Source organism: Primulina eburnea, chromosome 1, assembly GCF_022965805.1.
Source record: "Primulina eburnea isolate SZY01 chromosome 1, ASM2296580v1, whole genome shotgun sequence".
Taxonomy (NCBI): domain Eukaryota; kingdom Viridiplantae; phylum Streptophyta; class Magnoliopsida; order Lamiales; family Gesneriaceae; genus Primulina; species Primulina eburnea.
The window spans coordinates 20,467,727-20,600,364 of record NC_133101.1 but is presented as its reverse complement, the minus strand read 5'-3'; the positions used below and the strand labels follow the sequence as shown (position 1 = coordinate 20,600,364).

Here is a 132,638-nt window from a genome sequence, read left to right as displayed (position 1 = left end):
GTTGATTTTGCTGGACTGTCGGTGCACACAACCCGAGAACCGACGCTTCTACTTTTCTGCATTTACGATTTATGATTCATGATTTACGTTAAAGATTTTAAGACTATTTATTTATGCTTTTGAGAGATTTTTAGAGGTTTAGTATGGGATATACTTTTCAAATTTATTGCTTGTTAGGTTTTCGAATAGAAGCTTATTTCCAGGGATGCCGAAGAGAAGCTTAGACACTTTATGGATGGGCTACGACCTAACATCCAGAATAAGGTTATGATGATGCATCCTTTGGATTATCCTACTGCCGTCAATTATGCTTTCTAGTCTGACCAGTCTTTGAAGGACATCGATTTTGAGATTCAGCGCAAGAGGCAGCACTTTCAGAATAATAATCAGCCGATTAAAAAGCCTAATACGGGTCCTCCTCGACCTCAAGGGCCTCAAAAGCCCCAAGGTCCAGTCAAGAAGCCAGCACCACCAAAGTCACAAAATCCTGGAGCACCAAAGCCTGCTGAGAGGCAACCATGCAAGGAGTGCAATCGCCTACATCTTGGCAAATGTGAATGGGGATCATTTAAATGTTTCTACTGCAAGGAGGCTGGACACAAAGCTATCGAGTGCCCAAAGAGGAAAGCAGCTGCTACGACACGAGCTTATGTTATGAATGCTGAGGAAGCTGAAGAAAAGGCAGACATTACACTCATTACGGGTAACCTAGTCATTTAACATTTTTATATTGCCATTTATTACATGAAATGTTAAATTGGTTATTTAAATTGATTTGGGAACAAGATTTGAAACTAGTGGAAATTAGGTTGCATGTTCTACCTTAGTTGGATTTAAGTGATGATCTTAGAAACCATAGAAAATGTTATTAATTTTGTGCCATATTTTATTTTGATTTCAAACAAAAGTTGAGGGCCAAAATTTAAAGAAAATCATAACCATGGCTGGATTGGGGTTTCAAAATTTATAGGAGGGGCCACCATGAAATTTTCGAAAATTTGAGGTCTAAATTGTAATGTTCGATAAGTAAGGGGCCAAAGCGCAATTAACCAAAAGATAAAGAGCTTTAATGCAATTACCGAATTCTTAAGGACCATATTGTAATTTTTGAAATTCTAAGGGACTAAATGAAAATTTTAGAAAATATAAGGGCCAAATTGCCAATATCAAAATTTTGGGGACTAAAGTGCAAATTTCGGAAAAAATTGAATGGCTAAAATGAAATTTTTCAAGAAATGCTTAAGTTCAATACGCAATCTTCATATAACTTTGGGAATTAATGATAGTAAATCCTTAAGTTTCATCACGAAAAGATTTAAAAGACATTTTTGCCGCATGGAGGATCATCATTCTAGGTGTGGCTACCTATGCACTGCTAGATTCGGGAGCTACACATTCTTTTATATCTGAAACCTTCATCAAAAGACTGAATATTACTCCTCAAGATATGGGTTTGGGTTTCAAAGTTTCTATTCCATCCGGTGATCAAATGCTCACGTCTAAGATTGTCAAGAACCTGGAGATCCGTTTATTCAAGGATGTTGTGTGGACAGATCTTATTGTGCTTCTTATGCCCGAATTTGATATTATACTTAGCATGAGTGGGTTATCAGCAAATGGAGCTTCGATTGATTTTCGTCAGCGAACAGTGTCTATTCGACCGCCTAGTGGTAAACCTTTTGTCTTTGAGGCGGCGAGAAACAAGCAAATGCCACACATTATCTTTTTTCTATGTGCGAGGAAGCTTATTAAGCGGGGATGCCAAGCTTTTCTAGCATGTGTCACCACCACACATACATCTATCAGCCAGAAGTTAGAAGATGTTGATATTGTTAGAGATTTTCCTAGCATTTTTCTCGAGGACGTTTCTGGCATTCCACCCGATCGTGAAGTGGAATTCTCTATTGATCTAATGCCGGGCACAGTTCCTATATCAAAAGAACCTTATCGTTTAGCACCTGCTGAAATGAAAAAATTGAAAGATCAAATCCAAGAATTGCTTTCATTCGCCCTAGTTATTCTCCATGGGGCGCACCGGTGTTATTTTTGAAGAAGAAAGATGGTAGTATGTGTCTTTGCATCGATTATCGAGAGCCTAATAGGGTCACTATCAAAAAAAGTATCCACTGCCAAGAATTGAAGATTTATTAGATCAGTTGCAAGCAGCATCAATATTTTCTAAGATTGATCTGCGATCTGGATACCATCAATTGAAAGTAAAAGATTCAGATGTACACAAGACGACATTTCGCATGAGATATGGGCACTATGAGTTTATGTTCATGCCATTTGGGTTGACCAATGCGCCAGCGATCTTCATAGATCTCATAAATCGTGTATTTCAGTCGTATCTGGATCAATTTATTATAGTCTTCATTGATGACATATTGATCTATTCCAAGAGCAGAAAGGAGCATAGTCGCCATTTGAGGACAGCGCTGCAAGTTCTACAAGACAGGAAGCTATATGAAAAATTCAAGAAGTGCGAGTTTTGGCTTGATAGAGTGGCATTCTTAGGCCACATCATTTCTAGTAGTGGAGTGGAGGTCGATCCAAGTAAAGTTGAGGCAGTGAAAGAGTGGCCAGTACCAAAGAGTGTTACCGAGATTCGTAGTTTCTTGGGACTAGCAGGCTATTATCACCAGTTTATTCAGGGGTTCTCATCTATAGCAGTACCTATGACTGCCTTGACAAAGAAAAATGCAAAGTTTGTTTGAGGACCCGAGTGTCAAGACAGTTTTGACAAGTTGATGCAAGCCTTGATATCAGCGCCAGTGTTATCTATGCCATTAGGGCAAGGGGAGTATGTTCTTTATACCAACGCTTGAAAACTTGGTTTGGGCGCAGTTATGATGCAAAATGACCGAGTTATCACCTATGCGTCGAGACAGCTGAAAATTCACGAGAAGAACTACCATACTCATGATCTTGAGCTTGCAGCAGTAGTCTTTGCACTAAAGATTTGGAGACACTACCTTTATGAGGAGAAGCGCAAGATATTCACCGACCATAAAAGTTTGAAATACTTCTTCACCCAAAAGGAGTTGAATATGAGGCAGAGCAGATGGCTTGAGTTAGTAAAGGACTATGATTGTGACATTAACTACCATCCGGGAAAAGCTAATGTAGTGGCTTACACATTGAGTAGAAAAACAGCAGTTATCACTCAATTATCACTCCAAAGACCGTTGCAGTCCGAGATACAGTGGTTTGAGCTTGCAGTGTACGCTAGGGGCGAGGCACCTAATCTTGCCACATTATCAGTACAGTCGACTTTGAGAGATAGAATTTGGGATGGACAGTCCACTGATGAGCAGTTGCAAAAGTGGAGAGCTAGAGATGAAGCCAAGGGCCAGAATTTATATGTAGTGGTGGATGGTTTAGTTATCGAGATCGACTATGGGTTCCTAGTGATGATTTTTTGAGAGATCTTATTATGAAAGAAGCCCATGACACACCTTACTCCATCCATCTGGGAAGTACGAAGATGTACAAAGATTTGCAGTTGTTATATTGGTGGCCAGGCATGAAGAGGGACATTCTGAGATTTGTATCCGAGTGTTTGACTTGTCAACAAGTTAAAGCAGAGCATCAAAAGACCAGCGGGAAAATTGAAGCCACTCCCTATTCCCGAGTGAAAATGGGAAAATATCACCATGAACTTTGTTGTGGGATTGCCAAAGACTGTTAAGGGATTGAATGCCATTTGGGTGATAGTAGATCATCTTACGAAATCAGCGCATTTTCTACCTATTAAGACGAAATTCACCATGATTCAGTATGTAGAGTTATATATTCGAGAGATAGTTAGTCTGCATGGGATTCCAGTGTCTATTGTTTCTGACAGAGATCCGAGATTCACGTCATCTTTTTGGAAAAGTCTGCATGCAGCGATGGGGACCAAGTTATTGTTCAGTACAACGTTCCATCCTCAAAATGATGGTCAGTCAGAAAGAGTTACACAGATTTTGGAAGATCTAATGCAAGCATGTGTAATTGATTTCCAAGGCAGTTGGGAACCAAAGTTACCTCTAGTGGATTTCACCTACAATAATAGTTTCTAATCATCAATCGGGATGGCTCCTTTTGAGGCATTTTATGTAAGGAAACGTAGATCTTCTATTCATTGGGACGAGGTTGGGGAAAGAAAGGATATTGGTCCGGACGTCATTGAAGAGACTGCCGAGCTTGTAGTCAAAATTCGTGAGAGAATGAAGACTGCACAAAGCCGACAAAATAGTTATGCGGACAAAAGACGAAGGGACTTAGAGTTTGCAGTGGGCGACCATGTATTTGTGAAAATAGCACCTATGAAGGGTGTTATGTGCTTTGGCAAGAAAGGCAAGCTTAGTCCAAGATTTATAGGTCCGTTTGAGATTTTGGAGAGGATTGAGACACTAGCTTATAGAGTGGCATTGCCACCAACACATTCTGGAGTTCATAATGTGTTCCATATTTCGATGCTGTGGAAGTACATGTCGAATCTGTCACATGTACTAAATTATGAACCTCTTCAACTAACTCCAAATATGACATATGAAGAAATACATGTCTAGATCTTAGCAAAGCAAAAAAGAAGATTGCGAAACAAAGTCATTCCAATGGTCAAGATCAAGTGGCTGAATCACTCGGAAGAGGAAGCTACTTGGGAAACCGAGAGGGACTTGAAGGGTCGCTATCCAGAATTATTTGGTAAGTCTAATTTCGAGGACGAAATTTTATTTAACGGGGGTAGGAATTGTAATGTCCAAAATTAAGAAGACGTAATCCAACTGAATACAAATCTAAGAAATATGGAAAATGACTAAATAGTTTCTTTTAATTGCTAATTGATTATGTGACATACATTCTTATATGTTAAATAAGATTTTATTGTCATCATGCAAAAAATTGTATTTTTAAAGAATATTCAAGTTGCGATCGAGGAACAGAGACCGAGGAGTGAAAAACTAAAATTGTTTTTATTAAATAATTTTTTTTAATTATTTAAAATCGAGTTGATGGTTTTCATATTTCTGAAAATATGGGGTTTTGAGGTGATTTTATACGCCGGGACGTAAATTTTATCGGTGTGGATTTTTCATTAATAATGCGATATTTTTGGCAACCCGGCTAATAAATTCACAAATTTATTTAAATAAAAACTTTGAAAATATTGTATTAATTCTAATTAAGACTAATGGGCTTAATTTAGAGGCTTAATAGGCCTAAAAGCCGTATTAGTATCTAATTAGCTATTAAATATACTAATCACCTAAAACCATACCCTCTTTTACACACCTCCCACCTTTTAAAATTAAGAAAACTCTCCCCAAAACTCACAGCACACACGACACACTCTCACCTCATAGTTGAATGGATTTTCGAAGGATTCAAGGAGAAACAAGCCAAGGTTTCGCTCCGTTCTTCGTCGTCGACGGTTTTTCGTGCATTTAAAACGCAAAGGCACACCATATATCTTCTTTTCTCATCTATCACAACGTATTATCGTTTTAAATATCGTATGTATGAAAAGAATAATGTTTCTATGATTATTTTCGGAATATAGCATACACACATGGGGAAACTTGAGTTTTTTTATGCAAATTCATGATTTTATGATGTAAAGGGGCTGCCATGATCATAGATCTTGCACAGGTGATTTTTATACCTGAGTTTGTGTCTAAAACACACACTCTAATCACCAAAGTCAAAGGAAAACAAGCAAAGAAAGCTGGAAGCAATTTCGGCTGTCCTAGGGTCATAGGGATCGGTTTCCTTGTAGTGAGGGTTTTGGGCTGGGTTCGGTTGGACCAAGGACTAGCTAGGGACTTGGTTGAGTCAAGGGAAGAGTCCTATCCATGCTAGGACTCAAGCTAGAGGGATGGGAGGAGTCCTTGACAGCAAGGACTCCTACCGCGTGTGAATTCAATCCTGCGCAGATGTGTGCAGGCTTGCAGGAGTAGAAGGACTCGGCCAAGGGGGCTTAGGCTGGCATAGGTTGCGTCCTTAGGTTCCTAGGTGAATGCACAATATGTTGGTTCAGGGGCTAGGTCGAAAGTCCTAGAGAAGCAAGGAGAGTCCTACACCAAGGTGGAGTTCTCGGCCATGCAGAGGGTTAGGTCTAGGGCTTCAGTTTTTGAATTGGTGACGTTTCTAAGTGATCTAAGGGTTCAGTATGGTACTATAGGATGTTGGTCAGGTTTTGGATCAACTTGGTTTGGGGGTGACTCGAGAAAATCGAAAGATGGCTCGGGGTCAAAGTTTATGTGTCATAATAAGGTTCCTAAAATAAAATTAATTGAAAAACGGCTCACGGGGGTTGAGTCGTGGTTCATAAGGGCTAAAATATTATAAAAAGACTAAATTTTGAATTTGAGAATTTTATATTAAAGTTTGGGATTTTTCGGGATTAAAACACTGTCAAAACAATTAATTAAAGATACATGAAAAAGTCTAATCTTTAAGCTAAATAAAATTATGAGAAAATTAATTTAGGCTTAAATAATTATTTGGGACATGTAAGAGTCAAGGAATTCAAGAAAAAGTCAAAATCCAGGAATTTTACGTCTAGGGGTAAAACGGTCTTTTTACACCTAAAATTAGTAAACGTCATAATAGTGCTCTAAATGCTGTTTTTATGATGTTATGATTATTTTTAAAGTTTTATGGAATTTATCATGTTGAATTATGAGTTTTAAATGTCTATTTGATTTTTATGATTTAAGAAAGACATTTAAAAGACATGTATGTTGCATGTTTGGTTTCCAAACAAAAATGTTATGTTATGCATGATTTTTTTAAAGTGATGCGAATGTAAACCGTTGAAGGAAGTGAAGTAATTGCGACTAATTCGATAATGTTGGAGATATCGTAAAGGCGACGATCCCAGTGGGAGCCCGACGATCGTATTTCCATTATTACGAATATGAGGATATGGGGTTATAAGATAAATGTAAGAATGGTAATATTGTGATGGGAAAAGGTCCCAGAGGAACCAATTTATGGGAAAATGCCCAGAGAGTACCTCCGACGATCGTATTTCTATTCGAAAGAGAATAGGCCAAGTCTCAGTTGACCGGTGAGAGTGTCGCTAATGTCCCCGCCGCCCAGTACTGTGGTTACATGTAGATGGATCCATCGACTTTTGAGGTTTAAGGAAAGTCACAATTAACGATCTGAATTCAACAAAGAAAAAGGAAAAGGAAAAGGAAAAGGAAAATGTTTATAGTTTTTATGTCATGTTGAGGAAAAAAGAAATGTTAAAGTTTATGTTTGCATGTCATGAAAATGTTATTTTTAAGTAAAAGTATTTTAACTGTTGCATGTGATTTTATACGTATTATTTGTTATAAAGATTATGGTGTGTTGAGTCTTTAGACTCACTAGGTGTGATGGATGAATGTGAGTTTGAGGGAGGACTTGATGGGTGATTTTGCTGGACTTTCGGTGCACACAACCTGAGAACCGGCGCTTCTACTTTTCTGCATTTACGATTTATTATTCATGATTTACGTTAAAGATTTTAAGACTATTTATTTATGCTTTTGAGAGATTTTGAGAATTTTAGTATGAGCTATACTTTTCAAATTTATTACTTTTTAGGTTTGGTAAAACATGCAACGATTTCTTTTTTATGACTATTTCACTTGATTTTTAAAAATGCTAGTTGGTTGATATTTTATTTTAAAAGGTAAAATATTTTTTAAAATTATTTTCATGAGGTATTTATAGGGCCGAAAATTGAGTGTTTTTTAAAAAAATTCTAATACTTTTAAAGCAATAAAAAGGGCAGAAGTTTCCGTAGTTCTTCCTCCAGATGCTTAGAATTGTTGGATATGGATCTTTTTGGTCCTATACCAAATCATGATTTTAGGGAATGAAATACACCCTAGTGATTGTCGATGATTTTTCAAGAATTACTTAGGTTAATTTTCTAAAATCAAAAGACCAAAATTTTTCACAACTGATTGAACTTTTCAAAAGATTTTTAAATGAAAAATCAGTTGAGATTGACATAATAAGGTCTGATCGAGGGACTGAATTTGTTGATCAAACCTTTCTCTATTTTTAGAAAATTTTGGAATCAAGCATGAGTTCTCAGCTGCAAGAACACCTTAAAAAAATGGTGTAGCTAAACGAATAAATCGAACTCTTAAAGAGCAGCTAGAACAATGCTTGCTGATTCCGGTATTTCTCAAAGAATTTGGGTAGAAGTATTAAACACTGCATGTTATACTCATAACAGATCAATGAATAATAAAAATCATTTGAAAACGACATATGAGATCTGAATGGAAAGAAAAGCGTGGTATCTTACTTCAAAATATTTGGTTGCAGATGCTTTATTCATAACAATGGCAAAAGTCATTTAACAGCATTTGACGCTAAATCAAATGAAAGAATTTTCCTTGGATATTCATCAGTTATCAAAGCTAACAGATTTTTCAATAAGTGTACTTTAAACATAGAATAATCAATTCATGTTGTAGTTGATGAATCTGCTCTAACTGCTAAGCCAACTGATCTAGTTGAGCTGACTGATCGCTTAACAGAAATTACTTGGAGGATGATAATGAGGAAGAAGTTCATATCAATCGAAATATCCTTCAAACACCTGAACCTAAAGTGGTGGATCAAACATTTGAACAGGAAGCGGTTCCGAACAATCAGCTTGTGGAACAACACGATGATACTCAAATATGAACGGAAACTCTTGCAACTGAAAATGAAGGAAATGTTCAATTACAAACTGAGACAGTTACGAAAAATGATCCAACCAGTTCCAACTACAGATGGAGTAAATCACATCCACAAGACTTGGTGATAGGTAATTCATCTGATCCGGTAAGGACTAGAAATCAAAACTTGTATATTTTGCATTTGTTTCTCAATTTGAACCTAAGAAAACTGATGAAGCTCTAGCTGATCCAAATGGGATAATTGTTATGCAAGAAAAGTGGATCAGTTTACCCATAACAATGTCTGGACTTTAGTTCCAAGACCAGTTTCAACATCAATTATAGGTACAAAGTGGGTATACGTAAACAAACTGAACAAAGATGGTTCAGTTGTGCGCAACAAAGCAAGGTTGGTTGCACAAGGGTACAGACAAGAGGAAGGAATATTATGACAAAACTTATGCACCAGTTGCTCGACTAGAAGCAATAAGAATATTCCTAGCTTACGCATCTTTCAAGAACTTCAAAGTATGCCAGATGGATGTCAAAAGCACATTTCCCAATGGTCAGTTACATGAAGAAGTTTATGTTGAATAACTACCATGTTTTATAAATCATTCATTTCCATATCATGTTTATCATCTCAACAAAGCATTATATGGTATCAAACAAGCTTCCCGAGTTTGGTATGAGACATTATCAAAATTCTTAACTGATCATGACTTTATTGTTAGAACAGTTGATAAAACACTGTTCAAATTTACAAAGAAAGATCATACTTTACTTGTACAAATTTATGTTGAAGATATTATTTTGGGCCAACTAACCCCAAATAATGCGAGAAATTTTCTAAGTTGATGTCGGATAAATTCGAGATGAGCGTGATATGTGAACTAACATTCTTTCTTGGTCTGCAAGTGAAGTCAAACTAAATATACAAAGGAATTGCTTAAGAAGTTTGGCATAGAAACATGTTCAGCTGTAAATACTCACATGTGATCATCAATTAAATTAGATAAAGATGAAGGGGGGGATATCAATTGAGATGAGACTCTACAGAGGTTTAATAGGTTCCTTACTTTACCTAACTGCTAGTCGTCCTGATATTGTATTTGTTATCTGCATGTGTTCTAGATTTCAAACAAATCCTAAACAATCGCATTTTTCATCTATCAAACGAATATTGAAATATTTTAATGACACACAAAATGTGAGCTTATGATATGCTAAAGACTCATCTTTCAATTTAGTTAGCTATTCAGATGCAGATTATGCATGATGTAAACTTGATCGAAAAAGTACTAGTGGATCATGTTAGTTTTTGGGAGACATACTGATTTTCTGGTTCAGCAAGAAGCAAGCATCCATCGCAACTTTCACAACTGAAGCATAATATCTAGCTGCTAGAAGTTGTTGCACTCAACTGCTCTGGATTCAATAACAGCTAAGAGAATATGGTGTCGTCGCAGAGGATTCACCAATCTTTTGTGACAACACTAGCACAATTGCGATTAAATATAATCCAGTTCTTCACTCCACGAAAAAGCATATAGATGTTAAACATCACTTCATCAGATATCATGCTCTCAAGAAGGACATCAGACTGGAATACATTTCAACATTCTGAAGAATATGGTTCAATAGTCAAAGCAGTCGAATGATTTCGCACTGCACCTCAGCTATTGTTGGAAAGCTCTGGTATTATCAGTAACTCCGCAGAAAGGATGTCCAAATTCAAGGTGTTTAATGCCAAGAATGTTCAGCAAACCAGAATGAATCTGGAAATCTCCCCATCCAAATTTCTGAAAATCAAGACAAAAATCGAAATGATAGCATCTCCGAAGTCTGTGAAGATTGCAAAGCCAAGGATGTGCCTCGCCAGCTGAAAACCAAAAGGAGACTGGGTGTCATTGACAGTGATTCGTAGAAAACACCCTCTCCGAAAATTTTGAAGAAACAAAGGTCTCAGAAGACCAAACCAGCTGCTTCCAGAGCCTTTCCAGGTATCAGACTGATGTCTACTGGAGTTGAGGCACCCTTTGCTGCTGAACCAATCCAGTCAGTTCCAATTGCACAATCGACTGAAGAACCTCGACTGAAGAAGCCAGCTGATCATCCTTCAAAGCTCATCACTGAATCTGGTGAAACCTTGAAGCTTGTACGTCTTCATGCACCTCTTACCATAGTAATCTGACCTACTATTCTTTCAATCGCACGACCCAAGGGTGTGGTGATTTGCGAGAAAGTAGGCGAAGTCTAATCCAAAAGACAATGACAAATTAATTGAAGAACCTAGGCCAACCAACTCTGTTCAAACTCACATCGATCTCATCTAGAGTTACATTCATGAGTTTGCTGAATCAGAGTTGGATGATTTTGATGAATGGGTTCAATTCAGAACAGTAGTCTTTGCGAAATGCCTGAAGAAGAAGTCGGTTATGAAGAAATATATTGCTTTGGAGACTATGGTTCTATAAACTGTTAAAGCAATAACAATCGCAAAAGCCTTGGAAAGGAAAGTTTATTTCTTTGATCTAATGAGGATGAAGAGGCTAGCTGAAGTGACTGTCGAACTGAAGCTGAACTATAACCCAATTGGTCCAACTGACTACGCCGACAGAGCAGTATTTCAACAACTGGAAACCGATCTTATCTCTCTTCAAATGAAGATAAAACTCTGGGAGAAGGATCAGCAATTGTATATACCAGTTGTGACCAGCAGTCCTCAGTCAGCTGAGCAGGTTCTGCCAACAGAAGCTCAGTCTGAAGGAATCAAGGAGAAAGTTGTTGAACAAGGTTCTGAGCAAATAACTGAATATGATATTCAACCATCCACTTCTTCTGCACCTTCTAAATCTTCACCAGCTGGACAAACTCTTTACACAGATGCTGAGTTATCACTGACCAACGTTGACGAAGTGGTCAAATCAGTTGCCACTGATATTCAGCTAGCAAGATGCAGAACCAAGATTATCAGAACAAATAACCTTGAAGGCTATGTATAAATGCATTGAAGAATAAGTTCAGTCGGTTGTTGTGACTGAACAACGATCTAAAGCGGCTCAGTTGCAAAAATAAGCAGCAACCAATGAAGAAACTGCAACTGAAGCACCATCTACTTCAACTGCTCCTCTAAATCATCCTTCAGTTTTTGATAAACAACAGGATGCAATTGAAGAAGTCATTGTTGAATGGGAAAATCAAACTGAGACTAGATCCCAAGCCTTAGCAATGGTAACTTTCAGTGGGAAGAGCAAAGGAAAATCACCAACTATAACTGAAACAAGCTCCCCTAACATGCAAATTCCAGCTGATATTATGATTGAAGGAATTTAGTCCAATTTGCACGATTTGATGTCTACAATCTCGGAAATCAAATCAACGCAATTGATGCATACTCTAAGATTTGATTCCATCAAAGAACATACCATGAAGAACCTCAAGTAGATCACAAAAGACATTAATGCCTTGTTCCTTTCCGTTGACCAACTAAAGAAGGATAAAGTCATGGTTCCAGCTTTGATCCAAACCAAGGATATGCTCATCAACAGAAATTGACTTCGTGCATACAAGTTTATCCAAGAGAATGGACAAATGCTTCATGCAGTATCTCAAGTCAGTTCTGAACTCCGCCTTCTCTCTCACATGGCAGGTGTTGACAGAAAAGGGGAAGAGGGACAACGACTTAGTCAAGGTCGAGGTGATACTTCAAAGAAAAGAACTGGACATCCAACTAATCAAGGACCAGCTGAGAAAAAAGCTAAGAAATGATGTATAGTCCAATCAGTTCGATAGTTCAGCAGTTCATTCAATATTTATTCTTATTTTGTATGAATCTATACATTTCTATTGATTATTTTATCTATTATCAGTTTTATCAGTTCTCGAAATCTAAGTTTTGTCAAACACCTAAAAGGGAAAATTGTTAATATTAAAGGTTTCGGAGTTTGACAAATCAAGTATCCAAGTTTGCAGAACTGATCAGCATAACTGAAACCATGCCACTAATTCGAACTAAGGTTATCTAAAATGAAGTCATCCAAACTGAATACTAATGAGTTAAATGATCGGCAATCGAATTGAACAATTTTAACTGAATCAGTAAAGTCAACTGAAATATAAGTTAGAATTGAACAGGAATTTAACTACAGTTAGAACTGAACAAGACGCCTTAAGTCAGTTCAACCGATCGGTCAAATAGTCAGTTTGACACGTCATCAGTTAAACCAGCTTTAAACTGACAAATCATACTAAGCAGACTGCAACTACAGAAAGAGCACCACATAGCAGACTGCAACATCGTACTATTGTCAGAAAAATGTTGAAACACTCAGTCTTCAACGAATCAAGGGATGTTTTAATTAATGCATTCAATGTTATCGTTGGAAGCAAAACCTATAAATAGCTGAGGAGTTCAATGAGAAGCTGATTGATTTTTGAATTGAGAATTCTTGTAAAAAAGACAAGTAAAAGATCAGTTGTACAAAATTAATTACGATATTTACAAAATGCTCACACTTCACAGATATATTCATAGAATTCAGGCTATCATTTGAGCAAAATCACTAGCACTTTACATTAAAATATTTGATCATTTGAGATCAGTTGTGCTACGAAAGATAACCATTTTGTGCACTGATAAGTTGTAAGAAAATAAAAGTTTCAGTTTAGCAGTGTTTAAGTCAAAACTAAAGTTGATGATTACAGTTTCTGTATTCAATCAAAGACTTTTAGTGAAAATATATCCTTGTGATAGAAGGGGTGACGTATGAGCGTTTGCAGTCTCCAAACATCCAGCAGTTCATTTATTCTTTGAGTATTCAGTCTATCAGTTAGTTTATTTTCGTACTTCAAACTAGTTAACTGACTGATATCGACAACAAGATTATTGAATGTAATTTATTACTAAACTGATTTATATTTTGAAAATAGCCAAAAATCTTTAAGTTTTTATTCAACCTCCATTTCTAAACACTTTTAACCCATCAAACCGATCCTAACACGCCTCCTTCCCTGTTTCCATTGTCATCGCTTCTTACCTTATTTTTCTCCACTCTAACAGTTTCAACATAACATTTTCTTGAAGAGGGCTGATCTCCCCGGACTTCCCCTACCTTTCTTTTAACAGGAAACTTGATGTTTTGATGGTAAGTGGAGGCGACAACCTTAAAAGCATTCATGGCTGGCATCCCCAGTATGACACTGTATGAGGAGGGTGCACTGACCACTATGAATGTGGCCATTACCGATTTCCTCAAATCTCCGGATCCAATGGTCATGGGGAGAGAAATCTCCCCTTGAGGGCGCATTGTATGGCCTGCAAATCCGAATGGAGCCGTCTCCACAGGCTCGAGTTGATAATCTTTCAGAGTTATTTGTCCAACGCTTCTTGGAATATGCCCGAGTCCACGAATACCCACAATATATCATAATTTGCAATTTTAGCTCGGATGACCAAGGCGTCGTTGTGAGGTAGGATGACTCCTTTTAAATCCTGGGGCCCAAAACTGGTGGTTATTCTTCCTCTCCAATCAGGGTATTCATACTTAAGACTTCTTGCCGGCTCCAAGCTTTCTCGGCCCGATTAGAATCTTCATCGGTTGATCCTCCGGAGATCATTTTAATTACCCCCAGTGTTGGGGATCTTTCTCTAGCCTTCCCTTCCCGGGCCCTTTCTAACGTGGTCGATTTAGAGTGATTCCCTTGCAAAAATTCAGAATTCGAGGCTTTGTTGGTTGGTAATGGTCCCAGATTCTTGGGGATCAATGGGAGTCTTTTTGCTCTATTCTTCGCCGGGCTTGCTTCAACAAAATCTATCCTGAGACGATTTCTCATTAATTTCTTTCATTCAGTGGTATCATGGTAGCATTCATAATGGAACGCGCGAAACTTCAAGGCTAGTTTCGCGCCCTGGGGAGGGCGGTGGGAGCTGGTTTCTTATCTTTGTAAAGATTTATAACTTGGTCTTTTGATCCTTTTAATGGAGCGTAACTAGAGAAATTCCCCAGAGGGTTGTCCCTCCGGACTCGTTCCTCTACTCTCTCGGGTTGGCTGCTTTTCTCTTTCCTCGTAGCCTCTCTTTTTTACCTCTAGGCTTCCTCCATGTTGATGTATTTCTCTGTCCGAGACAATAAATCTTCAAAATACCTCAGTAGCTTTTTCACCAAGGATCGGAAGAAGCCTCTCTCCTGAAGCCCCTGGGTTAACGCCGTGGTCTTAGTTTACGGGGCACAAGAAAGTACTTCCAATGCTTCTTTATTGAACTTACGTATGTAAGCTCTTGATGAATCATCTCTGCCCTGCTAGATCTCAAACATGATAAAGGCCGTCTTTTTGTGCAGTTTGCTGCTACTGAAGTGATGTAAAAATATGTTTTTGAAGTCATTGAAAGTTTGTATACTCCGAGGATCCAACTTCTCGAATCACTGCTGGGCTGGATCTACATACGTAGTTAAGAAGGTTTTATACTTGATCTCATCGCCATAACAATGCAACATGGCCATGTTTTCAAAATGAGTCAGGTGCTCTTCCGGGTCCGAGTTCCCATCATACTCTCTGATGTTTGATGATTTATAATGATTTATAAAAGAAAACAAAAAGCAAAAAAGGAGACGGGATGCAGTTCAAGAGTTGGTTTAAAACAAAAAATATTTTGATGTAAGATTTTTCTCAAGGTGATTATGCGTTGATAATTAACAGTCAATATACGATGTGGATGAATGAAAAAATTTAAAGATTTTTGAATGCCTTGTCGTGAAGTTATGAGTTATATTACGGATTTTGACATTGGCAGGGGCGGATGTAGTGTAGGACCCGGGGGGGCCGTGGCCCCCACGAACTTTTTTTAAAAAATTATTACTATATAATATATATTTTATTATTTAGTATATATATTATTTGATCATAAAAAAAATAAAATTTCTATAAACGGCCCCCTCGAATTTTTTTTAAAAAATAATTACTGTATAAGATATATTTTATTATTTAGTATATATATTATTTGTCTATAAAAAAGTATCTATAATTAGTTTAATGGTTATAAATTTTCAGATTTACACATATTGTCCGCGTTCCATTTTCTGCAAGTTTTTTTTTGAAAACTAAATAACATGCCTTTACAAAGGGTCAAATTCCTAACTTAAAACTTTCATAGTTGGTGGTGAGCCGGTCCCCCCAAACATAAAATCCTGGATCCGCCCCTGGACATTGGCATAATGGCATTCAAGTAAGTGTTGCTCTGCCACCATTATTGGCTTTGGGCGTTCGCTTTCGAGTTGGTGTTGCTATGTCAAATTTGGATCCTTGTATGTTTGATCAAACGACCATAAATTATGACTGATAAGAATTTCCGAGCCATATTTTATAAATAAGGTTTTGAGGATTTTAGTTGAGGAAAAGTGTATTGTTTATTAGGTGTATTTTTACAAATTTTAATGTGTTATTTTCATAAATATGGGGTGAGAAAAATTGTATTTTTATATGATAAAGTTTTAAGGAAAGATAGTATTTTTATATGTTCAAGTTCAAAATGTGATATTTTGATATGTTTAAGTTTTGTAGAAAGTGAGTCAGCATATGATTTTTACCTATATATGTATAGAGGCTTGTTACCCTGCACCTCTTGGGTGCAGGGTAACGTGGGCGCTTTTTTTTTTTATTTTTTTTATTATTTTTTTTTATTTTTTTTAAAAAAAATATTATATTTTAAAATAATATAATAACTGTCTCGTAATTTCAAACAAGTTTTTGCCAAACTTTATTATATTTTCTCCATTTGAGGCACAGTTTTTGTGTCATGTTATCAACTTTGATAATATATTTTTATTAAACACACTCTCTTAATCTAATTAGGATTTTTCTTGAACCAGAATTCTATAATTATGAATAAAGTAAATAAATAATTAGGAGTAAAATAAAAGGTTAGAGTAATATGTAATGCACTGATTCCGAGAGAATTTATTTAAAGGCAGTTGAATTCTGTGCACGAGTTATTTAATTAATGATAATCCAACTTAGTCTCCGACGTAATTTTCGTACCTTCTATATTTGTCAATGTCAAATATATTCTGAGCATAATATAATAAGAATAATGATATAAATTTTATGAACATATCTCTTGTGAAACGATCTCACAAATTTTTATCTGTGAGACAGGTCAATTTTACCGATATTCACAATAAAAAGTAATGTTTTTCATTAATAACCCAAATAAAATATCTGTCTCGTAATGACAAAAAATTCGATTTCGGATTTTTTGTGCGTGAATGAAAAAAAATAAAAAGAATTTTTTTATGTGGATTCTGTGATTTTGAGCGTTTGCCGTGATTCTGTTAAATAAATAAATAAAAAGATTTTTTTAAAAAAAAACAGCTGGACGCCAGCACAACGCCAGCTATGCAGGCGCCCATGTTACCCTGCACCCAAGGGGTGCAGGGTAACAAGACTTATATATATATATATATATATATATATATATATATATATATATATATATATATATATATATATATACTTTATACAACAATGCTTGTTGGACCTCTATGCTTATTAGAATTTTTTGACATAGATGATGAAGACTAGGTGTTGTTGGCTGACGAATAGCGAGGTCTAGAGTTGAGGGCACTTATCCGCGCCATTTTGTGTTCCCGCGAAGTTGTTTCACATTATGAATTTTACTTGTTAAATTTAAGAATTTTGTGGTGGAGAATATGTTATATTTAAATTTGTTAAATTGTGATTTTCTTTAGGATTTTAATTTGTTTGGAATGATTTCAATTCTTGGAATAAATATTTTAATGCTTTAGATATTTAATATTTTAAAGGCTTTTTTGGTTAAATTTTATGTTCAAGTTTGATGCATGCTTCGAAAATATGATGTACACATTTTAGTGAATTTTATTTTTGTGTTCGGCATGTTAAAAAAATTATTTAAAATAAAATTACGGACGTTTAAGAAACATAAAATTATACAAATTTTTATTTACAAAAAATATACATATTGTAATGTTGTTAAATATTTTAGGTATAAAACAATTTCAATCATCAACAACAACGAGAATGTTACTCAATCTTTTATTGTAATGAAATAACAGAGATGAAAGCATAATGAACCATTTTGTTTTTTTAAAAAAAAGATGATACACACTTTGATATGTGTCGTTTTTACGTGTTTTATTGCATTGATTTATTTGTGTTTGCATTGTGCATGCATGAATTTCATTCACATTATGTTCATTTTAGAGTAATCATTTGCATTTTATCATGTCTCACTTGTATATGATGAATTTGCAGGAAAAATGGTCGGAGAACGAAAATCAGAGCGAAAGGTGGAAGGCTCAAGAATTTGGACAGAACAAGCGGCGCTCGAGCGGTACATTTCTACCGCCCGGGCGCGAGAAGTGAATAAATTAAGGGCCAAGACAGAAAGTTGGCGCTCGGGCGGTGCTTTTCTACCGCTCGAGCGCGAGAAAATGCCTCCGAAGTCAGCCTTACAGAATCTTGGCGCTCGAGCGGTGCTTTTCTACCGACCGAGCGCGAATGCCGCATCAGCCGAGGGAACTTACAGAAAGTTGGCGCTCGAGCGGTACTTTTCTACCGCCCGAGCGCCACTTATTTTTGGCAAGATTTTTTTTCAGCCGATTCTTTCCTTAATTTCTGAACAAGACTGATATGGTATGCGACGGGGACGAATTGGAGACCTATTCCGACATAATTCGACAGCCGTCAAGGAGCTTTGGAGAGAACTTTGCGCTTGGAGTGAAGATTTGAAGTTTTCCGGGCACCGTTCTTCGCAGATTTCGTCTCGTCTAGTATTTCTAATCTAGTTTCTTTCATTTTTAAACATTGTTGCATTTATTTTTACAATGAATTTTAGTAGCTAACTTTAATATTTGTTGGGATTAAAGGGGATCCTACACCAAACTTTCAGTTGGTTAATTTATATTTCGGTTTGTGATTTATTCTTGATTATTCTACGATTTTCATTGTGTCGTTGAGCGTAGCTAACTTTTACGACAATTTTATATCACGAGTGAGTTCGAGAGAATAACTAGTGATAGGATCGAGTAGTATAATCTGCGGATCTACAATTTGCATCGACATATGAAATTGGGTACGTGCCGATAGTCATAGTCCTTAGGGTCGAAAACTAGGGGATTTCATCAATCGAAATGCGGTTCATTCTTGATAAATAATTAAAGACATTTAATTACTTCATTGAGTGAATTAGTTTGGCATAGCTCGAGAGAGTGTGTTCAATTGAATAGGAAATCCTGTCGGAAGCGTAGAACACAATCGAACGAATTAATTAATTAATAAGGGGTAGGTGAACCAGAATTCCCAACAAATTCTTTTATCATTTGAAATTTAATCCATTGATTTAGCATTCATATTTCATCATTTAATCTTTGAGCTTGTTTATTGAAATTTTCTTGAATTTTATTAGTCATAAAACAAACAATCAAATTTCGTCGCTAAAGTTTTAATAAACAAAATAATAATTGTTAAAGACAGTCTCCAGTGGAACGATACTCGTATTCATATACACTATACTATTACTTGACATCGTGCACTTGCGATTACATTTTGAGCATACAAAATCATATTTTCTTGGGGAATTCATAGTGCAAGTTTTGCTCGATCAAGTTTTTGGCGCCGTTGCCGGGGACTGTTAATCTACATTTTTATTTTTAGTTATTTCCTTTAGCATTGGTTCATTTCTCTTGAGATAACACCTCACATTTTCTTACAGATACCCCTTCCAGTGCATGCCAAAATCACTTGACGTGGAGCTTGAGTTTGATCATGAAATTGAAAGAACCTTCCGCAGGAGAAGACAACAACAGAGGCTTAAAGAACTTATGGAGAGACACGAGCCAGAACGCGAGGAGGAACAGCGTGAGGAGAGACATATCGAGATGCCACGCCGCATACCAATGCTGGAGTATGCCCAACCTTCTTTGGAGGGTGCACGCCCTAGCATTGTGAGACCTATCGTGCGGGCAAATCACTTCGAAATCAAACCAGCCATTATCCAGATGATTCAGAACACCGTCCAATTTGGAGGAACTGCTGTGGACGATCCAAACACACACATCGCGGATTTTCTTGAGATTTGCGATACTTTTAAATTTAATGGAGTTTCTGATGATGCTGTTAGACTGCGTTTATTTCCTTTCTCTTTGCGTGATAAAGCTAAAGCTTGGTTGAATTGTTTACCTGTAGGTTCGATAGCTACATGGGAGGACATGGCGAAGGCGTTTCTCATCAAATACTTTCCTCCATCGAAGACCATGAAGCTGCGGGCAGACATCACAACATTTGCTCAGTTCGATCAAGAGTCACTATATGAGGCATGGGAGCGTTTCAAAGATCTATTACGAAGATGCCCACATCACGAGTTGCCACTTGGGTTAGTCGTTCAAACCTTCTATTATGGCTTGCTTACTCCTAATCGTACTATGATAGATGCTGCTGCTTGTGGAAATCTATTGAGAAAAACTGCTGAGGAATGGTATGAGCTACTGGAGGAGATGGCTGCTAGCAGTTATCACCCTCAATCTGACAGGAACAATCAGCGGAAAAGTGCAGGGATTCACCAGGTAACTGATTTATCTGCTATTACTGCACAACTTGATGTTTTAAACAGGAAACTGGATGGCTTGAACATGGGTGGCACGGCTATGCGTTTGCAAGAGGTATTCTGTGAGAAATGTGGGGGTGAGCACTATGTGAAAGACTGTCAAGATGACAATCCATTCTATGTGCCCGAAGGAGCACCTGTGCATCAAGTAGGAGTCCAAAACCGCCCAAGGCATGACCCTTATTCGAACACATACAATCCTAAGTGGAGGCAACATCCTAACTTCTCATGGGGCGGTCAAAACAGTCAAACTAGACCGCAAGGAGGACAACAATATGGCAAACAACCAATGTACAGATCCGATCCTCCTAGAGAAGAAAAGTCCAACTTGGAGCAAATGATGTCTAAGTTTATTTCATCCACTGAAACTAGACTTCAAAATCAAGATACGTCGATTAAGGGGCTCGAAACTCAGATTGGGCAATTGGCCAAGATGATAGAAAATCGAGAGCCGGGCACCTTGCCAAGCAACACCGAAACTAATCCAAAAGAGCAAGTGAAGGCCATTGAGTTGAAGATTGGAAAGATTTTGGAGCCTAGAGAGAAAGAGAAAAGCCAAGTATCGGATGAGCATGCTGAGGCGTCAAAAGGTAAGTCATCTAACTCTACACCAGCACCCACGGCACATCCTAAGATTGTTATCCCCCCGCCTTTCCCTGCAGCATTGAAAAAGGCAAAACTAGATGCACAATTCGGTAAATTTCTTGAGGTGTTAAAAAATTTGCATATCAATATTCCCTTTGCCGATGCTTTAATGCAAATGCCTAGTTATGCCAAATTCTTGAAGGACATCTTAGCTAACAAGCGAAAATTGGAGGATCACATGACAGTGAACTTGACTGAGAGTTGCTCTGCTTTGGTGCAAAACAAAATCCCACCGAAACTAAAAGACCCAGGGAGTTTTTCTATCCTTTGCATGATTGGTGATATTGTTTTTCGTAAAGCGTTGTGTGATCTTGGTGCACGTATTAATCTGATGCCCTTATCTGTTTTCAGGAAACTCGGATTAGGAGAGCCTAAGCCGACGAGGATGTCTTTACAACTGGCTGACAGGTCTGTCAAGTACCCCCGCGGAGTGATTGAGGATGTGCTAGTGAAAGTGGACAAATTCATTTTCCCTGCGGACTTCGTGGTGCTTGATATGGAGGAGGATGCGGAGATGCCTCTGATTTTGGGTAGACCGTTCCTTGCAACTGGCAAGGCACTGATTGATGTGCAAGATGGGAAGTTGAAACTGAGAGTGGGCGAGGATGAGATTACTTTCGATGTTTTTCATGCACTTAGGCACACACTGCATTCTGATAGTTGTTTTAGAATTGATGCTTTGGACTATCTTGTGTCTCATTATGTGCAGGATACTTTTAGGGACCCGGTGGAGGCCACTATCACCACTGAATTGGGAGAAGAGGAATTGGATGAAGAGAAAGCTGAAATCTTGGCACACTTGAATGCCAACCTTCCATGGAGAAAGCCGATGAGGATGCGACTGGAGGATCTAGGAGAACGAAGAGATTTGACCCCTCAAAGGTCAAGCATCGAGGAGCCACCCACACTTGAGCTAAAGCCGTTGCCTCCACACCTCAAGTACGTTTACTTAGGTGAGAATACCACATTACCTGTCATTATTTCTGCCGCTTTGACAGATGTGATGGAAGCCAAACTAGTGGAGGTTCTAAAAGCGCACAAGGGCGCATTTGCATGGAAGGTGGCGGATATCAAAGGGATCAATCCTTCAGTCTGCATGCACAAGATATTGATGGAAGACAAGTACTCACCTCTTGTGCAACCTCAGCGAAGATTGAATCCTAAGATGCAAGAGGTAGTGAAAACTGAGACGATTAAGCTTCTCGATGTAGGTATTATCTATCCTATCTCTGATAGTGCATGGATAAGTCCTGTTCAATGTGTGCCAAAGAAGGGTGGTATTACTGTGATTACAAATGATAAGAATGAACTAATACCCACCAGGACTGTACGGGATGGCGTGTATGCATTGACTATAGGAAATTGAATGATGCCACCCGAAAAGACCACTTTCCCCTCCCTTTTATTGATCAAATGCTTGAGAGGTTAGCGGGTCATGAGTTTTATTGTTTTCTAGATGGGTATTCTGGGTATAACCAAATCATGATTGCGCCCGAGGACCAAGAGAAAACCACTTTCACTTGTCCTTATGGCACTTTTGCTTTTAGAAGAATGCCCTTTGGTTTGTGTAATGCACCCGCCACCTTTCAACGTTGCATGACCGCTATATTCCATGATATGATAGAAACTTTTCTTGAAATATTTATGGATGACTTCTCTATTTTCGGACCGTCTTTTGATGACTGTTTGCAAAACTTGCAAGTGGTGTTGATGAGATGCGAGGAAACCAACTTGGTGCTCAATTGGGAAAAGTGCCATTTCATGGTACAAGAGGGCATTGTCCTAGGGCACAAGATTTCGGAGCACGGGATAGAGGTGGACAAGGCGAAAGTGGAAGTCATCAAGAAGTTACCACCTCCGGCGTCCATAAAGGGAGTTAGAAGTTTTCTAGGCCACGCCGGTTTTTATCGGCGTTTCATAAAAGATTTTTCAAAAATTGCAAAACCTCTCTCTTCTTTACTTATGAAAGATGTGCCATTTGATTTCACTTCTGACTGTTTACAGGCATATGAGAATCTGAAGGAGCGCTTGGTGACGGCTCCTGTCTTGGTGGCACCGGATTGGGATCTACCTTTCGAGATAATGTGCGACGCCAGCGACACTGCAGTGGGGGCCGTGCTTGGCCAGCGACAAAACAAGGTATTTCATACAATCTACTATGCAAGTAAGACCTTAGATGAGGCTCAATTAAATTATGCAACAACTGAGAAGGAATTACTAGCCGTAGTGTTTGCACTTGACAAATTTCATTCATACCTTGTTTTGTCCAAAATAATTGTTTTCACTGATCATTCGGCCCTCAAATATTTACTTGCTAAAAAAGATGCAAAGCCACGCTTACTTCGGTGGATATTATTGTTGCAAGAGTTTGATTTAGAGATCAAGGACAAGAAGGGTGTTGAGAATGTGGTAGCAGATCATTTGTCTAGATTAGAATGTATTTGTAATGATTCTGTTGAACATGATATCAATGATTGGTTCCCAGATGAGCAACTATTTGAGGTGAGAAATTGTCCATGGTATGCAAATTTCGCTAACTTTCGCTAACTATCTTGTCACAGGCACACCTCCACCAAACCTATCTTTTCACCAACGAAAGAAATTCTTTTCTGACGTGAAATACTATTTTTGGGAGGAACCGTTCTTGTTTAAGATTTGTGCAGATTCCATGATAAGACGGTGTGTTGCGGAGGAAGAGTTTTATAAGATTCTCAACCATTGCCATGATCGTGAGGTAGGTGGTCACTTTGGACCAACGAGGACGGCATCTAAGGTACTCGAATGTGGCTTTTATTGGCCAACCCTCTTTAAAGATGCTCGTTCTTATGTGCTACATTGTGATAAATGCCAACGGTCAGGTAACATCTCTAACCGTCACGAAATGCCTTTAAATAATATCATTGAGTGTGAGGTTTTTGATGTATGGGGGATAGATTTCATGGGACCGTTTCCCAGTTCTTTCACGAAAAAATACATTTTGGTGGCGGTGGATTATGTGTCTAAGTGGGTAGAGGCGGAAGCATACGCCACTAATGATGCTCAAGTGGTTCTAAAATTTTTGAAGAAAAACATTTTTAACCGCTTTGGAACACCACGAGCAATCATTACTGATGGTGGCATTCATTTTTGCAACAAACTCTTTGAAAAACTTTTGAGCAAATATGGTGTCACACATAAAATCTCTACCCCTTATCACCCCCAGACGAGCGGTCAAGTGGAAGTGTCGAACCGAGAGATAAAGAGAATTCTGGAGAAAGTGGTAGGTGTCAGTAGGAAAGATTGGTCGATAAGATTAGATGATGCTCTTTGGGCGTATAGGACTGCTTTTAAAACACCTATAGGCACTACACCATATAGGCTTTTGTTTGGTAAAGCATGTCATTTGCCTGTCGAGTTAGAGCATCGTGCATACTGGGCCACAAAAGCGCTGAACTTTAATTTTACTGATGCAGGTGAACAGCGTTTGCTTCAGTTGGACCAATTGGAGGAGTTCCGGAATTTGGCTTACGATCTTGCACTGTCTTACAAAGAAAAAACCAAAAAGGCGCATGACAAGAGAATCATCGAGAGAGAGTTTAAGGAGGGTGAAGGTGTTCTGCTCTACAACTCCCGGTTGCGCTTGTTTCCCGGAAAATTGAGGTCGCGATGGTCAGGTCCATTCGTGATCTCGAAAGTCTATCCATCGGGAGCTGTAGAATTGCAAGATGGGAAGGATGGGACGTTTACGGTCAACGCCCAGCGTCTAAAGCACTACATGGGTGGCACAGTTGAGCCACAACTTGGAATCCCCCGGTTCCAAGACTTGCCGAACTGAGACAGACCGACAGTCAAGCTCTCGACTATAAATTGAGAACTACATCTCTTCCCTTCATCTTGCATTTAATTTGATTTTAGTGTTAGTTTAAGTTTATGTTTTCATATTAAAAAAAAAAAAAAATTAAGCGTTTTAGGCAGCGAGGTTGGCGCTCGGGCGGTATTTTTGTACCGCTCGAGCGCGAAATTTACCTTGGCGTACAGAAACTTGGCGCTCGGGCGGTGATTTCTTACCGCTCGAGCGCCCGCGCTTACCTCTGACTTTTCAGCCCAGAGAGGTTCGCGCTCGAGCGGTAACTTTTTACCGCTCGAGCGCGAGTACTTTATATGCGCGAATTCCCCCTTTCCTCTTTCATTCTGCACGAAATTTTCTAATTCCCTCTTCCCAAATCCCTAACTCTTTCCTCTTCTTCTCTCATCTTCTTGCAGGGAATCACTCCAACCATCAAGATTCAAGCATCGTGGGCAAGCGCCTCCTGCGGAATTCAAGCGTCATCTTCTCCGATTCCCCCAAAATCTCTCTCATCCACTAATATGGCTCCAAAGAAGAAACAAAGAGGTACCTCCGCTTCTTCCTCGTCTTCGACTTTTGATAGGCATCGCTTTGTTAGTGAAGAAGCTCGGGCTAGGTATGAGCATGCCAAGATGAATAGAAATCCGATAGTAGAGAGGGGATTCCGAAAAGAATCTGCCGATAGGCACCTAGGAACTCGGATAAAATTGGAACGGCGCGGATGGGAAACTTTTTCCAATCATCCTAAGGCGGCGGTAGTTTCGGTGGTGCGTGAATTTTACGCGAATGCTATGGAGGGGAGAAATGGGACGGTGTTTGTTCGGGGTGTACATGTCCCGTGTGACTCGGCAACTATCAATGCACTGTTGGAAACGGCGGAGGTCGACAACTCTCGTTTTGAGGCTTTAGCTACTGACCCGAACTATGACTTGATTATCACCGCGCTATGCCATCCGGGTGCGGGTGCGATGTGGAAACCAGTGGGCGGACCGCCGAGCTGTTTCGACGAGAAATTCTTGACCGTTGACGCTGCCATGTGGTACTTATTTGTGGCCCGACGGATGATGCCGGTCTCGCATAAGAGCGAGGTCCAAAAGGAACGAGCGGTTCTCCTTTTTGCGTTAACTCACGGCTACGACGTGAATGTGGGCACACTTATCCACTCTCAAATCATGTTGTGTGCTCGCAACAGTCACGTCGGTTTGTTCTTCCCGACAATTATCTCCGAGTTGTGTGCCTGGGCAGGAGTTCTATTCCGGGACGACGAGGAGTGGATTCAACCCATGAAGCCGATTTGCATCGAAGACGATAAGCGAAAGTATGCCAAGCGACAGATTGACTTCCCCACTGACGAGGAAAATGTAGGTGGCTCTAGCACCGCCGCTCCACGCCACCGCCCACCACAACCCCGCAGGCGGACGACGAATGATAAAATGGATGAAAATCTAGCCTTCCAAACGCATCAGGGTCAATTCAACTCGTATGTCACCGACCATCTGTCTCACATTGACTCCATGATGCGCTCGCTGCTTGTGCAAGAGGGCGTTGACCCATCGACCATCCCACCGTCTCCGCTACCCCCTCCCCCGTTTTGGTTCCAGTACGATTACTCTCAGCATGGGGAGGCCGCAGGAGTGCCACCGCCGGAGCAGGATGAGGATGACACTTGATCAGGGGAGTTTACTGTTTCCCCTCCTTCGCACTTTATTTTCCTTTACCGCTTTTCTGTTTTTCTTTCTTTTCATTGTTTCCGTCTAGCATGTTTATTAGCTTTCATGTTTTCAGTCTGCATTTGTGTTTGAATTTTTAGTGTCTGTTTCGTTTTGTGCAATGCCCCGTTTTGTGCAATGAGGGCATTGCACAACTCTAGTATGAGGGGGGGTAGATTGTTATGTTTGTTTAGTTATTCGTTGCATTTATTTTGTCTAGTGTCGTTTATGGTGAGAAGACATAATTTATGTGCCAATGATGCGGTTGGATTGATAGTATACAAAAGTATTGATTGGGTCATTTCATGAACGGTACTCTTGATTGTTAAAACATGAATTTTGGGCACAAAGTTTGAACTTTTTGAGCACACATGTGTGGGGACTAGAATTTTGTATGAATAATGGCGAAATTTGAAAGTTTTGTGTGGTTAACTTGAAAGGCACCATTTATGAGTTGATTTAGCATGTAAACCCGTGAAAATAAGTCACTAATTGGGACCTTGAAAGAGAAAATTTGATTTGCCTTGAACTTTACATTTACCTCCTTTCCAATGCACTGAATCAAAATGTCATACTCCTAACCAACTGTAATCCAAAGTATTATATTCTTAGCCTAGGGAGTACATGTATGAAAATTGTGCATTTAAAAAAAAAAAAAAAGAAGAAACGAAAAAGAAAAAGAAAAAAGGAGATGTAAGGTGAGGGGGAGCCGAAATAAAAGGAATGAAATTCTATTCCTAGGCTAAAAGTTGGAGATGTAAGGAGACGAGGAAAGTCAGACGAAAAGTCTTGACGATTGCACAATGAAAATGATCGGTGTACTCCCGACTTTTAGCCACTTGAGCTTATTTTCCTTCTTTTCGTCACCCTTATCTGCACTTAAAAGTTGAATAAAGTTCAATTTATGGCTAGTGATAAATGGACACGGGGGTGCATGCTAGTGAGACTTGTATTGAAAGTGTTAATTGAGTGACTCGCATGATTTGATAATTGATCTATTTGAAATACGAATGACTAGACCCATCATGACACACACACACGTTCAAATGAGTGTCAAGATTTATGTGTAGATGAGAATGAGTATTCGTTTTCGATTTGACTTGATTATGATCTGTATGTGAGAAAGTTCACTGAGGCATGACATAAAAGTTGTTAACTCACCATTGCCATTTACTTGTGTTAGTTATTTCTTGTTTGAGTGTTTTGTGTTCGTTGTGTCTGTTAAAAATCTCGTGCTTTAACCTATTTTGCTCGAGGGCGAGCAAAAGGTTAGTATGAGGGGGTTGATATGTGTCATTTTTACGTGTTTTATTGCATTGATTTATTTGTGTTTGCATTGTGCACGCATGAATTTCATTCACATTATGTTCATTTTAGAGTAATCATTTGCATTTTATCATGTCTCACTTGTATATGATGAATTTGCAGGAAAAATGGTCGGAGAACGAAAATCAGAGCGAAAGGTGGAAGGCTCAAGAATTTGGACAGAACAAGCGGCGCCCGAGCGGTACATTTCTACCGCCCGGGCGCGAGAAGTGAATAAATTAAGGGCCAAGACAGAAAGTTAGCGCTCGGGCGGTGCTTTTCTACCGCCCGAGCGCGAGAAAATGCCTCCGAAGTCAGCCTTACAGAATCTTGGCGCTCGGGCGGTGCTTTTCTACCGCCCGAGCGCGAATGCCGCATCAGCCGAGGGAACTTACAGAAAGTTGGCGCTCGAGCGGTACTTTTCTACCGCCCGAGCGCCACTTATTTTTGGCAAGATTTTTTTTCAGCCGATTCTTTCCTTAATTTCTGAACAAGACTGATATGGTATGCGAGGGGGACGAATTGGAGACCTATTCAGACATAATTCGACAGCCGTCAAGGAGCTTTGGAGAGAACTTTGCGCTTGGAGTGAAGATTTGAAGTTTTCCGGGCACCGTTCTTCGCAGATTTCGTCTCGTCTAGTATTTCTAATCTATTTTCTTTCATTTTTAAACATTGTTGCATTTATTTTTACAATGAATTTTAGTAGCTAACTTTAATATTTGTTGGGATTAAAAGGGATCCTACCCCAAACTTTCAGTTGGTTAATTTATATTTCGGTTTGTGATTTATTCTTGATTATTCTACGATTTTCATTGTGTCGTTGAGAGTAGCTAACTTTTACGACAATTTTATATCACGAGTGAGTTCGAGAGAATAACTAGTGATAGGATTGAGTAGTATAATCTGCGGATCTACAATTTGCATAGACATATGAAATTGGGTACGTGCCGATAGTCATAGTCCTTAGGGTCGAAAACTATGGGATTTCATCAATCGAAATGCGGTTCATTCTTGATAAATAATTAAAGACATTTAATTACTTCATTGAGTGAATTAGTTTGGCATAACTCGAGAGAGTGTGTTCAATTGAATAGGAAATCCTGTCGGAAGCGTAGAACACAATCGAACGAATTAATTAATTAATAAGGGGTAGGTGAACCAGAATTCTCAACAAATTCTTTTATCATTTGAATTTTAATCCATTGATTTAACATTCATATTTCATCATTTAATCTTTGAGCTTGTTTATTTAAATTTTCTTGAATTTTATTAGTCATAAAACAAACAATCAAATTTCGTCGCTAAAGTTTTAATAACCAAAATAATAATTGTTAAAGACAGTCTCCAGTGGAACGATACTCGTACTCACGTACACTATACTATTACTTGACATCGTGCACTTGCGATTACATTTTGAGCATACAAAATCATATTTTCTTGGGGAATTCATAGTGCAAGTTTTGCTCGATCACACTTTAATTGAAGTTATTATTATATACAAATTCTCAAATAAATGTATATGCTACAAATGTAAGAAAAAGTATTTTAGGATTACACTTGTCTTCAAAAAAATTGTACATGAGTTACATAACTAAAAGACAATGAGAACTAATAAGTTAAATTGAATTCTCAATTTGACATAAACGCTAGCTGAAAATCAAACTGAACCGACATATAGATAACTATGTAAATCAAATATCTAAATCAAATCATTGAACAATTGGTAAAACACATTTAAACATTTCAAAAGAAAAATTTCAATTATTCCATTATAATTTAAGATAAATATCACATATGTTAGATAACTAAGAATCAATATAAAACTAAAATAATAAAAATAATATCAATGTAAGAATAGTATTGTGTACATATCCTTATTAATTCAAATTTATAATATATATAAAAAAAACTACTAAAATTTCAAATTTCAAATGAAGTAAATATTTGAATTTCTTATCTTAAATAAATACAATCGCAATATATTTTATATTATTTTAAAGAAAAAATATCAAAGATGGAAAAAAACAAAATCGTGGTACGAGACATGCAACAATCAATATAATTCCAAAGTTAGTCTAACAAATAATTTAACATAGAGTTCAACTGAAAATCCACAAAATAATAATATCAGCAGACAACTAACGTGTGTATTGCATTTAACGTACCGTAACTTTTACTAAAAAATTGCGGAAGAATAAAAAAATTTCGTAAATAAACGTGAACATTCAAAATTCGACTAAAAAGAAGTAAACTGTACGTATCACTAGTTGTTGCAACAAAAGTTTTAAAGTTTAAAGTTTGAAAAAAGTATAAAATGTTCTCATAAAGCTTAAAACATGGCGGTCCTCGGGTTTAGCCTTCCGCTCAGTCCAAGCCTGCTCCTCGGTCCCCACCTTCATTCTCCTCATAAACATCCTCACCTGCATCGATCAACTCTAGTGAGTCTAAAGACTCAACACGTATAAACTGGAGATAACGAATACTACATAATAAAACTCACATACAACTTTAAAATAGAACGTACATACTTAAAACTTGAACTCGAATGTAACTTGAACATTCATACATATCATAGACGTGCCATAACGTAAAAACTTTCATAAAAATGCTTGCATACTTGTACATACATAAACTTCATTATTTTACGTAGAGGATGTTTCAAAGTAAGTGACTCATAACATAATTCGCCTGATCAGACTAAACCACAGTACTGCGATGACAGGGACGTATCCACTGCCACATACATGAGATCCCCGTTCATAATTTAATGGGATGTTTGGTCCACGTTCATAATTTAACGCTTTTCAATCACGATCTAAACCCGTTCATGATTTAACGGGCGGATTGGTCCCCGTTCATAATTTAACGCTTTCCAATCCTAAACGTAATTTGGTCACAAGACATTTAGCATACCTCAAAACTTAAAATACTTTCTTTCCACGTCAACATACTTACTTGGCGTTGAGGGATTCGTTTGACTTCGATCGGGGCCGTCGCTACAAATACTAATCCAGATTTTACATACTTAACTTGCATACTTAGACGTAGGTAATCATTACGAGTTCATTCCCTTCCTTAGGACGTTCTTAAATTCCCATGACTCGACCTTGTAAATCATCGCACTAGTCCATGACATCAAACTCCAAACATGCTATAAAATTTTTCCCAAAATATGAAGGACACGGACCCCGTGCTTAGGTCCGGGTAGGGGTCCGTGTCCGTGCGCTAAAATGTGTCGTGCAGAAAAAGGAATGCACGGACCCCGTGTCTAGGTCCGTGTGGGGATCCGTGTGTGTGCGCAAAAGAAGAACTCGGGAAGAAGAAGGGACATGGACCCCGTACTAGGGTCCGTCTAAGGGTCCGTGTAGGCTCGGGAATTTGACACTTCGAAGAGAGCACAGGCACGGACCCCGTGTAAGGGTCCGTGTACTTGCGGTAATTGGAGACTCTCGAAAATTCTGAACACGCAATGTTTGTCATTCTAGACTCGATTGTACAGACCATGAACCGACACCCCAAGACCCATCCTGGCATGCCTTAACACCAAACCAAATTCGTACAAACTCCCAAAACAACGATGTTCACCCTACGACGCATATCATTCAAAAACGTGGCAGTTGACATCGAAACGTTTCCTACGACTTTTAAGGTAATCGAGTGCCTATTGACACTAAACGACATAACAAATAAAAACCCAGCATCATATTAAGCATACCTAGACGCAGCAACGATCACCCATCGGTCCCAACGAAGCCTGCAACAATAAAATCTCAAGAACACATCAATACCTATTTTCTGAAAAACGCAGTTTGAGCAGTCCCACGAAAAACGTCATAACTCACTCAATTGTTATCCAAATATTTCGAATTTACTGTCAAATCGAAGGTATTGAAAAGTTCTACAATTTTCACAAAGAAAGTTTTCTCAGAATCACGACCAAAAAGTTGCAGTATTTAAAAGACACTAAAAACGTGATTTTATATCTAAAAATCATTTCAAAATTTATCCAACGTCATTGCTCAAACTTCTACACATCACATGTATTATTACGCATAAAAACAATGTAACACATAATATGACATGATTGATGCAGCAAAAGAAAGATTATACGTGCCTTGGATAATTTGAAATACCGTAACGGCGATACCGAAACAGAGACGGAGTGAGGGTCGATCCGAGACGAGCGTGGCACGATTTTCTTTGAAGAAAATCCAACAAAATCTTGCTAGAACCGAAAGGGAGGGGCGGCTGCACACTTGGGAAGGAGACCCTAGGTTTTGCTCTTTTTAAAAAAAAAAAGAGAAGTGGAAATCTGAATGTGTGTGTGTGTGTTTAGGCGTTTATTAGTGTGTGTAAAAGTGTGTGTGTATGATTAGTAAATTAGGAAAAATTGCTTAATTAAATAATAAATAAAACTATTTAAAATACTAACAATCTTTAAACTTTAATAAAATCCCTCAATTAAAATAATGCACACAAAAATACTAATTTTAAAAGTTTTAAACTCTTAAATAACTAAACACCTAAATAAGGCTTTAAAATGCTAAACTAAATAAATTATTTAAATGCCCCTTCCTAACTTTTAAAATAAAATACCACATTTTAAATTGCCAAGAATCATCCCCGGTCATTTCCTCGATCCCGCCTCGAATAATCGCCTGAAACATGAAACTCGAAAAAAAATTTAACGTGCATCGTATAAACATAATTAATTTAAAATAATGAATTTAAATAAATCATGCACTACTAAGACTCGTTTTAAAATTAAATAAATGCTTTAATAATTAAATAAATGCATGGGTTATACGTGTACTGAATTTGGGCACTACAGTTCCTCCCCACTTATAAAAATTTCGTCCTCGAAATTAATTCTTACCGAACAACTCTGGGTAGCGGTTCCTCATGTCCGCTTCTTCCTCCCAAGTGGCTTCCTCCACTGATTGATTCAGCCACTTGACTTTGACCAGCTTGGTCACCTTGCTCCGAAGCCTCCGCTCCTGTCTGTCTAGGATTTGGACAGGCCTCTCCTCATAAAACAGTTCTGGAGCCAACTGTAATGGTTCATAGCTCAATACATGCGAAGGATTTGCTAGGTACTTCCTCAGCATCGAGACATGGAACACATTGTGTACCCCGGCCAGATTCGGCGGGAGGGCAACACGATAAGCTAGTGTCCCAACTCTGTCCAAAATTTCGAACGGTCCAATAAACCTCGGACTCAGTTTGCCTCTTTTCCCGAATCTCATAACACCCTTCATGGGTGCTATCTTTATCAAAACGTGATCACCTACGGCAAACTCGAGATCTCTTCTCCTCTTATCGGCATAGCTCTTTTGGCGACTCTGGGCGGTCTTCATTCTGTCTCGGATCTTGACCACCACATCTGCAGTCTGCTAAACTATCTCGGGGCCAAGTTCTGCTCTTTCACCAACTTCATCCCAATGAACTAGTGATCTGCAGTTCCTTCCATACAACGCCACGTAGGGAGCCATAGCTATCGATGATTGGAAGCTGTTGTTGTAGGTAGAGGTAGTTTAGATTCCCAAGTCCCCTGGAAATCGATCATACACGCTCCCAATATATCCTCCAAAATTTGAATCACTCGCTCAGACTGTCCATCTGTCTGCGGGTGAAAAGCGGTGCTGAAAAGCAACTTCGTCCCCATGGCTGCATGTAGGATCTTCCAAAAGGATGATGTAAATCACGGGTCCATGTTGGACCCGATAGAAACTGGGATTCCATGCAATCGAACAATCTACCGGATATAAAGCTCAGCGTACTGCGTCATGGAGAAAGTCGTCTTCACTGGCAAAAAGTGCGCTGACTTAGTGAGTCGGTCCACTATAACCCAAATAGAATTCGATCTTCTGACTGACCTCGGCAAACCAACCACAAAGTCCATTGTAATATTCTCACATTTCCACTCTAGGATGGGGAGTGGCTTAATCAATCCTGCTGGCCTCTGATGCTCTGCCTTCACCTGCTGACAAGTGAGGCATTCAGACACAAACATGCGGATGTCTCTCTTCATCCCTGGCCACCAATACAAAATCTGTAGGTCCTTGTACATCTTGGTACCTCTTGGATGAACGGAATACAAAGATGCGTGTGTCTCTGTCAGAATATCCTCTCTGATTGAATCAACACTAGGCACCCACATTCTACCTCTGTATCTCACAATACCATCTGACACTATGTAAAGCAACCTACCCTTGGCTTCATCCTTCAGCCTACCCTTCTGCAACTGCTCGTCTGAAGGCTGGCCCGCACGAATACGGTCTTGCAAGGAAGATTGGACTGTCAGATTAGACAGCCTTGGAGCTCTTCCCTTGCAAAAAACTTCTAAATCAAACATCTGAATCTCAGACTGAAGAGGTCTATGTGCTGATAACTGTACTACAACTGCCACTTTCCTGCTCAACGTGTCTGCGACAACAATAGCCTTTCCCGGATGGTAGCTAATCTCGCAGTCGTAGTCTTTCACCAATTCTAACCACCGTCTCTGTCTCATGTTCAGTTCCTTCTGCGTGAAGAAATACTTGAGACTCTTGTGATCGGTAAATATCTGACATTTCTCGCCGTACAAGTAATGTCTCCAAATCTTCAACGCAAAGACAACGGCAGCTAATTCCAGGTCGTGGGTCGAGTTGTTCTTCTCATGCACCTTCAACTGCCTGGAAGCATAAGCTATAACTCGACCCTGCTGCATCAGTACTGCGCCTCACCCAAGCTTAGATTCATCGGTGTATAGCACAAAATCACCTTGCTCGGTTGGCATGGCTAACACTGGCGCTGAAATAAGAGCTTTTTTCAAAGTATCAAAGCTCTTCTGACATTCTTCACTCCACACAAACTTAGTATTCTTCTTGGTCAGTGAAGTGAGTGGCATTGTTATGGACGAAAGCCCCTTAATGAACTTATGGTTGTAACCGACTAAACCCAGAAAACTGCGGATTTCTAATGCATTCTTCGGCTTAACCCATTCTCTAACTGCCGCTACTTTGGCTGGATCCACCTCAATCCCACTGATAGATATTATGTGGCCCAAAAACGCCACTTTCTCCAACCAAAACTCACACTTACTGAACTTCGCAAATAACTTGCGACTCTGCAAGGTCTGCAAAACTGTCTTCTAGTGCTGACTGTGCTCCTCATGACCCTTCGAGTAAATAAGAATGTCGTCAATAAACACAATGACGAACTGATCTAAGTACGGCTGGAATACTCGGTTCATCAAGTCCATGAAAATTGCTGGAGCGTTTGTCAGTCCAAATGGCAACACCAAGAACTCGTAATGCCCATATCTGGTCCTGAAGGCTGTCTTGTGCACACCTGCCTCTTTCACCTTCAGCTGGTGATACCCTGATCGAAGATCTACATTAGATAACACCATGGCTCCCTGCAACTGATCAAACAAGTCTTCGATCCTAGGAAGTGGGTACTTATTCTTTATCATTACCTTGTTCAACTCCCGGTAATCGATACACACTCTCATGCTCCCATCTTTTTTTTCACTAAAAGCACTGGTGCGCACCACGGTGAGAAACTAGGGCGAATGAATCCCTTGTCTAGAAGTTCCTGAATCTGTTGTTTGAGCTCTAACATCTCAGCTGGAGCTAATCGGTACGGTGCCTTAGAGATCGGCACAGTGCCTGGCATAAGATCGATTGCAAACTCCACCTCTCTCTCGGTGGAAGACCCGTGACGTCGTCAGGAAAGACGTCTGGAAAGTATTTGACTACTGGCACCTCTGATAGTGATGGACTGGGTACGTCAGGTGTTGAAATGATGCTGGCCAAGAAAGCCTGACACCCCTTGGAAATGAGTCTCCGCGCCTGCATGCAAGAAATCATGCGAGGAAAACTCCTCCATCTAGTTGGCTCGAAGAGAAACTGTTCCATACCAAAGGTCTTACTAGCATTGATCTCTTCTGAAATTCAATAAGGACTTTGTTCATTGTTAGCCAGTCCATTCCCAAAATAATGTCTAATTCTGGCATCGGCAATACAATCAAGTCGGCATACACTAGGTGACCGTACAATTCCAGATCAATGTCTCTGACCACGCTAGTAGCTGACAATTCTTCCCCTGATGGGATTGTTACTGAATAATTCACATCGAGCCCTATGGTTTTTATATCCAAGTGACTAGAAAATGTTTCCGAAATAAAAGGATGGGTGGCTCCTGAATCTATCAAGGCTTGAGTATCTATTCTTTTAATGAAAATATTTCCTGAGAGACGATAGCACAACACAACTTATACCCCAAATTTACTAACATTTAATCCCAAGCACAGAAGAAATTAATATCCCAAGTCACTCAAAAATATTACTAGCACACTAATAATTCCAACTAAAAATTACACATGCAAGGTAAAATTATACTGAGTTTAAGTAGAAAAGTTTACCGGTCAGTAGTGTAGTGTCTGGATTCTTCTCCTGAGCATGCATGACGAATACTCTGTCCTGAGTTGGCTGCTTCCACTGTGGGCACTCTTTCAGCATGTGGTCAGTTGCTCCACATTTAAAACCCTTGCCCGACCCATACAAACACTGTCCCGGATGCTGGTGGTTGCATTTAGGGCACACTGGAAAAACGACTGGCCTCTGTGGCGCCACTTGCTGCTGAATTGGACCCTTGCCCTTTGGCGGTCCTTGATATGGCTTCTTCCATGGCGGCCCCTGAAACGGCCTCTTAAACTGAGGTTGTTGATGCTGCTGCTGCGCTGGAGCCTGATAGGGCCTCTTGCCCTGCCTGTCTGCCTCGATATCTCTCTAATCCTGTTCTGCCGCCAATGCTCTCGACACGGCAACCGTGTAGGTAGTAGGACCAGCAACTCGGACGTCACGATGCAAGACCGGCCGTAACCCATCCATAAAATGCATCAACTTGCTATGGGCATCGTTAGCTATCAGGGGTACGAAATGACACCCCCTCTCAAACTTCCTGACAAAATCCGCCACGCTACTGTCTCCCTGTCGCAGCGTCATAAACTCCCTCGTCAATCTGGACCGTACTTCCTCAGTAAAGTACTTTGAGTAGAAGACCTCCTTGAACTAATTCCAAGGCATCACTTGTAAGTTGACTGCCACTGACGCACTCTCCCACCACAGCCTAGCGTCCCCTGTCAGAAAGAACGTGGCACACCTGAACCTATCTGCATCGGTCAGTTCCATAAAGTCAAAAATTACCTCGATGGATTTGATCCATCCCTCAGCTACCATCGGGTCGGTGGTACCCGAAAACTCCTTAGGATTCATCCTCCTAAATCTCACCTACACAGCCTCCGGTCGAGGCCTCGCCCCTGCATCTACTGCAGCTTGGTTCCCCGCAAACTGTGCGAAGAACTGAGTCATACCTGCAAGCATCTGTGCCTGCATGTCTGGAGGTGGAGGTGGAGGAGAGTCTCTCCTCTCCTCACGAGATTCTCTATCCTCGTCCCTTGATTCACGATCAATCACACGTCTAGGAGGCATATTGTTCCAATAATTTACCCAACACGTAAACCCACATGCATAAACATACTACTAATATCACAAGATGCACGTAACTCGAACTTAAAACATAGACATGCTGAAATCAAACGTAATGCTTACTACATAACATGAATTTAAAACTTTAAACTTATAGACTTGAAATGTGACTTCGTGAGCTTCTTGCGACTGGCAGTAGGCGTAACCCTTTACAAGAACACCGCTCTGATACTAACTGTAACGTACCGTAACTTTTACTACTTAAAATTTGCGGAAAAATTAAAAATTTTCTTAAATAAACGTGAACATTCAAAATTCGACTAAAAAGAAGTAAACTGTACGTATTACTAGTTGTTGCAACAAAAATTTTAAAGTTTAAAGTTTGACAAAAGTATAAAATGTTTTCATAAAGCTTAAAACATGGCGGTCCTCGGGTTTAGCCTCCCGCTCAGTCCAAGCCTGCTCCTCGGCCCCCATATTCAGTCTCCTCATAAACATCCTCACCTGCATCGATCAACTCTAGTGAGTCTAAAGACTCAACACGTATAAACTGGAGATAACGAATACTACATAATAAAACTCACATACAACTTTAAAATAGAACGTACATACTTAAAACTTGAACTCGAAGTAACTTGAACATTCATACATATCATAGACGTGCCATAACGTAAAAACTTTCATAAACATGCTTGCATACTTGTACATACATAAACATACATGAACTTCATTATTTTGCGTAGAGGGTGTTTCAAAGAAAGTGACCCATAACATAATTCGCCTGATCAGACTAAACCACAGTACTGGGATGATAAGGACGTATACACTGCCACATACATGAGATCCCGTTCATAATTTAACGGGTTGATTGGTCCACGTTCATAATTTAACGCTTTCGAATCACGATCTAAACCCGTTAATAATTTAACGGGCGGATTGGTCCTCGTTCATAATTGTTGTGTGTTTTCTTGATTGCTCGCAAGTGCACGACGTCAAGTTATAGTAAAATGTAATTTTGAGTACAAGTGTCGATCCCACGAGGAATGTATTTTTAAATTTATATTAATGCTTGTAATTAAAATAGTCTCGACTTTATTTAGAATAATCAACTGACAGATTTGTTCGTATCAATAACTTAATTGAAAATAAATTTAGTTGTAGTGCCAAACAGAGTTGAACAATGGAATAAAAGATCTAGAGGTCCGATTTCACGCAACTATCCACCATGTGCTATTTTGTGTAGCTATATTATAAATGTCCTTCTTATTCATTAACCAAGAATTCTATAATTATCTACTCCCTCTCCCGAGTGCTAAGTAGATACTAATTATCTAACAAAAGATTAACATCCCTGTCAACAATCTAAAATTAAATAACACAATAAGCACTAACTTCTTTTAATGGCTTTAATAGCAATAGATGTCCTCCCGAACTATATAAATACTATCAATGTATTTTTCCCTTTCTTGTTTATAAATTTCCTTTTCCAAGTGATAATTTATAAACATACAAATCATTCAAGATATGGCCAGTAAAATGAAAGCATTAAGATTGGAAAAATACAAATGAACGAGAAAGGAAACTTATATAGCATAAATCATAAATCTCAACACATGGTTTTTAGTTTTGTTCCATCATTCCTCTAGAATTAAGATTTAGTTCATAATAATACAAATAACACAACAACACATAAATCTTAAACAAGACATATCAAATAAAAGAAAAAATAAAGAAAGAAGAACTTAGAACAAGAGTTTTGGAGTGTATGAATTTTTTGTCCAAAAGTGAGCAAGAACTTGTTGAAGAAGATGATCTTGATCTTCAATCCTTTCCTTGTAGCCTCCACTCTTTTCCTTGCTCCTCAATATGACCTAGATGATGAAAAAGAGATCCTTTTATAGTCTAGACAAGATTCCCCCCGTAGCACACCATTTTCCTCTACTTTTATTCAAAGTCCACAAAGTTTCACAATTTCCGGAATGATGTTGGTGCATGACCGCGGGTGTGGCAATGGAAGGACCGCGGGTGCGCGTATCTGTTCGGCAGAATTCCTCCTGTTCAGCGTGTGAGACCGCGGGTGCGGTCCTAGCATGACCTCGGGTGCGGTCATGCTTCGACTTTGCATCACAGGTGCGGTGTGCTAGGGACTGCGGGTGCGGTCCTGCTTCGTCAAATTTTTTCCTTTTCACCTTCTAATTCATCACTATACTACTCCAAACTCTCATGTCTAAGCTTCCAAACTACAATAACAAAAACAACAACAATTCAAATAAAACCTGCTCAAGAATCACAAAATTCCAAGTTAAAAACAAGTAATAAAAGTACAATAAATTGCACTTATCAATAATTTAACGTTTTCCAATCCTAAATATAATTTGGTCACAAGATATTTAGCATACCTCAAAACTTAAAATATTTTCTTTGCACGTCAACATACTTACTTGGCGTTGAGGGATTCGTTGGACTTCGATCGGGGCCGTCGCTGCAAATACTAATCCGGAATTTACATACTTAACTTGCATACTTAGACATAGGTAATCATGCTTACTTACGAGTTCATTCCCTTCCTTAGGACGTTCTTAAATTTCCATGACTCGACCTTGTAAATCATTGCACTAGACCATGACATCAAACTCCAAACATGCTATAAAATTTTCCCCAAAATATTAAGGACACGGAACTCGTGCTTAGGTCCGGGTAGGGGTCCGGGTCCGTGCGTTAAAATGTGTCGTGCAGAAAAAGGAAGGCACGGACCCCGTGTCTAGGTCCGTGTGGGGGTCCGTGTGTGTGCGCAAAAGAAGAACTCGGGAAGAAGAAGGGACACGAACCTTGAACTAGGCTCCGTCTAAGGGTCCGTGTAGGCTCGGGAATTTGACACTTCGAAGAGAGCACAGGCACGACCCCGTGTAAGGGTCCGTGTACCTGCGGTAATTGGAGACTCTCGAAAATTCTGAACACGCAATGTTTGTCATTCTAGACTCGATTGTACGGACCATGAACCGACACCCCGAGACCCATCCTAGCATGCCTTAACACCAAACCAAATTCGTACAAACTCCCAAAGCACCGATGTTCACCCTACGATGCATATCATTCAAAAACGTGGCAGTTGACATCAAAACGTTTCCTACGACTTTTAAGGTAATCGAGTGCCTATCGACACTAAACGACATAACAAATAACAACCCAACATCATACTAAGCATACCTAGACGCAGCAACGATCACCCGTCGATCCCCAACGAAGCCTGCAACAATAAAATTCAAGAACACATCAATACCTATTTTCTGAAAATTTCAGTTTGAGCAGTCCCACGAAAAACATCATAACTCACTCAATGTTTATCCAAATATTTCGAATTTACTGTCAAATCGAAGGTATTGAAAATTTCTACAATTTTCACGTTGAACATTTTCTCAGAATCATGACCTAAAAGTTGCAGTATTTAAAAGACAGTAAAAACGTGATTTAGATCTAAAAATCGTTTCAAAATTTATCCAACGTCATTGCTCAAACTTCTACACATCACATGTATTATTACGCATAAAAACAATGCAACACATAATATGACATGATCGATGCAGCAAAAGAAAGATTATACGTCCCTTGGATAATTTGAAATACCGTAACGGCGATACCGAAGCGGAGACGGAGTGAGGGTCGATCCGGGACGAGCGTGTCACGATTTTCTTTGAAGAAAATCCAACAAAATCTTGTTGGAACCGAAAGGGAGGGGCGGCTGCACACTTGGGAAGGAGACCCTAGGTTTTGCTCTTTTTTAAAAAAAATAAGAGAAGTGGAAATGTGAATGTGTGTGTGTGTGTTTAGGCGTTTATTAATGTGTGTAAAAGTGTGTGTGTGATTAGTAAATTAGGAAAAATTGCTTAATTAAATAATAAATAAAAATATTTAAAATACTAACACTCTTTAAACTTTAATAAAATCCTAATTTTAAAAGTTTTAAACTCTTAAATAACTAAACACCTAAATAAGGCTTTAAAATGCTAAACTAAATAAATTATTTAAAATGCCCTTTCCTAAATTTTAAAATAAAATACCGCATTTGAATCGTCCCCGGTCCTCCCTCGATCCCGCCTCGAATAATTGCCTGAAACATGAAACTCGAAAAACATTTTAACGTGCATCGTATAAACATAATTAATTTAAAATAATGAATTTAAATAAATCATGTACTACTAAGACTCGTTTTAAAATAAAATAAATGCTTTAATAATTAAATAAATACATGGGTTATACGTGTACTGAATTTGGGCACTACATTGCACGTGTAAATCCAAACTACAAAAAGAATTAAAAAAATTGAAGAATGATTTCTGACTGTAAGCAGAGTGTATTCAATCCAGAGTTTTGATGATTTTTAATGACTTTTTCAAATGATAGACTTATGGATTTGATAGATTTTTATTGACTTTTACAGAATCTCACATATTTATGAACAGATCTATGTGGATTCATGTAGAATTATTTACAAGATTTAATTTTTATTGACTTTTACATAATCTCACAGATTTATAAACAGATTTATTTGGATTCACGTAGGATTTTTTGCAACATTTTTATAAATTTTTGTGAATTTTTTTATAGGATTTTATAAATTTTGTACTTAATTATAACATATTATTTTTTTATTAATTTCTTTGAACCAATAATTAATTGACATATATAACATATTCATTTTGAAATAATTTTTCAATATTTATATTAATAAATAAATTTACTTATTTAAAAGTAAAATCGTTTAATATTTACATGTTTATATATGTGGGTTTGTATGCATGTTTGTAAAATTTAAAAAATACATCAATTGATTAATCTTTAACCTTGTTTTTGAATTGATAATCTACATATGAAAAGAATATTATTTATCATTGTGTGAATACAATTTTGTATAAAAATATCATAGCTTAGATATTAATTGAAAATACTAAAAAGAATTTAAAAAATCATGGTTGTCGCAAGACTATTCAATTATTAAGAATTAAGCGCCATTTTTTTGTTCATCTTTTATTATTATTGAATATTACATTAATTTGTATAAATCATAAATTAAAAATCACAAAATAAATTCTAGAATTCAAAAATTCCAATGATATTAAAATAAAAAATTACTAATATTATTAAATGCTAAAAATAATTTAAAATGAACAATCTACCAAAAAATGAAAAATTTGAGGCAAAAACTTGTGTGAGACGTTCTCACGGGTCGATTTTGTGAGGCGGGTCTCTTATTTGAGTCTTCCATGAAAAAATATTATTTTTTATCCTAAGAATATTACTTTTTATTGTGAATATGAGTAAGGTTGACCTGTCTCACAGATTAGAAAATTCGTGAGACGATCTCAAATGAGACCCACTCAAAATTTGAAAGGAAAGATAAAAATATATATAGAGACACATTTCGAAAATTTGAGAGAGTGATAGAGATAGATGAAAAAAGAGAAGATAAGAAGAAATGTGATGTGAAGCAACAGAGGGAGAAATAAATAGCTTGTGTACGAGTTATAAGTTTTAAAAATCCATCCAAATTTTTGGGTTGAACCTAATACAATTTTCGACAATTTATAGTTGTACTTTAGGTGGGTGTATTCAATTTATAGCACAAGCTCTCTCGATCTCTTTTTTACCAATTTAGATATCACATTTTAACCTTACAAAGGACACTATCAAAAGTCACTTGATATTTGAAACTCAAGTATTTTCCTACACATTTGATGTATTTAAATAGCCAAATCAAATATTTGGAATCCCCAAAATAGGTACTTTATCGGTCAAAATAAGTATTTTTTTAATTTCATGATGAGTGAGAAACTGTGTTTTTTCAAAAAATTAATGACATGAATAAGTCATCTTAATGCATTTTCAATGAAAATGCCAACAATTACTGAATTTATGATGATCGCTCGAAGTCCAATATTTTCTTACATATTTGGAGTATTCAAATAACCAAATCAAGCATCTGGAACTTCAAATAAGTACTTTGTATGTCAAAATAAATACTTAATCTTATTTAATGATGAGTGGTGAATTATGTTTTTTTAAAATAAAATAAAATGACATGAATAAATGATCCTAATGCATTTTTTTATGAAAAGACCAACAATGACCGAATTTGTGGTGATATTACTCGAAAATATAGTATTGTCTTATACATTTAGAGTATTCAAATAGCGAAATCAAATATATGAAACCTCATGTAAGTGTTTACTTTTATTCCATTATAATTGAGAAACAATATTTAAAAAAAAAATTATATTTTAGATAGAGAAGACACATGTAATTTTTGTGGATAAAATAATATATTTATTTAAATGATAAATGGCAGAAATGTAAATTTGGGTTTGTAGGGAGTTAAAACTAAAATTATAACATTATCAGGTACTGATTTTTAAAAAAATATGGTTGTACTGAATCTTAATTCAAATATTAACAGAGGTATTTTTCACAAATTTACCGTTAATTTATACATTTTGACATTATTAAGACTGTTAGATGATGATATAATTGTAACTTTCATTGAAGCTTCACAATAATTAAAAATCAACTCCTCTATTAACTTATCATAAATCAAACCTTACTTATTTTATAAAAATACCCTCAACTCTTCATTTTTTTAACCTCCCCTCAAATTTATTTCCAACAATATCAGATCACTCATGCATCATCATCATCATCATTATTATTATTATTTTATCATATTTATCTATTTTTTTTTATAATTTTTAAATTGCTAAATAGTTTCAAAATTTTAGAATGCTAGTCTTGAATATAACACGAAATTAGTTAACGCTACAAAAATTTCTCCTAGTTAGACTTTTTCGTAGTAATAATTTTATCTTCGCTTTATTTTGAATTTTAAAACTTTAGACTAAATTTAAACTTTGTTCGTAATTTTACAGATATTACGATTTAAAACTTTTGATTAAATTTAAACTTTGTTCGTAATTTTACAGATATTACGTTTGCATGAGCTGCGCATATACATGATTTGGAGATCGATCAGACAATATCATATAAATACAAAATTTTCGCAATAAAACAATATTCCACACAACTCATAATTTGATTTAGAAAATAATTTTTATGGTAAAAAATAAATATAGGAGAATTTTCATTATCTCGTCCAAAAATCGAACTTGGAATAAAATCCCATAAGATCAGTTTTTTTGTTACAAGGATCACAACAAGAAGCTCCATCCTCAAACATCTCACATCCTCCGTTTACCATAAACGAAAAGCAGTAAAAAAACCAAGAATAACAAAGGTTGAAAAAAGGTGAACAGGAGAAGGACGCACACACGTATCAAAGGGAGGAATCCTTTGGTGGCTTCCAATAGAACCGGTGGTCAAACATTATTAGAAAACCGGTATATATTGGAAGTTTGATTCTTTTTGCAATGGGTGAAAAGGAAAAGCCAGGGGACCCAAGTGAGGGCCCAACCCCGGAAACAAACCCGAGCACGAGTCCGAAGCATCCATCTCCAGTTGTGCCTGCGGAGAAAGAGCAGGAAGCAGGGAACGACATGGCAAGAGCTAATACATCTTCATCTGTCAACCCTTCTTGGTTTACGCCTAAAAGGTATCTTTTGGGTGGCCTGCACCCCTTTTTCATGTTTTTTTTTTGTCTGTGTGGGGTCATATTTTGTGATTTTCCTGTGGAATTGTGGGATATGTTCTGAAATCAAGAAAGTTTGAATCTTGAGCTTTTTTTGCCTCGTGGGTCCTCCAATAAATTGGGGAGTTTGTCTTTCTGGTAATGGTCGATGTTGAAGTAATGTATTTTGGTCGATGAATATATGCAAAATTTCGTTTTGGGAGCGAAATTGGAGTTATTTTACCTTTGTATGGGACGTTGATGGTTGAAAAGTTGTCTAATGGACGGTATTGATTGAATATCTCATCCGTGTGACTTGATTTGACAAAACTATTTGTGTCAGTACCTGAATTCTGTTCAATCTGTGAACTCCAGCATTTAGATTTCAATTAAAGTTTCCCATCGTTCATCTTTGTTTTCTATTTTGGCAGGTTGCTTTTTATCTTTTGTATAATCAACTTAATAAATTACGTGGATCGTGGTGCTATAGCAAGTAATGGTGTTAATGGAAGTCGTAAAACTTGTTCAGAAAGTGGTGCATGCTCTGGTGGCAGTGGAATCCAGTAAGTTCTTATATCAATTTTGGTTGCTAATCCGTAGAGTGACAATCAATGGTTCACTCTTTGTTTTTCGTTTTCTTGCATCCTTTTTATGATCATTCTTATGTTGTTTATATTATGTGCGTTGTTATCTCCTCTTCATGCCTATTGCCTATTCAGAAACGCAATGAAATTGGAAAATGGAAAATTACATGTTTCTAGGATGAGGTTTTACTTGTCGCTTCCATCTTTCTAGTAGATTTAGTTTGATTGTGGTGTCATAGGAGGATTAATGAGCATGCAATATGAGGTAGTATACTTTTTTCATTACAAAGGAAGATATGTCAGGAAATTTTGCATGGGTACTCCCCTCCATGACACACCTTTTCTGTAATACCTTCAACAATAATTCAAGGGGACACAGGAGGTCAATAATTAATGATTAAGCTGGCCTCAGTTAGAATGTTCATACTGCAGGAGCTTCGCAATTAGTTATGGAATTCTAGTATCGTCTTTCCGGTTTGCTTTCCTTTCTACTTCAATTGATTTTAGTAACTATGTGCACCAATGGCTATATGATGATAAATTGAATTCTGTTATCTTCATTCCTGTTCGCTTTCCTTTTTACTTCAATTTATTTGAATAACTATGGGCATCAACGGATATATGATTCTCCTACTGTAAGAGTACTTACTGCATCGGTCCTCACTCCTCTCCCTTCTTTCTTTAAATGCCATGTAATGGAATAGAATGTGGTGAAAAGTGTATTTGTTTTTCTTGTTAGTACTTAGTACAAAATGTTGAGAGTAAAAGGTGAAGCAGAAAAGCTGAAGTGTTTTAGTAGTAAGTCAGTGCAGTGTTTTTGGCAAAATATGTGTTTTACCACTCTATTTTACTTCTTTTGTTTACTTTCTTGGTAACTTTGTTGACTTTTGTGCCACATGTTTTTAGTAGTTCTTACTACACGAATTTCTGCGATGTTGTGGCCAACAAGTTGATTCCAAATAAACCATGTGATTAGTTAACAGATTGCCGATTTGTTGACTTTTCTGTGACATTTTTTTAGTAGTTCTTACTACATGAATTTCTTGGATGCTGTGGCCAAATAAGTTGATTCCAAATGAACCATGTGATTAGTTAATGTTTCAATAACAGAAAGGAACCCTACTGAAAACTTTTTATGTGTTATGCAATATTTATGTTGTCATATTTTCTTATACAAAATTATGCAGGGGTGAATTTGACTTGACTAATTTTGAGGATGGAGTTATATCATCTGCTTTCATGGTGGGACTCCTTGTAGCATCTCCCATATTTGCATCTTCAGCTAACAGGCAATAAATCATTGTTTTTTCATTATTTTTTCTCCATATTGTTATTGGTCAGTCTATCCATATGCATCTCATGTCAATTTGGCGTTTCCTCTCCGCTATCATTTATTCTTTCTGTGGCTTCTATATTATATTATTCTCCAGTTTCTTGATTTCCATCTGTACTACAAATTTTTTGTGTGTACAAAAATTGGTTGAGAAAAAAGAGCTGAACTCTTAGAAAATATCTGGAACATCCTACTTGAAGGCTTGAAGGCTTTTTTTGGTAATAAATTACCTTCTTGTTCCATGTGAACTTTGCAGCTTCAATCCCTTTAGGCTTATTGGAGTTGGTTTGACGGTATGGACCCTTGCTGTTACTCTTTGTGGTTTTTCACAAAACTTTTGGACTGTTGCAGTTGGTCGCATGTAAGTAAAGCTTGTCCGAATCATACCAAAGTCGTATGTGCTAATTATTTCTTTGTTTATATCATTATGAATTTTCCCTTTATATGTTTGTTTTCTGTAGGCTGGTGGGTGTCGGCGAGGCATCTTTTATAAGTCTCGCAGCTCCATTCATCGATGACAATGCTCCAGTCGCTCAGGTTTGTCCATCTATAATTGTCGTCTCACAAGATATCTATAAGATTCACACTTCTTTTGAATACGACACTCTTTCAGGACCATGATCTTGTTAGATTTATGTCAAATCATACCAAAATCTAGGTGACTAATTGTGACTGGTTCACTTATTAAGTGTTAAGAAGCACATTGACTTGACAAGAATAATGCAAGTGCCAGCGTTACTGTGATTTTGGGCTTAGGAAAAAGACAATCTCCTCAGAACGCCATTAATTATGCCAATCTTGATTTTTGTTAAATTCCAATTTTGTCCTTATAAACTCTAAGGAAATTGAGACTTAAAACAATAGCATACTTCTTTAATGTTACAGCCTAATCTCCTTACTAGCTCCTATGTACTCCTTGTGACAGAGAACAGCATGGCTGGGAGCATTTTACATGTGTATACCAACTGGTATTGCGGTTGGATATGTTTACGGTGGATGGGTATGTCTATAACTGCCTGACAAAAATCTTTGTGCATACTGTTTGCAAATTATGAGTTCTCGCCCGATCAAGTGTTTACCCACATGAATTCGATATTTATTTTTCCATGGATTTTTTCTCAATTGTAAAGACACTTTTTTATGCTCAGTATAGAACCCATTTCATTTTTTTCTGGTTGTTGCTTGTAGATTGGTCAATATGGCTGGCGTTGGGCATTCTGGGTGGAGGCTATTTTGATGCTCCCTTTTGTCATTTTAGGATTTGTTATGAAGCCTTTACAGCTAAAAGGTCAATATTGGGCTATTGCTTAATTTTGTGGTCCCATTTTTATTTACTCGCCATTTTCTCAGACATCTTTTGACAGGCTTTTCTCCTGCTGCGTCTAAAAGAGCATCGAGAGCTGTAGATGATGGCTCTGAAGATCAAGGTATCGGGTTTAATGTTTCACAGATCAAAACAACTTTAGAAGCATTTGCTTCAAATTTTCCCGTTTATGAATACTTGCAGAAAGTGCTTTTGATATTTAGGTGACAACTTTTGCTGGATAAATTTTATTGATGCATCGCAGCATCAGTACCGAATTATTAGTTGATTATATGGTCAATTGTCAAATAAGAGTTCTGAGGGCACTTATGATGTTATATTAGTGAGTGAACTTGAGTAAAATTTCTCATAAACCTTTCTTGATCTATAAATTGGCTTGTACTTACGATTGGATATCCTTTGAATTTCTCTTGTTTGTTAGTTTTGTAGTTTCCTGTTGCTTCAAAATTTCCTAGAAGGTCTATATTTCGCTGCATGTGGTCAAATTATTATGAATGTATTTTTGGTTAAAAAGGTTGTGAACTTTCAGGAAGAGAAGAAGTTGCAGACAAAAGTTCAAAACCGTCATGGTAAGAAGTTAGTTTCAAGAAGTAATTTTGATTTCTCCATGGGAAATGCTTTATTGAAGAATATGTTTTTCCTGATCAAGTTTATGGCTGAAAGGGTCAGAAGTCAATTGCATACATGAATGGATCCTTTCTCACTGAGTTTTATGTGATTTCAGCTCGTCAGGTCTGAGAGTACTTGGGAGAAATATGAAAGCTCTTTGTCTTGAGAAGGTCTACGTGGTGAATGTTCTGGGTAAATATTCTTTATGTGGATTTTGCTGGTGGAAAAGGACACACGATAGTTACCAACCAACACATTAGCTGATTAACTGCAAACTGAGAGTGCCACCTTGTATTTGTAATTTTTCTTTTTGAATGGCTATTGCAGGTTACATTGCCTATAATTTTGTCATTGGTGCCTATTCCTATTGGGGACCTAAGGCAGGCTATAACATATATCACATGGTAACATCTTCACGGCCTGTATAACATGTTGTCATTTAGCCATTTATTGTTTCTTCTGTCACTTAATTGACTTTACCTTTTTCAAAAAAAGAAATATTGACTTTACATAATTTGCAACACTATATATTTTATTTGTATCCAGAGCAATGCAGATTATATGTTTGGAGGTGTTACAGCTTTGTGCGGAATTCTGGGATCATTAGCTGGTGGTTTGGTTCTTGATCGTATGACTTCCACTTTACCAAATGCTTTTAAGGTGGGCCTTTTGTTCATTACTTTCATGTATTCAATCACTTATTACTGTCTCATCAGTTTGAAATTTGCATGGAAACAATTTATGATTGAATCAAACTTAATTCACTGCACCATGGACTCCTGCGCACTCATTTCTGTGTCGGGTAAAAAGACATTTTTCTGCAGAGTGATATAGTAAATGAAACTTTTGTATGCATCCCTAGCCTCTTGGGAGCATTCTCTATTAAAAATCTATATATATATTTTCTAGCTAAATAACTACCAAAAATGGATTTTTTTATTTAATCACGTTTTATTTATAATGCCATACATAAATGTTTGGCTTTAATCAACAAAGTGCTCACATTTTGAATTTTGTGTCAGCTTCTATCAGTGGCGACATTATGTGGAGCAGCCTTTTGCTTTGCTGCTTTTTGCTTCAAGAGCCTTTATGTGTTTTTGGCTCTGTTTGCTATAGGAGAGCTTCTGGTGTTTGCTACCCAGGTATTGTCTTTCCTGTTTATCTTCTTGATTTCGACTGTCCTTTGGTCACCTGTTCTGTACTTGTTTAGTATTCGATTCTATATCGTGGAATTCAAAAAGGGTGCTAAAGTGTAAAGGGTGCCGAAAATGATTTTGTCTCTATCATTTCTTCTATTTCGTAAAATTAACATGTTGAATTTTTTCGGTAAATGCTATCAGACTTATCAAGATCTACTTTTGCCACTGCAGGCCCCAGTAAATTTTGTTTGTCTGCATTGCGTTAAGCCTAGCCTGCGGCCATTATCCATGGCCATGTCTACTGTATCGATTCACATATTCGGTGATGTGCCATCTTCTCCTCTTGTCGGGCTTCTTCAGGTTTGCGTCTTAGTTTCTTTGAATGCTTATAATCAGCACCCATTGTAATTTGTGTAGGTCTTTAGATTTTGATTTCAGTCGAGGCAGATATTGGCAATTTATCATTACATGGTCATCATACTGACCATGCACTTTGAGAATAAAATATGGTAGGAAGCAATAATTGCCGATACTAAAAGATGGTATGAAGAGAGTCGCATGTCTTGAAAATTTTGTGTTCAGTTATCATAACCATGATTGGTATCTGAGCCAAGCTCATACATTCAATTTTCACGAGTTATAATTGGTGCATTTATTGGGAATAAAATTTTTCATAGAGACAATTATCTCTGGTAGCACTAGGGATGGCAATGGGCCGGGACGAGGGCGGGTTTGCCATTACCATCCCCATCCCCGAATTCCATCCCCACCCCGATCCCCGCCCCGATCCCCGCTTTTTCGGGTTCGGGGAATCCCCAAACCCGAAACTTCGGGGATCAACTTCCCATCCCCGTCACCATCCCCGTTTCAAAAATATTAATATGCCAAGACGATGACGAATTCGGAGATTTTCTCAAACCAAAAGTTATTATTATCTATAATTATTAGAGATAATATCAATATTAATAATAAAAAGATTATTAATATTTTAAAAAATAATATTATTATTATATTATTAATGTTAATAATACTATTATTTTATTATTGATATTATTTTCAGGGTGTATTCGGGGATGTGGATAGTAATTCCATATCCGTCCCGAAATACATCGGGGATTTAAAAAAATCCTCATCCCCGAACCCAAACCCGAAAAAATCGGGGATCCCCATCCCCGTTTCGGGTTTTCTCCGTGGGGCCCCAAACCCGTGGAGAAAGTTGACATCCCTAGGTAGCACAATGATTGAAATATGGTGTTTGAGGTGTTATGTGATCGAAAATTTTGAGTTACACAACTATCACCACCTCTAACTTTTAGTAGAGCAGCATCCGCTTTATCTTAAAGATAGAGAACTTTGAGAATTTCTGGTGATTCAGTTCTAATAAAGATTAATTATGCAGGATAAAATTAATAATTGGAGGTTGACTGCTCTTATTTTAACATCTATTCTGTTCCTGGCTGCTGGAATATGGTTCATAGGTAACGATTTTCATCAAACTCGTTATTTGTTTTATATCATGTTGGAGTCGGCGTTTATTTTAATGGTTTAAGATATCGAACGAGTACTTTGATACATGCATATTGTTTTTGGGGGGGCCTTGTCAAGACTATGAAATCAGGGACGATTAGGAACTGAATCGAACTGAGCTGATTTAAGACCGCTTTCTGATTATGCTGGAGATGAACCGAATGTGACGTTTTCAGGTTGGTTCTTTGTAATCTTTCAGGCATATTCCTTCAAGGCGTGGATCGTTACAACGAAGATAACGAGGATCCCGTTGCTGCTGTTGACAAGGCAAATTCAACTCCATTGCTTGATCAGAGGACAGTTGAAACAGCTTAGTTTTCTTGAAGTTTGCTGCCTTTTATTTTGCACTTGTTTTGATCACGATTTTTATTTTTTAAATAAAAAAATTCTGTTTCGTAAATAATTATCCTTTTTTTTGGTTTCCTTAACCTTCAATGTGAATAAGTAAATTCCTATTTGCAAATGAGTAAACTTCTTGGCTATTATTGTATCTACGAAACTTAATGGAAAGAACATATATTTATATATACTAGCAAGAAGCACGTGCGATGCACGTGTATATTAATTATTTAATAAAAATAAAACTTTGATTTTTTAAAAATAATTTGAATAAATTTTTTTTATTTATATTGTTTTGGTAGAATAAGATTCACAAAACACGCTTTTAGTAAAATACATTTTTCCTATTTTTACTTTAGTATAAATAGTTTATTTTCTTCCTTTGGATACACTATTTTGGAAGCTCATTTTTCGTTGTAAGCCGAATAATGAAACATCTTCATTTTCTGAGAAAAGTTCTTATGAGTCTTAATATTGGTTTAGTCTTTTTGTCATATTAGACGAATAAATTAATTAAGAACTTATATACCTTACTTTCAAAATTGTTTCTCAAATTAAAATTCAAGCAATTGATTTTATGTTATATAATAAATTATAATGAGAATAATATATATAACGAATTGAACTGAATTTTTTTTTAAATATATATATCTAAGCACCACGTATAAGTTATAACAACATAAAAATCAACCAAATTATAGAATTTATAAATGCATAAATAATAATTTATATAAGTGAAGCACACTAAGGACAAATAATTATCAATTTAAAATATTTGTGACTAACTCATCAAAATATTATCAAAACTAATGAAATAACAATATTGATAATAAAATATAACCTATAATATTCAATTTAAATATTATTGAATCTCCTACAGAACTTTTTTATCTTTTGCTTTAGAATTATATATCATAGATAAATTAATTTTCATATACATTAGTTAATAAATAATTTTTTAAAAAGTATATAATTTATATTTTTCATTAAGCCATCAATTACAAATATATATATATATATATATATATAGATAATATATATATATTATGTATTTGTATGTGTAGTGATTGTATAATGTTGGAATAAGAAAATAAAATATACATTATTATTTTAAAAATATTTGCTTTTTAAATTTGTTTTCAATCGTTTTTAGGTGGTTGAAAGATTTTCTCAAACGGTTAGAATATGAAACATCTCCATTTCCTGAGAAAAGTTCTTATGAGTCTTAACATATTGGTTTAGTCTTCGTGATATTAGACGAATAAATTAATTAAGAACTTATATACCTTACTTTCAAAATTGTTTCTCAAATTAAAATTCAAGCAATTGATTTTATGTTATATAATAAATTATAATGAGAATAATATATAGAACGAATTGAACTGAATTTTTTTTTTCAACGGGAATTTTATGGATGTTCGGAGAAAAGCACTCATACTCTTTTCTTCCTCTGTAGGAAGGATTCCACTAAAAGACTTGTCTGATATATAATTTTTCTAAAAAAAATTACTAATAGCAATATTTGAATGAAAGGTTAAAAACAATTTTTGAAAATTACAGCAATGTTTGAAAATTATTTATAAGGCTTTAAATAATGATTATATTACTGAATGAAAGGTTAACAGCAATTCTTGAAAATTACAGCAATTTTTGAAAATTATTTATTTATAAGGCTCTAAATAAGATTATATGATTATTTGTTTATAAGGCTCTAAATAATGATTATATGATTATACAACGGTTAGATGCAAAGGTTTTAGTAATAATGAAGATGAAAATGTGTGAGCAATTTATGTCATTTATTTTATTGAAGTTTGCATGAAGGGTATTATACGACGATTAGATGCAAAGATTTTAGTAATAATGAAGAAGGTTTTAGTAATAATGAAGAGGAAAAGGTGTGAGCAATTTATGTCATTTATTTCATTAAAGTTTGCATGAAGGGTATTATAAACAATGCACATTTGGAAAACATTGTAGATTATGCACACTTTTATAGGTATAAATAATATAGATTCTTCCTCTGTAGGAAGGATTCCACTAAAAAACTTGTCTGATATATAATTTTTCTAAAAAAAAATTACTAATGGCAATATTTGAATGAAAGGTTAAAAACAATTTTTGAAAATTAATGCAATGTTTGAAAATTATTTATAAGGCTTTAAATAATGATTATATTACTGAATGAAAGGTCATCAGCAATTCTTGAAAATTACAGCAATTTTTGAAAATTATTTATTTATAAGGCTCTAAATAAGATTATATGATTATTTGTTTATAAGCTCTAAATAATGATTATATGATTATACAACGGTTGGATGCAAATGTTTTAGTAATAATGAAGAGGAAAATGTGTGAGCAATTTATGTCATTTATTTTATTGAAGTTTGCATGAAGGGTATTATACAACGGTTAGATGCAAAGGTTTTAGTAATAATGAAGAAGATTTTAGTAATAATGAAGAGGAAAAGGTGTGAGCAATTTATGTCATTTATTTTATTAAAGTTTGCATGAAGGGTATTATAGACAATGCACAATTGGAAAATATTGTAGATTATGTACACTTTTATAGGTATATAGATATATATTTATAGTTATAACAAAATAAAAAGTTTAAAGGTTTATTTCATAAATTAAACAAATAGTCGAGGATATAGGTTTAAAGATTTATTGTGTACAAATAATAAGGTATTTTGTGAAGCAGAATTGAATCTTAAAATAGATTTATAGATATACGTATTAGGCAGTTAAGCCCGGAATAGATCCGATAAAGGTGAACAGACCCAAAACTAGGGATGGTTATGGGGCAGGGCGGGGCGGGTTTGGTTTGCCATCCCATCCCCGTCCCCAAATTCCATTCGCACCCTCATGCCCGCTCCGATCCCCGTTTTTTCAGGTTATCAACTTCCCATCTCCGTCTCCATCCTCGTTCAAAAATATTAATATGACAAAACGATGACGGATTCAGATATTTTCTCAAACCAAAACTTAGTATTATCTATTATTATTATTAGTGATAATAATATTACTATTATAATATTTTATATAATAATATTATTATTATATTATTGATACTAATAATATTATTATTTTATTATTGATATTATTTTCGGGACGAGTTCGGGAATGAGATAGTAATCACATATCCGCCCCAAACTACATTAGGGATTTACAAAAATCCCTGAACTTGAACCAAAAACCGAAAAAATTGGAGATCTCCATCCTCGTTTCGGGTTTTCTCCGTGGGGCCCCAAACCCGTAGGGAAAGTGGCCATCCCTACCCAAAACTGTGTTCTGAACTAGTTCAACCAGATTCGAGTCCGATCCGGTTCCGGCCCGTAACCGGAACCAGATACTGAACCCGTAAATTTAAAAAAAATTAAGAGACTTTGGGCCAAAGTCTGCACAAAAAAAAAAAAAAAAAAACAGTGGATTCAGTTACTATTTCGTAATTTACTCATATAAATGATTCAAATTTCAATTGCATTATCTTCAAACCGTGGTGGTGGTGGAGGTGAGTACGTTTCCGACTTTGATGAATATTTTGGCTACATCCTTGACTTTGATAAAGTCGAACCTGGCCACGAGGAGGAAGAAGCTATGGAACTCCCCAACAAAGACGTCATCGTCCACCCGAGCAAGCAACACGAAGTCAACAAGCACGACGATAGTCCGAGCAAAGCGAAGCAAAGTTTGGGATCACTTCGATATTGAACAACAAGGTACGAACAACTTTTTTGTCGTATGCAAAATTTATAAAACGAGATATCTTTACAAACCGGGTGATGGTTCCGACACTTTGAAAAAACATTTAGTTAATATACATAAACTTGACCCTGAAACGCTACAACCATTCGGTAGAGAACCAACACAACAACAAATTAATCCTTCAAGTGGTAAAATTTTCACAATTACAAAAGAAATTTCTCGAAAAACCATTGTAAAATTTGTTACCAAATGTTGTCAATCTTTTATAATAACTGAACAAGAATGTTTTGTTAAATTTAATAGTACAATTCAACCTGATTTTCACAATATTTCTAAGCACACACTTAAGAAATATTGCTTTGATATTTATTAAAAATATAAATAAACACTAACATCGCATTTTTCAAATATTTCTTATAGAGATAGTTTGACAACTGATAATTTGACTAATTTTAAATATGAATCTCATTTTGTTGTTATATGTTATTGGATTGATGAAACTTGGATTATGCAAAAAAGAATTTTAGCGCTAGATCATTTAGAATCATCACACAACGCATATATTATAGCTAGATATGTTTTAAATGTTGTTAAGATTTATGACATACAAACTAAAATAATGTCGATCACATTAGATAATGCGAGTGCCAATACTCATGTGATTAAATATCTTAAAGATTCACTAAAACAAGTTTTAGAAGGTAATTTGCTTCATGTTAGATTATATGGCATATTATCAATTTATGTGTTAAATGTGTTTGTGATGATCATATGTCAACTATAATTGAAAAATTCAAATTATGTAAGAAATTATTATGTGAAAGAAGACATGGACGTGATTGGAAAACACTAGTCGAATCAAACGGAATTAAATTTTAAAAATTTCCTCTTCTTGTTGAAACTAGATGAAATTATTTATATCATGTGTTTCATATTTTATTACGTTTTTAAAATTTAGTTACTCCATATTACAATAATATTGCGGTAGAATATTTAATGTTGATTGACGATGATTGGAACATTTTGAGTAAATGTGTTTCTTTGTTAGAAATTTTTAAAGAATCAATCGAGTAATTTTCTGGCACTAACTACCCCGCATCAACAATGTTTTTACCTTTACTTTTCAATATGTTTTATAAATTTATTGATAATCGTGATGATTCTGTTATGCATGATTTTGTTTCAAATATGGAAAATAAAATTTTAAAATATTGAGAGAATATCCCAATTGTGCATGGTTTAACAACATTACTTGATCATAGTCAAAATCAATGAGGATTAGACTTTTTTTTTGAATATTATGTTTAATTTCTTCGGAAGAATGTTGACGATCAAAAGAAGTCAATCATACGTTCTCTTCAAGAATTGTTTAATTTGTATGCTAGCGAACAATGTGATAAATCGAGTGCGCAGCTGGAGGAGATGCCGACATATAAAAGCAAAAGTCGAGCACTAAACTTCTTTCAAAGTTTGAAACAACAAAAGTTTAAAGGAAAACCGGTGACAATAACAAATTACAATGAGATCCAAATTTATCTAAGTCGATATATTGACACTACAGAGAATTTCAATATTCTTGATTGGTTGAAAATAAATTCTTAACTTTATTCAGTGTTAGCGGCAATTGTAAGAGATATCCTACGCGTTCAAAGTTCAAGTGTTGCTTCCGAATTAGCATTTTCAGTATGTGGAAGAATCATTAATGAACAAAAAAATAATTTAAAGCCATAAACATTTTCCATGCTAACATTAATAAATCGTGATGAATTTTATATGTTCAATTGTTAAATCAATGTTTTAATTATTTTGTTTTTATGATTAGTCAGTATTGTTTCAACATAAAAAATACTAAATAAAAAAATATTCATTAATAAAGTAATTTTATATTAAAAATAATAATAGTCGGACACGAAACTCGAAACCGATCCGATTCGGACCGGAACGGTCTAAAAATTACCGAATTGGTCCAAGATCGAATTGGTTCCAAGATTATTCGATCCAAGATTTAAATCTTGGGAGTGGGTTCCGATTCCGAACCTGTTCTGTGGTCCGGAATCGGAACCAGAACCGTGGAACTGATACGCATGCCTAACACGTGCCTTCCCATTAATGATAATTTGTAAATCATTATTCACTAAAATAATTAAAGTAACCCAGCACAAAAAATTACTATAAATGAAAATTCCTAAATTTTACATATATTCTGAATCATTAATATATTAATTGAGTTAACTGTAAAAAAATATTATAAAATAAATGGATTGTAAAAAAAAAGGGAAATATGAACCATACGATAAATTGTTTAACCAGAATATCAACTGTTGTCGTATATGTTCAGCTAGATAGATTATTTATTAAAATAAATTGTAGTCAAAATATAACTCAAACAATAATTCATAAAAAAAATATTATATTGTAGATAGGTTTATGATTCAAACTTCAAATACAGGCTTCTTTATTAAAAATAAATAAAATACAAGTTAAGATATATTTCAAGGGTAAATTTGCTTTAAATCACCGCACTAAATTTAAATTTGCATCAAATCTCTATCAGAAAAATTATGTGTTTGCGGTCCATGATCTACAACAACATGTGTTTGCATTCTCTGAGCCCACGTGTTTTTTATCGGATGAAAATCAGTACATAACATTAAAAATATGATCCTAATATATGATATTTGAGTACCAAATATTTCAGATCATATGCTAATATATGATTTTTGAGTACTCAAACATATATAACAAATATGGGTATTAATGAAATATTTGTCTTTTAGGATGGAAATCAGTACAAATTATTGAAAATATGATATTAATATTTGATATTTGGCACCAACTGTTTAACATCTGATACTAATATATGATTTTTGTGTGCCCAAAGACATGTAGCAAATACTGATATTAATAAAGTTATTCTAATTTTATACGCAAATTTTTATCTTAAACAGTTGATACTGAAATATCATTTATCAGTATTACATTTTCAATGTTTTGTACCGATTTTCATCTGAAAAAACAAATGTTTCACTAATACCAATATTTTTTTTGTAGATTCTAGTAGCGAGGGAAATACATTGGATGAGAGACTATTTAGCTTAAAGCTGGAAAATTTGGAAAGCCTGGTGTTTACTCAATGATTGATCAAAAACCGCAAGTCGAACACAACATATTAAAAATGATGAGAAGGGCAAGACGAAACTGAGGGATCATGTGGAACGATGGGAACAAATGCGAGTGATTGAGGAATGTCACTCCTAAAGTTATATATGTAAAGGTAGGTGAATCATGTGAGCTTTGATTTTTCAACATCAAAAGAAACAAGTAGTTTTTCTTAATTTAAATATTTATTTAAATAGTAATTAAAAATTTAAATAGTAATTTTTTTAAAAGGATCGACCCGAAGCCGAAACTGGAGCCCGGCCTATTTCGTGACCCGGACCGTAACCGGCTACAACGGGGCCCGTTAAGGTCGATATTTTCCCGACCAAATCCCAGCCCGTGGCCAGGTCTAGTCTTGCCTTTCGACGAGTTTTCCTACTGAAATGCAATAAAGTTGCAACCACATTTTGTTCTTTCCCCCACTCATGCCCCACAACCCTTTAAAAATATTGTAATTTTATGGCTTCGAAACCATTTTCTTGAATATCAGATAAGAGATGGCCCGAATTGCACCTATGCTCATACTATGCCGGCACACCAAACCGATGCCGCAGGCATCATCGGCATATCGGGCTTCATCGTCTGAGCCAATTTTTTGGGTGAAACTTGTTATGATTTGGACATGTGTTTTTTGACCAAAATTGTAGGCAAGAAAATTGTTCATATGTTCACTTGCCGTCCAATGCGAACATCTGCACTATCGTCTAAATGGTGGCTAGAAAAGTTTGAATTTACATCTGGTTTTCACATTTGAAGAGTTTGCTATATACAGAGATCATTTGCTCATTTTCTAGATATCCAATCCTAGCTTCCTAAGCATCCCAAGTTGAAGAGAGCAACTCAAGTGAAAAGAAAAAAATTGAGTGTTATTCTTGTGTGAGTTAGAGAAAATATATTATCAGTTATACTCGGGGTTGAGATTGTGAGAGATTGAGTGTTGTATACAGTTATAATATTTTCTCCCTATAATAAAGATTTGAAGTAGCTCAGTGGACGTAGCTTATTCTGGATTACCGAATGATGGGCTGATGCTGTTAACACTGCAATATATCAGATCAATAGAGGACCTTCTATACCGCTTGACTTCAGAATACCCGAACAGGTATGGTGCGCCAAAGAAGTATTTTTTCTTTCTTAAAAGTGTTTGGATGTTTATCCTATGCTCATATTGAGTCAACTAGAAGAACAAAGCTTGAGCCGAAATCAAATAAGTGTTTCTTTATTGGTTATGGTTATAATGAGTTTGGTTATCGTTTTTGGGACGACCAAAATCGGAAGATCATTCGAAGCAGAGATGCAATCTTCAATGAACAAGTATTGTACAAGGACAAATCAAACATTGGATCTGGAGATGAATTTCCTGAAGTCAGAAAGACTGATGAAGTGCCGTTGATAGAAATTCCGGTGAATGAATCAAAAAGCAAAAACCAAGAAGATGAAGAAGCAACTACACAAGATGATGATCCACAAATTTCGGTGATTGACCTTAGAAAATCTGTGAGAACAATTAGACCACCTGAGAAATACTCCCCCGCACTTCACTATATTTTGCTGATAGACAAAGGTGAACCAGAAACCTATGTAGAGGCAACGAAAAATGATGATTCAACCAAGTGGGAGTTAGTCATGGAAGATGAGATGGATTGACTGTCATCCAACCAGACGAGGGAGTTGAAAGAACTATCTCAAGACAAAAAGGCATTACATAACAAGTGGGTGTACCGGCTAAAAGAAGAACATTATGGAAGAAAACGGTACAAGGCAAGACTTGTTGTAAAAGGTTTTCAACAAAAGAAGGCATTGATTACGCTGAGATTTTCTCTCCGGTGGTTAAGTTAACCACTATCAAGACTGTATTCGGATTAGTGGCAAAAGAAGATTTACATCTGGAGCAGTTAGATGTAAATAAAATGTTTCTTCATGGTGACCTAGATGAAGAAATTCATATGAAGCAACCACAAGGTTTTGAAGTACGAGGAAAAGAGAAAATGATATGCAAACTTCAGAAAATCTTGTACGGTCTCAAACAAGCTCCAAGACAGTGGTACAAGAATTTTGATGGATTTATGAGTAATAATGGTTTCCTGAGGTATCAAGGTGATTACTATTGTTATGTAAAGAAGTTTGATGGTTTGTATATCATTCTACTGCTATATGTAGGTGATATGTTGATAGCAAGAGTTTGTCTGGAGAATATTGATAAAGTCAAGAAAGAGTTATCAAAAGAATTTTCTATGAAAGATTTGGGTGCTGCAAAACGAATCCTAGGAATGAGGATCTTTAGAGATCGGGTGAATGAAATCTTGAAGTTGTCTCAAGAAGAGTACGTGAAAAATGTGGTTAGCAGATTTAACATGGATGAAGCTAAAAATATGAGTACTCTCTTGGCTAGTCATTTTAAACTAACCAAAGCACAATCACTATCGACGGAGCAGGCTTATATGAACAAAGTTCCTTATGCTTCTGCTGTCGGAAGCCTCATGTATGGAATGGTGTGCACTAGACCAAACATAGCACATGCAGTGGCAGTTGTGAGCAGATTTACGATCAATCCTGGAAAACAACAATGGGAAGTAGTTAAATGGATTCTAAGGTACTTGAAAGGTGTAGTAGCCCGAATTCCAAATTGGGTAATTAACGGATTAATGGTGATTAAGAAGGTTTAATGTGTAATTTTGACCGAGTCATGATCGGACGGACCGAAGATGGTTCGGAAGCACCGAAGAGTTCGTAAGGTCCGAAGTGAGTTCGGTGGATCCGATCATTAGGTGTCAAGAGTTGATCGACACGTGGGAGTTCGGACGTTCCGAAGTGAGTTCGGTGGATCCGATCATGAGGTGTCAAGAGCAGCTGGACACGTGCATGTTCGGACGGTCCGAAGTGTATGATCGGAGGATCCGATCATGAGCTGTCAAGAGCCAATGGACACGTAGCGTTCGGACGTTCCGAAGTGGTGTTCGGAGGATCCGAACATGGCCTATAAATAGTGGTCGGATTTCCTCATTTGGACTCGCCAATTCAGAGAATTCCATAGCATTTCAGTCGTTTCTGACAGGTTCTAGTCTTGTTCCGAGATTTGGGCACTAGCGGGGAGCTGCTGGTCTTGTAGCAGAGCTGTGCTCTAGTTGGGAGCTAGCGGCATCAGCGGGCTAGCGACGGACGAAGGTTTGGAATTTTATCAGTATTTATCTCAGGATTATCTAGCTAAGTCTGGTAGATAAGTTTAGTGATGGTTTTCACTTGATGAATAGGCTTGGATTAGACCTGTTGTCTGGTGGTTCCAGTGGATTAGGATTACTGTGATAGAGGTACGAAAGTACTATCCGAGATATCCTGGTTGAGTATACATTCATATATGTGTTGCATGAGTATGTGGTGCATTGATATATGTCATATGATGCATGCTATTATGTCACGTTTATTACTGCACGTTGCATTTCATGTTGAGCCGTATTCTTCTTCGAGATAGCCTTTACTGTTGAGCTGTATCTCTTTCGAGATAAGCTATATCTTGGGGCCGCTCAGCCCTGTCTTGTGGACGCATGGACACCGAGAGTACACAGTGGCCGACGGGTCGGGAGGGCTTCGGTGGTCCGGGACATTTTAGGTCCACGTCTGTCTTGTAGTGGATGCAGTGACCCAGAGGTTGGACCGCGCGGCACTATCCACTTGGCGCCTCTAGACTGAGCATTGTTGAGATTCTTTTGTGATTCCTGTTTCTTGACTACCCCGGTATCATGATCATAGCATGTGCATTTCATATAGGTCTGTATACTCATACTTTTGTACTGGGCGTTCTTATTGCTCACGTCCTCGGTTTTGTTTATTCTTGGACACCCCATTCCCACGGGGCAGGCCTCAGGTTGGACAGCTCAGGAGGAGCAGGAGGAGGACGTTGAGTAGCTGGTTGGTTTAGTTTATCGGTATTGTTTTGATTTCGATATGGTTGTATTGGATATTTTATTTTGAGTTATTCTAGACTTCGATTGGGTTGTATAATCGGTATAGTTGTCGACTTTTTCCGCTGTTATCTCTGATTATTGTTAATTAAGTTAATTGCATGCTTAGTTTTTGATTAGTAGGTGATTCTGGAACGGGTCACTACATTTATGGTATCAGAGCATGCATACGATTTTGGGATATAGATTTTTGTTTTGGGATTTCCGTTGACCAATTTACTAGTTTCCCCATTCTATTGTTGTAGCAATGGCTGACCATTTTGGTGATGAGAGTAGTCAGGGAAGTGTAGGTCGTTGGGGTGACCAGGACGATCTGTTAAGCGTCATAAGTTACCGCATGTTTCTCTAGACGTCATTCTTTCTGTTTCTACTCCGATGGGTCATTCGGGGTTAGCTAAGCGTCTAGTGATGGGTTGTTCCTTAGATTTGGAGGGTAATGATGTTGTTATTTCGTTTTGTTCATTCTCTTGCCTAGATTTCGAGGACGAAATCTTTTTAAGGGGGGGAGAATGTAGTAGCCCGAATTCCAAATTGGGTAATTAACGGATTAATGGTGATTAAGAAGGTTTAATGTGTAATTTTGACCGAGTCATGATCGGACGGACCGAAGATGGTTCGGAAGCACCGAAGAGTTCGTAAGGTCCGAAGTGAGTTCGGTGGATCCGATCATTAGGTGTCAAGAGTTGATCGACACGTGGGAGTTCGGACGTTCCGAAGTGAGTTCGGTGGATCCGATCATGAGGTGTCAAGAGCAGCTGGACACGTGCATGTTCGGACGGTCCGAAGTGTATGATCGGAGGATCCGATCATGAGCTGTCAAGAGCCAATGGACACGTAGCGTTCGGACGTTCCGAAGTGGTGTTCGGAGGATCCGAACATGGCCTATAAATAGTGGTCGGATTTCCTCATTTGGACTCGCCAATTCAGAGAATTCCATAGCATTTCAGTCGTTTCTGACAGGTTCTAGTCTTGTTCCGAGATTTGGGCACTAGCGGGGAGCTGCTGGTCTTGTAGCAGAGCTGTGCTCTAGTTGGGAGCTAGCGGCATCAGCGGGCTAGCGACGGACGAAGGTTTGGAATTTTATCAGTATTTATCTCAGGATTATCTAGCAAGTCTGGTAGATAAGTTTAGTGATGGTTTTCACTTGATGAATAGGCTTGGATTAGACCTGTTGTCTGGTGGTTCCAGTGGATTAGGATTACTGTGATAGAGGTACGAAAGTACTATCCGAGATATCCTGGTTGAGTATACATTCATATATGTGTTGCATGAGTATGTGGTGCATTGATATATGTCATATGATGCATGCTATTATGTCACGTTTATTACTGCACGTTGCATTTCATGTTGAGCCGTATTCTTCTTCGAGATAGCCTTTACTGTTGAGCTGTATCTCTTTCGAGATAAGCTATATCTTGGGGCCGCTCAGCCCTGTCTTGTGGACGCATGGACACCGAGAGTACACAGTGGCCGACGGGTCGGGAGGGCTTCGGTGGTCCGGGACATTTTAGGTCCACGTCTGTCTTGTAGTGGATGCAGTGACCCAGAGGTTGGACCGCGCGGCACTATCCACTTGGCGCCTCTAGACTGAGCATTGTTGAGATCCTTTTGTGATTCCTGTTTCTTGACTACCCCGGTATCATGATCATAGCATGTGCATTTCATATAGGTCTGTATACTCATACTTTTGTACTGGGCGTTCTTATCGCTCACGTCCTCGGTTTTGTTTATTCTTGGACACCCCATTCCCACGGGGCAGGCCTCAGGTTGGACAGCTCAGGAGGAGCAGGAGGAGGACGTTGAGTAGCTGGTTGGTTTAGTTTATCGGTATTGTTTTGATTTCGATATGGTTGTATTGGATATTTTATTTTGAGTTATTCTAGACTTCGATTGGGTTGTATAATCGGTATAGTTGTCGACTTTTTCCGCTGTTATCTCTGATTATTGTTAATTAAGTTAATTGCATGCTTAGTTTTTGATTAGTAGGTGATTCTGGAACGGGTCACTACAAAAGGTACTGCTAGTTTATCTTTATGCTTCAGAAGGTCAAATTTGGGCTTACATGGTTTTGTCGATACCAATATGGGAGGTGACCTCGATGATAGAAAATGTACCACTGGGTATGTGTTTACATTAAGTGGTACGACAGTAAGCTGGGTATCTAAGTTGCAAAAAATAGTTGCGCTTTCAACTACTGAAGCTGAGTACGTAGCAGTTACTGAAGCTAGCAAAGAGATGATATAGTTGAGATCTTTTTTGGAAGAATTGGGTCAGAAGCTTGAATGTAGCACGTTACACTGTGACAGTTAGAGTTCTATTCATTTAGGCAAAAATTCTGTTTATCATGCTAGGACAAAGAATATATAGATTAGGTATTATTTCATCATATCAGTACTGGAAGATGGAATCTTGTTGCTTAAGAAGATTCCCGGAAGTAAGAATCCAGCCGATATGCTCACAAAGGTTGTGACCATTGACAAACTGAAGTTGTGTTCAACTTCAGTTGGACTACAAGTATAAGGGATATATGAGCTACTGCATTGATGGTGTGAAGACATGATTAAAATCAATTCTTCAAGTGAGAGAATTGTTCATATTTGAACATGTGTTTCTTGATAAAAATTGCAGGCAAGAAAATTGTGCCTATGTTCACATTGCCGTCCAATGCTAACGTCCGCACTACCATCCAAATGGTGGCTAACAAAGTTTGAATTTACGTATGGTTTTCACATTTGAAGAGTTTGCTATATATAGAGATCATCTGCTCATTTTCTAGATATCCAATCCTAGCTTTCTAAGCATCCCAAGTTCAAGAGAACAACTCAAGTGAGAAGAAAAAAATTGAGTGTTATTCTTGTGTGAGTTAGAGAAATATTTTCTCGTTTATACTCGAGTTGAGATTGTAAGAGATTGAGTGTTTTATACAATTGTAATATTTGCTCTAGATAAAAAGAAGATTTGCAGTAGCTTCGTGCACGTAGCTTATATTGGGTGAACCACGTAAATCTTTGTGTTCTTGTTGATTATTTTATTTCGCAATTTTCGGTACTATATTATTATCATGGTCGCTATCGTTTCGGTGTAATTACCTAACAAAACTTTCCTAGAAAAATGGGTGAACAAAATGGGTTTCACGTTGCTGTTCCATTTTTGAAACAAGATCATCGAAAAGGAGTTCCTTGTTGATCCAAAGTCTGAGGTTGATGATCAACCTGCGGAATAATATAGAATGGGCCAGAAATGGCACTCACAATGGCCAAAAGATCTGTAAATTCTGTATTATCTAACGGTGAATATTTTCTTCTTCTGCGCTCTATATTTATATTAATGTACAGAACTCATTTTTCATATCTTCAGTGTATGTTCCATTCATCAACTCACTGAGATGATATTTGCTGCCTCTCACATAAGACATAACAAAATTCAGTCCAAAAATCATGCATTTCCTGCTCAGTTACAGTGTCAAAAGTTCTCTTGCAACATCATTTCAATCAAACATAGTAGTAAACAAAATTCGTTTGATCTCGGCAGATAAATAACATGATGCCAACTTCGGTATGTAGAAAATCGAGTGCTCAAGCCCGATATGTACCTCATGCAAGTGAAAGTTCACCAGCTGGGATTGATCTTTTCACAAGTTTAGCCCAAGACTCATTGGTTTCGGTGATAACTTTAAGAGCGAAATCCTCTATCAATGACAAAAAGAGATTTGTAAAAGCCCTGAGCAACATTGAAAAAGAATCCAAAAGAAAACGGACATATTTCTGATTAGTGTTCAAGATAATACCTTATTCGTAGGCTTGTTGCCAAGACCGAACTTGTTGGCGGGTTTTCCATCAGGAATCTTGTAGTCTCTGAACCATTCCCCGATTGCTGTGAGAGTTCCCTACGTAAAATTTTGTGATGACTTCATATGAACTGGTGAAAAACAGAAACTCAAGAATTTAAATACATTATAATCTCTCATGATATAAAGATGCAAAAGTTCATGATAATGCCAATGACATAAGCATGACTGTCGGGACTAAATTTGTAGGACGATTAAATAGTCTGAGTCTCACACCAGAGAGTTTTCATTTTGCATACCGAAAAATGCTTTTCAACGTAATCAACATCATTAACAAGTGAAGCTCTAGGACAATCCAATGAAATTGCAACAATTTTCTAGTCAATTTCCCCCTCATCAATCATAGCCAAAGCAGCCAGGGGCTTCACTTTCAACACTTGCCCGATTTTTGCCTGGCTTTGTCCTATATCAACAACATCAACTACAAGAAAATTGCCAACGACTGTTTTAGCTAGGTTGCTTGCTTGATTTCTGATTTTCCATCTTCTCAGGATATATTAAAAGAGGTTTAACTGAAGAAGGATAACTAAGAAGTTGAAAAGGATGATATGACACCAGGATCATTGCTTCCAAATGCCCCCTCAACCTCAGCATTTGCAAATGCAGGATCTTCGCATGTTTGTGGAAGCAATCCGAAGTTCCAATTAATGTTGTGTCTGCAAAAAAGTAAGAGGGATGGCTCAGTTGGCTAAACGACACATATAAACATTAAGGCACAATATAAATATCATGCTTATATCTCCTTGCTCTCTTTTCCACATTGTCTTTTGAAATCGTGCTTAATAACATGTATTACATTTAAAGGAATAGATGAATCAGATAACTATATTTTGCTTCACATTCAACAAAGTAAATTAAAAGCTCGAGCTCCATGTAAAGAAAGCCCTTTCATTTCTTTGAAGTAGCAATACATAAAAGACATCAAGGAAAAGCACATGAAAATATAAAGTGACGAAAAGGATAGAGAACGCTCTCACAGGTAATATCGAAGTTTCCCCTTCTTAGTATCTTGCTTAATGGGAGTAAAAACCTCATCAGTAGCAACCTCCATCTTTGTGCTTGATTCTTTTGGAATCTCAACAATGTAATTAAACACGCCATCACCCAAATGTAGCGGTATATCATGCCAAGGGGAAATCTACACGCCAAATAAACACAATGGTATCCATCAGCATATACATTAAACCACATTTTAGCAAGAACTTTATGCTTAACTTAAAATTGTTGGAATCCTCCTTCATAAAAAAAAAAAATTAATATTGCTGGAATCTCAAATAGAGAGAAGAAACATAAGCACACATTTTCAGACAATTTGCTTCCATTACTGACTGATCTTGCCGTTAATCACAGGTAAATTTGTTTCCAAAGTGTAAGCATTTACAAAAAAAATTGCAAATTATTTCTTTTTTGATCGATAATTTTATGTTTTTCCCATTTTTGCAAAATATTTATGTAACATGAAGAGGAGCACTTCTATGAAAATAATATGTTTTATAAAAAACAAAATGTAAGCTTTAAATTCAAAATATATAATCTTCCCAACAGTCTCAAATTCAAATCCCGAATCAAATTTCACAAATCCCAGCTCCAACAGAACAGAAATTAGTTCAAATTTCACTATTCAACCGCATAATCAAAATTAAAACCCACCAAGATCTTGTTCTAGAATCCATCTATTCAATCAAATTCCAACAATCAAACTCCAACAGTCAAACTCAGCAACAGCATCCAATAACCAATTAATCATCCTAAAATCAAGGAAAACACAATGCAACAAACTTCACATAATTTTACCTTTTTCCCAGAATTGTCGACGAAGAAAACGCGGTAGTCAAAGGTTTCTTGCTGGCCCTCTTCCTTGGTTTGAAATTGCGGATTGAAGATTGCACTGCAAGTAAATAATCTCCTCTTCAGCGTGGGCAATCTGTTGTTGCTGAAACAAAGTCTTAGGCTTCGAGGATTTCCCTTCAGAGGTACTCTTGACAGAAGAAGAGAGGCATTCAGAGTGCCGCTTGCTGACGCAATAACTCTGGCGGCCGCCATTTTTGTCTGCTGATGAATACTTCAATCAATTATTTATTCAAAGAAAATAACATTTTCACTCAAGTGTATCTGAAACTTCGTGGAGCTGATATATGTTTAAGAATTTAACATATTTTTAAAAAAATTTACGAAATTTTGTAGATTTATTTAATTTATTATAGTTATTCTCATGATATTTGTGTTTTAAAATTATGTATAAAACACAATGCTACTGCTCCTCTTCACTTTTAAGACACTGATCTTTGTCGTAAAACAACCGACCCGTGATTTATTTCTTTAGGTTGCTTATGTTTCTAAAGCTGTTAGCCAGTATATATAGGCGCCGATGTTCTCTGGAGAGTTGGCCATTTGACCGTATGGGCTAAAAGGCTCTTTCTGTCCTGCGTATGAGTAGTAGTAGAATGCATGGAACTACGTAGCCGCCAAGAGAGTAAGCAAAATGTCATGTTCCAACACTATCTTGGCGCGTCTTTTCCTGATCAAGTCTCAGAACAAATTCTGCAATTGTGCAGCTCAAACGGGTATGTCCCATGTTCTTTATATTTGAAGTTACACGGTCTGCATTTGCACTTTAAGTAACCGAGTATTTCTAAGCTGCTAAACAAACATATAGTCCTATTTTAGCACTCAAAACACTTGAAAATTCTGGACTTTACTAAGTCGAAAACAGGTAGGTGCAGAATGCAAATTGTTGAGATCAGAAATCAAGAATCTGTTTATATGCACTCTCTGATTTGTTACAAGATCTTGCTGACTTATTTGTTACATCTCTGCAGACAAAAATTTAGACCTCGATGCAATATTCGTATACACGAGACACGGACAGATGACATCTCTTATCTCACGAAACCGTCCAAACTCTCCTATATTTGCATTTACAAATGATAGCAACACCAGCACGAGGCTTAATTAACTTGCAGTAGGGCCTAACTCTGATTCTTGTCGATCGATCTTTCGGATGATATGGAAGCTAATATCCAAAGATCCATCGAACTTTTGAAGACTAAAGGGCTTATAAAGGAAGACGATATTGTGTTAGTGGTCTCGAATTGAATATCATCCCGACTTCGCCTGCAGAAACTGTGTTTCAATTTATTCAAGTGAAAACTATACATGAATCATGATTATTATTGGAATTAAAACGTTCCTTGAAGCATATTTCGACCATACGTCATTTCCAACAATATATATACTTATTTTCACGAATGCATGTATCAATATAAATCAGCTATATATGATTATAATTGCCCCCTAGCTATGCTCCGGCCCAGGTTCTTTAATCCTAGGAATCCGAACCAAACAGCACGTACACGATTCCAGTTCCGGTTTCTTGGAACGATGGTCGGGTTTATACAATATTTTGGAAATCATATGTCTACCCTAAGCATATTTCATTCCAATTGTTTCTCTAATGACGAAATAAAACAAATAACGAAAGAATTAATATGTTATAATCATGTGATATTACGGGAGCTTGATGATTATAACTATTGAGTTAATCAAATTAATAATAATTTCTTATTAACCAAGATTGTAAAATAAATATAAATAAAATAATCCAAATGGATGCATGGATGAGCGGGATTTGGATTGAATTATATATGGTATCACATGAATATCTGACAATTATACAGGGACAATAACAAATAATCATATTCATAACATCATCAAAAGGTCGAGGTCGGATTTGATGTGGTGAAACACGGTAGAGTTGGCGAAACTAAGAAGATAGCCGGTGCTGCTCTGTCAAGCCAACAGTTAAGGATAGACATCAAATATCGTAACCCTGTGATGGCACTGGGGCGCCACAGAAACTAACTTCTCATGGCCGAAGCAATCTCCAAGACAGACCCTGGCCATGGATATCGCGTCTCAACCAAACTCTCAGAGGATAGTGTTCATGAGTCAATTCCCCTAGACCTTAGTGCCCCCCACTTAGGTTACAGACCCTCGCAACCGAGTCCGGCAAACAAAATTGATGGAAACTCATTTATAAAGAACAAATTATTTTTCAAATACTCGATGTGGGAACACAAGCAAAAGGTGATTTGGAGAGAGGTTTATTTTTTCCCCGCATTTATTGCACTTAACCATGTTTTAAAAAATTATTGTTATCCATAATCATCTTATAAATTATTATTTTAACAGCTTATAAACTACATCAAACACTTTTAAGTCTCGGGTTCACGTATAGTCATGGACTTACACATGGTCTCCCCCGCTACATGCATACCACTATGCTCTCACCTACACGCCTTAACACTCTCCAAAGCATGTTCGTGGCCCCCTTAATGGATAAATACATGGCATGGGTGTCTACCTCATAATTCAAATCCTAAAATATACATGGATTTGGCATGGATCGATATGTGTTGGGTCCATATCCACACATAGCTAAAAACATTTTTGATGTAACCAAATAAAATCGTTATATGCATTAAGAAAATTCAGGGAATACCCATAATGTTAGATCTTTATATGCAGATGTCTCTCTTGCGAACCTTATGAATAATGTAGTGGATCGTCATTTGTGTCACAAATAAAACATTAGAGACACTGAAGATTACCCGGTGAAAATCCTCTTACACTCAAGTAAGCACTATCCAAAGCTAGAGAAAATAAAAAACTTTTGATAGCTAAATGAGGAGACCTACCTCAAAGTGCATTTGATCAATCTATTTGTAGACAATTTAAAGGTGGGAAATGAGCTTGAGAATTCACGGTGTTATAATAGTCGGACACGAAACTCGGAACCAGTCTGGTCGGATCGGAACGGTCTAAAAATTACTGAACTGGTCCAAGATCGAATTGGTTCCAAGATTATTCGATCCAGGATTTAAATCTTGGAAGCGGGTTCCAATTCCGGCACCACCCGATCCGGAATCGGAACAAGAACCGTGGAACTGATAGGCATGCCTAACACGCGCCTTCCCATTAATGATAATTTATAAATAATTATTCACTAAAATAATTAAAGTAATCCAACACAAAAAATTATTATAAATGAAAATTCCTAAATTTTAACATATATTCTGAATCATTAATATATTAATTGAGTTAACTGCAAAAAATATTATAAAATAAATGGATTGTAAAAAAAAAGGGGGGAAATATGAACCATACGATAAATTGTTTAACTAGAATAACAACTGTTGTCGTATATGTTCAGCTAGATAGATTATTTATTAAAATAAATTGTAGTCAAAATATAACTCAAACAAAAATTCATAAAAATAATATTATATTGATATATAGGTTTATGATTCAAATTCAAATACAGGTTTCTTTATTAAAAATAAATAAAATACAAGTTAAGATATATTTAAGGGTAAATTTGCTTTAAATCACAACACTCAAATTTAAATTTGCATCAAGTTTCTATCAGAAAATTTATGTGTGTGGGGTCCATGATCCACAACAATATGTATTTGCACTCTCTGAGCCCACATGTTTTTTATCGGATGAAAATCGGTACATAATATTAAAAATATGATCCTAATATATGATATTTGAGTACCACTGTTTCAGATCATATACTAATATATGATTTCTGAGTACTCAAACATGTACAACAAATATTGGCATTAATGACATATTTATCTTATAGGATGAAAATCAGTACAAAGTATTAAAAATATGATACTAATATTTGATATTTGAGCACCAACTGTTAAACATCTGATACTAATATATGATTTTTATGTGCCCAAAGACGTGTACAAATACCGATATTAATAAAGTTATTCTAATTTTATCCGTAAAATTTTATCTTAAACAATTGATTATCAAATATCATTTATCAGTATCACATTTTCAATGTTTTGTACCGATTTTCATCTGAAAAAACAAATGTTTCACTAATACCAATATTTTTTTGTAGATGCTAGTATCGAGGGAAATACATTGGACGAGAGACTATTTAGCTTAAAGCTGAAAAATTTGGAAAGCCTGGTGTTTACTCAATGATTGATCAAAAACCGCAAGTGGAACACAACATGTTAAAATTGATGAAAGAGGATCAGTTATGTGACGTCCCGAAAATATGAGATCCACATGAGCCACGTGCGTGCAAGTTATTAAATTCCTTATGTATTTTATTAACTGGTTTTAATTCATGCATTTATTTAATTTTTAAAGCATTCATTTAAGTTTAAATGGAGCTTTAGCTATGCATGATTTATTTAAATGCATTGGTTTCAATTATCGATTTTTATGTGATGCACGTTAAAATATTTTTCGAGTTTTATGTTCAGGCGATTATTCGAGGCAAAATCGAGGAAAAGACCGGTGACGATTTTTAGCAATTTAAAACATGGTATTTTATTTTAAGTTGAGGATGTGGAATTTTAAAGGATTTATTAAGTTTTAGTATTTTAAAGTCTTATTTATGTAATGAGTGAGTTAAGAGTTTAAAACTTTTAAAATTAGTGTGTAATTATTTTAATTGAAGAGTTTTATTAAATTAGTGTGTGTTAAACTTTTATTATTATTTAATTAGTTAATTTAGCTATAATTTCTCCTAATTAAAAACACACACACATGTTTCACACATTCACACACACTTACACGTTTTTACACACACTAAAACACACAACACACCCTACATACCTTATTTTCAGATTTTAAAAGAGAGAAAAACCTAGGGTTCCTATTTTCAGCAGCCGCCCCCTTCCCCTTTAATTTCCAGCGAGTTTTCGGCAACTTTATAGCAAGATAATCGAGTCACCATCGTTCCGGATCAATCCTCGCGCCATCTCCGCTTCGGTATCGTCGTTACGGTATTTTTAAATATCAAAAGGCACGTATATTCTGTTCTTGATGCGTCGATCATGTCATATTATGCGTGCGTTGTTATTTTTGCGTAAAACCTTTTGTATGATGCGTAAGAGTTTGAGCAATTACGTGGGGATCACTTTTGAAACACTTTTCAGATCTATAATTTTCGTTTTTACTGTTCCGGTGAAAACTGCGATTTTTCGGTTCATATTTGGAGAAACTTTCAACTAAAAAATTGTAGAACTTTTCGATGCCTTTGATTTGATATAAAATTCGAGATTTTTGGACGAAAATGAGCGAGTTATGATGTTTTCCGCGAGACTGCTCAAACTGAAACTTTCAGAAAATTTTGGATTGATTCGTTTCTTGAAGTTTTATGTTGCAGGCTTCGTTGGGGGTTCGACGGGTGATCGTTGCTGCATATAGGTACTTTGTCATGTTGTTTGGGATGTCACTAATGGTTCGTTTCGTGTCAAAAGGCACTAAGTTGAACCAAGAGTCATAGGAAGAAACCTTGTGCCGAATTTTGAGTCATGTCGTTGTCATTGATGATTAATTGCTCTTGGGGAAATTTTAATGTTTACTCGGGTTTGGTATAATACCTTAGTGTTCTAAGAAGTGTCTCGTGGTGACGTTCATAGTCCGAGGAATCGAGTCTAGAAGATGAAGCAAAACATGTTCAGAATTTCCTAAGTTTCGACTGACAGTAGCTGCACGGACCCTTCCACGGACCCTGACACGGGGTCCGTGCCTTTGATTCTTTTCGGAGCCTTTCTCCAGAGTCTGCACGGACCTCCACCCGGACCCTGACACGGGGTCCGTGCCTTCGTTCTTCCGGAGTGTTATTTTCTCCAGAGTCTACACGGACCTTGACCCGGAACCTGGCACGGGGTCCGTGTCCACCCTACTTTCCAGACCCTTTTACCCGAGTCTACACGGACCCCTACACGGATGTAGGCACGGGGTCTGTGTCCTTCATATTTTGGGGAAAATCTTATAGTATGCTTTGAGGTTCGATGTCATGGTTTAGTACAACGATTTACGAGGTCGAGTCATGGGAAATTTTATAATGTTCTAAGTAATGAATGAACTTGAGAGTAAGTATGATTGGTACGTCTAAGTATGCAAGTTAAGTATGTGAATTCAAGTTAGTATGTGCAGCAGCGACGGCCCCGATCGAAGTCCAACGAATCCCTCAACACCAAGTAAGTATGTATGGCGTGCAAGAAAATATTTTAAGTTTTTGAGGTATGCTAAATGTCTTGTGACCAAATTATGAATGGGTTTGGAAGTCGGTGAACGTGGCCGAGGACCTCTCCACCCCGTTAAATTATGAACGGGTTAGATCATGGTTGGGAAGCGTTAAATTATGAACAGCGACCAACCAGCCCGTTAAATTATGAGCGGGGATCTCATGTATGTGGCAGTGGATACGTCCCTGTCAGTCCAGTACTGTGGTTTGTCTGATCAGGCGTTTATTATGTATGGGTCACTTGCTTTGAAACATCCTCTACGCAAAATGATGAAGTATGTATGTTCAAGTATGCAGTATGTTTATGAAAAGTTTATGTTGATGGCACGTTTAGGCATGTACGTATGTACGTTCAAGTTCATTATGCAAGTTCAAGTTTCAAGTTATGTATATCCTATTTTAAAGTTGCATGCGATCTTATTATGTAGTATTCGCTATTTCCCAGTTTATACGTGTTGAGTCTTTAGACTCACTAGACTTGATCGATGCAGGTGAGTATGTTGATGAGGAGTCAGGAGGTGGCGACCAAGGGGCAGGTTGGACTGAGCGGCAGGCTAAACCCGAGGACCGCCCATGTTATTTTAAGATTTTTATGCAAGTTTAAAATACTCTGATTCTATGACTTGACGAGAGTGTTTTGAGCAAATATTTTGTTGGCAAATTTTATTTGTGAAGTTTGATTTCAAATATTTTTATGAACGATGAGTTGACGACCGTATGGATTTTATATTTAAGAAAATTTTTAATTTTTTCGCAAATTTTAAGTAGTAAAGAATACGGTACGCGACAATTGGTATCAGAGCCAGGTTCTTGTAAAGGGTTACGCTTACTGCCAGTCGCAAGAAGCTCACAAAGTCACACCTCAAGTCCGTAAGTTTTAAAATTTTAAATTATTTCATGTATTAAGCATTCAAGTCATGATTTCAGCATGTGCGTATTTTAATGTAACCACGGGTATGTTTACATGACATACGTTTTAGAGTACATGTTTATCTGTCGTTATGAATTGAGATTGGATCCTTAAAACTTTTATGCATGTTACGACATGAAATGAGAAATTATTTAATTTTCTTGCATGCTGGTGAGGTGGAATTGGACGAGCAAGAATTTTGCTTTTGGGCGTCTGGAAAAGTTGGAAATGATTTGTCTATATTAATTTTTGGTTAGTAATACTGATGTTATACTTGTGGGTAATAAGTTAAACTTGACAATTACGAATGCTTTTGGGACTTGTAGATTTTCTAAGAAATTACTGATGGTTTGTGGTTGCTAGCTGAGTTGCTATTTGAGAAGTCCATGTAAGGATTAATTATTTGAGACTATGACGATATTTGGAAGTATACAAGCATAGAATCTATTTAGGATGCATGCTCCCCCTAGTTGGATTTAAGGATTTAATTGCACGAATTGAGAATTTTAAGGACCTAGTGGTAATGACCAATAGTTTCAGGACCTAAGTGCAAAGATAAAAATCCAAAGGGACTAGTTTCGAAGTTATCGTTTGGGATTAAATTCCGAGTTTCGAGGATTTTAAGGTTTAATGAGACTAAAATCGAAGATTTTATGGGGGACCGGAAATGCAAATTTTGAAGAGTTGTAGGGCCAAAAATGTAAGTTCGAAAACTTTAAGAGTCAAATTGCAAATTCAGAAAATTTTGGGGATTAAATTCGAATTTTTGAGGAACACTTGGGTTAAATCAGTAAATCTCGAGGCTATGAGAATTGAATTTGGGTCTAATAAGCTTAAAATTTTTGAATTTTATGTTGCGAGGAACTTACACAATGGAATTAAGAACACCAAGAACTTATTGGTAAATGTGGAATTTCCGAAATTTAGGACAAACTGGATAATTTTGAGGAAATAATGAATTAATGCTACAATTTTAAGGAATTTGGGGGACTAGTTTAGCAGTAAGTGAGAATTGAATGGTTTAAATGATAGGAATTTTCGATGATTTAAGCTCGAAGGGATCATTAGAACCTTGAAGTATCTGGGTTATAATATTATAAGAAATGGTAATCAAGGGGATTGTAAGATGAATCGACATTGGGCTCGAAAAGTTAAGCGTTAGTGAATTAATGTTGCGGCAAATTTAAAATTCAAGGTGATAACGATTTGAGGTAAAGTTGATCGGTTAGCTAAGTTATAAGAGTAGACATTGAGTTAGCAAAAAAAAAAAAATTGGGAACTTAAGTTGATGTGTCATAAGTTTTAGTCATGATTGTAACAGTTAAGCTTGTACCTTTGTTGGAATTTGATCTTTCTAGAAGGCTGGGTATGGTTGATAATTAGGTTATTTGATAGACGACGCATGTAAGAATTGAGGTAGACATCTTGTCTTGGGAAATTTTTGTAGGTTATTGAGAAACTTGAGAATAAGCGAATATGTGTGTTGGAATTATGTTATCCAAAACTATTTGGGCTGCGTAAGGTTGAATTTCAAATTTATGGGATATTTGCTCATACGGAATTTTTGGGTGAAATAAAAACAAAGGGAATTATTGGTGTTCAACATAAGTTATCAATAAATGAATATTAAGATTTTTATTGAGTAAGAAATCTACAAGCTTGATCTGGGGATTCTAGAATTCTGTGGGTTATAAGTGGAGTTGAATTATTAGAGTTAGTCCATTATTAATAAAGGAAGCTTATTAAGTTTTATACGCTAGAATTAATTGAGTATTGAGGATACGTCTAAGTGGGACATTCGTTCCAATGAGGAAGGTTCAAGTGTCTTAGGCTTTAACTATATTGTAATCGTGAAGAAAATGGTTTAAGCTTGTGATTGATGCTAGAAAGTTTTTATTATTTAAGGAGAGGATCGATATTATATATTTTGGGGTTTTACGGATTTATGTTACTCGAAACTAAAAGTTGGCAACAATTTTATATTTGAGACGTACTCGTAAATAACTAAGTCATGTAAGTTTGTACCGTAAGGTAAATATTCGATTCAAGGATTGTAGGCCAATATTATTATGGGGATTAAGATAAGATTTAACTTGTAAGTGTATTGCGGAGGATGGAAGTTGATCAGTAACCGTTGGTGCTAAGACCTCTTAGGTTGGACTGCATAAATGCTAATGTAATAGGTCGTTGACATTACATGTATAGTATAAAGAAGGTAAGATACGATAAGTTTGAACCTTCATTTATAATATTGAGAACGACGAGAAAAGTCCGAATTCGAGGTCGTAGTAAAGTAAACTAAGTTACCATAAGTCGTTTTAAGCTGTGATTCACAAACGAGATTTTTGGTAGGTAATTTAATTAAGGATTGAAGAGACGTAAGGACAACATAAGATTTAATTTTATTCAGAGTAGCGCAGCGTTAGCGTGGATCGTTGGGATGCTAGAATTAAGAATCTAACTTTTGGATTATCGAGGATAAGCGAATTTCGGGGACGAAATTCAAATTAAGGGGGATAGATTGTGACGTCCCGAAAATATAAGATCCACATGAGCCACGTGCGTGCAAGTTATTAAATTCCTTATGTATTTTATTAACTGGTTTTAATTCATGCATTTATTTAATTTTTAAAGCATTCATTTAAGTTTAAATGGAGCTTTAGCTATGCATGATTTATTTAAATGCATTGGTTTCAATTATCGATTTTTATGTGATGCACGTTAAAATGTTTTTCGAGTTTTATGTTCAGGCGATTATTCGATGCGAGATCGAGGAAAAGACCGGTGACGATTTTTAGCAATTTAAAACATGATATTTTATTTTAAGTTGAGGATGTGGAATTTTAAATGATTTATTAAGTTTTAGTATTTTAAAGTCTTATTTATGTAATGAGTGAGTTAAGAGTTTAAAACTTTTAAAATTAGTGTGTAATTATTTTAATTGAAGAGTTTGATTAAATTAGTTTGTGTTAAACTTTTATTATTATTTAATTAGTTAATTTAGCTATAATTTCTCCTAATTAAAAACACACACACATGTTTCACACACTCACACACACTTACACGTTTTTACACACACTAAAACACACAACACACCCTACATACCTTATTTTCAGATTTTAAAAGAGAGAAAAACCTAGGGTTCCTATTTTCAGCAGCCGTCCCCTTCCCCTTTAATTTCCAGCGAGTTTTCGGCAACTTTATAGCAAGATAATCGAGTCACCATCGTTCCGGATCAATCCTCGCGCCATCTCCGCTTCGGTATCGTCGTTACGGTATTTTTAAATATCAAAAGGCACGTATATTCTGTTCTTGATGCGTCGATCATGTCATATTATGCGTGCGTTGTTATTTTTGCGTAAAACCCTTTGTATGATGCGTAAGAGTTTGAGCAATTACGTGGGGATCACTTTTGAAACACTTTTCAGATCTATAATTTTTGTTTTTACTGTTCCGGTGAAAACTGAGATTTTTCGGTTCATATTTGGAGAAAACTTTCAACTAGAAAATTGTATAAATTTTCGATGCCTTCGATTTGATATAAAATTCGAGATTTTTGGACGAAAATGAGCGAGTTATGATGTTTTCCGCGAGACTGCTCAAACTGAAACTTTCAGAAAATTTTGGATTGATTCGTTTTTTGAAGTTTTATGTTGCAGGCTTCGTTGGGGGTTCGACGGGTGATCGTTGCTGCATATAGGTACTTTGTCATGTTGTTTGGGATGGTCACTAATGGTTCGTTTCGTGTCAAAAGGCACTAAGTTGAACCAAGAGTCATAGGAAGAAACCTTGTGCCGAATTTTGAGTCATGTCGTTGTCATTGATGATTAATTGCTCTTGGGGAAATTTTAATGTTTACTCGGGTTTGGTATAATACCTTAGTGTTCTAAGAAGTGTCTCGTGGTGACGTTCATAGTCCGAGGAATCGAGTCTAGAAGATGAAGCAAAACATGTTCAGAATTTCCTAAGTTTCGACCGACAGTAGCTGCACGGACCCTTCCACGGACACTGATACGGGGTCCGTGCCTTTGTTTCTTTTCGGAGCCTTTCTCCAGAGTCTGCACGGACCTCCACCAAGACCCTGACACGGAGTCCGTGCCTTCGTTCTTCCGGAGTGTTATTTTCTCAAGAGTCTACACGGACCTTGACCCGGACCCTGGCACGGGGTCCGTGTCCACCCTTCTTTCCGGACCCTTTTACCCGAGTCTACACGGACCCCTACACGGATGTAGGCACGGGGTCCGTGTCCTTCATATTTTGGGGAAAATCTTATAGTATGCTTTGAGGTTCGACGTCATGGTTTAGTACAACGATTTACGAGGTCGAGTCATGGGAAATTTTATAATGTCCTAAGTAATGAATGAACTTGAGAGTAAGTATGATTGGTACGTCTAAGTATGCAAGTTAAGTATGTGAATTCAAGTTAGTATGTGCAGCAGCGACGGCCCCGATCGAAGTCCAACGAATCCCTCAACACCAAGTAAGTATGTATGGCGTGCAAGAAAATATTTTAAGTTTTTGAGGTATGCTAAATGTCTTGTGACCAAATTATGAATGGGTTTGGAAGTCGGTGAACGTGGCCGAGGACCTCTCCACCCCGTTAAATTATGAACGGCGACCAACCAGCCCGTTAAATTATGAGCGGGGATCTCATGTATGTGGCAGTGGATATGTCCCTGTCAGCCCAGTACTGTGGTTTGTCTGATCAGGCGTTTATTATGTATGGGTCACTTGCTTTGAAACATCCTCTACGCAAAATGATGAAGTATGTATGTTCAAGTATGCAGTATGTTTATGAAAAGTTTATGTTGATGGCACGTCTAGGCATGTACGTATGTACGTTCAAGTTCATTATGCAAGTTCAAGTTTCAAGTTATGTATGTCCTATTTTAAAGTTGCATGCGATTTTATTATGTAGTATTCGCTATTTCCCAGTTTATACGTGTTGAGTCTTTAGACTCACTATACTTGATCGATGCAGGTGAGTATGTTGATGAGGAGTCAGGAGGTGGCGACCAAGGGGCAGGTTGGACTGAGCGGCAGGCTAAACCCGAGGACCGCCCATGTTATTTTAAGATTTTTATGCAAGTTTAAAATACTCTGATTCTATGACTTGACGAGAGTGGTTTGAGCAAATATTTTGTTGGCAAATTTTATTTGTGAAGTTTGATTTCAAATATTTTTATGAACGATGAGTTGACGACCGTATGGATTTTATATTTAAGAAAATTTTTAATTTTTCCGCAAATTTTAAGTAGTAAAGAATACGGTACGCGACAAGTTAAGGTGCTCTAATGCGCAAGAGAAGTTTTAAAATTGTTTTTCAAGAAGAAAAATCGAGCACCTCTACTAAGATGTGTAGCAAATACAAAACACAATATATGTCATACATAGAGTGTTTAGAAATGTACCTATCAATCACAAGGATTGATTATGGCTCCAACTAAGTTGTAAACAACTTAGCTCTTGATGGTAGACAATCTACAAGCTTCACCGTGCTTTTGGAATCCTTTCTTCAAAATTAGATTCACCGCTAACAAGGTAGATCCACTCTAATTTTGCACTAAAAAAATTAGAGCATTTTTCTTTGAGAAGTATGTGCTTTCATCAACAATTGAAGAAGCAAGAAAATGGTGGAGAATGAAATGAAAATTTTGTTCATGGTGAGGGGAGGAGAGAAGGAGGAGTGATTTTCTTGGTTGTGGAAAAAGTTGAAGCAAAAAGTTGCATGTCATGCCTTGGATATTGAAAAATATGCCTCCAACCCTTCACCTCCCTTGCATGCCTTCTACTTGGGCTTGTAACAATTACAAGGCCCATGGACTTTAATTTAAATGTCTCAAACACATTTGAGTCAATTTAAACTTTACTTGATTTTACTCAAGCCCAATAGTTTAATAATTATTTCTAATTGGGCTCTACAAGGCCCATGAGTGTTTAATTAATCCAACACTTGAATTAATTTTATTATTTGGACTCTACTAGGTCCACTAGTATTTAATTAATTCAACACTTGAATTAATTTAATTTAGTCCATAATAATGTATATGAAAATCACAATTTTCAAATACATTACTCGTTTGGCCAACTTTTAATTTAGGAACACTTCCTCAAATTAAAAGGTACATTCTCCTTATAGAAGTCATACTTCTATTTTAATTTACGCTTATAAACTCCTTTATAAGCCGTTTAACACATTGAACTATTTTACTTCTCAACGGGATCTAGAAAGTTAGCACTTGTGTGACCCTCAATGGTTCATTGATACAACTAGCCGTGAGTTCACATCTCCATGTGATTCGGACTAAACATGTCCTTATACGAGCATACCCCAATTGCTCCATTCTTACTTATCAACTCCTTGATAACAAGAACGTCAGAACTCAAGTCTGATAATACCCAACCAAGCATGTTAAACGCCTAGCAGCATCGCTTACATGATTCCCTAGGTATCAAATGATAGTGCCTGCAAGAACCATTTAATTATGGTTAGCGTACAGTACGGTCCCTTCAACTCATATATCCTGACCGATTCGACAACCATTGGTATATCGAGAGTTGTCAATGAATCGATACTATGTGTCATGTCGTAGTTGAATTGATGATGTAATCTATGAAACCCCTTTCATAATTACCATCATATTCTGATCAGAGATTTCATACTACATACACATAGGATATCCATACCCGAAGGTAAGCGGTGAATCCCCGACTACAATGCATCGACTCCTATATGTTTCAACAAAGCACCCAACCTTGCCACCTGATGACCCCATATGAGTCCGTAAACAAGTCAAAGTACAATGCTAGCATATAGAGTCTCAATGTTGTCCCGGATCATAAAGACTAATGGTGTACAACCATAAACTAAGACGTTTTCACTCGATAAGTGAGAACCACTTGGAAAGTCCTTTATGGAGGGTTGTTCAGTCCACTCTACAAGGAGCCCTATCTGCATGTTCGGATATCACAATGTCCCTTACCAATGAAACATGGTACTCACATCGCAGATACTAGTCTCGAACTCGAGCGGCTTATATCCTTCTTAGCGGCGGCTGAATCGACTAGGAACTGTTTAGAATATACAGTATTTCAAATATGAGTTTCATGATACTCATTATATGAGCATCTCATATTCTTTCTACTATTTGTATATTCAAGGACTTTATCTATGCAACTAGAATGGGTATACAGATAAAGAAGTGCCAAAACAATAATTTCAAATATTATTAAAATAAAGACTGTTTATACATAGAGTTTCATTGTGAACACTCGGCCAACAATTGGCTCGACGTGTACCTACTCTAACAATTGATGAGAAGGGCAAGACGAAAATGAGGGATCATCCGGAACAACGACGAGAAAAAATGCGAGTGATTGAGGAATGTCACTCCTAAATTTATATATGTAAAGGTAAGCGAATCATGTGAGCTTTGATTTTTCATCATCAAAAGAAACAAATAGTCTTTTTTAATCTAAATAGTTATTTTTTTAAAAAAGGACCGATCCAGAGCTGGAGCTGGATCCAGGCGAGTTTCATGACTCGGACCATAATCGGCTACAATGGGGCCCGTTAAGGGTCGATATTTTTCCGACCAAATCCCAGCCCGTGGCCAGGTCTTTCGACGGGTTTTCCCACTGAAATGCAATAAAGTTGCGATCACAGTTTGTTCTTTCCCCCACTCATGGCCCACAACCCTTTAAAAATATTGTAATTTTATGTCTTCGAAAGCATTTTCTTGAATATCAGATAAGAGATGGCCCCAACTGCAACTATGCTCATACTACGCCGGCACACCAGACCGATGTCGCAGGCATCATCGACATCTCAGGCTTCATCGTCTGAGCCAATTTTCTGGGTGAAACTTGTTAAGATTTGGACATGTGTTTTTTCGACCAAAAAATTAGGCAAGAAAATTGTGACTATGTTCACATTGTCGTCCAATATGAACATCCACACTATTGTCCAAATGATGGCTAGAAACGTTTGAATTTACATCCGACTTTCACATTTGAAGAGTTTGCTATATATAGAACTCATTTGTTCATTTTCTAGATATCCAATCCTAGCTTTCTAAGCATCCCAAGTTCAAGAGTGCAACTCAAGTGAGAAGAAAAAAATTGAGTATTATTCTTTTGTGAGGTAAAGAAAATATATACTCGCTTATACTCGAGGTTGAGATTGTGAGAGATTGAGTGTTGTATACAATTGTAATATTTTCTCTCTATAATAAAGATTTGAAGTAGTTCCATGGATGTAGCTATTCTGGATTACCGAATGATGGGCTGATGTTGTTAGCACTGAAGCATATCTGATCAATGACTAAGCTATCAGAACAAAGCTTGATCCGAAATCAAAGAAGTGTTTCTTTATTGGTTATGGTTATAATGAGTTTGGTTATTGTAGAAGTCATTAATAGCTAGGAAAAAACAAACAATTAATATAAGGAAACAAAACAAACAAAGTGACATGTATTAATGAATATCATTTATTGAGATGAGTATATAGATGTAATTAATGAATATTATTTATTGAAGATAAGAACATATATGTAAATTTATAATTCAAACTCGTATATTTATAATATTAATAATTAATATAATAATAATAATAATAATAATAATAATAATAATAATAGTAATAAATAGATAGAAAGATAGATAGATAGATTATAATCTCTCATGATATAAAGATGCAAAAGTTCATGATAAAGCCAATGACATAAGCATGACTGTTGGGACTAAATTTGTAGGAAGATTAAATAGTCACGCCAAAGAGTGTTCATTTTGCATACCGAAAAATGCTTTTCAACGTCATCAACATCATTAACAAGTGAAGCTCTAGGATAATCCAATGAAATTGCAACAAATTTCCAGTCAAGTTCCCCCTCATTAATCATAGCCAAGCAGACAGGGGCTTCACTTTCAACGCTTGCCCGATTTTTGCCTGGCTTTGTCCTATCTCAACATCAACTACAAGAAAATTGCCAACGACTGTTTTAGCTAGGTCGCTTGCTTTATTTCTGATTTTCCATCTTCTCAGGATATATTAAAATAGGTTTAACTGAAGAAGGATAACTATGAAGTTGAAAAGGATGATATGATACCAGGTTTAATTGAAGAAGGATAACTATAAATTAAAAGCTCGAGCTCCACGTAAAGAAAGCCCTTTCATTTCTTTGAAGGAGCAATACATAAAATACATTAAGAAAAAGCACATGAAAATATAAAGTGACGAAAAGCATATATAGAGAACACTCTCACGGGTAATATCGAAGTTCCCCCTTCTTAGTATCTTGCTTAATGTGAGTAACAACCTCCATCTTTGTGCTCTTGGTTCGCCGGAACGGCCGTTATGCGGCCGGAACGGGCGGAACGGAACGAGAACGGTGGCCACCGTTCCAAAGTTCCAGGCCAAATCGTTTATTGTTTTGTAGCGGCGTTCTGCGACGTTTTAGCGGCCGCATAACGGGAAAGCGGAACGGAATCGGCGGAACGGAACGGAACGCAAGCTGCGACGGTTTTGTTTTGAACCGTCGCTAATAGCGACGTTTTTATGAATTTAGCGACGGTTTTGTAAACCGTCACCAATTTCATCAGCGAAGGTTTTATTAAAATCGTCGCTAATATAGCGACGGTTTGAATAAAAAAATAAAAAAAGGTTCACGGATTCAAGATTCCGTGATGTGAGATGGTGAATCTTGAGTCTTCTTCCCGCTGCATTACTAGTTGTAGGCTTGTAGTAATTATGGTCATGGTTCGCCGGAACGGAACGGGAACGGTGACCACCGTTCCAAAGTTCCAGGGCAATCGATAAATTCAAATGACAGATAATTATGGATCGATGAGTTACAATTGGAACTCTCAGCATGTTGGGTATGATTCGACTGGATATCAATAAGGTGGATATGGATATCAGGGTAATTATAATTCTACACACGATTCTTTTGATAGATCATTTGATTTTTCAATATCAGGTACACATAGAATTAGACATCGTGGATTTGATTATGGGTCGTCTCAGTATATTGGTGATAGATACAATGAATCTTCATCATCTATATGGCGTGGTGTTGGACGTCATGGTCCCGAGTATAGATCTTCAAGTACAGCTGATAGTTCTACTGTGTATCGTGGATTCGGATACTATAATCGTCGTGACGAAACACTATTACAAAATCAGTCATCCCATTCTAATGATCTTTCGTCATCTCAATCTAATCAATATCCCTATGACCAATCACGTCAATATCCAAATGTTCGAAATCAATCTAACCTACGAGATAGTGATGAAGGATATAACAATGATCTCGCTCCTCTGCGTCACTGTTCATGGTATTAGCTTTGGTATGCTATAATTTTTAGTGTGTATTTCTTATTGTGCTATTATTGTAAAATAGTTTTGTATTGATATATTAATTTGCAATAACTTCATATATTTTATTTTTTAGTATGATGTAATTTATATTTAAATTTTTTTTACCAATTTTTTGAATTTATTAATTTTTTTATACAACCGTTCCGCAACCGTTCCGCAAAATAACATTGGAACTGGAACGGTCGTTGCCGTTCCAAGCACCGCAACCGTTCCGGCGAACCATGGGTGCAGAATGCAAATTGTTGAGATCAGAAATCAAGAATCTGTTTATATGCACTCTTTGATTTGTTACAACAATTTAGACCTCAGCTCGATGCAATATTCGTATACACGAGACACAGACAGATGGCATCTCTTATCTCACGAAACCGTCCAAACTCTCCTATATTTGCATTTACAAATGAAAAAGTAGGGCCTAACTCTGATTCTTGTCGATCGATCTTTCTCGGATGATATGGAAGCTAATATCCAAAGATCCATCGAACTTTTGAAGACTAAAGGGCTTATGAAGGAAGACGATATTGTGTTAGTGGTCTCGAATTGAATATCATCCCGACTTCGCCTGCAGAAACTGTGTTTCAATTTATTCAAGTGAAAACTATACATGAATCATGATTATTATTGGAATTAAAACGTTCCTTGAAGCATATTTCGACCATACGTCATTTCCAACAATATATATACTTATTTTCACGAATGCATGTATCAATATAAATCAGCTATATATGATTATAATTGCCCCCTAGCTATGCTCCGGCCCAGGTTCTTTAATCCTAGGAATCCGAACCAAACAGCACGTACACGATTCCAGTTCCGGTTTCTGGGAACGATGGTCGGGTTTATACAATATTTTGGAAATCATATGTCTACCCTAAGCATATTTCATTCCAATTAAGTATCCATAAGTTTCTCTCATGGCGAAATAAAACAAATAACGAAAGAATTAATATGTTATAATCATGTGATATTACGGGAGCTTGATGATTATAACTATTGAGTTAATCAAATTAATAATAATTTCTTATTAACCAAGATTGTAAAATAAATATAAATAAAATAATCCAAATGGATGCATGGATGAGCCGATTTGGATTGAATTATATATGGACGAGGAATATCATATGAATTTTTGACAATTATACAAGGACAATAACAAATAATCATGTTCTTAATACACACAAGACTAAAGAAAAAAAAAACATACAATCCGCGCAAACATCATCAAAAGGTCGAGGTCGGGATTGATGTGATGAAACACCCGTAGAGTTGGCGAAACTAAGATAGCCGCTGCTGCTCTGTCAAGCCAACAGTTAAGGATAGACCTTAATTATCGTAACCTTATGACACAAGCTATCTTCACACGGTCGAAGCCATCTCCAAGGCAGACCCTGGCTAATGAAACTCCCAACCAAACTCTCAGAGGATAGCGTTCATGTGACACAATTCCCTAGACCTTAATGCCCCCTCTTAGGTTACAGACCCTCGCAACCGAGTCCGGCGAACAAGATCGATGGAAACTGATTTATAAAGAACAAATTATTTTTCAAATTCTCGATGTGGGAACACAAGCAAAAGGTTATTTGGAGAGAGTTTTTTTTTTTTTTTTTTTTCACATTTATTGCACTTAACCATGTTTTAAAAAATTATTGTTATCCATAATCATCTTATAAATTATTTTAACAGCTTAATTATAAACTAAATCAAACACTTTTAAATCTCGGGTTCATGTATAGTCATGGACTTTAAACATGGCGTGTACCTAAAATACCCTTCTTTATTCTTTTTACCCATATCAAATAATTATTATAACATAATGAAAGAATATTCATTTTTCAAAATGATTTTTTTAATAAATAATCGATAATAGTAATAAATTTATATGAATACGAACAATAATAAATAAATGTATAATATTAATAATGTTAGGTTAAGCGCACATGAGTGATAATAGTAATGAGATGAGTTATCTTCTGAGAAGTTATTGTGCGTCAAACTGCTGACATTGCGTCAATTGATATGGTTGGCTATGTGAATCATAAAAGAGTGACGTCATATCTTAACGAGTAACATCGTCTTTACCGGGGATATGTCGGCGGTAGAGAAATGGTAAGACTGATCTCTAATATATATGATACAACACCAGCAGATAGACACGTATTTTCTCGGACGCACGAGCCTAACAGCCCGACCCATTAGCACCCAAGTAGGTGCACTTTGCGCTGCCACATGTATAAGAAAATAAAGTCGTGGTTTGGCTAACAGCTATAATTTTTTGCCTAGTGGTAAGTGCTTTGTAGGGCCCCGGGTCCGATATCTAATACTAAAAATTTTAAATGTATCAAACCAAACGATTTAATAAAATACATAATTTCTTGTTCACAAACTGACATAAATATCGTAAGAATAATTTAAATGTCTCAAATGTTTGTAATAAAATTTTCAACATGCCAAAATAAAGTAGTGAACCAAAGAAATCCAAACATCATCACATAGCTCCTAAGACCCGAGAATCCACTCTAACTCGTATCTCCTCGCCTGGAGCTGGACTCTAGCATCCCAAGCCTCGCCTCACCTACCGTCAAGCACATGAAAACAAGAGGTAGCCGACATGCCGGTGAGTATAAACCCAGTATGATACAATCAATAACATATGAGAATTAAAATTTCAAATATCTCATATACAATTCATAAAGATGCAATATAATGAAATGCATGATCAGAAGCTGTGGGCTATCAATAAATCTCAAGATCAAGTGAATCATCTGGTCATAGGGTACCCAAGAGAATAGAATCACCCAGCAACATCCACCGACTCATCCGCTCGGGGTGGGGTGCTGTGTTCTACAATCCCAAGACTATGGTGCGCCTATAGAGAGTGTTCAGGCCATAGCAGCGACCTCCGCATACACTATGCCAACTCAACTATAGCCCCATACGTCTAACAAATCAATAAATCAAGGCGACCTCTGCCATATCAATTCTGAATAGACAAGTGGCTCAATATGCAATGTAATGATGCAAATCAATATCATCATTTCGATATAATAATAAACTCATCTCAAGGCCACAATAATCATCAAATCACAAGTAATTCATCGAGCCATAGAATTTTCAATTTAAAAATAAAAATGATACTTTTTACCTCGTATGTTATCAACCGTAACATACCTTTCGAATATTACCAACAAAAGATCAAAATATATTGTTGAGAAGTCTTGAACCCTTGCAGTCTACTCGATTCGCTATCAACCAACTTAGAGTAAATAATCTTGAGCCAACTCAAGTCAATACTTCAACCAAATCTTCAATACATAAATCAAGAACTCAGATTACTTATCAATACATAGCACTTTTCGTACAAAATTCATAATTAATTTAATACGGCTTCAAATCAAGATCCGTAGATTTCTTAATCATAATATGCCATCAAAACATTCATTGGATCATTTTGTCAAACACTTGGCGTGCATGCTAAAGAGTTAGTTCCTCTTCAATTCCATTTCTTATCAAAAATATCAATACATACAATGCCATCAACATCTCAATAATCATCAACCCATATCAATTAATCCATAAACCAACACCATCAACAAACTCATAATATCTCCAACACCAAAAACTAAGAACAAACTAGATCAAAAGCTTACCTTAGCTTCCTTGAACCCAAAACTATCTTGATCTCACTTCAATAATCCAACAAAATGCTTGAATCAAAGGAAGGAAATGAAAAGAAAAGGAACCCTAGTTCCCTTGCTCTGAAGAAACCGAGAGAATGGGAAAGAAATGAGAGAAAAGTGAAGTCTCCACCTATTTTATACCTTAAGACACCAAAAACACGACTTTACTGTTCACAGACCGCGGGTGCACTAGCCCATGCACCGCGGGTGCGGTGTTCTTTCGCAAACTCAACAAAAATTTTTAAAATCAAGACCGCGGGTGCGGTAAACTTAGGAGCGCGGGTGCGCTCTATACTCTGCGCACAGCTTCTCCAAAGATCGTCTTTGAAACGCCTCTTCCCGACATATATTGGAAAAATGGTAAACTACAGAGTTGTAGCTCTATGTCTTGGCTTTCATCTCCCAAAAATTCAGCTCATTTGGAGGTCAAAGTAAAAAGTTATGCTCAATCTCCCAACATGTGTCATTGTAGGAACGACGATACGCACGACACACTTCGGGGCGCTTTTGGCTCGTCTTCCCTAATGATTTGAACAAAACTCAAAACTAGAAAGTTATAGCCTTATGTCTTATATTTCTAATGAAAAAAGCCTCACATCAATTGGATCAATATACAAAATATTATGCTAAAAACCACAACTTGTGCCATATTTTTCATACCGTTTCTGCACGTCCATTACCTATTTAGCTCAAATTCAACCTTTGATTCTACCCACCCATAATCTATTCCATTCTATAACATCATTATCATTCATACCATAACGTAAAGCCAAGAACCATCCCAACTACTGTCATATTATATCAAAATTCGGGCATTACAATTCCTCCCCTCTAAAAATAGATTTCGTCCTCGAAAATAATGATCTCTTTCATGTCTAACATATAATAATCAATACTGAAATTAAAACCGAGAATAGAAGCGTACTTCATTTGAATAACTCTGGATATTTATGTCTCATTTTATCTTCTAATTCCCAAGTTGCCTCCTCGACACCATGTCTGTTCCACTGTACTTTAACCAACGGTATCAATTAATTTCTGAGTTGTTTATCTTTTCTGTCTAGAATCTGAATCGGTCTCTCAATGTAGCTCAAAGTCTGATCTAACTCAACCTCATCGGGTGGAAGTACATGAGAAGGATCTAGATGATATTTCCTCAACATAGACACATGAAAAACATCATGAACACCTGACAATGCAGGAGGAAGAGCTAATCTATAAGCCAAATCACCAACACGTTCCAAAATCTCATACGGACCTCTGAATCTCGGTGATAATTTACCCTTCTTTCCAAATCTAATTGTACCACGGAAAGGACATATTTTCAGAAAAACTCTGTCACCTTTCTCAAAAATCAACGGCCGTCTCCTGATGTTCGCATACTTAGCCTGCCTATCCTGAGCAGCTCTCATACGACTCTGAATCAATTTCACTTTCTCTGTCATATCTTTTATCATATCAGGTCCTACAATTGGTGCTTCAGATAAATCGTCCCAATACAGAGGAGATCGACACTTCTTGCCATATGATGCTTCAAATGGTGACATTCCAATGCTCACTTGATAACTATTGTTATAAGAAAACTCGACAAGTGGTAATGAATCCTACCAACCAATACCAAAATCCATCACTACAGCTCTCAGCATATCCTCTAATGTCTGAATAGCACGTTCTGACTGTCCGTCTGTCTGAGGATGATATGTTGTACTCAAATGCAAACGAGTACCAAGGGCCTCTTGTAAACTCTGCCAAAAATGAGAAGAAAATCTGGGATCACGATCTGATACAATTGACTTAGGCACACCATGCAATCTCAAAACTTCTCTGATGTACAATCGGGCCATCTGATCATGCCTATATGTCATCTGATAAGGAATAAAACATGAAGACTTGGTTAATCTATCAACAATAACCCAAATTTAATCGCAACCCCTCGACGACCTCGGCAATTTCGTGACAAAGTCCATGGTGATATGGTCCCACTTCCATTCTGGAACCTTAAGGCTATGCAAAAGATCTCCTGGTCGCTTCCTTTCTGCTTTCACTTGTTCACAATTCAAACAACGAGATACAAATTCTGCTATGTCAGATTTCATTATTTTCCACCAAAATTGTTTCTTCAAATCATTGTACATCTTTTTACTTCCAGGGTGTACACTGAACTTACTGCAATGAGCATCACGCAAAATCTGCATCCTCAACTCTGAAATATCAGGAACTACAATACGATCATTCACAAACAAAATACCCTCATTACTGACCTGAAATTCTGATTGATGTCCTGATCTGACGAGTTCAACTGATTTCTGAAAGCTTTGATCTAACCTTTGGGCCTCTTTAATTTTTACAAACAACTCCGGCTCTGCCTGAATCATAAATACTCTTACAGGTTGAGTATCTACCACAAAATCCAAACCAGAAAGACAACATTCTTCTACTAGATCAGATACACTGCTAAAGATAAAAGACATATTGCATACTTTTCTGCTCAAAGCATCGGCTGCTGCATTAGACTTTCCTGGATAATATTTTATTTCGCAATCATAGTCTTTCAACAAATCTAACCAACGCCTCTGTCTCATGTTCAACTCTGCTTGTGAAAAGAGGTATTTCAAACTCTTATGATCAGTGAATATCTCAAATTTCTCACCATACAAGTAGTGTCGCCAAATCTTTAGCGCAAAAACCACTGCTGCTAGTTCCAAATCATGCACTGGGTATCTAGACTCATGTGGCTTCAACTGTCGTGAAGCATAGGCAACCACACGACCATGTTGCATTATACACAACCCAATCCTTGAAGTGAAGCATCAATGTGCACTGTAAATCCTCCTACACCTGATGGAATAGTGAGAACTGGAGCACTGGTCAATCTCTTCTTAAGTTCAACAAAACTATTCTCACATGCCGATGACCAAATAAATGGTGCATTCTTTTGTGTCAACTGGGTAATTGGCCTCGCAATCTGTGAGAATCCTTCAATAAATCTTCGATAATATCCTGCCAAACCCATAAAACTACGTACCTCAGGAACTGATGTCGGTCTAGACCAATTGATGACTGCCTCAACTTTACTCGGATCAACTGATATACCTGCACTTGAAATCACATGTCCAAGGAATACCACTATATCCAACCAAAACTCGCATTTGGATAATTTAGCATACAACTTTTCAATTCTCAAAATTTGCAAAACAGCTCTCAAGTGCTCGGCATGCTCAGATTCAGATTTTGAATAAATAAGAATATCATCAATGAAGATCACAACAAATTGATCTATATACCGTTGAAACACACGGTTCATCAAATCCATAAATACCGCAGGTGCATTGGTCAACCCAAAAGGCATAACTAAAAATTCAAAATGCCCATACCTGGTACGAAAAGCAGTCTTAGGAACATCTGCCTCTCTAACTCTTAACTGATGAAATCCGGATCTTAAATCAATCTTTGAATATACTGAAGAACCCTGCAACTGGTCAAAGAGATCATCAATCCTTGGCAAAGGATACTTATTCTTTACTGTGGCTTTATTCAACTGTCTATAATCGACACAAAGCCTCATAGACCCATATTTCTTCTTCACAAATAAAACCGGAGCACCCCAAGGTGAAACACTTGGTCTTATATATCCTTTAGCCAATAAATCCTCAAGTTGTTCCTTTAGTTCCTTCAGTTCAATTGGCGCCATCCTATAAGGAGCTCTAGAATTAGGGTGTGTACCTGACATCAACTCAATGTTGAACTCAAACTCTCGGGCTGGAGGAAATCCTGGAATTTCATCTGGAAATACATCTGAAAATTCACTAACAATTGGAATATCTGCCAATTTAGGTACTGACCTTGAAATATCAATCGCATAAACCAAGAAACATTCGGCTCCTTTCTGCAACAGACGAGTCATGGACAAAACAGATATCAAAGGAATCTTAGCTCGAGAACCCTTACCATAGAATGTCCAGTGATCTGTCATATCAGGTTTAAACTTAACAATTTTCTGAAAACAGTCTACAGTAGCCTTGTATCTTGTCAACATGTCAATACCAACTATGCAGTCAAAATCAGACATTTACAATACATACAATCAAGCTCAATAACATTATCTCCATAACAAAATTCACAACTATTTATCATTTCAGCTGACCTCATCACTTTGCCCAGTGGAGTAGAAATAGATAATGTAGATGATAATGGCATAGAATGCAACGAATTCAATGTGACAAAGTGCTCAGCTATGAAAGTATGTGATGCACCAGTATCCATCAAAACATAAGCAGGATAACCTAAGAGAAAACAATTACCTGCAATGACATTATCTGGAGCATTATGTGCCTCATCCTCAGTGAGTGCAAAAACTCGAGCCTGCTGTCTAGGTGGTTGTCCTACCGTATGGCTACCACTCTGTTTGTTCTGATCTGTCCGGTTTGATTGCAGATAAGAATGAACTGTAGGGTTCTGACGATTCTGGTGAGGTGTCTGTCTCGATGATCCCCCACTCTGAGACATATCACTGCCACGGTTAGGACACACTCGAGCATAGTGTCCCACCTGGTTACACAAGTGGCAAGCTCCTGAGATTCCTCTACACTGATCGGTATAATGTATACCACCACACTGACCACAAGTCGGACTTGAATAACCAGTACTCTGAACTGAACCAAACTGTCTCGATCCACTAGAACTCGAAAAATTACTGCCATGTCTCTTAAATTTCTTGCCTCTAGCCTTGAACTGCTCTCTAATGTTACCACTGTTACCGCCATTATTACCCTGTCTGAACTGGTGCCTATACTGTGGTTGTTGGGGTCGTTGCATCTGAGAACCTCTCTGCCTAATGATTCCAGTTTCAGCTCCCTTGGCTCGATCAAGAGCCTCAGCAAAAGTGTTAGGCCTTCCAGTATTAACCAGAGTAAATATATCTGGATTAAGACCATTTATGAAATGATCGGCCTTAGCTTCTTCATCGGATGCTACATGAGGAGCAAATCTCAGTAAATTCGAGAACTTAGCAACATAGTCCTCAATATTCAGATTTCCCTGCTTTAAATTTGCAAACTCGGCTCCCCTATCTTTCCTGTAAGAGGTAGGAAAGAAACGCTGATAAAATTCAGATTTAAAAATATCCCAGGTAACAATCGTACCTCGACCCTCTAAAGCTTTCTTTGTCATGATCCACCAACTCTTAGCAACATCTAATAACTGATGAACAACTAACTTGATTCTACGATCATCTGGATACTCAAGAGATTCAAATAATTGATCCATATTCTCCAACAAGTTCTCACACTCTAATGCATTCTCGGTACCCTTCAACATCGGTGGGTGCAAAGACTGAAATCTGGCTAACAGTATCTCCATCGGAGTCGGAGTTATATCCATCTGAGTATGAGTAGCACTACCCTGATCTTGTGCCACTGGTATGTCTTGTCTAGGTCTACAACGACCTCTACCTCGAGTAGCCATGTCTGATATAAAATAGATCAAACACATATAAAATCACAATATCATAATTATCTCAATCTTGTATCAATCATCTTTGGCTCTTGAAACTCAACAATCTCAAAAATCTCGAATATAGCTCAACAATATAATATCTCAATTATGATCATGTATTTCACATCATAGCACAATGAAAATTCTAGCAAATATATCACATGATCAAGAAATTAAAACTGACTCGATCTACCCTGTTCCCAAATATCTTACGCTCTGATACCACCTAATGTGGGGCCCCGGGTCCGATATCTAATACTAAAAATTTTAAATGTATCAAACCAAACGATTTAATAAAATACATAATTTCTTGTTCACAAACTGACATAAATATCGTAAGAATAATTTAAATGTCTCAAATGTTTGTAATAAAATTTTCAACATGCCAAAATAAAGTAGTGAACCAAAGAAATCCAAACATCATCACATAGCTCCTAAGACCCGAGAATCCCACTCTAACTCGTATCTCCTCGCCTGGAGCTGGACTCTGGCATCCCAAGCCTCGCCTCACCTACCGTCAAGCACATGAAAACAAGAGGTAGCCGACATGCCGGTGAGTATAAACCCAGTATGATACAATCAATAACATATGAGAATTAAAATTTCAAATATCTCATATACAATTCATAAAGATGCAATATAATGAAATGCATGATCAGAAGCTGTGGGCTATTAATAAATCTCAAGATCAAGTGAATCATCTGGTCATAGGGTAAACAAGGGAATAGAATCACCCAGCAAAATCCACCGACTCATCCGCTCGGGGTGGGGTGCTGTGTTCTACAATCCCAAGGCTATGGTGCGCCTATAGAGAGTGTTCAGGCTATAGCAGCGACCTCCGCATACACTATGCCAACTCAACTGTGGGGACCCGGACGCTAATCATGTTCTTAATCATCATTGGGACTAATTAATCAATTATAAAACAGGGTCTAAAAATTTTTCTTTTAAATGCAAAGCGGAAACGTAATGTAATTCAATTCAAATTACATCATAAACATACACATCCTGTATGATCTACAAGTATTCAACTAGGTTCAACTACTACAATCAAGTAATAAAACCTATCTATGTCCAAGTCCGAAATCACCACGCTAATCTCGATCTTTCTTCACCTCTGTGACCCTGAACCTGCCCCACCTGTTGTCATGCACACATACAAAACAAGACAACAGCCGGATAACTCCGGTGAGAATAAATCCCAGTATAAACAATGTAAACATGCAATCATATAAAAACATATATAAAAGTATATAAGCAATAATCATAACATGTATCAAATCAGAAACATCAGTTAATATCAAGAATAATTCCTATTCTAAACATGCACCAAACTTAGGAACATAAAGCAATATCAAGCAATGAATCACACTCAGACTCAGACTCGACTCAAACAACGCGTCGTCTCAGACTCGACTCAACTCTAACCTAGGGATCCCGATGTCTGGATATTGATATAATTCTTATATCCAGTGTCTGGGCGAAACAGCCTCAGAATTGACGACTCAGTCAAAGATTAAGCGAATCAGCGATGTCTGGGCAACTCAGCCTCAGAATTGACGACTCAGTCAAAGATTATGCGAATCAGCATTGTCTGGGCAACTCAGCCTCAGAATTGATGATTCAGTCAAAGATTATGCGAATCAGCAATAATTAGACGACTCAGTCAATAGCCAGGCGACTCAGCCAATGACTAGCAAATCAACAAGCAATACATGCAATGGCTATGACTCAATAGCCTACAGACATCAATCTCACACATACAATGACTATAAATCAATAGCCTACAAATATCAATCTTATTAATCGCAAATATCAATGCAATAAAATAAAGTATGTGATTTAGGGAAACTCGAGTCAAACCTTACTCGAGTTGTGCAATCCCAACTCAACATTAATTTATACCTTTCTTTCTGATATTCTGGCTCTGTCGAAGTCTCGAACCCCAAGCCTGTCAATAACTCAATGTCCAGTTGTAGCCTACGTCGATAGGAACTCAATACCGAAGTCGGATTCAAAATCGGACGGACGGATTTCTCAGAAAAGGCGTAAGGATTTTCAATCCTTTTTCAGAAACCCTTTTCTCGGAACCTTTATCCTCGTTTCTGATTCTGAATCAATTTGCATGTTTATATATATATATATATATACCACGTACATGCAAGCAAGCAAGTGGCTCACCCCACGCTTTCCACGTCTCGCGCTCGAGCGGTAAGAAACTACCGCTCGGGCGCGAGCTCGGCGCTCGAGCGGTGCCACTCTGCCGCCGGGGCGCGAGGCCCTCTGTCCGTATGCTTGGCTTATCATATTCTGGCGCTCGAGCGGTAATATTCTACCGCTCGGGCGCCACCTCTTCTGCCCGAGACACATATTTGTTGAACATTGGCGCTCGGGCGGTCTCTTTCTACCGCTCGGGCGCCACTGATTCTGCCCGAAAATTACATAACTCATATGTTTTAACCAATTTGGTCGCTCGGGCGGTCTCTTTCTACCACTCGGGCGCCACTGATTCTGCCCGAAAATTACATAACTCATATGTTTTAACCAATTTGGTCTCGGAGTGATCCCACTATACTCACATCCGTTCATCATCAATAAATCATCTCAGATTACGTTAATCATTTCAGATTACGTTAATCAAATTCTTGGGCATTACATTTCTCCCCCCCTAAGATACGATTTCGTCCTCGAAATCACAGGTGAATCAATCATATCAGTAAGAAGGTATATAACAGAAACTGAATAGAAAGCTCACATCAGTTAAATAACTCGGGAAATCTCTGTCTCATGTCTGACTCTGTTTCCCAAGTATCTTCTTCTATGCCCTGACGACTCCCCTGAATCCTCATATGAAGCATCATAAAGACATTTATCATCTCAATAAAAAGGGAATCACCATTTCTTTCCGTACAACGTTTTGGAAGAAGCCATTTCAATACTCGTCTGATAGCTGTTGTTGTACGAAAACTCAAAAAGTGGCAGTGTATCTTGCCAGCTAGAGCTAAAATCAAGCACTACTGTTATCAGCATATCCTCCACTGTCTGGATCGTCTATTCAGACTATCCATCGGTCTATGGATGATATGTGGTACTAAGATATCACTTCGTACCTAGAGCCTGCTGCAAACTCTGCCAGAAGTATGATGTAAACCGAAAATCATGGTTTAAAACAATCGACCTTGGCACTCTATACAGTCTGATCATTCATCTGACATAAATCTCAGTCATCTAATCATAACTGTACGTCATCTAGTACGGAATAAAGCATGCGGATTTGGTCAATCTGTCAGTTACAACCCAAATCGCATCACGACTCCGGGAGGATCTCAGTAATTTCATTACAAATCTATGGAAATGTGATCTCATTTCCCTTCAGGAATATACAAACTCAGTAATAGTCCTCCTGGTTTCTTTCTTTCAACCTGCACCGGTTGGCAATTCAGACATTTGGCTACAAATTCAGCAATATCAGCTTTCATTTGTTTTCACCAACACTGTCTTTTCAAATCCTTATTCATTTTCTTGCTGTCAACTATCTGATTCAAACACGAATTCAGAATAACAGCAATATTCAATCAGATTCAAAACATCATTCATCGGTACTGATCAACTAAACTCATCCAACCGTAAATATCTGACATTGATATTCACCTTGGCCAACTGATTACGGTTTAATTTTGCTAAAATCAACAGATATATCCTCTTCAGATATAACACACCCTGAATGCAATCTGTCTCAATCAGGATTCACCATTTCAACAGTTTCTAATATCAAATCAAGGCTACAATCAATCTCTCCTACTGAAATCAGATTTGAAATCTTATCGGGGAAAAACATTAATATCTCTCATATCATTGGTAATTCAATCAATGATCGACTCAACTTCAGTAATCAATTGATTACCTAAGGAGTCTCTCTACTTCTTTCTGTAATAATCGAGTCATAGATAGTACGAATTATCAAAGGAATTCTCAATCTAGAATCCTTATCGTACTATATTCATCTCTTGGCCATCTCAGGTCCGATTCTCACCATCTCCTGGAACTAATTTAGGGTAGCTCTGTACTTGGTCAACATCTCAATATCAGTAATGCAGTCCCAAATCAGAAGCCACCAGTACAATTACCAGCTACCACATACTCTAACTCAATCTCATTCTCATTCTACTGTAGTATACATCGTCTTACAGAATTCACTGCTATACAAACTCTCCCCAACGGAGCAAAGCCATACACTACAGTAAATAAAGACTCAACAGGCAATGCATAACTCAATGCAAATCATTCAAAATAAATATAGGTGAAGCACCCGTATCTATCAATACAAAAGCAGGATAACTATATCAAGAATCGTTACCTGCAACATCAATCATCTGGTGCTTCCTGAGCCTGCTCCTCGGTCAAAGCAAATAATCTGGCCTGCTGTCTAGGAGGTTGGCCAACTATCTGGCTTCCTCCTGGCCTCTGCTGTGACTGAAATGGTGCTGGCTGAAATGAAGGAACAGCAGCTGATTGTCTACTCCACTGTGCTACTGATCCAGATGATTCGGTTCCCTGAAATCTTTGAGAACCTTTCTGTGGACACACTCTGGAAAAATGTCCCTGTTGTTTGCAGAAGTGGCAGCTACCAAGTACTCCTTGGCATTGCTCAGTGGAATGTCTCCCTCCACAATTTCCACAGTAAGCCCCGGTATAACTCTGCTGGGGACCACTGGAACTAGAAGAACTGCCGCCAGACTTCTTAAACTGCTTCCCTCTAACCTTCAGAAAATCTTTCTTTCCACCACTGCTACTGCCACTCTCGAATCTGAGAGGTGGTTGCGGTGGTCTCCATTCTGGAGGAACAAATGCAGCTCCTCTCTGCCTTATCAGGCCCGCTTCGGCGCCCTTTGCTCTATTCATGGCATCTGCAAAGTTATTCGGTCGCCCTGTGTTCACCAATGTAAAAATATCGGGGTTCAGGCCATTGATGAACTGGTCGGCAGTAGCGTCCTCGCTACCAGACACATGTGGAGCAAATTTCAGCAAGGAGGAGAACTTAGACACGTACTCCTCTATGTTCATTTGTCCCTGCTTTAGATTGGCAAACTCCGCCCCCTTGTCCTTTCTGTACGACACTGGAAAGAATCGTTGATAAAATTCAATTCTAAACATATTCCAGGTAATCGTCGTACCTCTATGCTCGAAGGCTCTCTTTCTCGTAATCCACCAGTCCTTGGCAACATCGCGCAACTGGTGCCCAATTAACTTCACTCTCTTCTCATCTGTATACTCCAATGAGTCAAACAACATTTCTATATCACCAAGCCAACTCTCGCATTCCACAGCGTTCTCTGTTCCTTTTAAAGTTGGCGGTTGAAATGACTGAAATCTTTTCAGTAAGGTTTCCATTGGAGTCGGTGTAACATCCATTGGAGGATTTGATGTACTACCCTGTTCTTGTATTCTTCTCAAAGGCATATCTGAATATCACAAGGATTAGTAACCTCAATCCAACAAACCTGTTTCAATTCAGTTCCCTCCTCCGATCATCTTACTGCTGATCTAGAATCGGTGCTGATCCAGTCTCAATAAAACATATTACTATATCAAATCAGATAAACAAGTAACATGTATTAAAGCAGTAAGACATGCTAGCATCCAAAAGCAGGAAAGAAAACCTCAATCTACCCCGCTCACTAGCCTCCTCTATCTCAATCTAAAGGATCTATCGCTCTGATACCACCTGTTGTGGGGACCCGGACGCTAATCATGTTCTTAATCATCATTGGGACTAATTAATCAATTATAAAACAGGGTCTAAAAATTTTTCTTTTAAATGCAAAGCGGAAACGTAATGTAATTCAATTCAAATTACATCATAAACATACACATCCTGTATGATCTACAAGTATTCAACTAGGTTCAACTACTACAATCAAGTAATAAAACCTATCTATGTCCAAGTCCGAAATCACCACGCTAATCTCGATCTTTCTTCACCTCTGTGACCCTGAACCTGCCCCACCTGTTGTCATGCACACATACAAAACAAGACAACAGCCGGATAACTCCGGTGAGAATAAATCCCAGTATAAACAATGTAAACATGCAATCATATAAAAACATATATAAAAGCATATAAGCAATAATCATAACATGTATCAAATCAGAAACATCAGTTAATATCAAGAATAATTCCTATTCTAAACATGCACCAAACTCAGGAACATAAAGCAATATCAAGCAATGAATCACACTCAGACTCAGACTCGACTCAAACAACGCGTCGTCTCAGACTCGACTCAACTCTAACCTAGGGATCCCGATGTCTGGATATTGATATAATTCTTATATCCAGTGTCTGGGCGAAACAGCCTCAGAATTGACGACTCAGTCAAAGATTAAGCGAATCAGCGATGTCTGGGCAACTCAGCCTCAGAATTGACGACTCAGTCAAAGATTATGCGAATCAGCATTGTCTGGGCAACTCAGCCTCAGAATTGATGATTCAGTCAAAGATTATGCGAATCAGCAATAATTAGACGACTCAGTCAATAGCCAGGCGACTCAGCCAATGACTAGCAAATCAACAAGCAATACATGCAATGGCTATGACTCAATAGCCTACAGACATCAATCTCACACATACAATGACTATAAATCAATAGCCTACAAATATCAATCTTATTAATCGCAAATATCAATGCAATAAAATAAAGTATGTGATTTAGGGAAACTCGAGTCAAACCTTACTCGAGTTGTGCAATCCCAACTCAACATTAATTTATACCTTTCTTTCTGATATTCTGGCTATGTCGAAGTCTCGAACCCCAAGCCTGTCAATAACTCAATGTCCAGTTGTAGCCTACGTCGATAGGAACTCAATACCGAAGTCGGATTCAAAATCGGACGGACGGATTTCTCAGAAAAGGCGTAAGGATTTTCAATCCTTTTTCAGAAACCCTTTTCTCGGAACCTTTATCCTCGTTTCTGATTCTGAATCAATTTGCATGTTTATATATATATATATATATACCACGTACATGCAAGCAAGCAAGTGGCTCACCCCACGCTTTCCACGTCTCGCGCTCGAGCGGTAAGAAACTACCGCTCGGGCGCGAGCTCGGCGCTCGAGCGGTGCCACTCTGCCGCCGGGGCGCGAGGCCCTCTGTCCGTATGCTTGGCTTATCATATTCTGGCGCTCGAGCGGTAATATTCTACCGCTCGGGCGCCACCTCTTCTGCCCGAGACACATATTTGTTGAACATTGGCGCTCGGGCGGTCTCTTTCTACCGCTCGGGCGCCACTGATTCTGCCCGAAAATTACATAACTCATATGTTTTAACCAATTTGGTCGCTCGGGCGGTCTCTTTCTACCACTCGGGCGCCACTGATTCTGCCCGAAAATTACATAACTCATATGTTTTAACCAATTTGGTCTCGGAGTGATCCCACTATACTCACATCCGTTCATCATCAATAAATCATCTCAGATTACGTTAATCATTTCAGATTACGTTAATCAAATTCTTGGGCATTACATTTCTCCCCCCCTAAGATACGATTTCGTCCTCGAAATCACAGGTGAATCAATCATATCAGTAAGAAGGTATATAACAGAAACTGAATAGAAAGCTCACATCAGTTAAATAACTCGGGAAATCTCTGTCTCATGTCTGACTCTGTTTCCCAAGTATCTTCTTCTATGCCCTGACGACTCCCCTGAATCCTCATATGAAGCATCATAAAGACATTTATCATCTCAATAAAAAGGGAATCACCATTTCTTTCCGTACAACGTTTTGGAAGAAGCCATTTCAATACTCGTCTGATAGCTGTTGTTGTACGAAAACTCAAAAAGTGGCAGTGTATCTTGCCAGCTAGAGCTAAAATCAAGCACTACTGTTATCAGCATATCCTCCACTGTCTGGATCGTCTATTCAGACTATCCATCGGTCTATGGATGATATGTGGTACTAAGATATCACTTCGTACCTAGAGCCTGCTGCAAACTCTGCCAGAAGTATGATGTAAACCGAAAATCATGGTTTAAAACAATCGACCTTGGCACTCTATACAGTCTGATCATTCATCTGACATAAATCTCAGTCATCTAATCATAACTGTACGTCATCTAGTACGGAATAAAGCATGCGGATTTGGTCAATCTGTCAGTTACAACCCAAATCGCATCACGACTCCGGGAGGATCTCAGTAATTTCATTACAAATCTATGGAAATGTGATCTCATTTCCCTTCAGGAATATACAAACTCAGTAATAGTCCTCCTGGTTTCTTTCTTTCAACCTGCACCGGTTGGCAATTCAGACATTTGGCTACAAATTCAGCAATATCAGCTTTCATTTGTTTTCACCAACACTGTCTTTTCAAATCCTTATTCATTTTCTTGCTGTCAACTATCTGATTCAAACACGAATTCAGAATAACAGCAATATTCAATCAGATTCAAAACATCATTCATCGGTACTGATCAACTAAACTCATCCAACCGTAAATATCTGACATTGATATTCACCTTGGCCAACTGATTACGGTTTAATTTTGCTAAAATCAACAGATATATCCTCTTCAGATATAACACACCCTGAATGCAATCTGTCTCAATCAGGATTCACCATTTCAACAGTTTCTAATATCAAATCAAGGCTACAATCAATCTCTCCTACTGAAATCAGATTTGAAATCTTATCGGGGAAAAACATTAATATCTCTCATATCATTGGTAATTCAATCAATGATCGACTCAACTTCAGTAATCAATTGATTACCTAAGGAGTCTCTCTACTTCTTTCTGTAATAATCGAGTCATAGATAGTACGAATTATCAAAGGAATTCTCAATCTAGAATCCTTATCGTACTATATTCATCTCTTGGCCATCTCAGGTCCGATTCTCACCATCTCCTGGAACTAATTTAGGGTAGCTCTGTACTTGGTCAACATCTCAATATCAGTAATGCAGTCCCAAATCAGAAGCCACCAGTACAATTACCAGCTACCACATACTCTAACTCAATCTCATTCTCATTCTACTGTAGTATACATCGTCTTACAGAATTCACTGCTATACAAACTCTCCCCAACGGAGCAAAGCCATACACTACAGTAAATAAAGACTCAACAGGCAATGCATAACTCAATGCAAATCATTCAAAATAAATATAGGTGAAGCACCCGTATCTATCAATACAAAAGCAGGATAACTATATCAAGAATCGTTACCTGCAACATCAATCATCTGGTGCTTCCTGAGCCTGCTCCTCGGTCAAAGCAAATAATCTGGCCTGCTGTCTAGGAGGTTGGCCAACTATCTGGCTTCCTCCTGGCCTCTGCTGTGACTGAAATGGTGCTGGCTGAAATGAAGGAACAGCAGCTGATTGTCTACTCCACTGTGCTACTGATCCAGATGATTCGGTTCCCTGAAATCTTTGAGAACCTTTCTGTGGACACACTCTGGAAAAATGTCCCTGTTGTTTGCAGAAGTGGCAGCTACCAAGTACTCCTTGGCATTGCTCAGTGGAATGTCTCCCTCCACAATTTCCACAGTAAGCCCCGGTATAACTCTGCTGGGGACCACTGGAACTAGAAGAACTGCCGCCAGACTTCTTAAACTGCTTCCCTCTAACCTTCAGAAAATCTTTCTTTCCACCACTGCTACTGCCACTCTCGAATCTGAGAGGTGGTTGCGGTGGTCTCCATTCTGGAGGAACAAATGCAGCTCCTCTCTGCCTTATCAGGCCCGCTTCGGCGCCCTTTGCTCTATTCATGGCATCTGCAAAGTTATTCGGTCGCCCTGTGTTCACCAATGTAAAAATATCGGGGTTCAGGCCATTGATGAACTGGTCGGCAGTAGCGTCCTCGCTATCAGACACATGTGGAGCAAATTTCAGCAAGGAGGAGAACTTAGACACGTACTCCTCTATGTTCATTTGTCCCTGCTTTAGATTGGCAAACTCCGCCCCCTTGTCCTTTCTGTACGACACTGGAAAGAATCGTTGATAAAATTCAATTCTAAACATATTCCAGGTAATCGTCGTACCTCTATGCTCGAAGGCTCTCTTTCTCGTAATCCACCAGTCCTTGGCAACATCGCGCAACTGGTGCCCAATTAACTTCACTCTCTTCTCATCTGTATACTCCAATGAGTCAAACAACATTTCTATATCACCAAGCCAACTCTCGCATTCCACAGCGTTCTCTGTTCCTTTTAAAGTTGGCGGTTGAAATGACTGAAATCTTTTCAGTAAGGTTTCCATTGGAGTCGGTGTAACATCCATTGGAGGATTTGATGTACTACCCTGTTCTTGTATTCTTCTCAAAGGCATATCTGAATATCACAAGGATTAGTAACCTCAATCCAACAAACCTGTTTCAATTCAGTTCCCTCCTCCGATCATCTTACTGCTGATCTAGAATCGGTGCTGATCCAGTCTCAATAAAACATATTACTATATCAAATCAGATAAACAAGTAACATGTATTAAAGCAGTAAGACATGCTAGCATCCAAAAGCAGGAAAGAAAACCTCAATCTACCCCGCTCACTAGCCTCCTCTATCTCAATCTAAAGGATCTATCGCTCTGATACCACCTGTTGTGGGGACCCGGACGCTAATCATGTTCTTAATCATCATTGGGACTAATTAATCAATTATAAAACAGGGTCTAAAAATTTTTCTTTTAAATGCAAAGCGGAAACGTAATGTAATTCAATTCAAATTACATCATAAACATACACATCCTGTATGATCTACAAGTATTCAACTAGGTTCAACTACTACAATCAAGTAATAAAACCTATCTATGTCCAAGTCCGAAATCACCACGCTAATCTCGATCTTTCTTCACCTCTGTGACCCTGAACCTGCCCCACCTGTTGTCATGCACACATACAAAACAAGACAACAGCCGGATAACTCCGGTGAGAATAAATCCCAGTATAAACAATGTAAACATGCAATCATATAAAAACATATATAAAAGCATATAAGCAATAATCATAACATGTATCAAATCAGAAACATCAGTTAATATCAAGAATAATTCCTATTCTAAACATGCACCAAACTCAGGAACATAAAGCAATATCAAGCAATGAATCACACTCAGACTCAGACTCGACTCAAACAACGCGTCGTCTCAGACTCGACTCAACTCTAACCTAGGGATCCCGATGTCTGGATATTGATATAATTCTTATATCCAGTGTCTGGGCGAAACAGCCTCAGAATTGACGACTCAGTCAAAGATTAAGCGAATCAGCGATGTCTGGGCAACTCAGCCTCAGAATTGACGACTCAGTCAAAGATTATGCGAATCAGCATTGTCTGGGCAACTCAGCCTCAGAATTGATGATTCAGTCAAAGATTATGCGAATCAGCAATAATTAGACGACTCAGTCAATAGCCAGGCGACTCAGCCAATGACTAGCAAATCAACAAGCAATACATGCAATGGCTATGACTCAATAGCCTACAGACATCAATCTCACACATACAATGACTATAAATCAATAGCCTACAAATATCAATCTTATTAATCGCAAATATCAATGCAATAAAATAAAGTATGTGATTTAGGGAAACTCGAGTCAAACCTTACTCGAGTTGTGCAATCCCAACTCAACATTAATTTATACCTTTCTTTCTGATATTCTGGCTCTGTCGAAGTCTCGAACCCCAAGCCTGTCAATAACTCAATGTCCAGTTGTAGCCTACGTCGATAGGAACTCAATACCGAAGTCGGATTCAAAATCGGACGGACGGATTTCTCAGAAAAGGCGTAAGGATTTTCAATCCTTTTTCAGAAACCCTTTTCTCGGAACCTTTATCCTCGTTTCTGATTCTGAATCAATTTGCATGTTTATATATATATATATATATACCACGTACATGCAAGCAAGCAAGTGGCTCACCCCACGCTTTCCACGTCTCGCGCTCGAGCGGTAAGAAACTACCGCTCGGGCGCGAGCTCGGCGCTCGAGCGGTGCCACTCTGCCGCCGGGGCGCGAGGCCCTCTGTCCGTATGCTTGGCTTATCATATTCTGGCGCTCGAGCGGTAATATTCTACCGCTCGGGCGCCACCTCTTCTGCCCGAGACACATATTTGTTGAACATTGGCGCTCGGGCGGTCTCTTTCTACCGCTCGGGCGCCACTGATTCTGCCCGAAAATTACATAACTCATATGTTTTAACCAATTTGGTCGCTCGGGCGGTCTCTTTCTACCACTCGGGCGCCACTGATTCTGCCCGAAAATTACATAACTCATATGTTTTAACCAATTTGGTCTCGGAGTGATCCCACTATACTCACATCCGTTCATCATCAATAAATCATCTCAGATTACGTTAATCATTTCAGATTACGTTAATCAAATTCTTGGGCATTACATCAACTATAGCCCCATACGTCTAACAAATCAATAAATCAAGGCGACCTCCGCCATATCAATTCTGAATAGACAAGTGGCTCAATATGCAATGTAATGATGCAAATCAATATCATCATTTCGATATAATAATAAACTCATCTCAAGGCCACAATAATCATCAAATCACAAGTAATTCATCGAGCCATAGAATTTTCAATTTAAAAATGAAAATGATACTTTTTACCTCGTATGTTATCAACCGTAACATACCTTTCGAATATTACCAACAAAAGATCAAAATATATTGTTGAGAAGTCTTGAACCCTTGCAGTCTACTCGATTCTCTATCAACCAACTTAGAGTAAATAATCTTGAGCCAACCCAAGTCAATACTTCAACCAAATCTTCAATACATAAATCAAGAACTCAGATTACTTATCAATACATAGCACTTTTCGTACAAAATTCATAATTAATTTAATACGGCTTCAAATCAAGATCCGTAGATTTCTTAATCATAATATGCCATCAAAACATTCATTGGATCATTTTGTCAAACACTTGGCGTGCATGCTAAAGAGTTAGCTCCTCTTCAATTCCATTTCTTATCAAAAATATCAATACATACAATGCCATCAACATCTCAATAATCATCAACCCATATCAATTAATCCATAAACCAACACCATCAACAAACCCATAACATCTCCAACACCAAAAACTAAGAACAAACTAGATCAAAAGCTTACCTTAGCTTCCTTGAACCCAAAACTATCTTGATCTCACTTCAATAATCCAACAAAATGCTTGAATCAAAGGAAGGAAATGAAAGGAAAAGGAACCCTAGTTCCCTTGCTCTGAAGAAACCGAGAGAATGGGAAAGAAATGAGAGAAAAGTGAAGTCTCCACCTATTTTATACCTTAAAACACCAAAAACACGACTTTACTGTTCACAGACCGCGGGTGCGCTAGCCCATGCACCGCGGGTGCGGTGTTCTTTCGCAAACTCAACAAAAATTTTTAAAATCAAGACCGAGGGTGCGGTAAACTTAGGAGCGCGGGTGCGCTCTATACTCTGCGCACAGCTTCTCCAAAGATCGTCTTTGAAACACCTCTTCCCGACATATATTGGAAAAATGGTAAACTACAAAGTTGTAGCTCTATGTCTTGGCTTTCATCTCTTAAAATTTCAGCTCATTTGGAGGTCTGAGTAAAATGTTATGCTCAATATCCCAACATGTGTCATTGTAGGAACGACGATACGCACGACACACTTCGGGGCACTTTTGGCTCGTCTTCCCTAATGATTTGAACAAAACTCAAAACTGGAAAGTTATAGCCTTATGTCTTATATTTCTAATGAAAAAGGCCTCACATCAATTGGATCAATATACAAAACATTATGCTAAAAACCACAACTTGTGCCATATTTTTCATACCGTTTCTGCACGTCCATTACCTATTTAGCTCAAACTCAACCTTTGATTCTACCCACCCATAATCTATTCCATTCTATAACATCATTATCATTCATACCATAATGTAAATACAAGAACCATCCCAACTACTGTCATATTATATCAGAATTCGGGCATTACATGCTTGATGCTAACAATTGGTATCAGAGAGAGGTCATGTGTTCAAATCTCCCAAGAAGAATATTTATATGTTTCTTGGGGGCGATGTTGGATTAAATGTACATGAGTGAGTAGTACTGGGATGAATGACATACTATGAAGTTATCTTACGTCAAGCTGCTGATGTCGCGCCTCTTAATCTGGTTAGCTAGGTGGGTCGTAAAAGAGTTACGCCAGATATTAACGGGTAATACTGTCTCTACTGAGGATATGACCGATGATAGAGAAAGAGTTAGACTGATTTGTAAGGAATATGCGACAACACCATCATATAGACACCCATCACCCCAAACTCATAAGCCTAGCAGACTGATCTATTAGCACCCAAGTTAATGCACTTTGTACTGCCACAAGTATTAAGGAAATAAAGTTGCATATTTACTAACAGCTATAAATTTTGGCATAATGATAACCGCTTGATCTTTACAAATAATTAATAGAATTTCAGATAAAATAATAATATTTGTCATCATCACCATCATTATTGATAATTAACATTTTTTTACGGTTTGTGATGATTTTCATTTTAATAAATTATTTATTATTATTATTATTATTATTATTTATTTTTCGTTTTATTATTTTCTTATTTTCACAAATGCATGTATCAATATAAATCAGCTATATATAATTTTAATCGCCCCCTATGCTCCGGCCCAGGTTCTAGTTCCTCATGTTCTAGTTCTTTAATCTTAGGAATCGGAACCAAACCGTACGTACACGATTCCGATTCCGATTTCTGGGAAAGATGGTCAAGTTCATACAATATTTTGGAAATCGTATGTCTACCCTAAGCATATTTCGTTCCAATTACGTATGGATAAGTTATTATCTCATGGAGAAATGAAACGAACAACTAAAGAATTAATATGTTACAATCATGTGATATTACTGGAGCTTGATGATTATTGAGAGAAATATTTTATTCCTTTATTATTTTGTTAAATTGATAATTTAAATTTAAGATTTTGTCTTTCTAGATTAAAAGATTTTATTTGATTTATTTATAGATTACAATATTTTGCTTGATTTTTTTTAGATGATAAGATCTTGATTGATTTATATCTAGATAAGACCGATCTATTAGCACCCAAGTTAAAGCACTTTGTACTGCCACAAGTATTAAGGAAATAAAGTTGCGTATTTACTAACAGCTATAAATTTTGACATAGTGATAACCGCTTGATATTTACAAATAATTAATAGAATTTCAGATAAAATAATAATATTTGCCATCATCACCATCATTATTGATAATTAACATTTTTTTACGGTTTGTGATGATTTTCATTTTAATAAATTATTATTTATTATTATTATTATTTATTTTCCGTTTTATTATTTTCTTATTTTCACAAATGCATGTATCAATATAAATCAGCTATATATAATTTTAATCGCCCCCTATTCTCCGGCCCAGGTTCTAGTTCCTCATGTTCTAGTTCTTTAATCTTAGGAATCGGAACCAAAACGTACGTACACGATTCCGATTTCGATTCCGATTTCTGGGAAAGATGGTCAAGTTCATACAATATTTTGGAAATCGTATGTCTACCCTAAGCATATTTCGTTCCAATTACGTATGGATAAGTTATTATCTCATGGAGAAATAAAACGAACAACTAAAGAATTAATATGTTACAATCATGTGATATTACTGGAGCTTGATGATTATTGAAAGGAATATTTTATTCCTTTATTATTTTGTTAAATTGATAATTTCAATTTAAGATTTTGCCTTTCTAGATTAAAAGATTTTATTTGATTTAATTATAGATTATAATATTTTGCTTGATTTTTTTCTAGATGATAAGATCTTGATTGATTTATATCTAGATATTATATGATTTGTTTTCAATATGATTTTTATCTCCAATATATTTTATCCTTGTTAAAAAGAGTTATATATCTAATGAAAATCTTGTTTCTATATTTTGTAGGACTCTTTTGTTAGGTCAAGCAAATGTTATATATAAGAAGAACTTCACGGCCGCAGGAGGGGGTTGGAGAGAATAGAGTCTTTTTCGTTTGAAGCTTTTCGTGTGAGTCTTTTGGTGTGACTCTTTCGTGAGGTCGGCAGAAGAGCGCATACATAGAGGAAAAATACAAAATCCGAACCTATATTTTTATGAGAAGTTTTCGTGTGATCGGTTGATCACTTTACAGCGTAGGAGAGCTGCTGGATTTTTCTGAACACACACAGAGTTCAGATATTGAAGATTTTTGTGTTGAAGATTTTGTGTGATTGATTCACATATACCGTGTTGCTGATTGGTGTTGACAACACTCAAGAACAATACTGACGCAGAGTGTTGATCGAAGAGTGTCGTCGTTTGGTTTTATGCAACACACTTTTTATTTTATGCATCTAGTTTTTATGTGGTTTGTTTTGATGCATTTTTAATTCCTTGGAGTGTCAAGGAATTTTATTTTTTTTTCTCACTAGTATTGTTTTGGTGTAAACGATTTACATAATTTTTCTAGTGAATTTTTTGCCATGAGGCATTGCACAAGTATTCGTACTTGTGCATAATTTAAATCTGGTGTTAATTTATTAAAGTTATATTTGTGTGTTAAATACTTAATTTCCGCTGCTGTGTTGTGTACAGTGTTGACAACACCGGACACAACACTAACTTCTGATACACACATTTTAATGTTTTCAATTTATTTCCTGTACAACAATTCCTTACAAGTGGTATCAGAGCCAACGCTTGATACACTAAGTGATTGATTCTGGTTTATTGTTGTTTTTGTTTGCAGGAAATTTTACAGAATCCGAATGGACTTACTGTCTACAAACACTGCTGTTTTGAAGGAAAAATGCTGATTGCAAGTCAACCCGCACGGTGTTGCCTCTGGTGTTGCAACACCGGGCCGCAACACCACTTCAAAATCCTTGTGTTTCAATGCTAAATCTCACAATGACTCAGGTAATCATGAAATTCAGGATACTGATTCTGATGAACTCACTTTTGAAAGTGTGCAGGCTATGTATGAAGAGCTATACGAAGATTGAATCAAAAGAAATAAAATAAATTATATGCTCTCAAAGGAAAATACTGAGTTAAAGAGTAGCATGTCTCGACTGGAAGTCTTTTTGAGTAAGAAGGACCTCGAACTGTGTAAAGTCAAGGATGATCTTGAGAAGGCCTCAAAGACTATTGCTAAATTTAGCTCAAGTTCATCAAAACTTGACTCATTGCTAACTATGAGAAAGGACAATAGAACTGGTCTTGGATATGTTGAAAGCACATATGAACATGGTGAAACTTTCAAATCTAAATCAAAATCAACCGTGCTTGTAAAGGCAAGTGAAGACTGCTCTATCCCCTTAATAGTGAAACCTCCCATGAAGACTCTGCCAATCTCAAAGCAAGCCTCGGAACGATTGCTGAAACAAAATAGAGCTTCCTCTTCTCATTTGAAAGTTGACCCGGCAGTGAAGATGCCACAAACCAAGAAGCCAGTGTCAACTTCTAAATCAAAGCAAAGAAAGCGATATTTTATTTGCCATTACTGTCATAAGTCAGGTCACATCAAACCTTTCTGTTTTAAACTGAGAAATGACTATATGAACTGGCATGCAAATCTGGTGTTGCCCAACACCAGGCGCAACACAGCAGTCAAGAAACCTCCTATGAAGAAAGTTTGGGTACCGAAAGTTGTTATTCATTGCAATGTCATTTATACTTTTTTAAAAACTAACATTGCAGGTGCATGGTACTTTGACAGTGGGTGCTCACACCACATGACCGGATCTAAAGAACATCTCACGGATTATGTTGAAGTAAAAAGTGGGTGTGTAACCTATGGTGGTGGTGCCAAAGGAAGAATTGTAGGCAAAAGAATCCTGAATGTTGACGGACTTCCTGAACTTCATAATGTTCTACACGTTGAAGGACCTAACTCAAACGTAATAAGCATAAGTCAACTTTGTGACAATGATTTACATGTTAAGTTCAATAAAAATAATTGTGAAGTTTTTAATGATGCCAATGTTTGTGTAATGTCAGGTACTCGTTCAGCTGACAATTGTTATCAATTGGGAAAAGATGATGGTTGCCGATGTGCCAAGGTGAGTGATTTAGACGTATGGCATCAAAAACTAGGACATGTGAGCTTCAAAACTTTGAAGAATCTGAGTAAGTTTGATGCTGTGAGAGGTATGCCAAATTTGAGTTCAAGTAATGATTATGTCTGTGGCCCGTGTCAGAAAGGTAAACAAACCCGTGTTGCGCACCCGATGTTGCAACACTTTGGGACAACACGGTGCCTTGAACTCTTGCATATGGATCTAATGCGTCCGATGGAAGTTGAGAGCTTGGGTGGTAAGAAATATTCGTTTGTTTGTGTTGATGATTTTTTGCATTTTACTTGGGTAAGTTTTTTTAGAGAAAAATCTGATACATTTGATGCTTTTAAGAAGTTGCATGCTAGGATAACAAATCTGTATGATATGAGGGTGGTTAAGATAAGAACCGATCATGGTGAGGAGTTCGAAAATTCTCATTTTATCTCTTTGTGCCATAAGAAAGGTATCACTCATGAATATTCATCTCCGAAGACCCCTCAAAAAATCGGCATAGCTGAAAGGAAAAATCAAACCCTCCTAGAAATGGCTCGGGTCATGCTTAGTTCTAAGAATATGTCAAAATGTTTTTGGGCCGAAGCTTTAAATACGGCATGTCACATTTCCAACCACGTTTATTTAAGGAGTGGTTCTACAATGACTTCATATGAGATTATCATGGGAAGAAGACCAAACCTTAAATATTTTCATATTTTTGGATGTGTATGTTATGTACTGAATGATAGAGATCATCTAGCTAAATTTGATTCAAAAAGTGTTAAATGTCTTTTTCTTGGATACTCTACTAATGGTCGTGCTTATTGTGTATTTAATCTGAGAACTATGACTACAATGGAATCAATTAACGTTGTGTTTGATGATCTTGCAGATCTGACAGTTAAAACACCGGCTTGAGGGCAAGCAAAAGGTTAGTATGAGGGGGTTGATATGTGTCGTTTTTACGTATTTTAGCGCATTAGTCTGTGTGTGTTTTGCATTGTGCATCGTTTATTTCGGTCACATTCTGTTCATTTTAGAGTAAATATTTGCATTTTATCATATCTCACTCGGGCGTGATGAATTTGCATGGAAAAAGGGCCGGAAGAACCAAAATCGGAGCCAAGTGCCAAGTCAAGACAAAAGGGCAGAGGAGTTGGCGCTCGGGCGGTGAAATTGTACCGCCCGAGCGCGAAAAGAGAAATGCCGAAGCGTTTGTATAGAAGGTTTGGCGCTCGGGCGGTGAAATTATACCGCCCGAGCGCGAGATGAAAGCCCCAAAGGATTAAAGACAGAAAGGTCGGCGCTCGAGCGGTAGTTTTCTACCGCCCGAGCGCGAAGGCCGCTCTTCCCCGGGAGATGTACAGAAGGTGTGGCGCTCGAGCGGTATTTTTCTACCGCCCGAGCGCCACCTATTTTTGGCAAGATTTCATGCTCGATTTCTTACCTTAGTTTAGGAGGGTGGCTGATATAGAAGGATTTTTAGACGACTTTGGGGGATATTCAGAGATATTGCAGCAGCCACAAGGAGCTTGGGAGAGAACTTTGCGCTTGGATTGAAGATTTGAAGCTTTCCGAGCACCGTTCTTCGCAGATTTCGTCTCGCTTAGTATTTCTAATCTAGTTTCTTTCATGTTAAACATTGTTGCATTTATTTTTAATTATGAATTCTAGTAGCTAACTTTATTATTTGTTGGGATTAAAGGGGATCCTACCCCGAACTGAGTTGAATTAATTTATATTTCGATTGTGCGTTATTCTTGATTTTAGTACTGTTTTATCGTGTCATTAAAGAGTAGCTAACTTTAACGAAGTTTTCATATCACGAGTAAGTTCGAGAGAATAACGAGTGATAGGATCGAGTAGTATAATTCACGGATCTACAATTTACATAGATATATGAAATTGGGTACGTGCCGATAGTCATAGTCCTAAGGGTCGAAAACTAGGGGATTTTATAGAACGAAATGCGATTCGCTCGTGATAAATAATTAAAGATATTTAATTACTTCAGTGAGTGAAATTAGTTTGGCATAGCTCGAGAGAGTGTGTTCAATAGATTAGGAAATCCTGTCGGAAGCGTAGATCACGATCGAACGAATTAATTGATTAACGAGGGGTAGGTGAACCGAGATTCCCAACAAATCCATTTCTCATTGAATTTTAACTCAACATTTTAGATAACATTCTCATTCATTACTTGTTGAATCATTTTAATTGCATATTTATTTGAGCATAGTAGGAATAATCACATAACTCAATTTTCGTTGCTAAATGTTAAATAACTGAAAATAATAATTGTTAAACACAGTCTTCAGCGGAATGATACTCGTACTCCCGTACACTATATTATTACTTGACATCGTGCACTTGCGATCAATTTTTGAGCATACAAAATAATATTTTATTGGGGATTTCACTGTGCAAGTTTTGCTCGATCAAAAACCTTGATTACCTAGATTTTGAATTTATGTGTATACTTGTGTCTGTGAGTTATAATCGACGTGGGTTTTACTGGATATTGTTTTGAAATCGTCGTAACACGAGTTTGAATCAATTTTACTGTTTGTTTTTGGGATAGAACCGTAATTAGCGTTTTGGGTAAATTTCGGAAATATTACCTTTACTTTGCGGATTTTTTTTTGGAGCTGAAGAATTGAATCTGTGTATTTTTTTGTTAGATCCAGAGCATATATGTTTTGTTATAATCTGCTTTTGGAAGTTGGCTTACATTCTGGCCAAAAAGAGGGAGTAGGAGGACCAAAAATGCAAAAGAATGATGCTGAAGTATCTGAAGTTGCTGAGATCGAATGAATACTGTTTTTGAAGTTGCTGAGATTGAATGAATACTGTTTTTGGGTTGCTTTGCGTGATTAATGAATTTCTCATTCGTATGTCTTTTTATGTTTTCAGGTGTTCTAATGATGGTGTTGACAACACTGTCAACGACACCAGTGCTCTAACATATTTAATTCAGGGGGAGATGAACTTTGACTTAGGGGGAGACACACTCTAATGCAGGGGGAGCTTAACTGACTGCGATACTTACCAATATTATCATTTTTGGATATTTTGTCCAGAAAGGCAAAAAAGGGGGAGATTGAAAGGAATATTTTATTCCTTTATTATTTTGTTAAATTGATAATTTCAATTTAAGATTTTGCCTTTCTAGATTAAAAAATTTTATTTGATTTATTTCTAGATTATAATATTTTGCTTGATTTTTTTCTAGATGATAAGATCTTGATTGATTTATATCTAGATATTATATGATTTGTTTTCAATATGATTTTTATCTCCAATATATTTTATCCTTGTTAAAAAGAGTTTTATATCTAATGAAAATCTTGTTTCTATGTTTTGTAGGACTCTTTTGTTAGGTCAAGCAAATGTTATATATAAGAAGAACTTCACGGCCGCAGGAGGGGGTTGGAGAGAATAGAGTCTTTTTCATTTGAAGCTTTTCGTGTGAGTCTTTTGGTGTGACTCTTTCGTGAGGTCGGCAGAAGAGCGCATACATAGAGGAAAAATACAAAAGCCGAACCTATATTTTTATGAGAAGTTTTCGTGTGATCGATTGATCACTTTACAGCGTAGGAGAGCTGCTGGATTTTTCTGAACACACACAGAGTTCAGATATTGAAGATTTTTGTGTTGAAGATTTTGTGTGATTGATTCACATATACCGTGTTGCTGATTAGTGTTGACAACACTCAAGAACAACACTGACGCAGAGTGTTGATCAAAGAGTGTCGTCGTTTGGTTTTAAGAAACACGCTTTTTATTTTATGTATCTAGTTTTTATGTGGTTTGTTTTGATGCATTTTTAATTTCTTGGAGTGTCAAGGAATTTGGTTTTGTTTTCTCACTAGTATTGTTTTGGTGTAAACGATTTACATAATTTTTCTAGTGAATTTTTTGTCATGAGGCATAACACAAGTATTCGTACTTGTGCATAATTTAAATCTGGTGTTAATTTATTAAAGTTATATTTGTGTGTTAAATACTTAATTTTCGCTGCCGTGTTGTGTACAGTGTTGACAACACCGGACACAACACTAACTTCTGATAAACACATTATAATGTTTTTAATTTATTTCCTGTACAACAATTCCTTACAATTATAACTATTGAGTTAATCAAATTAATAATAATTTCTTATCAACCAAGATTGTAAAATAAATATTGGTGATACCCCCGCCCCATAAGAGCTCGAATCATGGATAACCCGGGAAACTAAATGGATAGCCCAAATCAAAGTCAATATACAGAGTGTTTTTTTCAGCAACCGGGAAAAAGAGATGCCCGAGATATTTTCTCCCCGGGCAATCAGGAGTCCGGGCGCTCATGCAAGTTCCCAGGAACTTTCTACCCGGGTTACCTCGAGAAGTGCACCACACTCGAGTATATTAGTATGGGCTACTTTATGCTTGACAATCATTACAGTCAGAACTACATGGATTTGGCATGTCAGAGATGTCATCAGAAGCAGGGTATGGGTAACCATCTTACCATAATTAGCAGGTGGCCACTGAAAACAAGGTAATCATGGGATTTTCTCCTATAAATAGCATGTATACTTCTCATTTACAGATTCTGGAATTTTGAACTCACAAGCACTCACGTATATCACCGCATATACAGCCATTTTACTCTTCTTCACCTGCTGACTTAAGCATCGGAGTGGCTACGCCGGACACTCCTCCTACGCCCATTCACGAGTTCATTTCATTGTCTGCATGTTACAGTTGAAGCGATATTAGAGAGAAATAACTTCATCACAAGTTGTATTTCCTTGCCCACTTTCCTAAACACAACACTTAAATCATCATCCGATGAATTGCCCCGACCCAGCTCAAACGATTTGCCCGAATCAACATCATTGGTGCCGTCTGTAGGAAATTGAGCTCAAGACATTGATATGGCTCCTACTAGAAGAACCAACCAAGATACTTCCCGGGCTCCAGGAGATGATGCACTTGTCTCTGGACAAGGTGGTCTTCTACCCACATTACCTCCAACTGTCATTACTTTATTCCCGGAGGAGTTGGCTCATATTATATCCGAGACGGTGAAGAAAGCTGTTGTAGTGCCCAAATTCAATACACGTAAAACCTGTAGAACCCGATAAATCAGATTACTTATAAGCCATGCATAATTGCTATTATTTAAATTAAAAATAATTTTTATGGAGTGTTTAATTCATTTTAAAATTTGTTAAGTCTTGATCATTTATTTTAAATCGCAGAAGTTTAGTTTTATCTTTTCAGTTAAATACGCGAGGCCAGACTGGAGTTGGAGTATTGAGATAAAATTTAATCATAAGAAAATATTCCTAAATTTAATTTAAGACAATGAATAATTTATTTTAATGATAGAGGATGTTTTAAGATTTTATTTAATTAATTAGACTTAAGTTATTAATTAATTCTCTCATGTCCAATATTTAGTTAATAGCCTAAATTAAAATGTGTAGCCAATTTGAATAAATTTATCTAGGTCTAATTTATTCTAGAAATTATAACCTAACATTTTAATAATTTATTCTATAGACTAAGCCATGACATGCAAGATTTTATCCTAATTTAATTTATTAATTCACTAAAATACTTAATGGGTGTATAAAACTGTAAGGATTTAAAATACATGATTTAAGCAATATCCTTGCCTTGTGTTTGTTAGAGATCTCGGCCATCACCTCTCCCTAAACCTCTCTCAATCCAATAATATCACACCTCATTCCATATCTCACAAGCAACTAGGATAGAAAGATTTTATTTGCCATTCAAACTCCTCATTTAATTGGCAACCTTCACCTCAATTGCTTAGCCATTCTCCCTCACCCTACCTTCGAAAATTCAGAGAATAACAACAACAAAGAATTGTGAACCAACAACAGAAAAACAAGAGAGAAAGGAACTCCCTCTCCGCTGCGCCGTGTTCGTCGTAGTGTTTGTTACTTCAAAACAAAAAAATTTCAGGCATGCTTATATTATTCATTTCTCTTCAATCAAGTCCTATAAATATTTTAAAACATTATATGTTCTTGATTCATGGAGCAAATTCAAAATTTGACAGCAACTTTGTAAGAAAATCTGTGCAGCCCTCGGCCGTCCCTCCATGCTTCACGTCCTGAGTTGTTTTTGTGATTTCAGGGATTAGCTCGGTTCCAGGTGTGGGGCCCCGGGTCCGATATCTAATACTAATAATTTTAAATGTATCAAACCAAACGATTTAATAAAATACATAATTTTTTGTTCACAAACTGACATAAACATCGTCAGAAAAATTTAAATGTCTCAAATGTTTGAAATAAAATTTTCAACATGCCAAAATAAAGTAGTGAACCAAAGAAATCCAAACATCATCACATAGCTCCTAAGACCCGAGAATCCCACTCTAACTGGTATCTCCTCGCCTGGAGCTGGACTCTGGCATCCCAAGCCTCGCCTCATCTACCGTCAAGCACATGAAAACAAGAGGTAGCCGACATACCGGTGAGTATAAACCCAGTATGATACAATCCATAACATATTAGAATTAAAATTTCAAATATCTCATATAAAATTCATCAAATGCAATATAATGCAATGCATGATCAGAAACTGTGGGCTGTCAATAAATCTCAAGATCAAGTGAATCATCTGGTCATAGGGTACCCAAGGGAATAGAATCACCCAGCAACATCCACCGACTCATCCGCTCGGGGTGGGGTGTTGTGTTCTACAATTCCACGACTATGGTGCGCCTATAGAGAGTGTTCAGGCCATAGCAGCGACCTCCGCATACACTATGCCAACTCAACTATAGCCCCATACGTCTAACAAATCAATAAATCAAGGCGACCTCCGCCATATCAAATCTGAATCAAAAAGTGGCTCAATATGCAATGTAATGATGCAAATCAATAATCATCATTTCAATATAATAATAAACTCATCTCAAGGCCACAATCATCATCAAATCACAAGTAATTCATCGAGCCATAGAATTTTCTATTTAAAAATAAAAATGATACTTTTACCTCGTATGTTATCGACCGTAACATACCTTTCAAATATTACCAAAAGAAGATCGAAATGCGTAGGTGAGAAGTCTTGAACCTTTGAATTGTACTATAACTCAAGGACTTTGATCATCTATCAAAACAAAGTAATTTCTGTTCAAAATTCATAATTAGTTCAATAATTCTTCGAATCAAGATCCGTAAATTTTTTTAACCTTAATATGCCATAAAAACATTCATTGAATCATTTCATCAACCACATGGCATGCGTGCTAAAGAAATTAGCTCCTATACTTTGCCATTGGATTCAATTCCATCTTAAATTCAAACCAACACAATTTCAACATCTCCCACATCTCAAATATCAACACAAACATCAATTCTAAACTTCATCCCATTTCCAAACTTGAATAAAAATATAACATACTTACACCATCTTGAAGATCTTGGAGAGAGGATCACAAATCTAACTTCATTACATAATTTCCTTGAACAAATCTCCCATAGATTGAAGAATAATTTTGAAAATGGAAGGAAGGAGAGAACCCTAGCTTCCCATGGAGTGAAGAATCGACAAGTGAGGAGAGAATGAGAGAAAAATGAACCAACTCCTCTATTATATCACTCAAATCTCGAAAACACGCTTTTTAAAAATCGCTGGCCGCCCAGGCGGACCTCTTTTCTTGCCCGGGTGCGGAACTCTCGGCCAAAAACAAAAAATTTCGAACAAGGCCCGCCCGGGTGCACATGAATTCCCGCCCGGGCGCGCACTCTGCGCACAGGAACTACAAAGATTGCTTCCAAAACGCCTCTTACCTTCAGAATTAGGAAAAGTAGTAAACTACAAAGTTGTAGCTCTATGTCTTGGCTTTCATCTCCCAAAATTTCAGGTTATTTGGAGGTCTGAGTAAAAGGGTATGCTCAATCTCCCAACATGTGTCATTGTAGGAACGAAGATACGCACGACACACTTCGGGGCGCTTTTGGCTCGTCTTCCCTAATGATTTGAACAAAACTCAAAACTAAAAAGTTATAGCCTTATGTCTTATCTTTCTAACGAAAAAGGCCTCACATCGATTGGATCAATATACAAAATATTATGCTAAAATTCACAACTACTGCCACATTTTTCATACCGTTTCTGCACGTCCATTACCTATTTAGCTCAAATTCAACCTTTGATTCTATCCATCCTTTATCTATTCCATTCTACAACATCATTATCATTCATACCATAACGTAAAGCCAAGAATCATCACAAGTACTGCCATATTATATCAAAATTCGGGTATTACAATTCCTCCCCTCTAAAAATAGATTTCGTCCTCGAAATCAATCATCTCTTTAAAGTCTAATATGTAATAATCAATATTTAAATTAAACCGAGAATAGAAGCGTACTTCATTTGAATAACTCTGGATATTTTTGTCTCATTTTATCTTCTAATTCCCAAGTTGCCTCCTCGACACCATGTCTGTTCCACTGTACTTTAACCAATGGTATCAATTTATTTCTGAGTTGTTTATCTTTTCTGTCTAGAATCTGAATCGGTCTCTCAATGTAGCTCAAAGTCTGATCTAACTCAACCTCATCGGGTGAAAGTACATGAGAAGGATCTGGATGATATTTTCTCAACATAGACACATGAAAAACATCATGAACACCTGATAATGCAGGAGGAAGAGCTAATCTATAAGCCAAATCACCAACACGTTCCAAAATCTCATACGGACCTATGAATCTCGGTGATAATTTACCCTTCTTTCCAAATCTAATTGTACCACGGAAAGGAGATATTTTCAGAAAAACTTTGTCACCTTTCTCAAAAATCAACGGCCGTCTCCTGATGTTCGAATACTTAGCCTGTCTATCTTGAGCAGCTCTCATACGACTCTGAATCAATTTCACTTTCTCTGTCATATCTTTTATCATATCAGGTCCTACAATTGGTGCTTCAGATAAATCATCCCAATACAGAGGAGATCGACACTTCCTGCCATATAATGCTTCAAATGGTGACATTCCAATGCACACTTGATAACTGTTGTTATAAGAAAACTCGACAAGTGGTAACGAATCCTGCCAACCAATACCAAAATCCATCACTACAGCTCTCAGCATATCTTCTAATGTCTGAATAGTACGTTCTGACTGTCCGTCTGTCTGAGGATGATATGCTGTACTCAAATGCAAACGAGTACCAAGAGCCTCTTGTAAACTCTGCCAAAAATGAGAAGAAAATCTGGGATCACGATCTGATACAATTGACTTAGGAACACCATGCAATCTCAAAACTTCTCTGATGTACAATCTGGCCATCTGATCATGCCTATATGTCATCTGATAAGGAATGAAACACAAAAACTTAGTTAATCTGTCAACGATAACCCAAATTGCATCGCAACCTCTCGACGACCTCGGCAACTTCGTGACAAAGTCCATGGTGATATGGTCCCACTTCCATTCTGGAACCTTAAGGCTATGCAAAAGACCTCCTGGTCGCTTTCGTTCTGCTTTTACTTGTTGACAATTCAAACAACGAGATACAAATTCTGCTATGTCAGATTTCATTCTTTTCCACCAAAATTGTTTCTTCAAATCATTGTACATCTTTTTACTTCCAGGGTGTACACTGAACTTACTGCAATGAGTATCACGTAAAATCTGCATCCTCAACTCTGAAATATTAGGAACTACAATATGATCATTCACAAACAAAATACCCTCATTATTGACCTGAAATTCTGATCGATGTCCAGATTTGACGAGTTCAATTGATTTCTGAATACTTTGATCTAATCTTTGGGCCTCTTCAATTTTAACAAACAACTCGGGTTCTGCCTGAATAATAAATACTCTTACAGGTTGAGTATTTTCCACAAAATCCAAACCAGAAAGACAACATTCTTCTACTAGATCAGAAACACTTCTAGTGATCAAAGACATATTACATACTTTTCTGCTCAAAGCATCGGCTGCTGCATTCGACTTACCCGGATAATATTTTATCTCGCAATCATAGTCTTTCAACAAATCTAACCAACGTCTCTGTCTCATGTTCAGCTCCGCTTGTGAAAAGAGGTATTTCAAACTCTTATGATAAGTGAATATCTCAAATTTCTCACCATACAAGTAGTGTCGCCAAATCTTTAGCGCAAAAACCACTGCTGCTAGTTCCAAATCATGCACTAGGTATCTAGACTCATGTGGCTTCAACTGTCGTGAAGCATAGGCAACCACACGACCATGTTGCATTAATACACAACCAAATCCTTGAAGTGAAGCATCAATGTGCACTGTAAATCCTCCTACACCTGATGGAATAGTTAGAACTGGAGCACTGGTCAATCTCTTCTTAAGTTCAACAAAACTATTCTCACATGCCGATGACCAAATAAATGGTGCATTCTTTTGTGTCAGTTGGGTAATTGGCCTTGCAATCTGTGAGAATCCTTCAATAAATCTACGATAATATCCTGCCAAACCCATAAAACTACGCACCTCAGGAACTGATGTCGGTCTAGACCAATTGATGACTGCCTCAACTTTACTCGGATCAACTGATATACCTGCACTTGAAATCACATGTCCAAGGAAAACCACTCTATCCAGCCAAAACTCGCATTTTGTTAATTTAGCATACAACTTTTCAGTTCTCAAAATTTGCAAAACAGCTCTCAAGTGCTCGGCATGCTCAATTTCAGATTTTGAATAAATAAGAATGTCATCAATGAAGATCACAACAAATTGATCTATATATCGTTGAAACACACGGTTCATCAAATCCATAAATACCGCAGGTGCATTGGTCAACCCAAAAGGCATAACCGAAAATTCAAAATGCCCATACCTGGTACAAAAAGCAGTCTTAGGCACATTTGCCTCTCTAACTCTTAACTGATGATATCCGGATCTTAAATCAATCTTAGAATATACTTAAGAACCTTGCAACTGGTCAAAGAGATCATCAATCCTTGGCAAAGGATACTTATTCTTTACTGTGGCTTTATTCAACTGTCTATAATCGACACAAAGCCTCATAGACCCATCTTTCTTCTTCACGAATAAAACCGGAGCACCCCAAGGTGAAACACTTGGTCTTATATATCCTTTAGCCAATAGATCCTCAAGTTGTTCCTTTAGTTCCTTCAGTTCAATTGGCGCCATCCTATAAGGAGCTCTAGAAATAGGTTGTGTACCTGGCATCAACTCAATGTTGAACTCAGCCTCTCGGACTGGAGGAAATCCTGGAATTTCATCTAGAAATACATCTGAAAATTCATTAACAATTGGAATATCTGCCAATTTAGGTACTGACCTTGAAATATCAATCGCATAAACCAAGAAACATTCGGCTCCTTTCTGCAACAAACGAGTCATGGACAAAACAGATATCAAAGGAATCTTAGCTCGAGATCCCTTACCATAGAACGTCCAGTGATCTGTCATATCAGGTCTAAACTTAACAACATTCTGAAAACAATCTACAGTAGCTTTGTATCTTGTCAAAATGTCAATACCAACTATGCAGACAAAATCAGACATCTCCAATACAATACAATCAAACTCAATAACATTATCCTCATAACGAAATTCACAACCATTTATCATTTCAGCTGACCTCATCACTTTGCCCAGTGGAGTAGAAATAGATAATGTAGATGATAATGGCATAGAATGCAACAAATGCAATGTGACAAAGTGCTCAGCTATGAAAGTATGTGATGCACCAGTATCTATCAAAACATAAGCAGGATAACCTGAGAGAAAACAATTACCTGCAATGACATTATCTGGAGAATTATTTGCCTCATCCTCAATGAGTGCAAAAACTCGAGCCTGCTGTCTAGGTGGTTGTCCTACCCTGTGGCTACCACTCTGTTTGTTCTGATCTGTCTGGTTTGATTGCTGATAAGAATGAACTGTAGGGGTCTGACGATTCTGGTGAGGTGTCTGTCTCGATGATCCCCCATTCTGAGATATTTCACCGCCACGATTAGGACACACTCGAGCATAGTGTCCCACCTGGTTACACAAGTGGCAAGCTCCTGAGATTCCTCTACACTGATCGGTATAATGTCTACCACCACACTGACTACAAGTCGGGGCTGAATAACCAGTACTCTGAACTGAACCAGACTGTCTCGATCCACTAGAACTCGAAAAATTACTGCCATGTCTCTTAAATTGCTTCCCTCTAGCCCTGAACTGCTCTCTAATGTTTCCACTGTTACCGCCACTATTACCCTGTCTGAATTGCTGTCGGAACTGTGGTTGTTGGGGTCGTTGCAAATACTGAAAACCTCTCAGCCTAATGATTCCAGTTTCAGCTCCCTTGGCTCGATCAAGAGCCTCAGCAAAAGTGTTAGGCCTTCCAGTATTAACCAGGGTAAAGATATCAGGATTAAGACCATTTATGAAGTGATCGGCCTTAGCTTCTTCATCGAATGCTACATGAGGAGCAAATCTCAGTAAATTCGAGAACTTAGCAACATAGTCCTCAATATTCAGATTTCCCTGCTTTAAATTTGCAAACTCGGCTCCCCTATCTTTCCTGTAAGAGGTAGGAAAGAAACGCTGATAAAATTCAGATTTAAAAATATCCCAGGTAACAATCGTACCTCGACCCTCTAAAGCTTTCCTTGTCATTATCCACCAACTCTTAGCAGCATCCAATAACTGATGAACAACTAATTTGATTCTACGATCATCTGGATACTCAAGAGATTCAAATAATTGATCCATATTCTCCAACCAGTTCTCACACTCTAATGCATTCTCTGTACCCTTCATCATCGGTGGGTACAAAGACTGAAAAATGGCTAACAGTATCTCCATCGGAGTCGGAGTTATATCCATCTGAGTATGAGTAGCACTACCCTGATCTTGTGCCACTGGTATGTCCTGTCTAGGTCTACCACGACCTCTACCTCGAGTAGCCATGTCTGATATAAAATAGATCAAACACATATAAAATCACAATATCATAATCATCTCAATCTTGTATCAATCATCTCTGGCTCTTGAGACTCAACAATCTCAAAAATCTTGAATAAAACTCAACAATATAATATCTCAATTTAAATCATGTATTTCACATCATAGCACAATGAAAATTCTAACAAATATATCACATGATGAAGCAATTCAAACTGACTCGATCTACCCTGTTCCCAAATATCTTACGCTCTGATACCACCTAATGTGAGGCCTCGGGTCCGATATCTAATACTAATAATTTTAAATGTATCACACCAAACGATTTAATAAAATACATAATTTTTTGTTCACAAACTGACATAAACATCGTCAGAATAATTTAAATGTCTCAAATGTTTGAAATAAAATTTTCAACATGCCAAAATAAAGTAGTGAACCAAAGAAATCCAAACATCATCACATAGCTCCTAAGACCCGAGAATCCCACTCTAACTCGTATCTCCTCGCCTGGAGCTGGACTCTGGCATCCCAAGCCTCGCCTCATCTACCGTCAAGCACATGAAAACAAGAGGTAGCCGACATGACGGTGAGTATAAACCCAGTATGATACAATCCATAACATATTAGAATTAAAATTTCAAATATCTCATATAAAATTCATCAAGATGCAATATAATGCAATGAATGATCAGAAACTGTGGGCTATCAATAAACCTCAAGATCAAGTGAATCATCTGGTCATAGGGTACCCAAGGGAATATAATCACCCAGCAACATCCATCGACTCATCCGCTCGGGGTGGGGTGCTGTGTTCTACAATCCCACGACTATGGTGCGCCTATAGAGAGTGTTCAGGCCATAGCAGCGATCTCCGTATACACTATGCCAACTCAACTATAGCCCCATACGTCTAACAAATCAATAAATCAAGGCGACCTCCGCCATATCAAATCTGAATAAAAAAGTGGCTCAATATGCAATGTAATGATGCAAATCAATAATCATCATTTCAATATAATAATAAACTCATCTCAAGGCCACAATCATCATCAAATCACAAGTAATTCATCGAGCCATAGAATTTTCTATTTAAAAATAAAAATGATACTTTTACCTCGTATGTTATCGACCGTAACATACCTTTCAAATATTACCAAAAGAAGATCGAAATGCGTAGGTGAGAAGTCTTGAACCTTTGAATTCTACTATAACTCAAGGACTTTGATCATCTATCAAAACAAAGTAATTTCTGTTCAAAATTCATAATTAGTTCAATACTGCTTCAAATCAAGATCCGTAAATTTTTTTAACCTTAATATGCCATAAAAACATTCATTGAATTATTTCATCAACCACATGGCATGCGTGCTAAAGAAATTAGCTCCTATACTTTGCCATTGGATTCAATTCCATCTTAAATTCAAACCAACACAATTTCAACATCTCCCACATCTCAAATATCAACACAAACATCAATTCTAAACTTCATCCCATTTCCAAACTTGAATAAAAATATAACATACTTACACCATCTTGAAGATCTTGGAGAGAGGATCACAAATCTAACTTCATTACATAATTTCCTTGAACAAATCTCCCATAGATTAAAGAATAATTTTGAAAATAGAAGGAAGGAGAGAACCCTAGCTTCCCATGGAGTGAAGAATCGACAAGTGAGGAGAGAATGAGAGGAAAATGAACCAACTCCTCTATTATATCACTCAAATCTCGAAAACACGCTTTTTAAAAATCGCTGGCCGCCCGAGAGAACCTCTTTTCTCGCCCGGGCGCGGAACTCTCGGCCAAAAACCAAAAATTTCGAACAAGGTCCGCCCGGGCGCACATGAATTCCCGCCCGGGCGCGCACTCTGCGCACAGGCACTACAAAGATTGCTTCCGAAACGCCTCTTCCCTTCAGAATTAGGAAAAGTGGTAAACTACAAAGTTGTAGCTCTATGTCTTGGCTTTCATCTCCCAAAATTTCAGGTCATTTTCAGGTCTGAGTAAAAAGTTATGCTCAATTCCCAACATGTGTCATTGTAGGAACGACGATACGCACGACACACTTCGGGGCGCTTTTGGCTCGTCTTCCCTAATGATTTGAACAAAACTCAAAACTACAAAGTTATAGCCTTATGTCTTATTTTTCTAACGAAAAAGGTCTCACATAAATCGGATCAATATACAAAACATTATGCTAAAATTCACAACTACTGTCATATTTTTCATACTGTTTCTGCACGTCCATTACCTATTTAGCTCAAATTCAACCTTTGATTCTACCCATCCTTTATCTATTCCATTCTACAACATCATTATCATTCATATCATAACGTAAAGCCAAGAACCATCACAAGTACTGCCATATTATATCAAAATTCGGGTATTACACCAGGCATTCAAGGCTGCATCTAGGCATGATATAGAGTGTGTGAGGAAGGTGTTGGTCCCTTGGTTTAAGTCCATTCACCCCAGTAAAAATGGTTTGACAGCAACTTCCCCATAGTTGCGAGTTTGAGTCTCGATTTTTGATTCTTGTTTGTCTAAGGCGAGAGTTCGAATCTTGGTTGGCCCAGGGCCTGTAACCATGGTTAGAACCTTCCCTTAGCATGTCTAGGACGTGACCAAGATGGCATTTCAAGGCTTGGTTCACGGATACATCAAAATTTCAAAACAACAACACAAGTGCCCCTTCGATATTTTTATTTCCTGCGTGAGTGAAGCTTTGGCTTTTGGGGTTTTGGGTGGATCATGGTTGTCTTCTAGCCCATAGCCATGGTTCATGCAACACTTCATCAAGTCTAGATCAAGCCATGGTTGAGGATATGGCCACTGGAACGACACAATACAGTAAAACGAATCAACACATCACACTATGCAGAAAGTGATGTTCTCGGGTGAAACTTTGGGTTGTCATAGGTGTTGGCTTGGATTGTGGATGATTTTTAGCCCTTAGCCATTGTTCAAGCCACACCTTAGAACGTTGGTAAGAGACTCTGGTTGGTGGTTCAAGCCCCAATGGCCATTGGTTTCACAAACCACGCAAGGGAAAGCACAGCTGCTGTCACGGCTTTTGACAGTAGCTTTGCAGCGGTTCAGAGGTGGTGTGCGAGTTCTTGGTTGGCTTTTAGCCTATGACCTTGGACTGGACAGTACCGAAATGAGTTAGAAAGGTCATGTTTTTGGCCGTTTGTGATTTGGTTAAGTTTATAGGTCGTACGAGAATTTACGGTGCAATGTGCCAAAGTGACTCTCGAAAGAGCGTTCTACAATTTTGGCCTCCATTCATTAGTTTCGTGTATTACAGGCCTTATGAACAATATTTCATCATGTTAGGTGTATTGTAATCATGACTAAAAGATGGTTTGATGTTGTTTCGGAGTCATGGTTGGAAAACTAGTTTGTTGGTCGCGTTTGTCTCGTTTTTGGTTCGGATGTTAAGTTTCGGCCAAGTTGAGATTATTTGCATGTTTCTCAAGTTAGAATTAGGTCGCAGCGAGCCTGGGAACGATCCAAATCACTCGATAAGAACATGATTATAATTATATTACGTGCATAAAATATAAAATATTTTATTTTTGAGATATATGCGATATGTCTTGTAGCCACCTCACGCTTATGGGATCTCCACCTGGTGACTTACGACCGGTTTATGTTTATGTATGGGTACGGACATCCAGTCCAAGGGCTGTAGTGATCTATACCGCCCAGTATACTGTGGTTTAGTCTGATCAGACGTTCATGTTATGTTACGGGCCACTTGCGTTGAAACATTATCTCTACCAGAAAAATCTCAATATGATATTTTATGACAGGGCTCTATCGAGCAAATCTTTCACGTACGATTTTCAGATATGCACGTATTTATAATTACTCATGACACGAATTTCACCTTACTCTTTACGATCCGATATTTTTACGATTAACGAAATTTTATGATATATTTACTTGTTATTCCCGATATATGCATGCTGAGTCTTTAGGCTCACTAGACTTGATTGTTGTAGGTGCTGATGATGTCGCGAATCAGGGCGGGGACCAGTGAGCTAGTTTGGGTCAGCAGTAGTAGGAACCCGAGGACCTCATGTTTCAGTTTATTCACTATTTTATGTTCAAACTCAGTTTTAATACGTTGAATGATTTTTAAGTTGTTGTTTTGAAACATAATATTTACTTCCGCTGTTGTTTTAGAGTTAAATCCATTTACCAGTATATTTAATGAATGATGCATGTTATTTATTATTATTATTTTTAAAATAATTCCTCAAAAATTATGAATACGAAATACGAGCCTTTACAAAACCTATGAAATTATTTAATTATTAAAGCATTTATTTAATTTTAAAATGAGCCTTACTGATGCATGATTTAATTAAATGTATTATTGAAAAATATTTATGTTTATGTCACGAGTTTCATATTTCAGGCGATTAGTCGAGGCGGGATCGAGGAAAAGACCGGCGACGACTTTTGGCAAAAATTTTAATGAGGTATTTTATTTTAAGTTAAGGATGTGACATTTTAATTAATTTATGAAGTGTTAGTCTTCTAAAGCCTTTATTAGGTGATTTTAAGATTTTAAAACCTGTAAAGATTTAGTGCTAGTGCTCTTTATTTTTAATTAGGGGATTATACTTAAAGATTAATAGGGATATTATTTTAATTAATTTGTTAATTGAGTAAACATAATTAGTATCTTGTTTAGCATGGTTAATGGTGTAATTAAGCAAAACTTTTCCTTAATTACCTAGCAAACTCACGCACACACCCATTTTCACACACACACATTCACGTAACACACACACATAATCACTTTCAGATTTTTAATATTTTTGAGAGGAGAAAAACCTAGGGTTCTTTTCCAAAGAGAGCAGCCGCCCCTCCCCTCCTTTTTCCAGCACATTTTCGTTGGTTTTCTTCAAGGATTTTAGCGCCACGTTCATCCCGGATCAAGTCTCGCTCCGTTCCCGTTTCGATATCGCCGTATCGTGAGTTTTTCATATCAAAAGGCACGTATATACTATTTTTCCTGCGTCGATCATGTCATAGTATGTGTTGCGTTGTTTTATGCGTAAAAATATGTGTGTGAAGTGTAATGTTTGAGCAGAAATTGTTTAGATCGCATTTGAAATGGTTTTTAAATCACCAATCTCAATTTGCTGTCATATTTAAAACTGAGATTTTTCGGTCTTGATTTTGAGAAAACTATTTCCATATAAAACGTAGAAATTTTTGATACCTTCGATTTGACAGTAAAATCGAATTATTTGGATAAAAATTGAGTGAGTTATGGTGTTTTTCGTGAGACTGCTCAAACTGTATTTTTTCAGAAAATTTTGTATTGATGTGTTCTTTAAGTTTTATTGTTGCAGGCTTCATTCGGGATCAACGAGTGATCGTTGCTGCATTTAGGTATGTTTAGTATGATGTTGGGTTGGTTGTTGGTATGCCGGTTAGTGTCGATAGGAACTTGAATTCTGATAAACATAAAAATTGTACATTAATTAAATGTTTTATAATATAAATTTATAGTTTTTGTTTTATTAAATGTTTAAATATTATATGTTTTATAATAAATTGTATAAAATATAAGTTGTTGTGTGATTACAAGTTTTTACTATTTTTTACAGGTTTGATAAAACAAGAATAAACTTGGCGTTGCAAATGAGATTAAGATGATTCTTGGACCTGTAGAAAGTTTATGTTAATATCTACAATATTGGTGGCAAGCATGAGATAAAAATCCTCTCACAATTGGGATCAAATTAAGCAACAAATAAAGTTACCAAAGGAGTGGCAGTTTTATCATGCTCTTGTATTTTGACCATATCTCTCAAATTACTTGGTCAAATGGTCTGTAAAAAATACCACAACTAGACAACTCAATTATCCACATGTTTCGTTTTATGTGAAGAAGCAAATTCGGAGAAGAAAATTTTCAAAAGTGATGTGTAATATAATATAATATCTTGAAACACCAATGAAGACTTATGTGTAAAAAAATAATATTTTATTTGTGGTTGTCTCCCCAAATTTGGCTATAAATAGGGGTGCATTGTAATGTATTGAGATATCCCTCATTCTATGAACAAACCTTTGAGTTCATAATATTTCTCTCTATATTTTTCCTATATTTCTTCATTTAAATATAATTAGCATGTTAATTTCATATTCAAAGTTTTACACTTTGAATAATGAATAGCTAACTTCCTAAAGTTGAGATGAAAAGGTGAAACTCTTGGCATGATAATAAGGTTACTAAAAGGTAAGAATCTATGTTTTATATTATTTAATCATTATTTATTGTTTATGTTATATTTATTTCTTTAGGCATTTTTATACCCTACTTATAAGTGGGAGTTTTGAATTATTGTTGCTATATGTTACACTAAATTCTTGGAACCATTTAAATGTTAGTTTGGTATTACCAACCATTTAAAGTGGATGCCTTGATTTATTAAATATAAATATATTATAATATTAAATTCTTGGAACCATTTAAATGTTTGTTTGGTTTTTACCAACCATTTAAATTGGATTCCTTGATTTATTATATATGAATTTATCATAGTATTAATTTATTGGTACCATTTAAATGTTTGTTTGGTTTTATCAACCATTTAAAGTGAGAACCTTGATTTAGTGTTTACAAATATATATAGCACAATAAATACTTTACCACAT

General features: G+C 37.1%; 6 protein-coding genes, 1 long non-coding RNA gene and 1 other non-coding gene across 9 annotated transcripts; 1 reads left to right on the top strand and 7 right to left on the bottom strand.

Annotated features, from left to right (window-relative positions):
- Positions 1 to 19,955: 19,955 nt before the first annotated feature.
- Positions 19,956 to 20,061, bottom strand: LOC140814871 (small nucleolar RNA R71). The gene has a single exon (XR_012114194.1). It is a non-coding gene; the product is annotated as a small nucleolar RNA R71 (small nucleolar RNA).
- Positions 20,062 to 44,461: 24,400 nt separating this feature from the next.
- LOC140828991 (probable sphingolipid transporter spinster homolog 2) lies at positions 44,462 to 51,880 on the top strand. Its single transcript, XM_073191918.1, has 16 exons — positions 44,462 to 44,859; positions 45,306 to 45,437; positions 46,646 to 46,747; positions 47,048 to 47,152; positions 47,253 to 47,328; positions 47,717 to 47,791; positions 47,980 to 48,079; positions 48,156 to 48,218; positions 48,630 to 48,684; positions 48,840 to 48,916; positions 49,052 to 49,128; positions 49,271 to 49,384; positions 49,747 to 49,866; positions 50,095 to 50,223; positions 51,263 to 51,341; positions 51,590 to 51,880. The coding sequence occupies exons 1-16, from the start codon at positions 44,678 to 44,680 to the stop codon at positions 51,703 to 51,705; spliced, it is 1,602 nt and encodes a 533-aa protein (XP_073048019.1). The 5' UTR covers positions 44,462 to 44,677; the 3' UTR covers positions 51,706 to 51,880.
- A 13,775-nt stretch (positions 51,881 to 65,655) lies between these two features.
- On the bottom strand, positions 65,656 to 84,470 carry LOC140828982 (soluble inorganic pyrophosphatase 6, chloroplastic-like). The gene is made up of 3 exons (XM_073191906.1): positions 84,179 to 84,470; positions 66,343 to 66,441; positions 65,656 to 66,241 (listed from the first exon to the last, which is right to left on the bottom strand). Exons 1-3 carry the CDS (start codon positions 84,281 to 84,283, stop codon positions 66,149 to 66,151), a joined length of 297 nt encoding a protein of 98 aa, XP_073048007.1. The 5' UTR covers positions 84,284 to 84,470; the 3' UTR covers positions 65,656 to 66,148.
- Positions 66,437 to 68,494, bottom strand: LOC140828975 (soluble inorganic pyrophosphatase 6, chloroplastic-like). The gene is made up of 4 exons (XM_073191893.1): positions 68,197 to 68,494; positions 67,380 to 67,540; positions 66,958 to 67,058; positions 66,437 to 66,823 (listed from the first exon to the last, which is right to left on the bottom strand). The coding sequence occupies exons 1-4, from the start codon at positions 68,443 to 68,445 to the stop codon at positions 66,720 to 66,722; spliced, it is 615 nt and encodes a 204-aa protein (XP_073047994.1). The 5' UTR covers positions 68,446 to 68,494; the 3' UTR covers positions 66,437 to 66,719.
- Positions 84,471 to 91,357: 6,887 nt separating the features above from the next.
- LOC140805502 (uncharacterized) lies at positions 91,358 to 92,218 on the bottom strand. The gene is made up of 3 exons (XM_073161773.1): positions 92,089 to 92,218; positions 91,606 to 91,836; positions 91,358 to 91,482 (listed from the first exon to the last, which is right to left on the bottom strand). Exons 1-3 carry the CDS (start codon positions 92,216 to 92,218, stop codon positions 91,358 to 91,360), a joined length of 486 nt encoding a protein of 161 aa, XP_073017874.1.
- Positions 92,218 to 120,567, bottom strand: LOC140805497 (uncharacterized). Its single transcript, XM_073161768.1, has 5 exons — positions 120,446 to 120,567; positions 107,573 to 107,706; positions 93,537 to 94,903; positions 93,162 to 93,324; positions 92,218 to 92,414 (listed from the first exon to the last, which is right to left on the bottom strand). The coding sequence occupies exons 3-5, from the start codon at positions 94,899 to 94,901 to the stop codon at positions 92,218 to 92,220; spliced, it is 1,725 nt and encodes a 574-aa protein (XP_073017869.1). The 5' UTR covers positions 94,902 to 94,903; positions 107,573 to 107,706; positions 120,446 to 120,567.
- A 599-nt stretch (positions 120,568 to 121,166) lies between these two features.
- LOC140805492 (uncharacterized) lies at positions 121,167 to 125,759 on the bottom strand. The gene is made up of 9 exons (XM_073161764.1): positions 125,636 to 125,759; positions 124,793 to 125,464; positions 124,503 to 124,723; positions 124,214 to 124,376; positions 123,584 to 123,766; positions 123,177 to 123,466; positions 122,403 to 122,855; positions 121,620 to 121,907; positions 121,167 to 121,223 (listed from the first exon to the last, which is right to left on the bottom strand). The coding sequence occupies exons 1-9, from the start codon at positions 125,757 to 125,759 to the stop codon at positions 121,167 to 121,169; spliced, it is 2,451 nt and encodes an 816-aa protein (XP_073017865.1).
- Positions 125,760 to 125,802: 43 nt separating this feature from the next.
- On the bottom strand, positions 125,803 to 127,584 carry LOC140811800 (uncharacterized). Of its 2 annotated transcripts, none has more exons than XR_012113538.1 (3): positions 127,482 to 127,584; positions 127,095 to 127,183; positions 125,803 to 126,498 (listed from the first exon to the last, which is right to left on the bottom strand). It is a non-coding gene; the product is annotated as an uncharacterized lncRNA (long non-coding RNA). The 2 variants fall into 2 exon arrangements; XR_012113541.1 differs by having other exon boundaries at positions 125,803 to 125,959.
- Between the last annotated feature and the right edge of the window lie 5,054 nt (positions 127,585 to 132,638).

What these genes read in the sequence shown, in the direction of transcription:
- LOC140805502 (XM_073161773.1), bottom strand. Translation starts at nt 92,218, where the DNA reads ATGCAACATGGTCGTGTGGTTGCCTATGCTTCACGACAGTTGAAGCCA. An exon ending in TTGGCGACACTACTTGTATG is followed by an intron (nt 91,837 to 92,088) that starts GTGAGAAATTTG and finishes ATTTTGTGGTAG; the next exon opens with ATACTCAACCTGTAAGAGTA. An exon ending in TTTGCGTGATGCTCATTGCA is followed by an intron (nt 91,483 to 91,605) that starts GTAAGTTCAGTG and finishes ATTGTGAACAAG; the next exon opens with TGAAAGCAGAAAGGAAGCGA.
- LOC140805492 (XM_073161764.1), bottom strand. Translation starts at nt 125,759, where the DNA reads ATGGATCAATTATTTGAATCTCTTGAGTATCCAGATGATCGTAGAATC. An exon ending in TCCAGATAATGTCATTGCAG is followed by an intron (nt 124,724 to 124,792) that starts GTAATTGTTTTC and finishes ATACTTTCATAG; the next exon opens with CTGAGCACTTTGTCACATTG. An exon ending in ATTTGGAACTAGCAGCAGTG is followed by an intron (nt 122,856 to 123,176) that starts GTTTTTGCGCTA and finishes TTTATTATTCAG; the next exon opens with GCAGAACCCGAGTTGTTTGT.
- LOC140828975 (XM_073191893.1), bottom strand. Translation starts at nt 68,445, where the DNA reads ATGGCGGCCGCCAGAGTTATTGCGTCAGCAAGCGGCACTCTGAATGCC. An exon ending in TCGACAATTCTGGGAAAAAG is followed by an intron (nt 67,541 to 68,196) that starts GTAAAATTATGT and finishes TTTGGCGTGTAG; the next exon opens with ATTTCCCCTTGGCATGATAT. An exon ending in ATTTGGAAGCAATGATCCTG is followed by an intron (nt 66,824 to 66,957) that starts GTGTCATATCAT and finishes ATTTTCTTGTAG; the next exon opens with TTGATGTTGTTGATATAGGA.
- LOC140805497 (XM_073161768.1), bottom strand. Translation starts at nt 94,901, where the DNA reads ATGGCTACTCGAGGTAGAGGTCGTTGTAGACCTAGACAAGACATACCA. An exon ending in AATTTTGTTATGGAGATAAT is followed by an intron (nt 93,325 to 93,536) that starts GTTATTGAGCTT and finishes CGTCTGTTGCAG; the next exon opens with AAAGGAGCCGAATGTTTCTT. An exon ending in CAACATTGAGTTGATGTCAG is followed by an intron (nt 92,415 to 93,161) that starts GTACACACCCTA and finishes GATTTATTGAAG; the next exon opens with GATTCTCACAGATTGCGAGG.
- LOC140828991 (XM_073191918.1), top strand. Translation starts at nt 44,678, where the DNA reads ATGGGTGAAAAGGAAAAGCCAGGGGACCCAAGTGAGGGCCCAACCCCG. An exon ending in GATATGTTTACGGTGGATGG is followed by an intron (nt 47,792 to 47,979) that starts GTATGTCTATAA and finishes TGTTGCTTGTAG; the next exon opens with ATTGGTCAATATGGCTGGCG. An exon ending in TGATGGCTCTGAAGATCAAG is followed by an intron (nt 48,219 to 48,629) that starts GTATCGGGTTTA and finishes TTGGTTAAAAAG; the next exon opens with GTTGTGAACTTTCAGGAAGA.
- LOC140828982 (XM_073191906.1), bottom strand. Translation starts at nt 84,283, where the DNA reads ATGATTAATGAGGGGGAACTTGACTGGAAATTTGTTGCAATTTCATTG. An exon ending in ACGTTGAAAAGCATTTTTCG is followed by an intron (nt 66,442 to 84,178) that starts GTATGCAAAATG and finishes AATTTTACGTAG; the next exon opens with GGAACTCTCACAGCAATCGG. An exon ending in GCAACAAGCCTACGAATAAG is followed by an intron (nt 66,242 to 66,342) that starts GTATTATCTTGA and finishes TCATTGATAGAG; the next exon opens with GATTTCGCTCTTAAAGTTAT.